Consider the following 142,748-nt stretch of genomic DNA (forward strand, 5'->3'; position numbering starts at 1 on the left):
TCCTATTTCGGCCACGCGGTGGCGGCCGCCGCCCGCCCAGCGGCTCTCGGTCCCTTCGGAAATGGATTTTAACCTTGATTTTTACATTTCTGCGTTGATTTTTACATTTCTACATTGATTTTTACATTTCTACATTTATTTACACATTTTTAGATTTTAACCTTGATTTTACATTTCTACGTTGATTTTTACATTTCTACGTTGATTTTTACATTTTTGACATTGTTTTTTGCATTTTTGCAGGTGAAATCCGCCAGACCGAGCACTGCAGGTGGATCCTTCATCCTAATGCTGCTAGCACAGCAAAGCGCAGGCACCGCCGTCATCCTTCCCACAATCCATCACATTTGTGTTGGAGAACTGTTAAAATCAGAGCCCATTACAGGAAGACAGCCAACACATTGATAACTGACATTGAACTAAAGCATGGCTTCACCTGGGGAAAAAGTAATCCATTAATTGCTGACCAGCTAATGTTACAAACAAAAAAAAGTGTTGAGGAAAGAGCAATGGCCAAACCTAGCACAGCTCTGTCATGGCAGTCCTGGGCTGATCCTGTAGTGAAGTTTGCTGTGAGCAGCAAAATGAGCAGAAAGCTTGGAGGGTGGGTGTCCTGAGCATTAGAGGTGCCCCAGCTCTGGAGCTGGGCTGCCTGGAGGAGCAGCTCTGTGATGGTTTTCTCTGCCAGCCTTAAAAACAGCGGGGACCTTGAGCAAAGGTGAGGGATAAACAGCATTTGGGCTCGCAGGATGTTCTGTGTTGCAGTTTGAAAGGCTTTCAGCCCGGGGCTCCTTTTCCTGTGGCCAGGTCGGGGATTCTTTCAGCTGAGCTGAGCTGTGCCGTGCCCTTTGAGGCTCTGAGCTGTGCCAGTGCCCTTTGAGGCTCTGAGCTGTGTGAGCTGTGCCCCTGTGCCTGAGCTGTGCTGGCCTGGCAGCTCCAGCAGGCACAGCAGGTGTCACTGGTGGAGAGAACAATGCTGTCTGCTTTGGTTCATCCCCTTTCCAGCCTTATTTCTGTTTAATTTCCATCCGTGGAGTGGATGGGGGCTCCTGGTGGTTCACTACCAGCAGAGGATTAATGGTTTTATTCTCTCTGAGCAAAAAATCCTGCTCCTAAATACATGGCATGTGTCCCTGGCTGTTGCAAATCTGACATGCTGAGCTCTGTAATGCCATTTCCACAGGTGCTGGCCTGGCTACAGAACCGTTTCTCCCGTATTTAACCCTACAGACTGATGTGCTGGGTATTCCTGGGTGTTTCCATCCCCTGCTCTTCATCCCAGCTGACTTTGCACATGCTAAAAAGTCTTAGAGCCCAGAAGGGAAACACTTATCTCTCGAAAAATCAGAATTTCTAACTAAGTGAAAGGGATATGAATCAGGTTGCACCAATCATCTCTAGCTGCAGTGACATCTGCAAGTGACATTTCTCTAAGGAGCCTGTGAAAATCACTGGGAGATTGACAAATCCTCCAGAAAAAGAAAGGGGGATTTCTTTGATCTCCATATCATATCCATTTTCATAGCCAAAATCACATTTTGAATGCTTGATTTTATTCCAGTTTACTTTCCTGCAGAGTGCATGAAGAACAATGGCAGATACAAATGGGATTTTTTTTCCTTTAATTTATTGTTTTGAAAAGATGTTTTTAGGCAGTTCCCTGATTGCAGGGTGTGACTCCAGGATCTTTGGGGTGCCTGTTCCAGCTGACAGATGTGAGTGATTATTCGGATTATGGAGCACTGCAGAGAGAGGCTCAGAGCAGGACGCAGGGCTGAGAGAGGCCATGGGGAGGATTTGTGCTGCCTTTGGCTCAGGGCTCAGCACCTGAACTGGAATTGTTCTGGAATCCACTTGCCGTGCCTTTGAATTAGTTAATGAGCTGCATTTCAGTTGTTGAGCTTTGAGCAGCAGTGCAGATCTGGGAGCTCTGCAGCCGGGTCTCTGACCCTGTCCCACCCTCCCTGCTTTTCCCACTCCACAGCTGAAGTGAACTCCCACAGGACGAGGGCAGAGGGGCAGCTGTCTGAGAGAAGCTCAGTGCCCCTGCTGAGCAGTCCCTTCCCCTGGTCAGCTCTGCAGGGAGCCCCAGAGCAAAGGCAAAGCTGAAAACTGCAGGGGAACAGCTGGCTCGAATCCCAGAGGCAACATTTATCATGGTTTAGGGATTATTCATCATTACCACATCATATTATAACTATTATTTGAGTGTTTGTGTAATTGAGATCTGACTACCTGAATGATCCCAGAACGTACCCAGTTACAGGCAGTGGCTTCTGGCAAAAGGATTTGCCTTAATCACATAAAAAAGGATTTGTAAACCATTTTATTTGTACAATTATCCCATTTTATGTAAGCTTGACATTAAGGCTCAGATAATCAAAGATTTGATTAAATTAAATCTTTGAGATTGGCACAAAATCCTAAACCACTTAGCAAAAATCTGATGTTTCCTTCAGTGCATGGAGTCAGATATTCAAGGCACTATCAGGGTGCAAAAACAGTCCAATGAACAGAAAATAGACAATAAAAGGGCTAATCCAATAACTCTGTTAGGAACTGGGGCCTCATTTATGGAAACTTTCAATGTCTAATTTAGTGTATGGTTTTATCTACCTGCTTAATTGGTCTTTGACTCATCAGTGCCTTCATGTTTTCATAAAGAATATCTATATCCATGCAAAATCAGCTCCACGTTACAAATGTTGCACAATAAAAGTATTTTCATTTGATTAGGCCTCAATTTCATTCCCAAAACGCTTTATTTTGTTCTCTGGCATCAACCAGCAACTTCTCATATCCTTAATTAGAAAAATATTTTTTCATGACTGCGTCAGCCCTGTTGAGTTAACTGCAGGGTTTGTGTTTGTTTCCTTTCCTCCATCTGAACTGCTCCATTGTCCTTCCCACAAAGGGTATTTAGGGTGTTTAGGAGGGTATTTAGGGTGTTTAGGAGGCTGTTCTGGGTATTCAGATGGGATTTAGGGTGTTTAGGAGGGTGCTGTGGGAATTCAGAGGGTATTTAGGGTGTTTTGGGTATTCAGAGGGTATTTAGGGTGTTTAGGAGGGTGTTTTGGGTATTCAGGCAGTATTTAGGGTGCTTTGTAGGGTGTTTTGGGTATTCAGAGGGTATTTAGGGTGTTTAGGAGGGGGTTTTGAAGGTATTTAGCTGATGTTTCAGAGCGTTGTGCTGTGAGCACTGTAAAGCCTCAACTCCTGCTGCCTCTGAGGGATTTTTCAGCACTTTCACGGCTCTTTGCAGGTTTAGAAGCACTTCCCACAGGAAAACAGAATTTGTGTGCTGGAAGCCTTAAGGAAAAGCACAACTCGGCCTTTTGTGACTCATCCCCTCCACCAATGCAGATTGATATGGGGATAATTTTGAGCTGTTTTTAAAGCAGAAATCTTCTGGCTCTAGCGAGGTTTGTGTTTTCCTGCCCTCCGGAGCCAGGGGGCTCCAGCGCTGCTATCCCAAGGGAATCTCCCGTGGCTGGCCAATTAGCATCACCCATTACCAGGGATTGATTGCAGTACGTCAAGGAGAAGGAGAAAGGAACATTCTTCAGTCTCTGGGAAGGTGGTGCAGCTGGCAAATGATTTCTTAAAGTGCAAATCTAGCCAAATTGCACCTGTGCCCATCTGAGCAGCTCCCTGGAGCAGAGGACAGATGAATGAGTTTACACAGCTGTGGGGAGATTTGTGTAAGTGAATTAAAGAAATCCCTTCTACAAGTGCTTAGCTGGGATGTCCATTACCAGCGACGTTTGCAGTAAATGTGAGTGGCTGTGTGCTGATAAATCAGCTGTAATCACTGCCTAAGAGTGGCTGTTGCCGGCAGAGGAACAGCCTGACCCGAGCCATTGTCAGGCACAATATTTACCGATCTGTCCGTGGAGACTGTGAAACCCTTACAAAATCTATTGATCCCGAAAACACTCCTTTCTGAGGTGCTTGCTGAAACATTTCAGTCCGTTACGCACCAGCTCTCCCGTGCTGAACTGTGATTCCAGAGCAAACAAGGGAAGGAAAGTGTGTCACCAAATGTCTTCTGCGGGGTCAGACATCCTCGGCGATCATTCCTCTGCTCTGCCAGGGAGCTGCTGCAGAGGCTGCTCACCGGGGCTGTCTGTCTGTCCTGCCCTGGGAAATGTCTGTCCTGCCCTGGGAAATGTCAGTGAAAGGTTTGCTGGTTCTGTCCCAGTCCTGTTCCCAGCCTGGCTGAGCCGGGGAGGCTGCTCTGCCTGTCACCTGCTGGTTCACTGTCACCTGCTGCTCTGCCTGTCACCTGCTGGCTCACACTGTCACATCCTGGCTCTGCCTGTCACCTGCTGGGTCACTGTCACCTGCTGCACTGCCTGTCACCTGCTGGCTTGCCTGTCACCTGCTGGTTCACTGTCACCTGATGCTCTGCCTGTCACCTGCTGGGTCACACTGTCACCTCCTGGTTCACTGTCACCTGCTGGCTCACACTCACACTCACCCTCACCTGCTGGCTCCCTGCCCTGCTCCTGCCCAGCTGGACACAAACTCTGGGGCTGTTCCAGGGCCCCCAGGGCTGTGCCCAGCCTGCACCCCTCACAGGGTGGGCATGGACAGAGGGAGGGGGCAGACAGATGGACAGACAGACAGAGGGACAGAGGGTGGGCATGGACAGAGGTGAGGATGGACAGATGGACAGGAGTGGGGATGGACAGAGGGTGGGGATGGGCAGCGGTCAGGATGGACAGAGGGAGGGGATGGGCAGTGGTCAGGATGGACAGATGGACAGAGGGAGGGGATGGACAGAGGTGAGGATGGACAGATGGACAGAAGTGGGGATGGACAGAGGGTGGGGATGGACAGAGGTGAGGATGGACAGATGGACAGGGCTGAGGATGGACAGCAGGTCTGGGGCTGAGCTCCTGCAGGCTCAGCTCGGGCTGCAGAGCCCAGCACTGCCCTGGGTGCCTCCAGGGACCCACAGGGACTTCAAACGAGCTCTGCTCCCTGCTGGGGCTCCCCAGGAGCCTCCCTGGGGCGGCCTGGCTGCCCAGTCTGCCCAGTCTGCCCAGTCTGCCCAGTGCTGCCCAGTCTGCCCAGTCTGCCCAGTGCTGCCCAGTGCTGCCCAGTCTGCCCAGTGCTGCCCAGTTTGCCCAGTTTGCCCTGAGGGGCTGCCCCAGGCTGTGCTGGCAGCGCTGTGGCTCCTTCAGATCGTGTTTCACAGCATCACAGGAATAAATTCAGACTGGTTTCTGCAGATGGTCTCCCCAGCCTGCTTGCAGTTTGCTGTTTCTGCAGAAATTTCTGGCAGGGAATTTGTTTGCTTGGATTCTCACTGTTGTTTTGGTAAGCATATTCCTTCCCTTGACAGGCCCCTCTTGGCAAATATTTCAAATTCCTGTCTTCCTCTTTTTACATTTTAGTTTTTTCTCAGGATTTTTAGCTGCAGCTCTGTGTTATTTCTAAGAATGGCTCTACTTGTCACTATATGACACAGAACTTGTGGGGTTTGCACAGAACTCCTGCTCTTCCTGCAGGATATTGAGCAGATTGTGGCCCACACTAATGAGGGAGGAAGCCTCAAAAAACTGCAGGGAAATAGGCAAAAGCCAGGCTGGCCACCACTACGCTTTGTAGGAACTGAAATTCAGAACTTCAAAATTTTCTAAACTCTTCTTTTATGGGCCCAAATCAGGATTGCAAACAAAACTCACATTTTATTTCAATACTGAAATTTTGTAGCACCAAACCTGGGTAACCTTGGGGCGTTCATGCAGCGTGAGGGGCTTAGGGCTGAGGGATGTCTCCAGAAAGGGGAACAGAAAAGGTGTGGATGCAGAACAGGTACAGGATAGGAACAGGTGGAGAACATCCCCAGAAAGGGTGGTAGAACAGGTACAGACAGGTACAGGTACAGGTGTTGATAGGGAAATGCAGGGAAGAAGTTAACAGGGATGGAAAGCTTATCAAATTTTGTTTAAAATATAAGTCTTTCAGTTTATTTGGCTGAAAATAAAGAATTTTGAGAGAACTGAAACCAAGACTATCAGAGAAGAGCAGATAAAATAGAGAATATCAGCTAGTTGTAGCTGTTATTTTTCCTTTAGATGTAAAATGCTGGTTAATATTTGTGACATAGAGTGTAATTGGGAGACTCTTATAAAATACTTACATGTAATTAGTTTTATTAAAATAAGAAGCAAAGGAGCAACTACAGAAGATTTTTCCTAGCTTTGTGCAGCTCTGAGCAAACCGGTGAGATAAGGAATGCCTCAGTTTCCCCTGCTTGGGACAGATACAGGGAACCCAGTCCCTGGGAGTGCCACGAGATTTCAATCAGAGCTTTTAAAGCTTTCTTCGGACAGAAATACAGCCTGAGCTTATTTAATAAGTAGGTGTCAGCTTTCCCTCGGGATGTGCCTTGTCCCTCCCAGGTGTGTGACCCCCAGGTGTGGATTTGGGGGGCTCCCCTCCCTGCCCGAGCTGGGGCTGCTCCCAGCGGGACGGGGACAGAGATGAGGAGGTGGGAATGGACAGGAATGGATAAAAATGGGTAGGAATGGATAAAAATGGACAGGAATAATTAGGAATGGATAAAAATTGATACGAATGGGCAGAAATTTATAGAAATAATTAGAAATGGACAGAAATGGATAAAAATGGATAGGAATGGATCAAAATGGATAGAAATGGGCAGAAATTTATAGAAATAATTATAAATGGACAGGAATGGACAGGAATAAAGAGGGAGGACTGGACAGGAATGTTTAAGAATGGACAGAAGTTGATAGAAATGATTAGAAATGGAGAGGAATAAAGAGGTAGGAGCGGGCAGGAGTGCACAGGAGTAACTGGGAATGGCTGGGAGCGGGAGGGAGCGGCGGGACGGGGCCGGGGAGCGCTGACATCACCGCAGGGTGCGGGCTGGAGGTGCGGCTGGAGGGGCGGGCGGGACTCCGCCGCTCTTGTCGGCCCCTGTCGGCCCCTTTCGGCCCGTTTGAGCCCGTTTCAGCCCGTTTGAGCCCACCTGGAGCCCGCAGGGTTCCGCCCGCTCAGAGCGGCATCGCCCCTGCGGGCGGCGCGGCCGGAGCTGCGGGGAGCGCTCCCCGCGCCCACAAAGGTCCCGGGCAGAGTTTTCCTCTTGGCACACGCTGGAACAGAAGGGCTGCACTTCTCTCCGCGGGACAGCACGGCTCCGCGGCTCGGGCACGCTGCTGTGAGTTTTCCTCCGGTCACGGGAGTTTATCCGGAGTTAAATGAAGATACCGAAGGGTGAGGCAAGGAAACAGCGCTTGGAGGGTCTGCAAGGATGTTTTGCCATCACTGAAGGAATGGACCTTTTGAACCTGCGTGGAAAATGTCCTTTTTGATACCAAAAGTCGCAAAGGAAAACTTATGATTGGAATCTTGCAGGAGTTTGAGCTCAGCTGTACTTTTAACCTTGCATAGACCATGGAGAGTTTGTTATCGCTGCTCTGTTGCCATTATTCTTTGCTGATTTTATTTCAGCACAGATATCAGGTAATGCTCTGAAGCTGGGCAGTGTTGAGAGGTGCTTGGATTCCTCGTAGCGAGTTTTGCCTCTCCGTGTCTCACTGTGTAATGTTTTGTGTGCAGGTGTACGGAAACCATTCCCAGCTCCCCAAGCACCCAGGTAAGGAGCGCTCTGCTTCCATTTGGTGACAATGTGCCTGAGTATTTATTTGCTTTTTCTGCAGTTTGCGGGTTGTTTGTTTCCTTGGTAGCCCCAAAGAAGCTGAGCCCATGTTTGAGTGGCAGCCTGTATGAAAGACGGAACAGCCCAAGGTATCAGACTGCCCCAGTCATTGTGAATTCAGTACCCAAACACTGAATATTCCGGAGAGAAACACATTTGGGGAAAAATGCCTTGTATTTGATATGTGGGAAAGTCCTGTTGTTTATCCTCACTTTCCTGGAGTGTGAGTTTCTGAATCAAATCTCTGCACAGACTGTTTTCCCCTGGATGTTCAGCAGTTTTTGTTCAGTGATGAACAGTTTTATGTGCCAGTTTGTACATTTTGCAGTGCTCTCATGGCTTCAAGTGCTCTCCCCTCCTCCCAGCCTTCACACTTGGGTTTAAATCACTTACAGAGCAGATTAAGGATTTCTCATCTGTTTCCAATGTAAAAAACTCACCCAGAGCTCAGAAGGGTTTGTGTGTGTGACTGCAGAATTCTTCTGTTTATATAAATAGTTTAACCTCAAGCCTCATGGTGGTGTACAAGTACAGTTTTACTGCTTTGCCAGCCCCGGCACTGCTTTTTTCAGTTTTAACCACATGTAATTATTCTCAAGTAAAAGGCAGAGCAGTGGGGAAAGGCCACGTCTGTTGAGGGAGCAGCTTCAGGCTCATTAACAGCTTCTGCTCCACCTTTGCTCAAAACCAAAAAGGGAGGGAATTTTTATTTCCTACAAATGAGAGTCTGTGGCTCCTGGCTGGTGGGACAGGAGGGGAAAGGCTGGTGCCCCGGGGGCTGCTTTGGGGGCAGGGTGTGGGCAGGCTTTGCTGAGGGATGCTGCTGGGTTTGGAGGAGCCCCGGGCTCTCTCCTGAGCGGGTCCTGCCTCTGGGAAGGGTTTTGCACTCAGGGCAGCAGGTCCGTGCTCCAGCTGGGTTGGAATTTTCGGATGATGTGTGTGCTTGCTGTGGGTGCCTGTCCTGGCAGTGCCCTGTCCCCTCAGTGCCAGCTGTGCCCTTCTCTGCCTCCCAGGCAGCCAGAGGAGATGGGGAGCCCCAGAACCCCATTTCCACCCCATTTCCACCCCCTGAGACACCCCATCTGATCTGTTTGTGCTGTGCCCTCCTGGAGGGAAAGCCTCTATGACAACGGCAAACATTTAGTTAGGTGGGCTAAGAATAGATCCCGAATTAATGGATTCAATCGTGAATCATTTGTTAGATATCTCTGCTGCAGTTGACTTTGGAAGCAAGTCTGAGCAGCTCTTGTACCCTCACAAGATGCAGAACTTGGAGTTCTGTTTCCTCAGATCTGCAATTGCTTCTTGTGAGGTTTAGCCATTTCACCAATTTGCACTCAAAAAAATAAATCTTAGGATTTGTAACACCTCAGAAACTGCACCGTGAGGATGGAGGCCATCAAAGTGCTCTCCAGGGGTCATTAGGAACTTTAATCAAGTCTTTGCACCTTTGTATCCATGATACAAATCTGGTGTGTATCCAGGACAGGAAAATGACAGCAAAACAGGCAAAAGGGTTTGATGTCACAGAATCAAACCCAAGGTGTGGGGTGAGCTCAGAGGCCGCAGGACACAGCTCCCGGCTCGGGTTCATTAATTACACCCTTGGTGTGGGGGGTTCTGCAGTGTGTGACAGCTGAAGTGGGGTTTGACAAACTTTCCTGTCAGCTTCTCACTCAGTCTCCTGAAAGAGTGCTTGGGATGAAAAATGACTGCAGGGCAGAGAACAAGAAACGTGCTGTGACAGAAAGCCTGCTCCCCTTGTCCCTGCTCCTCTGTGCTGTCCCAGTGGCCCAGACCTGTGGGAAGATATGCCATGATGGTGCATCCATGGAAAACTTCTGTGCCTCTGTATCAACTGCCCCAAACTTTCTCAGCTGTAGGACGTGCTAAATTTATTTCATCACATCTGATTAAATGGACTGTTTTGAAAATAAAGGGTTTCTTGCAGCAAGCAAGATAGTAAGACATTACAAGTCATGTTTTTCTACACTAGTAATGCTCCACCCTTAAAATAGAATTGTTATCTTAACAGAAAATGTGGTTGTTTTGGGCAGCCTGCTCCTGATTAAGCTCTCCATGTCCCAGAATTTGTTCAAGCTCTGGTCAGTCAGACTGCACAGAGGGAAATGCCAGTGGAAACCTGCAGGTGTTGGCCTCTGTCAGCTTGTCCACCTGCTGGAAAGGAGAACTTGCAGGAAAACGAGGTGTTCCCCAAAGCCCCAGTCAGTCCTAGTCAGTCCCCAGCAGCCCCAAGGGCTGTTCTGTTTTGGGGTGCTGGGCAGGCTCTGCAGGAAGGGCTGGGGCAGCTGGGAGCTCTTCCATGGCTGCTCTGGAAGCTCCTCTCAGGAGAATCCCCCTCCTTTGGTGCCCAGGGAGCAGGGCTGTTTGCTCTGGAGGCTGAACCTCCCTGTGTGTTCCCCTCCAGGGCTCTGGGCTGTCCCCACGTGCTCAAAACCTCAGTAAAATCTGGGAAAAAGCCACTCTGCAGTGACTGCTGAGCTGTGGCTTCAGTGGGTGCTGCAGACACACAGCAGGGACTCAGTCAGAGCCTGGGACACGTTTTAGGTGCAATTAGAAGGAGAATCAGCTGGGATTTAGAAGCAGGTTTTCTGCAGTGGTTAATCAGTGATACAGCTTTAATCTACTCTGCTGCTTTGATTTATGACCACGCTTGTGTGCCACACTTGATTTACATAAAATGTTTTGGTTTACTTAGCCTTTTGACATCCTTTATGGTTATTTTCTGTGGAGACTTGTTACACACCTTGTTGGTCTTTTATTTAATAATCTTTTAACCTGTGTTTCTTGAAAGGGTTCAAAGTCCTGGCATCAGCTTCCCATTACTGGCCCCTGGAAGATGTGGATGGAATTCACGAGTTCCGGGATACAAACGGAGGTAGACAAAGCCTTCCCTGGCCGTGGCAGCAGCACAGCTCTCTGTGCCCGCCTGGCATCACCAGGGCCAGCGGGAGATGAGGAAGGGCTTCACTCCTGTAGCCCAGGGGTTGAGGTTTTTTCCCAGCTGATGTTTTTGCAGGGCTCCGATATCCAAATGGTGTTGTATTTGTCAGCTGATTTTTATGGGGTGTGCTCCGAGGTTTTATGGGCTGTGTGTGCATTGCTGAGGTTATAAAGAGAAAAGGTTTATGATGCAAGCAGTCGTTGAAATCACATTGTTAGTAGTTGCTTTGGTACCTGCACAGCATGCTCCAGGTGCTCAGGGTCTGGGGTCGCTGCTCTGCCAGCAGGGAATGTCTCTCCGGTGATTTTGGGAGCAGTTAAATGCCTGAGCTCCTCAGGCACCTTTGAACGTTCATGTGGTGTCTACAGAGAGAAAAGTGTAAGCTCTCGTCTGGGCACCTCACTCATTTTATCTGCCTTTGGGAGTTCCCTTCAGAGCAGCATTGCAGCGTGAGTTGATATCAAAGTTAAATTCCTTTCCCAGCTGGGCAAAATCAGGAGAGATTTGAGGCCAGGCTGTCCCTGATTATCCAGGGTGAGCTGTGAGGAGTGTGGGACCCAGAGAACATGGCATTTCTGCTGCAGGGCTGGCTGGGGCAGCCAGAGCCCCCGGTGCCCAGCTCTCCCTGCAGGGTGTTCCTCCCTGGGCAATGGGCTGAGCTCAGGATTCAGGAGCTGGCTGTGCCCTGCTGACACCTCGGCAGCTCCAGCCTGTGCTGATGTGCATCCCCAGAGCCCCCAAACCAGTGCCAGAAACGGCAATTCCAGCCTCTCATCTGTGAATGCCTAAATCCCTTTATTGTAGAGGTGTTCAAGTATTTTCAGCCTAAACTTCGACCTCTTTCCACAGAATTTCTGGAGGAATGGAATTGCCTGAGCAGAAATTATCTGGGCAGTGTTCTGCTTCCATTAGGAGCTGATGGCAGCATTCCTACTGACTGAACAGAAGAATAATTTGCCTTACAAAAGTTGCCACATAAGTTCTCTAGAAGTGTGTTAAAGTAATTTTCTGACCCTGGACTCCACGTGGTTTCAAAAAGAGTGAAGTGCTCCATATCTAGCACAGTTTTGGCAATCATGTTACAACCAAGCTGTTCTGAAAATGCTTGAAAATTATATATATATATATATAATACAGCTCTTGGAAAAGGACAATTGATGTTAGATCGTTTTACAAATTTTGTTTAATTTTACTTCAGCAAAATTCAGAAATATTTTCAGTGCCTTGGAAGAGAGAAAGCAGAACAGATGAAGTTCTGGTCCTCCCAACCTTCACTTGCAGGAAAGGGACTGGCTCACAGGAGCAATCTCTCTTGATTCCTATTATGACATGGTGATAAAGAAATTATAAATGAGCCAGCTGCAGCACTTGCTGAAAATTGTGGTGGATTTTGTGTTACAATTACCTGCAGGGGCCATGGGCAGAGGTCTGTCCCTGCAGTGCTGAATTCTCTGCAGTGCTGCACTGGATGGCTCAAATTCCTCCCACTTGTTTATATTGTGCCTTATCAGACACAGATATCATTTCAGCTGCTTCCAGCAGAGGTTTTATCTACCTGATGTTTCGCTTTGATATACAAGAAGAGTGTTCTTTATCGTTGTAATCTACTCCAGGTGACAATTTGCTTGGGTTTGGCTCCATTCTGATTACACAACTCTTCTGTTTATTGCAGAGTCTCTCTTGTTTTTCCACTCATCATATCATGCGATTATTTTCATTCCATGTTTTTCCTCTCAAACCCTTGAAGCACCATAATCTGTCCGTCACGTTAATCCATTTTATTTGTTGAAGTCATTGTGTGCGAGGCCAGATTTGTATCTCTCAGAGCATCCGTGTGCTGAGAGTGTGTCAGCAAATTAATGTTTTGGAAATCTCAGCACTAGAAGCAATTGAAAGGAAACAATCAGCTCAAAATATAGCAAATAAAAAGAAAGTGGCCATGCTCAGGTTTTTCATCTGGCCCCTTGATTTCCATGCATTTTTATCGGGAGGTTTTTGTGTGTTTTTCTTTTCCTAAGAGCATTTGTCTTTTTGTTCTGTGAGCTCAGTTGGTCTAAATGCCAAATCAATGTCTCTCCATCTACTTTCATGGGCTTTTCATCAGGCTTTATTTGCCTGCCCAGGGTAAACAATTACAGTGTGCAAGATACTGTTACATTTTCAAAATCAGAGAAAAAATTAGAGAATAAAACCTTATGGTCAGACATAAAAAAGTTGGAGGTTTGTTGTACTCTGCTTTGTGCCCACTGCTCTGAGCTGCTCTCTGGGCACAGGCAGGAGAGCCTGGCCCATCTCTGCATCGTCCCTGGGGTTTTGCACCCTGCAGGCTGAGCAGCCCCAGCTCCCTCAGCCTCTGCTGCCCTGCCCCAGGGAGTGCAGTCCCTTCTGGGCAGCCAGCTGCTGGGCCCTGCAGTGATTTTCATCGTGCCGTTATTCTTTTATTGTGCCAAATTATTTTATGTGTTGTATTTTATTTTATTCCTTGCCAGCAGGAGGGAGCTCACAGCCCTCCAGCTGCAGCTGGGTTTGTACAGATTTTTCTGCTCAGTGACTGATGGGAACCTGCCTTTAGTGGCTCTGCCTTTCCCTGAGCAGGTGGAGCCCAGGGAGAAGTGTGCTAAATTTAAATTTAAATTTAAATCAACAAACCTGTGACCGATGCTGTGCTGAGAGATACGAACTGGCCACTTCATTACTGATGGTGTTTATTCATTGTTTTGCTTATTTGCTTGTTTTCTTTTGTTGTTCCACCCAGCTCTAAGAATCCACAACTTCACTGTGCTTCCTTCCCATAACTCTACCTTTGTAAATACCAATGACTCTGCCTACTCTAACTTCTCTGCAACTGTAGGTGAGATTTTCTCGTTTTTTGTTCTGCATTTGTCAGGCGTGGATGGTTCTTGTAACCTTGGATTCAGAGTGAACTCTGGGTTTGGGTTCAAGTGCTCCTGTGGTAAAAGTTGTTGTTGTTATTATTATTATTATTATTACTACACTGTCACCCATTGCTGGAAAAGCAGCCTGCAGTGCTACCTGGCTTGCTGGAGGTCTGGGAGAGGCATCCCCACGTGAATCCCACGGCAGGATGGGCCCAGGGATCCTCCAGAACCTAAAAAAATTCCATCATGCTTTAAAGAAGCAGAGATGACATTTCAGAGGAACATATGAGAATAAACAGGTTATTTTTTTCCTTGTCTTTCAAGGCTAAAATGGAGAAGAAGCCCTCTGTTTTTCACTGGTTTATAATAGTTTTTCAGTACACGTTAAGAAAGACAAATGCAAGCAGATTTGCAAAGCCTGGAAGTGAGATGTCAGTCATGACAATTTGGGTTAACATGATGGTTTGTTTTGGTTTTTTGTTTGTTTGTTTTAAATGAGAAGGAAACCTTTCTATATCTGTCCTTATATTAATTTTTTAACATCCACATGTAGGAGATCAAAGGAAGAACAGAAAATGACAAGTCCCAGGCAGAAACCTGGCAGACTGGAAACCAGCCACAGCAGCTTAAAGTCACTTAATTTCAGTAATTGCATTTGTGCTGTGTGGCTGCAATTGAAATGTGACCTCGTGCCCACTCTGCCTTGGGTGTTAGCTCACATCAAACTGTCAGGAAACCCGACCTAGGAGAAGGATGGAAATGGTAAAACTGTCACTTGGGCTGCTCAGATAGCAAGAGTTTTATATTGGAATACTAAACCCACTATTTTTTACTCTCTAACAGTAAAAGTGTGCTGCCAAATGGGAACTCTATTAATGATGAACTTCAAATGACCCTAATTCCTTTCAGTCCTCTCTTATCTGCTTTATAGACCATTTGCACAGTTCTCACATAATAAAGTATGTTCAGTATGAACATTACAGAGAGTGACACCCGTGGCCAAGGAAGTGCTGTGGGAGCAGAAATGTGTTACCTTGTGGGAACTTCCCTGCAGAGGGGAATTTATCATTCAGGTGCCTTCAGAAGAACTTGGAAATGCTGGATTTTCTCCATACACTCGCACATTTTAAAAAGGAACTAAATTTTATCTGTCAGAGGCAGGGCTTGATGGCTTCTTCCTCAAAGGGAGGAGAAGATACCTGAGAACTGATATTTGAATAAGGATTTGGGATGAACTCAGAGAACGCTGAAACATGCGTTCATTCAGAAAAGGAAAATGTTTCCCACTCCTGGAGCTCCCTCGGGGCACCTCTTCCCAACATTTCTCCAGAAGAAATCCTGAGGAAGGTCCTAAACCCAGGGTCCTGAATGCCCCCAGTGCTTGCAGAAATGCCATCCCAAAGAGTGGTGGGAGCAGGAAATCCCCCCAGCAAGTGACATTCTGTCTGCTCGGGAGCAGGCAATCCAATATCCCCTGTTCCCTGAGCGCAGGCATCCAGCCCAGCAGGTTTGCTGCTGATTTCTGCTTGTGTTTCTGGTTGTGATTTCCCAGTGTCTGCACTGTGAATCCAGCCAGGACACAGGGGAAGAGCTCCCCATCATCTCCTGTCAGCTGCCCCCAGAGCTTAGTGAGGCTCCTGCAGCAAACACAGCAGGGTTCTCGCGTTGAGGGGATTCCTGGATGAACCAACAGTGCTTTTCTTTGGGAGGGAACCCAAGGAAATCACAAGCAAATTAGTCATTATTCGTGCTGGATAAAGCAATTGCCTTTCCAAGGACACCCCAGCAAGGAATGTCTGAAAGGAATCTGTTTCTGTCTTTGACTGGGCTTGTCAAGGATCTCTCATTGAGATATTTTTCAGTGAAAACTGCGGTTGGATCACCAGCTTGCCATTTCAAACAAAGAAACATTATTTTGTTACACTTTAATTAGTTAAAGAATTTCTTTACTAGCTCAGCCTAACAGTAAGACACTAGGAAGTGTCTGGCATTCCAAACTCTCAGATTACTTTAAAATAATCATTTTTGGGTGTGTGGTTCTCTCAGTCTCAGTTAACCGCAGAGCTGAGTGGATATGAGTGTGATGTTTACAAACTTGAAATAAATGAGCTGTCTGTGTGGTCTTTAAAAATACAACAAACCACTGACAAATGGAAGCAAACAAAGAAACTGAACACACCGAAACAGACAAACTGGAACAAAAACACCAAAAAGAAAAACAAACACAGAAAGTAACAATGCCATATAGTTGGACCAAGATAAACACCTGAGCTATCGGAGTCTGACAAAAACAGGTTTCCAGGAAGTTTTCCTTTATGTAAATGTTAAACTGGATTTTGCTTTTGCTTTAGATATTGTGGAAGGGATGGTGAACAAAGGAATTTACGTCACTGAAAAGAAAGGAGTCACCTTTCTCTTCTTTGGAAGCTATAGAAATTCTTGCATCAGTAATCCAGAGGCTTGTGGGCCTGAAGGTGAGAAATTCATTCATTGTGGTATTCAAGAATCATTGTTTCCTTCCTCCTTGGAATGAAATCTAAAAATGAGGCTGGACACTTTATTGACTTCTGAGACAATTGGGTGTTGATTGCTGAAGATTTAGTTTTTTCTAACTGCAAGGTAAATTAGAGCTGATCACCAGCTGCTCAGATTCCGTGTGGCCTCTGCAGGAGTGGGCTTAGGCTTTTTGGATTTATCTCTAGAGATAAGAACATTTTAGGTCTCTGGGGTTATGGAATCCATTTGTCCAATTCATAGGTGCTGAAATCCATTCTGTTTCATGTGGAATTCATGTAATATTCTTTCAGTACCTGTAGTGTAAAGTAACAATCAGAATAAATTGTTTTGGAGTACCAGAGCACTCCCAGTATCTCACAAACAAGAACGTTAAAGGCATAAAACACTGAAACATTCAGTAGATAAAATGTGAGGAGAGGAAATCATATAAATAATAAACACTAAGTCACTGGAGCACATATTAATAGAAGGAAAAAAAGGAAAAAGGCAACACCCTTTTCTCTAAAGACGGTGTCTGTTTTTTTCAAATCAAATGCACCTGTGGTGAGGGCAAGGTGGGATTTTATTTCTGCTGCTGCTGCTAAACCACCCCTTGCTGTGTTCGTGTGAAAGTGGTGTCAGGCACCCTCAGCCAGGGAATGCTCTTGGGATCTTCCCAGGTTAAATACTACACCCCATGGAACAAAAACCCCAGTGTTTCTTCTAAGGCTGAGTTTCACAACATTTCAGGACTATTATTTTTACTTGAAAAAACAAATTCTCCTTTTGGTGTGTTGGAACATTCTTCTCAAGCATCTTTAAACAATGGTTTTCTGTGAGCAGCTGTGGCTCATTGCAGTCAAAAGGAACGTTTGTGGCAGGTGCAAGAGAATGTTCTCTTGTTCCTTGGCTGAGCTCCTTTGGAGAAGCTGCCTGTGGCCAGCAGATGTCAAGTGGGAGCGAGGTTTGATCTGCCACTTGTGTGTCAGTGGAGCCTTCTGGGGTCCTTTATCAAAGAAAGCCACCTTATGGAAATTGCATTTATTCACCAACGTGTGGCCTGGAGAGCTGCTCCATTCCACGGGTAACGGTGAAATCTGCTGTGAACAGGATTATTTGTGGATGAAGTTAATCACACGTGCGATTGCAGGACTGTGTCGTATTTTTGGGACAGTTCTTTTATTTTTGTCTACGTGGAGACCTCAGAATCTTTCCTGTGGCTCTGCATGTCCAGTTACCCCTTTATGTGACACCTGGCTCGCAGGAGCTGTTGGTGGATGAAGGGTGAAAACACACACAACAGCTTAGGAAATCCAGCTGTAGCAGGGTGGGCTGGAGCCAGGCAGTGCTGAGGAGCTCCAGAGAGGGCACTGGGTTAAATCTGCCTGTGCTGGGGCCTGGGGAGCACCAAAACACCTGTAGGTGCCCTCTGGAGACCAAAGAACTTTGGTTTTCATGGAGAGAAGCTGCTCAGGACCCTGCTGTGTCCTCACGGTGTGCAAAGCTGAGGGAGGGATTGTTTATCTGGTTTAAACTGTTGGAGCATTGTTGATGTTAGAAATGCTGTCCTGGTCTGTGCCAGCAGATGAGCTGTCCTCTAAAGCATTCCCACTGCCTGTATCCTAGACTTTGGAAATTTTCAATTGCACTTGGTTTTCTCATTCAAGTCTCCTCTCCCTTGCTTTCCTCAGGAGTAACATTTTCCTTCTTCTGGAAGACTCAAGACCAACAGGCCAAGCTTCTCCCTGCCTCTGGTGGAAGAGTAATTTCCAGTGGTTTCAAAATCTGCTCCAATGAAGGTGAAGGCTCCGTGGAATTTTACACCCGTGGGAATGCAATGATGAAATGGAAAGCAAGCTTTAGTCCACCAGGTAAAGTTTCTGTATTTTAAAAAACCTGATTTCTTTGTTGTGTTTTGCTTTATTCCTGCAGACAGAGGTAGTGAGAACAGCACAGCTTCAGGAAGGAGAAGGGGTATATAAAAATAGCTACAGACCTCTGTGCTTGGGCATTCTCTTGGTGTGGGGAGGAGGGGTGGAATAGAAAGGAAAGCAGTGATGTATTGCAGAGCACTTGCCATTGGCCAGCAGCCCTTGGATCCAGCTTGCAGAGGTGTCTGAGTGCAGTCCTTATTGACTGCCGTGGTTCATGAATGTCAGCGTGGGAACACGAGCAAAGAATGCAGAGTAATCCCTGACAGCTCCCAGGGCATCCCAAACCTGCTGAATTCAGCCTTTATTGGGTAACTCTCTCACTGCTCTTTGATGCTTTCGTGGTTCTGTTTCTGTTGAGTGCCAGGTTTCCTATGCCAAGCCATAGCATTAATGAATATTTTGGTATATCACATGTCTCACTGCTTCTGTCTAAACTGTGCCTTGCTGGGGAGCACTAATATCTACTGACTGGAACAAATTCTGGTCTTCCAGTAATGCCAATGGCATTCAATAAATATTTTCTTGCCCTAATTTGGCTGCCTATACGTTGTTAAAATAGGACTCAAGGTAGCAGTTTCATAAACCTTAATGAATCAGTTTGGAAACCTTATTTTAAGAGAAAAACTGCAAATGGCAGAATAATTCTCACGTTGTAGATTATCCAATCCAAGTGAAAATTAATATTGTGTTCTCTGTCTCTCAAGCACAACAAGGAAACGGTGAGAACCGTTGAGTGGTCGATGTGCTTGTTCTCCAGCTCTGGCAGTCTTTGTGCTGTTTGTGCTGGGCTGAGTTTGGGGCAGGAGAGAGGAGAGCTCAGATCCTGGCCAGCAGCGCTCAGCAGGGGGAATTTATGGAGCTGCAGTGAGCCCGGGTTCAGACAAAGCTGAGGGCATCCTGCCAGCCGTGGGCTTCCCCGGGGCACAGAGTAACGGGGCAGCACCAGCAGTCCGTGGATCCCCGTGTGGGGAGCTCGGCCTGGAGCCCTCAGCCCTGCCCGTCTCTGCTGCCTCGCAGGCCCCTTCTGGACGCACGTGCTGTTCACCTGGCGGCCCCGGGAAGGCCTGAAGGTGTACGTGAACGGCACCCTGCGCACCACGGACCCCCAGGGGAAGGTGTTCTACGACTACGGGGACGCGGGGGCCGAGCTGCTGGCGGGCGGCGAGGGCGCGGCCCGGCGCTCCGTCAGCGGCGCCTTCGACGAGTTCGTCATCTGGGAGCGGGCCCTGAGCCCCCGCGAGGTGCAGCAGTACTTCACGGCCGCCGTGGGTGAGTGGGGCCTGCCGTGGGCAGGGGGCTGGCACGGGGGCGGCCGGGCAGGGCTGGGTGCCCCCACACCCTCTGCTGCTGAGCACAGCTCCGAGGCGCCCATGGTGAGGGGCACTGGAACTGGCACAGGGTGAGGGGCACTGGCACAGGGTAAGGGGCACTGGAACTGAGACAGCCTCAGGGTGAGGGGCACTGGCACAGGGTGAGGGACGCTGGCACTGCCTCAGGGTGATGGGCACTGGCACTGGCACAGCCTCAGGGTGAGGGACACTGGCACTGGCACAGCCTCAGGGTGAGGGACACTGGCACTGGCACAGCCTCAGGGTAAGGGGCACTGGAACTGGCACTGCCTCAGGGTGAAAATGCAGTCAGGATCAGATCCAGCCTGTAACCTGTCAGTGGATCTGCACAATCAGCCTCTCACCCCAGGAGAGGCTCTTGCTGCTCAGTGGGAGCAGCAATCAGAAACCATCCCCCCTGGGAATAAAGAAACCTAGAGCGTTCTGCTGCCCTGGGAGCTGGACTTTCATTTGTGCTCACGAGTTCCCGAGAGCTAAAGCAATTGCACCCGTACCTGAGGTGCTTTTAAACCCCTGGGAAACCTCTATCACAGAATTTCTGGTGTGTGCCTGGAAATGAGAATGTCTGTGTTTGTGACTCCCAGGTTGGATTACCCCAATCAAATATGGACAAAATGTATTCCATAAAAAGCTAAAGGATAAGCTCGTTATGTAGGATTGAAGTTACTGAAAAGGAAAACCCTCCACCTATGGGTGTATAATGAAGTTATCTCTTTGATTTGTCCCCAAAAAATTGTAGGAATTTTGCTTACTTTTTTTTTAATGTAAAACAATGTTTCCTATAAAAGTCTTCAAAACTTCTGATCAGGAGAGTACTCATTTGATAGTCATTTGATACAGGAAATAACTTAAAAATCTTTAAAAAGTTTATAATGCCCTGGTCATGGTGCAAAAATGCTTTTGTGTTTGGCTGCTGTATCTTTGACAACAATGGAGGGTTACTATAACAGTGTCCAGCTCAAGCTGCCATTAATCACCCTCAGTGATTAATGCAGCTCCACAAGAATGCTCTGCTCTAAACCCAAGAGCAGCAGATTTCAAATCGCCCCAATTCATCAATATGTGTGCCCTGTTCCCCTGCCAGGGAAGAACGGCTTAAATAAAACCAGGGAGAGCTCTTTTTAACCCCCTGGCCCCCGGGGCCCCCAGCCCTGCCCTGTGTCCCCTCCACGTCCCCTGGGACAGGCCAGGCAAATCCAATCCTGTAATCCTGTTTTTTCCAGGGAATCCAGTCCTGTGCAGGGCTCCCTTCCCTCTGCCCTGGGGGTGTCCAGGCCCCAGATATCCAATCCTGTAATCCTGTTTTTCCAGGGAATCCAGTCCTGTGCAGGGCTCCCTTCCCTCTCCTTCCCTCTGCCCTGGGGGTCTCCGGGCCTCAGACCTGCCTGCTGGGCATCCCTGCTGGGAGCCCCTTCTGAAACCCTGCTCAGGGTGCTGGGCCCCCCAGTTCTGCCGAGCCCAGATGTTTTCAGAGCTGTGCAGAATTCTGCCTGCATCCCACCTTTAATCCCCGCTGATTTTCAGGAGGCTGCACAGCAAACTCCTTGATTTGTACCTTGAGATGTCCCTGCACCTGTGGCTTTACTGCAATTTCCATGGCATTAATTGCTCTGTTGAGGGGTTTTTCTCCTAAATTCCTAGTTCACGGTTTTTCAGTGTCATGTGGAGCTATCAGAATGCTGTGAAAATCAATGTACAGCCTCTTAATTGAAAGTGAAGCTGAATGTGTATTTTCCAGGGGCTTAGGAATCCAAATGTAAAGGGATGCCAGGTATATATATTTTTTTTTAATTAGAAAGAAGGATTCCAAGCCAACATTGTTTTAATGTGGTCAGGTGTTTTGGAGCACTTGGGAAATGTGGCAATTTAATTTTTGGCTTTTCTCTTTAAAATAATATACTGATTGGGTTTTGTAAAATTTCCCACTTAATGTATGAAATTAGAATATTATCAGAGGAAGCAATGGGTATTACAATAATAATCAACATAGGCAGAAAGGTTATGATATCTATTTATTGATTTTGGGGGATTTCTAGGAGGGCTGAAGCACGGTAATGTGCTTTGACATAGGGAAACAGGACAGCCTGGTTTTTAATTGAATGAATGTTCATGTTCCTTTTGGATCTGTGAGAGAATGGGTCCTGTGTATGCAGCTAGATTCCACACCCCTGGCAAAGAATAACTCTTGGTCAGATGTAGATTAGAAGAAAATGTTATTACTCTGTCACAAATGACTTATAAATGGCTTTGCACAGAAAGGAATCAATACTTTTTAAATGGAGCAACTGAAAGCCATCCAGAATCAAGTTTATTCTCTCTGCCTTGACAAATCATTCTGGCATGCTCACATGGTCATGTTCAGTGCACCATTTCTACCCCTGCTTTCATTTGGGGGCTCCTCAGTTTGGCTGCAAGCACTGGGAGTATTTCCACTGGCTTTCAATGTTTTTCAGATACTCAGATCAGAATTTCTGATGGGGAAAGCCTTTCTGAGCTCACCTCTGCGGGTGTGATTTTATTTGGCACTGGGACAATTCAGACTCCAGATGTGAGTCAGCAGCTGGAGATGGGAGCTGGGACCTGGCCCTCGTTTCTCTGGGTCCCAGCAGTCCCAGTCCAGTTGGTCTCACACACAGAAAGAAAACAAGATCTTCCATGAAATTGTCAGAACTGCCCATAGATCATTATTTATTTCTGATAAGACAGAGGATTTAAAAAGCCCCAAACCCTAAAGAATTTCTGCAAATGTTGGGGAAAGAGCTGGAGGAGAAAGATGGGTGTCAGTGTTGTAACTGTACCATTGATCTTTTTAAACCGAGATAAAACACTTGAAATTTCCTGTTTGCAAACAAATATTTAAGTGTGTAATACTTAAACTACTGCAATGCTCATCTGTAGTAAGATGATGGAATAAAACTGATGAGAGAATCAGAAAATTAATTTTTTTAAAACAAGGCTGTGTGGCTACAGCACTGGAAATAAATAAAATCCACAGACCAGCAAATCTGTTGCTTTCAGTTGGAACTGATTCAGCCTGAGGTGGGAATATATATATGAAATTATGTATCTGATATAAAAATCCAGATTTGTTAACACCCTCATTTGTGTTTGTATTTCCCCAGGTGTGCAAGTCCTGCTCTCCTCAACACTTCCCTGGTCTCTGATGACAACCACGACAGCCCCCGTGGTAGGACAGTGCTCAGGACTCCTTTCCACAAAGTTCCTAAATCCCAGTTACAGACCCTGCTCCCTGCTTGATTTTCCTTTATGGCACTCATCTTCATACCTCAATTATAAGTGCCTTTGGACACGCACAGGCAGGAGTTTTAGCCACTATGGGAAGATGGAACACAAAGGAAATTCCCTGTTAAATAAAATACTTACTACATTAAAAAATGAACGAAAGTAGCAACTTCTGAAGTATTACTATTAACTTTGAAAATATAGGGGGCTAAAAACCATATTGATAATGTTCCTTTTCCTTCGGCTCATACAGATAATCTGGTTTATTCTGTGCTGGGTTGTGTCCCTGCTAAGGGCAGTATGGATAATCTGGGATGCCCTGTGCTGATTTCTGTCCCTGCTAAGGGCAGTACAGACAATCTGGGATACTCTGTGCTGATTTCTGTCCTTGCTAAGGGCAGTGTGGATAATTTGGGATACTCTGTGCTGATTTCTGTCCCTGCTAAGGGCAGTATAGATAATTTGGGTTATCCTGTGCTGATTTCTGTCCCTGCTAAGGGCAGTGTGGATAATTTGGGATACCTTGTGCTGATTTCTGTCCCTGCTGAGGACAGTGTAGACAATCTAGGTTATCCTGTGCTGATTTCTGTCCCTGCTAAGGGCAGTACAGACAATCTGGAATACCCTGTGCTGATTTCTGTCCCTTTGCAGCTCCCCACCGACGCGTACCAGCCCATCCTCGCAGCGCTGAGCCAGGACAGGGGCAGCTCCTCCTCGCCCAGCTCCCTGCTGGGGCGCCTGCAGAACGTGTCCTCCAGCCTGCCCCCCAAAGCCCTGCCTGAGCACACTGCCCTGAGCCTGGCCCAGGTGAGTGGGGCTCCCCGGTGGGCCTGGGTGCCCAGTGCAGCTTGGGCAGCCTTTGCTCGCCGCAGGCACCACCTGTGAATGAAGCAGTGGTGCTTTAGGGAGCAGCTGAGCAGAGCAGAGCTGAAATGTCTCACCAGTCCCTGGAGATATTACCTTGTGCCTTTGGAGCCATCCTGGCCAAGGAAGGCACTGAGGGGCTGGGGCTCTTCTCACAAACAAGGACAAGAAATAGCCTCAGGTGGTGCCGGGGAGACTTCAGTTGGATCTCAGGGAAAAATCCTTTCCTGAAGGGGCAGTCAGGCACTGGGACAGCCTGCCCAGGGAAATGGTGGAGCCACTGTCTCCTCTGAAATGGGTTCAAGGAATTTCTTTTATTCAAGCCAATCCACAGAGGGGAAAAGGCAAACAGGTATTTTCTGCAGTCTGACCGTGTCCCACCAACATCAAGTTTATAACATGGGGTGCTGGGATGTGATGGGCCTCTAATTCCCTGATTTCAGCAGGCTGAAGCCATTATTGCAGTAATCAGCTCTGGCCTCGCTGCTGATTGTTCCCCTAAGCCTGAGGGTAATTCCACAGTGACAAGGGCGCTTTACTCAGACAAAAAATACAAATAAACCTTCTGAAAACCACAGGGACAGCAACTGAGAGACTGTATTAAAAGCTTAGCATTTGCAAACTCTAAAGCTTGGATTTCACGGATCACAGTTTAGTATGTAGCAAAAGCCCTTCTAAAAAGCTTTAATACGTTGTTTCCTTTGTTTTCCTGAAATATTTCTATGGGCTCTGCGTGTCAGATGCAGCAGCTCCTGCCAGACCCATACCTGTTTCCCACATCATGCAGTTGCTGTCTGGGTGCTCGTTCCTGCAGTCTGATGCTGCTTTGTGTGCCATGACAGCGATTTGCAGACAGAAATGTGGGACATGATTATCTTTAGCAGAGCTATTTTGGGACGTAAATACAAGAGAGTCCCGATCATGCACACCGACCCTGTCATTTGCCTGATTGATGGGGAGGCTTTGTATTGTCTGCAGCTAATTCTCTGAGAGACAGGCGCTGAGCAGGCATGTGATTTTCTGCGGAGTTATCGCTGCCTGATTGTCCTACGCCTCACAGCACCAGGAAATTTGATTTAAGTGATGTGCAATAAACTTTCTGATTACTGACACACGTTATAATGAATCGCTTCTGACAAATCTGACTTGGGTTTGTTATGTGGTGTCTCCCACATTTCACCGTGCAACTTTACTATATTCATTCTCTGAAGGCTTTTTAATGGATGAGTTTAAGCTGGAAATGTGGGGTTTTTCTTTTGGTTTGGAGTGCAGTTTTCTGTGTTCCCTTTTCCCTTCCATGTCAGCAGGACTGCCCAGCCCTGGCCGTGTTTGGGCAGAGCCTGCAGTGCCCAGCCAGGCTGGACGGGGCGTGGGGCAGCCTGGGGCTCTGGGAGCGTCCCTGCCACGCACAGGGGCTGGATCGAGATGGTTTCCAAGGTCCCTTCCAAGCCTCTGTGATTCTACAGATGCCATGTGAGTTTAGGTAAAACAGGAGAATGAGTTCATTCAGCCTCAGCCCCGGCGTTAGCTCACCTGGACTGCCAGTACAATAACTGTTACTTTGGGAATTCACCACACTGAATGTGCTGAGCAGGTAGAGGTGGATCTGTGACTGCAGTGGAAGGGCTTGTCATCTTAACATGAACCTGAGAAAAATCCTGGCAGAGGTCTGCCCTGGGTCCTTGCCAGGAGACGTAGCTGATTAATAAATAATTGAGTTTTATTTGTCTTCCAGGCATTTTTAAAAGCTATTGAAGACTTCCTGTTACTGTCTGACTGGATTGATGGACCAGAGGTAAGACAGATGGGCTTAGATTTGTGATTTCCTCAGTTGCACAAATTCACATGATGATGACAGACACTGTTACTTCACTTGCTGGGACTTTTTGGCACTGTGACTTATTTTATTATCTGGCACTGATGAAATACCTGCAGGGTGAATCCAGAAGTTTCCTGGGTTTTTTTCTTGAATCTTAAGAAAACACAGATTTCAGAAGAAAGAGCTTTTAAACTGAGAGAAGGAGAACCTAAAGCACAGGGAGGTCTCATTGAAGCCTAAAATGCTTTTGAGACAAAAAGATGTCTAATTGATTTAAGTTCTTAGTGTGAAATCCTTGATCATCTCTGGTGTAAATGGATTTCAGATAAAATAGGTTTCCTTTTCACTGAAACATGCATTAACTCTGAGACTTTATGAATCAGGTTTCAACCAGGAGGGTTAAAGTTGCTTTTATACCGAGGAGCATTTGAATAAAGATGAAAGAAAGGCCAAACTGTCTCAGCTGGTGTTCCAAGAAAGACCTGATACCAATCTTTAGATATTGTCAAAGACGTTCTGCCCAGTTCCTGGCCTCATTCTCTGAGGGCTCTGAGTGCAGCTGGCTGTGGGGCTGTGGAGCAGCACTCCCTGGGCTGTGCTAAAGCAGCACTTGGGAATTACACCCTGCACGGCCTCGCTCTGTGGGACACCTTCTGCAGGGAGGGTGGGACCCCCGGGCTGGGCAGGGGCTCCAGGGCCCCCTGGGCTTCCTGCTCACCCCATGTCTCTCTGTCTGTCCCTGGGCTGTGCTCAGTCCCTGCTGACCCCTGTGTCTGTCTGTCCCTGGGCTGTGCTCAGTCCCTGTGTCTGTCTGTCCCTCTGCTGTGCTCGTCCCTACTCACCCCGTGTCTGTCTGTCCCTGGGCTTGGCTCAGTCCCTGCTCGGCTCTGTGTCTGTCTGTCCCTGCTCACCCCATGTCCTTCTGTCTGTCCCTGGGCTGTGCTCAGTCCCTGCTCAGCCCTGTGTGTGTCTGTCTGTCCTTGGGCTGTGCTCAGTCTGTGTCTGTCTGTCCCCGCTCACCCCGTGTCCATCTGTCTGTCCATCCGCAGGGCCTGGCCATGCTCAGCAGCCTGATCCACACCATCGACACGGTGCTGTCTCACCTGTCCCTCCACCTGGAGGGGAGCTCGCTGCCGCTGACCCTCGAGGGCTCCTCGGCCGTGGCAGGTGGGGCTGCACAGCTGCTCCCCCTTCCCAGAGCTCCTCACCCCTCTGCCAGGGCCAAACTGGTTTTATTGGGGCAGGTGATGGCTCTGGCTGTTCTTGGGCTTCCCTGGGGTTAGCTGGGGAGGAATTCACAATTAGAGTTGTGTGTCAAGGGCTCAGTAATGCCATGGTAATGAAGGGCCTAGAGCTCATTTGCAACCCCTGAGGTTTGGGTGCCAGGAATTCACAATTAGAGTTGTGTGTCAAGGGCTCAGTACTGCCATGCTAATTGAGTTAAAGAGCCTAGAGCTCATTTACAGCCCCTGAGGTTTGGGCGCCTCAAAACCTCAATCTTTGCAAGGGTTTTCCAAGAGACTGAAAATGATGGGAATAGTTTTGACCTTTTTGGAGAATTTTATTATGCTGCAGGTCAGCATCTTAGCACCTTAACTTCATCTGCATCTGTGGATGCTGCAGGCATCAGAGGTGTTTAATCTGTCCTGGCTGCCTCTGTGCCTGGCTGAGACCCCTGTGAGGGGTAATAACCTGAGCAGTCCCTGCAGCACCCTTCACACCTCTCCCACACGGGGTCTCAGATGCAGGAGTGGTGCTGCAGTGCAGGAGTGCTGCAGGTCTGCTCTGCTGCCCTGGGGCTGGGCTCTGAGCCTGCCCGGGGATCCACGGAGCAGTAAAAGTGCACAAACCTGCTGTGCCACAGAGCAGAGCAACAAGGCAGTCTGGGGCTGGGGGAGTCACACGCTGCCTGCAAAGGTCGGGGGTCAAACAGGAGTGTTTCAGTAGCTGCAGTCGCTCTCAGGGCGGGCTGGTTAAGCAGTCAGAGGTGATTTGCTGATGTTCCTGTCTGGGTTATCACACAGATTACGCTGTGGTCAAAATGCATCCTCAGAGCCTGAATGTGTCCCACTATCGATTCCCATCCCGAGGGCAGAGCTATATTTCCATCCCCAGTGAAGCTTTCCATGGAAGAGGTAAGGAAAGGATTAAAGAGAGAAGTGGACTCGTGTGCACAGGGTATCTGAAAATGATTTTGCTTTAGAGCAGGTTTTGGTTCACTTTATTTTTCCAGGTAACTGATTTGATCCCTGTGGATTGCACTGAGTCTGAGGGAGCAGCAGTGATCCTGTCAGGCTAACGAGCAATTAATGTGGTGGAGTTTTCATACTAATTGGATTAATATTGAATAATGGGGCTGAGCAACAGAGACTGAAGCCATTAAATTCTGACATATTTTTACATCAGAGAAGCCATAATTTCATAATTATTCTTTTTAATTATCTGAACTGGTTATTTTTAAGAAATTCTAGGATGTCAGGTCAGGTATTACCTATCCCTTCATGCAAAATTGGTCTTTTGTCTAAAATTAAACTATAAAATGTTTAATTTTATGACAGGTTTAAGCAATAGCAGCTACAGGAACAGAATGAAGATGTAGACTGCACTCATGGCAAAAAGGCAGACTCAGAAATCCATACCTGTGCAAAAATTTTAAAAACCCCAGAAAGAAGCATGGCTAAAATCTGCACCTTTAGTCAAGACTATAAAAATGCAATGTCAAGTTAATTATCTGTGCTTTACTCAGAGGTTGAAGGAACCCATTTACAAAAGCACCTGCTTCCATTCTCAAACCTTTGAAAATCTGACTTAGGTGCCCTAAATTCCAGCCCACAGAATTGACTCACCCAGAGGCTTTTCTGCAGTCACCTGTGCAGAGGGATGGTCGATCCCTCTTTCACAAAGTGCAAAGTTAGCTGAAAATAACCTGCAGTGAGAAATTCTCTGATAATTACTGAACTGTCTGCCTGATTTGTGGCGACAGCTTTGTTTCTTTGCACTGGCAGGGGCTCTGGCTGGAGACTGCAAGTCCTCCCAGGTTTGAATAACTATAATTGCAAACCAACTTGTAATGCCAAAAATAGCATGTGAGAGGAGATTTTTCCTTTCCCACTTCTACAGTTCCTCACCATACAGATTCTCTTTGATTTTCCAGAACATTGTCATGCTTTGTATCCTGAAATGATCCAGGGCATTCAATGTTTTACTCTTTTCCAGCTGAAGCTCACTTCTGAGCAATTTCAGCCTTCAGGCCACACTTCTACACTGTCCAGAAAAGCTAACCTAAAAAATCTGTTATTTCACCTTAAGCAGCTGGCTCTATAAATACTTGGAACCTGACAAAAGGGATAGTAAAAGCCATCTGTGTGGCTCCTTCTGAGGACACACACGTGTGCCTCTTCCCTCAGGTGCTGGGGAAGTCACCTGCAACGTGGGCAGCACACAGCCCTGGGACTGGTGGCCAGGCTGGAGTTTCCCCAGCTGCCAGCCAGTGCTGGGGGTGCCCTGAGACCCTGGGGGCTCCCAGGGGGGCTCTGCTGTGTCCTGACCCCTCCTGCTGCTGGGGGTGTTGTCATTGACCGTGGATGCATTAGCAGCTGAGTTTGGAGTGCAGCTGTGCAGCACAGGCATCCCTGTTCCTGCTGAGGTGCCTGTGCTGTGCAGAGTTCACACCCTGTCACTGGGCAGAGCACGCAGAGCCCTGCCAAAGCCAGGTGTGCAGGGCTGTGCAGCTCAGGGCTCTCAGTGAGCAGAGCTGCAGCCCTGGCAGGGTTCTGTGCTGGCCCTGCTGCTCTGAGCAAGGACCCCGTTCTCTCCACAGCCTGCATCACCATCGTGGGCCTGCTTTACCACAGCATGCATCACTTCTTCAGCAACATCGACCCCCTGCACACCAGGTGAGTGCCTGGGCCCTGCAGCAGGTAGCAGCCTGTTTATTCTGTGTGCTACACCTGGGCACAGGTGTGTCCTGTCCTTATCAGCTGTGACAAATGACAAGCCATAACCCTGTAGTGCTGAGGGCGTGTGGTCATTAACCAGGCAGGGATTAAAGTTTACACTGCATGTTTTATTTTAGGTGGCAATAAAATAGATTCCATAGCAACATGTTTGTCTTTTTGTCTTCTCCTTCCACTCATCAGATCTGGTACCACAATGTCATAATTTAATCTGTCTCATAAAAGGAAATTGTGTTTTTTCTCCTAGCACTTATGAAGATAAAGCTTGCACTTAAATGAAACAAGTAAGGAAACATCACATCCCTCTTTAGACAAAATCTGAATCCTATTCCTAGAAAGCCATAAGGTAATTTTATAACAGGAGACCAGGCAATTGTTCAAAGACCTTCTGCTTCACGTACCACACCGGTGAAATCGTGAGCAGATAAGATACAGTGAATGCAGAGCTGTAGAACCTCTGCAGTGCAGCTCCCGGGGGTTTGCAAGGCCACTCGTGCAAACTCTTACCTGGTCCTCTGAGCAAGTGCAGGACTGCTTTCATTCCACTTGGGCTGTGCGGATCAGCTCCCACTGTCTGTCTGTCTGTCTGTCTGTCCCACTGGACTTGTTGCTGCCAGCAGGAAAGGAGCAGCATCCCAGCCCCAGGGATTGCCAGGGACAGCCAGGCATTGCCAGAGAGTGCCAGGGGCTGCCAGGGATTGCCAGGGAGTGCCAGGGACTGCGAGGAGCTGCCCCTCTCCCTGCCCTCACTCCCTGGTGCCCATGGGGGTGCAGAGCCCTGCCTGGCTGCCCCAGGTCTCAGTGCAGGCTGCTCACCCCCAGTGATCCCTCAGCCATTCCTCAGTGGCATTGCCCAGCCCGTTCAGGCTGTGCTGTGCCATGCCATGCCATGCCATGCCGCCCTGCCCTGCTCTCTCAGGAGGACACTCAGCTCACACAGGTGGCTCCAAGGCAGCTCTGCCTCCACTCTGCAATATTTTGTACTCACAGGAAGAAATTGAGGCAATAACTTATGAGAGCCTATGTTTTCCAAAGAGGAGGATCAATGCAATTTATTAAGGTAATGAGACGTAATCTCAATTTTTCAAAGGGAGAAAGAATTTAAATGATCCTGGCTCAGGTCAGAGTTTATTGAATATGCTGCATATCAAAGCTCTGTGTTCTAAAGCACTGTCCCAGGTCTGGGGCTCTGGCAAGCAAATGGAACAGATCTGTAATCTTTGAGTGCATTCCCTGAAATCTGTGGCACAGGACAACCTGGGCATCCATTCCTGTTCCCCTGAGCTGGCTTTGATTTCAGCACTCATCTGGAGAATGAAGGGTCTGCCCTGTCACTGTGTTAAAAAAACCACAAAGTCTTGGGAGAAGAAATGTTTCCTAGATTTCTACAATTAATTCAAACTGCTTGAAATGTTTGCAGTATGTTAAGCACTACAAGATCAGGTCCTTAAAACTGTGGATGCAGGTCTGCCCAAACCAGCATCCAGAAAGGTAATAATTCAGGGAATGCTGCCTTAGCAATTCTTCCTCTGGAGCCAAAGCCCAGGTACTCAAGGATGTTTTAAAAATAAGTATGCACTTCTCTTCTGCTTGCTTTTCTTTTCTGTGCTCTACTGTTATAACTTTTTTGCTTACTTTTCAGTAGAATAATTTTTTTTCTCAGAGTAGTTTGTTTTAGAGAGTTTCTTTTGTGTTCCTTCTACCACTGGGCTTCTTAAATACCTGTAATTTGAAACCCAACCTTTTTCTTTTTTTGTGGTGGAAAACCAAAACCAAACCTCCTGGAGCTTTGTGCTGTACAGGCACAGAACTATTTTCAGACCCCATAAATACCAGTTTCTAAGGGGAGCACTTTTGATGCTTTCCCCAGAGAAGATGAAGCACAGCAATGTCCCGAGCCCGTTCTGCTGCTGCTCACAGGCAGTTTGTGTAAACGTGGGCCTGACACCCAGGGCCAGGGTGAGGAGAGGCTGTGCAGGCACAGGAGCACCCTGCCCTGCTTGTGGTGAAGTGTCACACTCCAGAATTCACCAAGGTCTCTAAAGGTAAAACAAGCAGGTGTGGAAAAAGCGTCCACGCTCTTAATCTGTGTAGGACAAACCCCAAAGTGTTGGAGAATGAGTTTAACTTCACAGGTCCTTATCTAAACTTCAATTTGTTGCATCAGAGTAGCAAATTCTGCCTTTGGATGAACAAGTTCTGTTGCCATGCTGGTTTCTGGGAGCAGAAGTAATCTCTGATCCTGATGTGTTTTTAAGGTCAGAGCTGAGGGGTTGTGCTAAATGAGTTCTGTTCTGTGGCCCTGCCAAGGAGCTGAGTGCAGTTATTTCAACATCCCACGTGAGGTTTTTGGGGCTTTTTCTGAAATAAAAATAAGAAACCACTGCAGACAGGTGGTGGGTGTAAACAAGGTGGTTTTTCATTTGTTTCAAACTGGCCCTTTCCAGATGGGCTATGTTTGGGAGCCCAGGCTGCTGGTTAATTCACCCAGGCTCGGATTTCTCGTGGTAAAATCCATTCATCCACCTGCTCAAGGGACAGATGACAGCAGGCATTTAATCCTGCAGTTTGTTACTCAGAGTGTAAAAAATTATACCCTGAAACCAAATGGATCTCAGTTACTCCTAAATGTGTGAAAATGCCAAACTCATAATTTTACCTTAAAATAAGGGTTCTTATGTACTGCAAAATCGCTTCCCACTGGAATAAATTAATTGCCAGGACTAATCAGCTATTTAGTCCAGTTCAGCTGTGTGTATTGTGACCTGTCTTTCCCTCTAACAAATCTAACTGGATATCATGTATTTGTTAAGGTAAAGCTATAAATAACTTCTAAATACATTCCTATGCTTATTCTGTGCATTTTGTCTGTGTCCCACGCACTGATTTATCTGTTTGGTCAGCCAGCCTGAAAGCCCCTGCAAGTTTCCTACTCACTTTCAGGGAGTTGTTTAGATCCCTCCATAGGATTCTCCCCAGTTCCCTCCATCACTTTCAGCAAGGCTTGTAAACCTTTGCAGGCAGGAGCAGAGTGAAGGAGGAGCTTTGATGTCAGCCCCCAGGTGTCCAGGGCTTTCCCTGTCCTTTACATGTCCATGGCCTCCAGTCCTGGAGGACCCTTTGGGGCCAGACCTGGCTGCCCTGGAGGAGCTCCTTGGCTTGAAGGGAACAAGGAGGTCCTGCGTTCCTTTGCTGCTATGTATGAACTAAAAACCGGTTATCTTCCTTAACATATGTCCTTCTTTCCAAGGATTGCTGAAGCTGCTGCCCACAAAGGCTCCATGATCTCAGCCAGCAGTTATCTCATCTCTATCAAGGTGGAGCCTCTGCCCCAGCTGTCCCCCAACCTGTCGGGCTCTCCCCTCATCACCATCCAGCTCACCCACACCCTGGTAAGTGAGTGGAGCTGCTGCTCTGGGCTGGCACAGCTTCCCTCCTGGGACCCTTTCTTTGTACTTCTCCCATGATTTTTGTGGGCACTTTAGTAGCAATTCAGTTCCATTTGTGGCTACCACATTCTGTTTTCCCCACCATTATGGCTTCTCTTTCCATCCCTGCAAAAGGCTGAAGAGTGCTGTGCCCAGGGCAGCTGGAGGCCCCTGGGTGTGCTCTGGGGTGGAGTGCTGCTTTCCCACTGCAGTGCTCAATAACAAGGATTCCCTTGTGGGTTTGCTTTTTGATCTTGGTCCGCACTGAGATAACGGAGGGGCTTTGATGGTTTGATGTCAGTGGAATGGAGAGGAGTTCAGACTCTGAGGTGCTGGAGGAGGCAGTGCAGCATCTCTGCCCCACTTACAGCCGTGAACGGGAGCGGCAAGGAGAGATTTAAATTCTTAAACAGTTCCTAGAATACATCTCTTAGATGTTCTTCTGAATATTTTATCATATTTTTCTTTCAAAGCTATTTTCAAGCCGGTTTATCTTCTTTCTGTTGGGCTCTTGGTAAAGCTGGCTGAGCTGCAGAAGCAGGGAGGATCCCCGAGGCCCAGGAGTGAAGTGTGTTGTTCTGCTGACAGTTTTCCAAACTGAGAACTCCCAAATGTCCCCAGAGGCCTCTTAGAGGTGGGCACTTGTGAAGATCTGCACGGATCATTTCCAAAAAGCACTTTGCTGTATTTACCCAGGTTCCTCCCCGAGGTGCAGTGGTGATGATTTCCTGGCAGGCTCTCAGACAAACCTGTGGGTTTTCCTTGCTGGGCCACAGGAATGCTGCATTTGTCAGGCACCCTTCTTTGCAAGGCAGCAGGGCCCCCGAGGGTGGGGTGGCCACGGCTGGTTCCTCTGTGGCAGAGATGGGGGCTGGCACTCGGGCTCCTCCTCACCCCTCTGTGCTTTCATTCTGGGTCCCTCACAGAGCTCTTTGGCTGATGGGCAGTGCCATCACAATGCTCGCAGAATTTGCCAGGAGGACTGCTTGCCTCTGCCACCTCTGGCTGTTAATTGATGGTTGAGTTTAACATCAGGAATGGGTGAACAGGTGATTCCTGGTGGGCTGCACTGGCCCGGACCTGCTCTCCTGTACACTGCTGTGAATCCCACGGGACCATTCTGGACAATATGAATCTAGACAACTGTAAATTTACTGAGGGAAATGACTTCAGCAAGTTTAGAGAAGTAAATCCAAGTGAATTTACTTCAGCAGGCTGGGAGGTGGCTCTGTGTGCCTGGAAGCTTTCAGCTGCCAGCAGCACAGATCCCTCCTGATGTCACTTCACTCTGGAGGGTTTCCTTTGGCTGAGAAGGGCTCCTCATGGAATAAAGGTAGAATTTAAAATGTAAAAGAAATTCTGGCTGCAAGATCATTGTGTTAAAGTAGGTGCTTTAAAGAGTAACAGTCAAGTTATTTATCCAAGGTTGTGATTGAATGATGTGTTTAAACTGAGAGCATAAAACTGGCTTGGAAACCTGTTTTATCCATTAAAACACTGCAGTAATGGCAGAAACATTTGAAGTGGATACCATTTCATTCTTATAGCTGTTTGTTTGTTCCACATGATGTTCTCAGTTTAGCAGAGGAAAGTGTAATAAGAAAAAGTAAAAAATACCAAGTCCAAACAAATAGTTTTTCTTTATTAAAAGTTTCAGTCTGACTTCTTAATTCCTCTCCTTCTAATGTGTGTAGGAAAAATGCCAATCACTGAGCAACAGAAAACAAGAGGAAGTTGGAATAAACCAAGTCTATTTTAGGAAATAGTTACAAAGAGAATGCCTGTGAACTGAATATCACCTCGTGAAACAAAACTTCACAGAGCATTTATCATCCCACAGCTTAGCTCGCGGTGAGTTAAATCCCCCTCAGGCAGGGTTTTCTCTGAAATGTCCGCAGTTCTCACACAGCTCCGAGGAGCTGGTGAGGTCAGGAAATTTCCCTCTCGTTTTAAAACACCAGGTGTTCCAAACTGGGGCTAATGTCTAATTAATCAGGGAAGGATACAGGGAATGTCTGTCAGTGATGTGTCAGTGCTGCCCTTGGCAGGGAGCAGCGAGGGGCAGAGCTGGGGCTGTGGGGCTGAGAAGGCACCTGAGCTGATAAAAAACCTGTTAATTCAGGTTAATTCGGGTTAATTTGGGTCAATTCATGGACCAGGGAGAGCAGGCTGGGCTCTGCCAGGGTATTGGCTGTAATTGCAACACAGTCTCTGTGAACACTGAATATATTTAATTTCTCTTTTTCATCAGCAAAATTTTGCCTGAATTAAGCCCTCTAAGAGATAATTTAATACTATATTAATTATTGATTAATTAATTATCTATTAATTAATTATTAATACAATTTAATACAGTACATTGCAATGGTCAGTTGATATTCAGGAACACTTCAGGGACAGACAGAACTTTTTTGACAGATTTAAAAAGTGGAGGTGCTCTGCTCTTCACCAGCTCGGATGAACTACTGTGTCCAGCAGAACAGAGCACAGAAATTCACAGAAATTCACAGAAATTCACAGAAATCCCAAACACCTCCAGGGCGTGGGGGAGGATGTGGAGACTGAGGGTGGTTTGAGGCTGGAGACAGCTCAGTCTTGACCTGTCCAGATGTTTTGTAGTGAGGCAACAGTACATTTTGTAAAACGATTATCTGAAAAAAAAAAATCGGTTTCCAGCAAGATGTTTTTCATAGCAGGAACAACTAGAGAAGAACTAACATTTCACTTCTGTGATCCAAGAAATTACAGCACAGGGTAGAAATTTAGAAGAGATGAATGTCAGGGCTGAAATGCAGCACCCTGTGCTCTGGAAAAAGTCAGAAGAGGCAGCAGAGGAGGAAATTGTGTCAAGCAGCACCAGTATTTTGTAAAACCCATATGGCTGCACAGCACAGCTTGACTTGTGCCCATGCTGAAGTTACAGTTTGACACTCCTGGGGACAAAGTGAGCTGTAAATTCTTGTGTTTCAGGCAACTTTCAGCTGGTAGGAGCAGCAGCAGGGTGAAAATCCAGGCACATTTAGTACAAAGAGGGCACAGAAGTGCCAGGGACAGGTGGGGGGACAGGAGGGCAGCAGTCACAGCCTGGGTGCTGCTCAGAGCTCTGTGGGTCCTCACTCCTGACTGGCACTCCAGAGAAAATTGCCTCACACCTGGAAGAAAACTCCTTTTACACTCATTTTTACCACTTTGAGATTTCTCCAGGGCTTTATTTTCTTGTTGCTCTTTCCAGAAGAGGAACATGTGCAGCTGCAGTTTTGGAGAGTTATGAGCTCCTGGCTGCTGCACCCTCTGTGAGAATCCTCTCATGAAGATTAGATGCAAATTGGGAATTCTTAATGCAGCTGTTTTTCCCTCAAATATAGTTTGGGGCAGTGCCACTTGAAAGAATTGTTTGGTTCTGGGAAAAAGGCATGTTTTACTGAGATACTGCAAGTCAGGACTAATTTCGCATTGTTCCACTCAGTCCTTTGCCCAGCGTGGTCCATTTCAACAAACACAGTGCTTGGGGAACTGAGAGGTGCTCATCCTTCCTGCCATGCTCCTGCACTGAATCGTTAAACAGCTGCTCCTCTCCTTTTTGTGAGGAGCTGCCTGTGCTCTCCCTCTTTGGGCAGTGAGTGCTTCCCATCAGGACCCTGCTGGGACCCTGCCCTTCCCCACTGAGGCTTCAGCAGCTCCTCTTGATCATCAGCCCCTTCCTCTGCCAGCCTCTCCTCTCCATTATCATCAGCCCCTTCCTTTAGCATCTCCTCCTCTCCATTATCATCAGTCCTTTCTTCTGTCAGCTTCTCTCCATTACCATCATCTCCTTCCTTCAGCAGCTTCTCTCGGTTATATCTCCTTCCTTCAACATATTTTCCTCTCCATTATTATCAGCTCCTTCCTTCATCAGTTTCTCCTCTGGATTACCAGCTCCTTCCTTCCTTTATCATCTTCTCCTCTCCATGATCATCAGCTCCTTCCTTCAGCAGCTGCTGCTCCTAGTCCCTCCCCTGCTCTCCCAGTCCCTCTCCTGCTCCCAGTCCCTGTCCTGCTCTGTTCCTGGCTCTCCCAGTCCCTCTCCTGTTCCTGGCTGTCTTGCAGGAGCTGCAGGAGCACCTCAGCATTCCTGGCTGCAGCCGTGCAGGCTCCACAGACCTTCTGCACAAACTCAGCCTGCTTCACAACACCGCTCCTCACTTGTTCCTTCTCACTGAGCTTAAAATGAGGCAATGGGAGTTTTGCCCGAAAACTCACCAAAGCTCATCCTTTCCTCTCTCTTTTTCCTGGTCAGGCCACACCCCAAGGTTTGTTTAACATCATTACTGATAAGAAAATAAAATAAGGGAAGAAGCAATTCCCGTTCATACACAAATATTAGTGCTGCCCTGAGAGAGGCAAATCAATGTGGAGCCAATTAATTTTTATGGCCAGTTAAGTGTTGGCTAATTTGTATATTGATTGATGAAAAAACAATGAATCTTGCCCACATCTGCAGAACAAAGGTATAATTTTTCAGTGGATGGACTTTGACAGAGAAAACATGACTAAAATACAATTGAAACTGTGACTCTTGCAGAATGTACCACAATTAGGCAAAGAGAAAAAATACTAATCAAGCTCATGATTTTCAGGTGCTTTGTTAGACAAGTTAAATCCTTGCTATGAGGAGCACAGGAACTGCAGTGGCTCAGAGAGGGCAGAGCACTCACGGTTCAGAGGCAGCAGAGGAGGAGAGGGCACCTTGGGGTTTGTCCCCAGGAGCTGGGGCTGCGCTGGGGCTGCTGGGTGTGACAGTGACGGCCAGCGAGGGCTGGGCTGCTGTTCTAGCAGATGGCAGCTTCTGAGGAGGGGTTACCCCTTTCTGAAAGAAAAACAGGAGTGCATCCTTCCCTGCTGCAGAGGCAGCGCGGGCTGGCTCAGAGCACGGTCCTGCAGGACAGGGAGGAGCTGAGCCAGCGCTGCACTGCTGCCAGCGCTGCATTGGTGACAGCTCTACACTGCTGCCAGCTCTGCACTGCTGCCAGCTCTGCACCGCTGCCAGTGCTGCATTGGTGACAGCGCTGCACTGCTGCCAGCGCTGCATTGGTGACAGCTCTACACTGCTGCCAGCTCTGCACTGCTGCCAGCTCTGCACCGCTGCCAGTGCTGCATTGGTGACAGCGCTGCACTGCTGCCAGCGCTGCATTGGTGACAGCTCTACACTGCTGCCAGCTCTGCACTGCTGCCAGCTCTGCACCGCTGCCAGTGCTGCATTGGTGACAGCGCTGCACTGCTGCCAGCGCTGCATTGGTGACAGCTCTACACTGCTGCCAGCTCTGCACTGCTGCCAGTGCTGCATTGGTGACAGCGCTGCACTGCTGCCAGCGCCGCACTGCTGCCAGTGCTGCTTTGCTGCCAGCTGAGGTTTGGAGTTTTGCTGGAGCTGCTCAGGGGAGGGAGGCAGAGGCTGTGCAGAGCAGCAGAGCTGGCCATGGGTGGGTGCCAAGGGGGGAGTCAGGGGCTGGCACACACAGCCCAGAGCTGCCCCATGCCCACGGGGCTGGCACACACAGCCCCAGGCTGAGCTCTGCCATGCCCACAGGGCACTGCAGCCACCTCTCCCTTGCATGAATGCATGAACTGATTGCTCAAGGAGATAGCTAATTAATAAACCTGCAAGGAAAAAAATATCCTGTGGCACTTTAGATGGGTTCACAGCAAGCTGTGGGTGAGTTATCCTGCTCCCTGTCAGCTTTTTCTACAGCAGAGTTCTTATTTGCCTGAGGATGTTTTAAATAATTTCAATAGCAAGAACTCCAGGAGCCAGTACTGTCTGTATTCCTCATTGCTTGTTTCTGTCTGCTATGATAATTGACATCAAATACAGCCTGAATAGCCAGCAAAAGAAGAAGTTTGGAGAAAGCACCAGACACACCAGGGAATTCAGTTTTCCTGAGTGATTTTGTAATTATTCAGCTACACTGGTGAAATCTCACTGATTCCCATTTGTCATTCGGGATGCCAATTCTACCCTCAAAAAGCTTTGGAATTTCAGATTTGGGAGAAAGCTTTTTTGTTTGTTTCTTTGTAGTTTTTCCACCTTGACCTAAAAATAAGTTTTCTTGATTTTTGCATATGGCAGACATATGGAAATTTTTTAGGAGTATTACTTAAAGGCCCTCAGAACTGGATTGATTTTTCTTTATCAAGAAAGTCAGCTTTGCAATGTAATGCTATTAATTTGCGCTCCAAGTAATTAAAAAGCTAGAACAGTATTGAATTTTTCTTCTAACCTCTGATTTCTCAGTTTCACCTTCTATGTAATGGCTGTTTCGTGAGTCACACAAAACTTTTCCCCTAGATTTATTCAGTGTTGAAGTCCTGATTTCCATTGATTTTGATACGTGAAACCCTTTGTATTGACATGATCTATTTTCCAGTCAAATGCTTTTGTTTGTTCTTGCTCAGGCTGAAAGCATCATTGTAGAAATGGGCTCAAGCTTTATGGGCCAGGTTCTCGTGTGCAGTCAGCCAGCAGAGCTCCCAGGGGTGAATGAAATGGTGCCACTTTGGACTGACAGGACCTTCCCAGGTTATTGCACAGCCACCACGCTTCCAAAATGCCCAAAACTTCCCAAAATGGGACTGCTGCACGCCTGGAGAGGCGGGCAGTGAACGTGCACCGAGGTGAGGGCATTACTGCAGAGAGGCACACCAAAGCTCCGGAGCTCTGGCTGTCGGAGTGAAGCTGTTGGATGAGTGCTAGAGCACAGGGAGGAGGCTGAAATGTTCCCTTTCTTGGTGCTGCTGCAGAGCTGAGTCCTCCTGAGCTGTCACCAAGGAGCTGTGACAGCTCCACGTGTTTCTCCTTGGCAGGGCGCTGGGCTCGATGTAAATTCTCTGAGGAGCAGGAATGTTTACATTGAAAATCCGCCAGCAGTTAGACAGAGTGTTACTGGGGCAGAGGAGGCGTGGGAGGAGGAGGAAACATCCAGGGAATAATCCAGTGTAGCTCAAGAAAATCCAGCACCAGCCCTGCCTCTGCTTCAGCCTGGCAGGGCTTTGCTCTGGGAGCAGCTGCCAGGGCGACAAAAACCAGAGTTCAGATGCTCTGGGGACTGAGCCCCTGCAAAGTGCTGGCAGCTTGGCCTCCCAGAGCCTGGCTTGGTAAGGCTGGGCTCACCCTGCACCCTGGGCAGGGCTTTGCTAAATACCTTCCTAAAACCTGGCTTGGTAAGGCTGGGCTCGCTCTGCACCCTGGGCAGGCTTTGCTGAGCCAGGCTCAGGGGTGCTGGCCCTGGGCAGGAGCCAGCACAGCCCCAGGGCTGTGTGTGACAGGGACAGTCCTGCCCCTCCACTGCTGGCATTTCCCACCTCCAAACAGGGGGTCCCCTGCTTTAGTTCCTGTTGTGGCTCCTCTTTAGGGCTGAAAAGCACAGGGATCAAAAGCAGCCTGGGACTTTCCTGCCTTAGTTCCTGTTGTAATTTCTCTTCAGGGCTGAGATGCACAGGGATCAAAAGCAGCCTGGGAGAGGCAGCTGGGGATAGAGTGGGATGTTGTGTGCAAATAGTTCAGGATCAAATCCCACAAAATCCTCTGAAGGCAGCGTGGAGGGAACAAGCTCCTCCAAACTGTGCTATTAAAACTGATCACTTGTTTTAGGGAACAAGTAACCTTACACTTATTTAACCACCTTGAAGTACGTGATGTCACTTTAAATCATGTATTTCACAGTGAAACACACAGACATCAGACCCAAATATGTCCTGTGAACATAAAACCTGAGGAATGATAGAAGAATTTCCCATGAAAAATTTATAAAGAATTTGCAGAGACTTAGTGCTTTATTGTGGTAAATTCTGTACCCAAGGGAACAAAAGCATAACTTCAGTATGTAGTATATTTCTATATTTTGATTCTTCATAGTCTGCAGGCTGTTGATTAGTTTCTCACTTCTCTGTATTTGCGTATTTTGTATATCCCAGAAGTAGATTTACATATTTGAGCTCGTTTTCTGGCTTTCTCTTGAGGAAAGTTAGAACTCACTATATATTGTCTAAAAAAACCCAAGTCCATAAATATTCTTCCACTTCAGAAAAAAATAAAAAAAAAAAAAGATTTTGAGTTTGCTTCCTGCAACTATCAACTAGCCAGCAGAAAACAAATGTACTGGCAAGAATATTTAGCAGAGCAGCAAATTTTAAGTGGTTACAGAAGACTGTTCCTGGAAGGCACACTCCAAAAAGGAAGCTGTGACCTTTTTTCCTAGGTATCTACTATTTTTTGGATGTTTTATACATAATTGCCTGACTCTGTCTTCACTAAAGATATGTTGAAACACTTGGAGATTTACTGGATCACATACAGTGATCAAGTGCTTAAAGGCAATTAATCAACACAAGGACTCTGTTCCAGCACTTCTCAGAGATGCTTTTCACTTACCCTTTCCTGCTGCACACGTTTTTCCTGATATTTGCTGGGCTGCAAGTCTTGTAGAACATAATCTTATTACTGGATATCTGAGCTTCTGTGTCGTCTTGTATTTTCTTCTGATTCATTGAGGAATTTCATTCTAGCTCTGCATCAGTGCTGGCCAGGAGCTGATTGGCTCCTGACCTGGGGAATATTGACCATTATTAACCATCTATTTATATATTTGTATTCTGACCTGGGGAATATTGACCATTATTAACCATATATTTAGCATTAAGTGCTGGAGGTGGATTTGCTGCCCCTTGCTCTCGGTGAGGAGCAGGCAGAATTCTTCCTGGGCCCTGGGAGGCTCAGGGCAGAGGAGGAGCAGCCCAGGGAGAGGGACCTGGAGCTTCACTCACTGCAGCTCCAGGGGCTCCCGGGGCAGCTCAGGAGCTGTGCAGGGACAGCTCGGGGTTTTTGGGTAGCCAGTGACCCCCTGGGGTAGCCAGTTACCTGTTTGGGTATCCAGTTATCCCTCTGACTAGACAGTTGCCCCTCTGGGTAGCCAGTTACTCACTGGGGTATCCAGTTACCCCTTTGGCTAGCCAGTTACCCCTTTGGCTATCCAGTTACCCCTTTGACTAGCCAGTTACCCACTGGGCTAGCCAGTTACCCCTTTGGCTATCCAGTTACCCCTTTGACTAGCCAGTTGCCCCTTGGGGTAGCCTGTTGCCCCTCTGGCTAGCCTGCTGCCCCTCTGGGTAGCCAGTTACCCCTCTGGGGTAGCCAGTTACCCCTCTGGGTAGCCAGCTGCCCCTCTGGGTAGCCAGCTGCCCCTGGCTGCAGCTGGAGCCCCTGCCAGGCTGTGCCAGGTGCAGTTTCACACTGGAGCCTCCCCTGAGCAGCCACGGGGGCACAGCAGCTCCTCCAGGAGCCCCTCGCACACCCCAGCATTTGTTAAAGGGCTTTGGCTGAATTTCTCCTGCTTGTCCAGGCTGACAAGGGAACCTGGAGCCAGGCAGCTCTGGGTTTGCAGCTGAGCCCTCCCTGTGTGCCCTGCTGGGCTCAGACCAGCTCTGCCACCCAGCTCCCTGCTGGGCATTGCTGGGGGAGCACTTGGGAGGCACTGGGGAACCAGAGGCTGTTCCTGCCTGGTGTAAAGACTGCACAGATGAGATATGGAGATTTATATTTGTAATGACAGAAGCTTGGATTAGCTGCTGAGGAAAACTTGCCCCATTTTGGATTTTCTATAGTGTGCAGTTTTCTAAGCCTGAGGAATGCATTTAGAAAGATAGAGAAAAAGTTAAAAGGGAATGATACTATAAAAGTCCTTTATTTTCCCCATATTCCTTCTTGCATGACTGAACTAGGTTTTATATGTTTTGATGATACCACAAATGTGACATTTCAGCCGAGAGCTATAGAGCCCTGAAAATAAAAATGTGTCCTGGAAGCACTGATGGATCTCTGACAAGGCTGGAGCTTCCAAACTAATGGGAAATGATGACAAGCCCTGCACACAAAATGAATGGGCTCAGCCTCAGCTGCAGCCTCTCTCATTTGCCAGGCACTGCTCTGTGCAGGACATTTCCCAGAGCCCTGGGATGATGATTGTCTGTGCAGGACAGTGTCCTACAGCCCTGGGATGATTGTCAGTGCAGGACAGTGTCCCACAGCCCTGGGTGGGGTCTCTGGGCAGGAGATGAAGATGTGTCACCCAGCTGTAATTGCGAGCAGGCTGCAGCCCCAGAGCTGTGTCCCTGCAGTCACACAGCTCCTGAGCAGGGATCAGGGCTGGGCTGCTGCTTTTGGCCAGTGTCAAGGAGCAGCAGGAGCCAGGCTGAGCCAGCAGGGAGAGGGAACACTGCCCTTGGCCCTGGGTGGGGCAGGGAGGGATCATCTCTGTGCCAGTGTCCCCTCCCTGTGCCAGTGTCCCCTCTGTGCCAGTGTCCCCTCTGTGTCAGTGTGCCCTCCCTGTGCCAGTGTCCCTTCTGTGCCAGTGTCCCCTCCCTGTGCCAGTGTCCCCTCCCTGTGCTGCTGCTGCTGCTGGGCTGGCTCAGCTGCTGGGAGGTGGCTCAGCCACGCTCAGCTGAGGGCTCTGAAGGACAGTACAGAGAGCAATATTTCACATTTTGTACACAATATCTCCCGTGACAGAACGTCTGCCAACTCCAAGAAAACGTAAGCTAAAAATAAGGGTAAATTTCAGAGCACTTGGAAAAAAATTGTGCAGCTTAAACATATGGTCTGATGAGAGTGCAAGCAGCTTATATTTTGGGCACTAAATATAGAGAAGTGTATTCTAGTATACTCTATTTAATTTGAGAGTATGGCAGAAGTGCAGCTCTGTTCTCTATTGATGAAAATTGGTGTTACACTGCAAATCTTATTGGCAGAGGGACAGATGTGATCGAAGGCCTGTCTGCAGCTGTGCTGTGATCAGGATGTGAGGCTGCAGCCCCTGCTCTGCCCCGCTCTGCCCTCGGGTCTGTCCCTGCTGGGGAGGCTGAAGGCTGCCAGGGGAGCCCACAGGCTGTGCCAGAGCAGGGAGATGGTTCTGGCTGCTGTCCTGGCTGGCCCCTAGCTGACAGCACGTCAGTAATTTATACCACAGTGATAATACGTTGTAGTGCCAGTAACTTTTTATAACACTCATAAAATTCCTTATTCCTGTGGGGAAGCATTCCTGCAGCGCAGGCAGTCCAGTGATCATTTTCAGATGTCACACAGGACTGGGACACTGGTTCCTTGCCAGCCCTGCGTGGAGGTGACCAGATTTGCCAGGCTCCACGTCAGGAGAAGCAGTTTGCAGAGCTGGAAGGAGGAGGAATGCAGTCCCCACCTGGGATAGGGTTACAGGCTTCAGGCAAGGCAAGAATCCCCTGCCCCTTTCCCACAGCTGCCTCCTGTTCCTCTGCCATACCTTGAAAGTCAGATCCTGAATGGCCACATCAAGCTGCCATCACAACCTGCTGTGCTATTCCATTTAAAGTCACTGGTTTATAATTTAATCCTTGCCCTGCATTCCTCTGGTATAATGTGTGTCAGTGTTTTCCAGGGTTCATTCTGTCCTGCCCTGCACAGACCTGCAGGAGATGTGAGCAGTGAGGCAGTGCCTTCCAGCAGGGCTGTGCCTGCAGCTGCCAGGCCAGGAGCACTGCTGGGGAGCACAGGCCGTGGAGATGATTTCTGTCATCCCTGGAAATGTGTGTTAAACGACCCAAACCCCGCTAGCTGTCACACCTGCTGAGCTGTGCCACCCTGGATGGGTCAGGGAGTGAAAGTCACCCCAGGAAAATGCACAGGCACAGCTGAGCTTCAGTACCTGCTTGGCTTTCTGCTTGCTTTGTCAACAGAGAGTTTCTGTTGGAATCCTTGTTTTCTGGTATAACAGAGTCAAAGATATTGGGGAAAACTCCAGGTTTCTTGCAGGAAGGTCATAGAGGCACAGAAGCCTGAAGATTCCACATTTATCATGGCCTGAGGAAGGCTGGTGAAGGTTTTTTCTGTCTCCTGTTGCCATGAGTTTACATGGACTTCAGCAGGGGAGGGGTTGCATGACAATTAGATATTTCCAACTTGTTCTGCAAGGAGGTTGCTCGGGGTGAGCCTGTAGAACAAAGCACTTTTCACTGTGACATAATCCTGCCTTTTTTACAAGTTTCTCAGACCACCCGTGGTGGCCAGAGTCAGATTCTTCCATGGTGTGGAGGAAATGCAGTCAGACTGGGCTGAAACATCTGGGGGAAAAAGGCCCCTTGGTAATTAAGGAATTTTAAATAATTACCCATTCCATATTGTTCTTTGTTTTCCAGTGGTTTGAATTGTAACGAGAGATCATCTCAAGGTACAAAGAATTTCAGGTTTCCAGTTGTTCAGACGTTGCAGGGTGTTTCCAGGATGTTCAGGCCCCAGGGGCTCTTGGTTGAATGTGGGATGGCAACAAAATCTGTAAGGTTTTTTAATTGGTTTGAGAAGGACAGGGGAGGTGAACACTTAAACACAAAGCTGGGAAAATGAGAGGGAGCACGAAGCCTGGACTATGGCGTGGGAGATGAGCCACAAGCACTGCAGCTCCTATCGAGTCTCGCAGGTGTATGAATGTCCTGACTTCCCAAGGGGCACTGCAACATCTGCTTCTTTGTTTATCTGTGCACTGTTCATCCCTCAGGCCACATCAGGACACTGGCTAAGGCAAGGTGGCACAACTGAATAGCAGCTGAAATGCTGAATTCACATTGCACAACATTGGTCAATACGGACCGAGAGGGACAATAAATCCCCCACGCCCTGCTCTTAATTGATTTTAAACAGCAAAACAAATGAAACCAAATTAAACTCATAAGTCATTGTGTGAGCAGCGTCCAAAAAAATGTCAGTTCCAATAAATTATGACAAATAAAAGTATTGGCATAAACCCCAAGGATTTATATCACTGGCACCACAATAAGGCCTTCTTTAGCTGATCTTGAGACATGACTCCAAATGTGAAGAATGAGAATATAAATATAAATAAAGGGATTTTTTTTCCTAAATGCTGAAAGGGTTATTTTTAACACACTAAACATTTTCTTTTTAAGTTAACACTAGTCAGTGTAATTGGAAGAATTTTTCAGTGGGTTTAGCATAGGCAGCTGAAGTATTCAAAATAATCTGTACAGAACTGTCATGGAGCTGGATTAAATAGATTATTATACTGATCTGATTATAATAACCCAGAGCATCATTCACAGTCTTCATAATGAGCTCTTGCTAATGAGTTCTGTATTACTTTTCCTTAGCTGTAACATTTCTGGGAGGAGAGAATTTATTTTTCAAAATATAAACTCTGCACTTGTGTTTTTTTATTCATGGCAATGAGTTTTTGTTCTGAATCACCCGAAATATTTTTCATCCTTTAATTAAATAACATCAGTGTTCAAATAACAGAGACTGCCTGTCAGAGAATACAGTGCAGTCGTTCAAGTGATCTCCACCAGAATAATTACCCTCAAATCAAGCTGTAATTTGCCTTTTCAAGTAGACTGAATGATCCAGATTGATTGAAAAAAGGGAGCTGTTTTTTTTTTTTAATAGGAAATAAGAGAGGTTCATTTCACATTCTACATTTTTAAAAAATAATGAATCATGAGATGCCATTTGGCAAATCTGAAACGGCTCCTGACAAACCCCCAGGATGAGGCTGGTGGCTTCAGGCTGACACTGGTGGGAGCTAGACCTGATATGTGTGAGTTCATCCCAGCACCTGTGGCCCTGTCCTCAGCCTGTGTGGAATTGCAGTATCCAGGAACTGGCCACGCGCACAGGGTCCCACCAGGCCCCTTCTCCACCTCCCCCCACTGGGGGCTGGCCTTGCACACAGAAAAATGACCAGACAGGGGTCACTGGTGCTTTACAATAATTGGTTATTTTCAGTCCTGTAAATAGAATTCTTTTTCTGGCTTTCCTTCTTCTTAATCTGACCTTTAAATTTCTGATTAATCCTGATTTTAATGAAAGGCAATGCTGTACAAGACCTCTCTTCAATAGGTATCAGTTTCAATCAAAGTATTTAATCTGAGACAATCATGTTGAATGATCAGAACACTGAGAGCAGGAAAAAGCTGGCCGACAAATAGCTGGTTTATGGAAGGCTGAGAGAGGTACAGAAAAATCTATGTAGAGAAAACTCTAAAGCAAACAAAAGATTTGGCCAGCAAGTTAAATTATAAGGGTAAAGTTTAAAGCAATTTCTTCCAGAAACCCCTGAAGGTTTTGTGGAATAAGGCAATTTCTGCAGTCCTGACACTGCAAGAGCATAGGAAATTGAAATAAAATTAATAGAAATGAAAACAATGTAAACCTTTGCTCAAACTCTGAACCAAATAGTTCCTGTATTTTCATGAAATTCAGAAGAAGATATTGCTAGCTAACAATGCAGTGTAGGAGCTGGCTTTGTGTTTGAACTGCAGGTCAAGGCTGTGGAAAGGGCTTTTCATGTGGCATTTCTGGCTGGGCTGAGCAGGCTTTGGGTGAATCCTGTGCCCTCCCAGGAGCTGGGAAAAGGGAAAAGTGCAGTGTGTGCCAAGAGCCAGACGTGCTCTAAGCAAACCATGCAGTTTGGGAGGCGTGTCCCTATTTTCTGAGCTTTCTAAAGCTAAAATAAGTAGAAAGACTGGAAATTATCTGGTTTTGGTAGGGTTCATCTTTCTGCCACTCTTCCTTTTTTTCCCTTTCCTGTGATAGCTGCTCCAGTTCCAAACAGGACCAGGCTGAGCCATCAGAGATCTTTGTCCAGCAGCTCTCAGGGGCTGCCTGTGACACAAAACCTGGAGGTTCTGCTGCTCTGGGGGCACTGCAGCTGCTTCATCTCTTTCCAGCTGAGCACGTAACTCCTCACAGGCTATTTGCTTTTGCTCTAGCCCTGATGCTATCTGATTCATACAGATGTTCCTCTGTCAGAATTCTCTTGTTTCCATTCATTTAACTGCAGTTTTAAGGGTGTTGCTGAATTAAAGTGTAAATTGCTTTTGTTCATAATAGCAGCCCTGAATGTGTAAATCTGCTTTCTGTAAGGGTGACTATTAAGATGAATCTATTTGAACAATAAGCTTTTTTTCATATATTTACCCCACGCTTTTACTTCCTCATGGTCCCTCAGTTCGGGCTTTTGTGGTTCCCTTGATCACTGTGTTTGTGAACTGCAGCTGTATAAAGTGAGTGCTTGTGATCACAAAGGCAAAGTGAAAAGATAATTTTACACTGACCAAGCCTTTGGTATCTAAACCCCATTTCTGGACCTGGCATAATCCACTTCTGTAACTTGGGGCAGACAATTTCAGTGTAGCTGGGTCATTCATGGTCCCTCAGTTCGGGCTTTTGTGGTTCCCTTGATCACTGTGTTTGTGAACTGCAGCTGTATAAAGTGAGTGCTTGTGATCACAAAGGCAAAGTGAAAAGATAATTTTACACTGACCAAGCCTTTGGTATCTAAACCCCATTTCTGGACCTGCATAATCCACTTCTGTAACTTGGGGCAAACGATTTCAGTGTAGCTGGGTCACTGCCATGAGCTGTACCCCCCTCCCAAAGCACAGTCTGCTTTTCTGGGAGGAGGAATTTGCAGTTTGCTGGAGCATTGCAGGCCTCTGCACACCCAGCAGAGAACCTGGGCCCTGCTCCAGTGGAGACTCGAGTCCAGCCCAGGCAGCCCGAAGCACTCGAGGGGTGCTCAGCAGCAGAGCTCTGCACAGCCTCTGCTCCTCTCAGCTTTCCCTTCCAGCTGCTCCTTGGGATGCAGAGCTTCACATCTGTGAGCATCAGGCTCAGCTGTGCCTGAGCCAGTCCAAAGCCAGACACTGGGAAATGGTGTGACCTGGGGAAAAGCCAAAATGGGGCTTGTGGAGGACCCCACCTCTGTGCTGAAAAGGATTCTGGTGTGAAAAACCTTGAGCTGGCAGCCCCTTCCAGTAATGAAATCTAGGGGAGTCTGAAGTCTCTGAGGGTGTTAATAAGGAATTTTGCTGGCTCTGTAATTGAGACAATGGTCCAAGACTCCTTTAAACCCAGGGAAAGCCTAGCTGCCTTGAGTGGGTTTGGGATCAAGCCATGAGTCTGTAATGAAGCTCTTAGGCAGGTTCAGCTGGACGTGCAGACACAGGGTTTATTTACAGCTCACTCCCAGGCCCTGCTGGACCCACCCTGGAGCTCCTTGTGGCTCCAGTGAGACATAAAGAGATTAAAGATGATGACAGAAGTCATAATGAGCTGCCTTAGTGAGCAAATTGTCAATAGCAGCTTTTCTAGGTGAGAGACATTGGAGGTAGGATACCTGGAACAGCCTGACATCTCTTCAGGTGTGGCCTTCGGGTTTTGTGGCTCTTCCTGCTCTCCTGAGATTGAATATGGCAAGAACAAGGGGATTTTGGCAAGGCAAACCATGGCAAGAGAAGTAGGAACAAATCTCCAGAAAAAGCTGGGTTGGGTCAATATTTTGCTGGTGGGAAATAAGCAAAAATGAAGCATAGTGAGTAAAAAAGAAATGAGAGACCTGACTGTGCTGCTGAAGTCCTGGTGGAAGTGCTCAGAGGATTCCCTGAGCTGCTGGTTGCTCTCCACTCTGTGCACTGGGTGCATCCCACTTAAAATAAAACAGAAATAAACCCAGCATCTACTGGGTAGCCCCAAAGGGGAGGACAGCACCGTTTGAAGAGGCATCAGGGATAATGCTGTGGGTAAACAGTATTTCAGATAGGATTTTGTCACTTCTGAAAGTTTAATTTTCTTTCATTGCCTGAAATTCTGTCTGTGCTCTGAGACAGGTGGGAGGCTCAGCTGAGCCCCAGAGCGAGGAAGGGCTGTGCTCTGTTCCCTGTCCCTCTCCTCAGGCTCTGCTGCTTTTTGCTTCTGTGCAGCATGAGGAGACCATAATGAGAGGCTGGCCATAAACCAGAAGATTGCCGTCAAATTATATTTCTTTTCTTGGTGTTGATGCTCAGGGCAGTTTCACTCTGGAGCTTGAAAGCCTGATGAATGCGTGGGCACAGGCTGGGCTGTGCCCTCGGGGCTGTGATCCCCAGCAGGTGAGTTGGTGAGCTTGGGGCTGCCTGTGTGCTGTGACTGCAGCGGAGCCTCCTGGCTGCAGGGCAGGCCAGGGTGCCAGGGAAAGGGAAAACTCCCAGGGGCTGCCTTGGTGCCCCTGTGATTTGTGTGCTGCAGAGAATCCAAACACTCCTCTGGGGAAGGCTGCTGTGCCCCTTTCTTCAATTTTAGAAATCCTTGGTTTTGAATTACTTACCACAAGAGTTTGATTTACTTACCACAAGAACCTGTGATCTATGTAAGAAATGACCTGGCATTTTTTAATGAACCACCTTTTGTGTTGCTCTGGGTAAGCAGGGGATGATATGAGCACAGCCTAGAGATGCACAGCACGTGCCTCTTTTGGTTATGAGGGTACTAAAAAGGTTCTTAAGTTGTAAGTCATGGTTGGAAGGAATCTCTTGACTTATTTGGATTTGTATCACTCTGTGACAGGTTAGCCATCATCTCTTTAGTAAAAAAATACATTTATTTTCTGGGCTGTCAGCCACTTATTATTTATAAAGAGGTCTTAATTGGAAGTGTTGTCCCATTGGAAATATTCCCATGAACACTAGCAAGAATGTTTCCAAAAATAACTTGATTAGCAAAAGAAAAAAATCTTCAACCTCTGTAGCACAAAACACCCTGAGCTTGCACTCAGATGACACGGGAGGAGTTGCTGCCACGCTGGGAGGCACTGTGCTCCTAAAAAGGGACAGTCTGGCTTTGGATGACCCTGGTCCCAGCAGGGCACTGTGCCCTGTGCCCACGGGGTGCCCTGTGGGCTCAGCAGGAGCAGCAGGGTGCCCCCGAGCCCTGCACAGCCCCTGGCCTGCTGCAGCCTGCTGAAGCCTCTGGAGTTTTGGTCTGTAACTTTGCTGATGGCCTGTAGAATTTTCCCAGCAAATTAAATTGTGCACTCAGCCGTTTCTGTTTACATACAGTTATGGTTGTATTAGATCTAAAAGCATTTCCACTATTTGTGTAATACATTTCTCTTAAAGCAGAAGCAAGACAAGGGAATTCACGATGGTTTACAGGGTGGTGTGTCCAGGAGCTCACAGCAATGTCACACCCAGGCTCTTTATGCAACTCCTGGCACTGCATCCTGAGCAGGTGCTTAAAGCCCAGGTTACCATGAGGAGATTTCCCTGAAGTGCAGGAAGAGCCTAGCAGTGCTGCCATTGAAGGGACAAAATCATTCCTCATTCTTTGCCCATCTAAAAGTGTTGCACTAACAGGCAAGTGAGTCTGGAGACTGCAAAGCTCTGCTCTCCACATTCCTCAGACATTAGATCAGCTTCCAGAGGGACCCGGCTGATATCAGGAATCCTGGAAAAATGGTGGAGCTGGGGATGGAATGGAAATGGGGAGGGGATGGGGATTGGGATGGGATGGGGGTGGGCATGGACATGGGGATGGGATGGAGATGGGAGGGAATGGGGCTGGGGATGGGATGGGGATGGGGATGGGCGCTGCAGGGGGAGCAGCCTGGCTGTTCTCCTGCTGCTGCTGTGTCAACAGCCACATCTCTGTCTCTGCTCTGTCTGGGGATGTGCACAGAGCTTCACTGACTCCCATTTTCTCATCTGAAAAATCAACTCCACAGCTTAGTCTCACATTGCTCAACTTCGTAGCTGGAGTTAATGCTCCAGGCCTAATTCCAGGCTGGTTCTCAATTTGTTGGATGTGGTTGATGCACACATCAGATAGTTCTGGCACCCTGATGCTTCCTGTGAATGAAAAATGACACGAAATAGTTGTGTGAGTTTCATCCCCATTCATTCAACAGACTAAAAGAAAACTCATGTTTGGCAAATGTGCAGGAGTGGGAGAAAAGATTCAGATCGGAGGAAAAAAATGTAAATGCTCTCAAGAGAGGGTTTTTTTCCCACAACAAAAAGAAAAAAAGAAATAAAACCGCAGTAATGGAAAGCATTGAAAGATCTGGTCAGGAGAGTGCAATATCTTAATGAGGTGCTAGGATCGAAGCAATAGTCTTACAAGAGGGTGTGTTACATCTCCTCGCAGCTCTTGGGGCATTACGGAGGAGTTTTTATCTCTAGGTGGGGATGAGGCCCAGCCCCAGCTGAGCTGTGTCTGCACAGGTCAGCCCCGCTCTCGTCCCCCTTGCCGTGGCTGTTTCTCTTTGTTTATTGACTGTGCTTAGGGAGCAGCTGGAGCTTATTAAAGCGATGGGAACGTGCGGGTTTGTGGGGTGACTGTCTGCTTTCAGCTCCTTTGTGCTCTGTTTGCTAGAACAGGTGAAGCAGTGGGGGTGTGTGTGTCCCTGGAGCCGGGCAGGGGGCTGGGGACAGCCCCTGGAGCTGGGCAGGGGGCTCAGGTAAAGCCCCTGGAGCTGGGCAGGGGGCTCAGGAAAGCCCCCTTGGTTCCCCGGGCAGGGGGCTCAGGAAAGCCCCCTTGGTTCTCCGGGCAGGGGGCTGGGGACAGCCCCTGGAGGCGGGCAGGGGGCTCAGGTAAAGCCCCCTTGGTTCCCCGGGCAGGGGGCTCAGGTAAAGCCCCCTTGGTTCTCTGGGCAGGGGGCTCAGGTAAAGCCCCCTTGGTTCCCCGGGCTGGGGACAGCCCCTGGAGCTGGGCAGGGGGCTCAGGTAAAGCCCCTGGAGCTGGGCAGGGGGCTCAGGAAAGCCCCCTTGGTTCCCCGGGCAGGGGGCTCAGGAAAGCCCCCTTGGTTCTCCGGGCCTGCTCCTGGGAGGCTCCTGGAGCTGCTCGGGCTGGCTCCCTCTGTCCCAGCCGGCACAGAGCATCCTGTACCCCACCACCCCTCAGTCAGGGATAGTGGATGGGAGGTGAGATGGGGAAGAACCTGTGAAAGTCACATGGAAAAGCGAACTGGGGGATAACCCCAAATGTCCTGAATCCAAGTGACTTCTTGGTTACACCGAATAAACCATCCCTCGTCTCACCTAGCAGGCCTGAATATCCTGTCCTCAAGCAAGCGTTAGATTTGGTAATGTTTTCCAGTCTGGTCCCAGCAGTGTCCTGGTGGAAGGACTGAGCGCTGGCTGTCCTGCAAGGCTTTGTCACGGGCTGTGGAATGTTTATTGTGCTCTGTCATCATTTCTACTCCATCTTCCATTGACCCGGCCCCACCCGCTCCCGGGAGACTGGCCCGGGCAGGGGGAGGATAAATGCCGATTAGCAGCTGGCCAGGGGCTGAAAGGGTCAATGCAGAACAAAGCTGCCACACAGAATTCACAAAGAATGCGAGGCACTGCCTTCCAGAGTGACATTCGCATCCCCGGGTTTAATGGGAATGGAAAATGCTAACATATAAATCCAGTCCTAAGAAAACATATCCACTACAAACTACTGAGTGGTAAATATTTTTGCTATTAAGCCTGGTACTCTGTTTCTGACGTGAACTATTAAACTCCTCCTAAAGCTTTCATTAAATCATGTCTTCAAAACTCCCTTTCAAACATGGTCCTCTGTATGGAAGGGAATGAGTCTGCAGATGGATGAGGACAAACTCTTATTATCATGCAGAGTAAGTGAAATTTTAATGTTTCACTGCTCCAGGCTGTCAAAGTCCTTGTGCTCTTCAAAGAGAGGGCTCAGATTCTGTTCAGTCTTTGTGGAGGAAAATTAGGGCATCTTTGTTCTTTTTAAAAGTATGTTTAGAAAAGGTCACACGTACTGTTTCTTCACTTGGAAGCGTATCTCAGGATAACTACGATGTGCCTGTTGTGTGAAAAATTGCCTAAAAGGTCTCTAAAGCCTTCTCCATAAATATGAGTGAATATGGATTGATTCTTCTTAATTATGACTTTCACTCTTGCAGGAAACAGATGTTTGCTAACTCAGATTTTCATTTCTGGCTTGGCAAAGAGCTGTGTACAACTGAAAGCAATGAGGGCCGGTGAGACTTGCCATTGCTGCTGGGTTCTTAAGCTTTGCTTTGGAATTCTGCACAACTTCTGGCTGTCGCTGGAGCTTGTTGTTTGCAGGCAGCAAACCTCTGTTCTGAGGGGTTTCAGTTCCACCTGGAAACCCAGGTGAGTGTGGGCTGGGCCTGGGTGCCTGCCCAGCTGCTGTGGCTCGGGGCAGTGCCAGCAGTTCCAGCTGGGGCTGAGCTGCCCCAGGGTCCTCGTTCTCCCTTGGATCCTCTGCCTCAGTATCACGGGACTGGAGTCACAGCTGAAGTGCTGACTGTCCTGGATGCCTCCTGTCTGAGGCAAATGTTCCTCTTCTTAAAAAAAAATGATAAAAAGCCATCAGGAGGAAAAGTCCAGGCACTGTTTTGGAAGCTAAGAATTGTGGAAATACTGCCTAATAGGAAAAGTATTTTTAAAAGTGGTTCTCCTGTGTGCATCCCTTGAAGGGGTTCTGGTTTCTGCCTGCCTCCTGGTCCCTGTCACAGCTGCTGCCATTGCCTCGGTGATGTTTCCTGTCCCAGAGCTCTCTGCTGGGCCTGCAGAGCTGCATGGCAAGGGGAAACATTTCTGCCTTTGTCAAAATACTGCAGGTGAATGGGGGGAGAGGGAGATGCATTTGCTTCTTTCATTGTGCTTCTGTTGCATTGGAGAACGTGTCCTTTTATAAACAGCTTTTTCTACATCAGTCAGACCAATTGTTTTCCTTTGGGAATACTTTCACATGAGTTAAGAAAAACAGAGTAGATTGAGAAAGGGTGCATAGGAGGCAAGTCTGCTTCTTGTTTTAGAAAGCAACGCATTTTTAATATAATAATGCAGAGTAGCAGAAAAAGACAGAAAAGAAAACAAAGAACCTTAAAAGACACCATCGTCTATTTCATTACACAGCTTTGGAAAGTTATCATGGATTTGTATCAGCATTATCACAAAATCTATTGCATTATTCTGCTTGTAGGGCAGGTGGGGAAAAGGTGAAATGATGTTTGATTCATCTATCCAAAAATCCCTGCAAGCTTCTAGCCATGTGTGTGAGCAGAGCTTGGCAAGGCTGGAGGATGGGTGGCACAGGCAGCTTTGGGAGTGGTGGGCTTTGCTTTACCTGCCCTGAAAAGAGTGTTTTAGGGAGCCTGGGAGTGCAGGAGAGCACAAAGCAGTCTGAAAAACTCTTTTTGAGCCCCGACAATCACACTGGGTTTCTTCTTCCGTGCAGTGAGGTGTTCTGGAGCTCTGGGCTGAGTGGACACAGGCAGGAGCAGAAGAGTTGCTCTGCAGGGCTGTGCATTGATTAATCAGAACAAAGCCTTTTAGGCAATGAGTAACTGCCTCAACATGGGCACCTTGGGTGGAATAACTTGCATTTGTAATTACCTGGATTAAATGAGATCTCTTTGGAGCCAGACTGAGTTCATTACCCTGGGAGGGCAGTGTCTGGCTGGAGCTGTGCCCTGAGCCAGCCAAGGCACTGGGGAGGGTCCCAGCTCTGATGGCTCTGCTCAAACAGTTCTGGTGATAACGCCCAGGAAGGAGCCTGGTGCTCCCTGCTCTCCCATTTGGATTGACTTGCCAAAACACAGAGGCAAGGCTGCCTCAGTGGCACTGGCTCAGCTCTGGCCTCTCTCCATCCCTCCATACAGGTTTACATGGCTCTGTACATGTCATTTTTTCTCTTACATATGGATATAACTGTTTAGATGTAAGGACATAGCAAAACTCTCTGACTGCTATGTTGCTAATTATGTAAATGAGACTATTTCTTGAGAGACAATATTTTCACCTCTTCATTCTTTGGAGTAGAGCTGTGCTTTAAGGAACATGGAAAATGCTTTCACTTAAGCATCAAGGCAGCTTTTCATACAGATCATCAGTTCAGTTCTGTGTCCACTGGTGCTTACACAAGGAAAGGCTGCCACGCGGAGCTCTGCTTCTCCCTGACTGGCATTTAAATTTTTTAAACATCAAATATTTACTGATGTAACCCAGCTGCTCACCAAATTAAATTTCAAAGGTCCTTATCCTGCAGTTTCTGTTTGTGCACATCTCCCATGCAAGGCAGCTCCGTGCATCTCTAATGACAATGAACCTGCTTCTTTCTGGAGCTATTTTTTAACCTTTCTGTGCTCTCCTTTATTACCATGATTTACAACAATATTGTGAGCGTTATTAATCCAGACTGCAGTCAGTGGGTGTTTGGCATGGGTTTACTCTGCAGTGCTGCATGTTAAACAGCTCTGCCTCCCAAACTGGAAGGGTTTGGCTTGCAGCCCCTCAGCACTGCCCAGTGCTCACCCACAGACACAGCACCCAGGCACGGCGCAGGGAAAGGGGCAATGCACTGTCAGAGATGTGAGATCTTGGAGCAAGGTGTGGAAGCACAGCCCCAGAGGACAAGTGGTCAGCTTTGTGCTCGGGAGTCCTGGAGCTCAGCCTCGGCCCTGAGCCTGCTGCTGTGCTCAGGGTCTCATGAGTGGAGCTTCTCTGCTAGGGTGGGAATTCTGTAGCTGCAAAATTAACGAAAAGCCACCTGGAGCTGTGCATGTGTCTTTAGGGAGTTAATGACTTTAACTCAAGGGTTGCAGACAATTTCTACTGCCAAAATTGCAGCTCTGCTCGAGCAGTTTGGAGAGCTGGCACCGAAACCCAAGAGCAGAGCTGTTGCTCTTTAGCAGTGCCATGGAGCCTGCCTGTGCTGCAGGCAGGGGACCGAGATGGACCAAAGGGGACCTGAGATGGGCCAAAGGGGACTCGAGATGAACCAAAGGGGACCCGAGATGGGCCAAAGGGGACCTGAGATGGACCAAAGGGGACTCGAGATGGACCAAAGGGGACCTGAGATGGACCAAAGAGGACCTGAGATGGACCAAAGGGGACTCGAGATGGGCCAAAGGAACCAGCTGAAGCACCAAGGGACAGATCACAAGTGAGGGTGTGCCAGAGGCCAGGGCCTGACAGCCCTCACTGACATCTGCAGGCTCAGATGTTGGCTTGGCAGCTGTTGCATGAAGCCCCTTGTTCAGTGCTGTAAAAAGGATGGGATCCTGTTAAGAGAATGGCGTTTTTATTCAAATGGATATGGACTTGGTAGCAGAAAAATAGCAAGATCCTCTGATGTTCTACAAATTTGAAAGCAGCAGATTTTTTTTGCTGTGTGCCATAATTAAAAAAGAAAGCACCAGGACAATTCCCTCATCCATTCCCTCCTCCTTTCTCCTCTCTCTTATAGAAATGATATCTGGTACAGCAGCCAAGATATTTTTCAGTCTGGTGCTCATGGGTCTTTTCATTGCTTTTTTGTTCTCACACTGCTTGCCCAGTACAGCAGCTGTTAAATAGACAACTCTGAGAACTGGGGAAGGATATTGGTGAAATATTTGATTAACACTATTTTTGCAGGAAATTGATATGTCAACTATTTTTATCCTCAGGCAAAGGAATAATCAAACCCAATCCCTGTGGCAACCTTCTCTGATTTCAGATGACTTTATAACCTCTGGTATTTCACTGGTTTTTAATTTTATATTGCAGTCTGTCACAGCTTCCCACCCTTCGTGATTTCATGCAGTTTTTTTAACTGTATGATTGTCCCATTAGGAAATACATTCAGCAAACTTTCCTGTTGCAGAGTGCTGTGTTCATTGCTTCAGAAAGTGTGTTTTGGCACAGCTCTGCTGACAACAATGAAACAACTGAAACTCTGGCTGTTATCCATAACACACTCCAATTCCCTATTCATAACCTAAATTCCTTTTTGTGCAATTTACAATTTTTTTTTCATTACATATGCTAGTTACATCTTAGGGTGAATCAGTCAAATGGACTCTAAATTAAAATAGTTGGCTGATCTAAGCCCCAAATCTGTTGCAATGCAGTTTTCTCACAGCTTGGAAGAAAACAGCCAATATAGCCACCACAGGCAGGGGTGATTATTCTTTCTGTCTGTCTTTTTCCAGGTAACTGACTAGATGGATGTACCCTAAAGTTTTAATCTTCTAGGTAATTAGGAGAAATAGATGGAAAGGAACGTCAATAAACTGTGTGAACCTGAATAGGTCACGCTAACAGTCAGGATGTCACTGTGAGGACAGGAAATCCTTAAATTAGATGCATCATTTTAGTTTCTAATTTAATCCACAAACCAGAATCAAAATTTGTTTGAACCATACGCACGTGAGTGAGGAAACAGAGGCAAGTGGGCTCCAAATTGAACTGAATGGGGTAAATTGTCGACTGCTTTGGGTGAGAGGAAGCCCAGCACCTTGGGCTTGGAGCTGCTGAGGTGAGCTCAGTGACAGCCTGGCCCAAAGGTTCCTCCTTCTCACACTGCAGAAAGGAGGAGCACACCCTCCACTCCTGGTGGCCACTGCTGTGTGCCTGGACGTTGGCTTTTTAAATCCAGGGGAGGGGAGGAGAGACAAGCTAACTTCACACAGGTTCACCCCACCCTCTGCTTGGCTTCCCTTCCTTGGCAAGCCTTCCCAGCAGCAGCTGGCTGCCTGTTTTTCTTCTGCAGTTGTGTTCCTGACATTTCCTGCAGCGGGTTTTCCTGAAGGTTTCCAGCAGCCCTTTCAGCCCACACCCCCCTTTCCTGGCCTCCTCTTCCTCTCAGCATGGCTTGTGCCTGGCTCCCAGCACCCATCACACATCCCTGCCCATCCCTGTGGCAGCCTCTCTGCTTCTGGGCTTGGCTGGTGCTCTCTGTAAGGGTGCTGGCCAGCACAGACAGGCAGGCAGGCACAGGGCTGTTCAGGCTGCAAAGACCCTCAGATTTGGGTCCAGCCAGTCCTTCCCCAGGGCACAGGCTCAGCAGACGGGCACAGGGCTGTTCAGGCTGGAAAGACCCTCAGATCTGTGCTCAGCCATCCTTCCCCAGGGCACAGGCTCAGCAGACAGGCACTGACTCTGCCCTGTTTGGTGCCAAGGGGTTGCTTCCCTCTTCCCATGTAATTCTTTTTTTGAGAGGCTGCATGTGGCCCTCTCCATGCAGAAGGAGTGATTTGAAGAATTTGGATTAGGGAGAGCACATGCACAGATCCTGGATTACTCAGTGTGCTGCCACTTTCCCTCCCCTGAAAGCTTCATAAACTGTCCTTTCACGGGCTTTTAATAAACACTCAAGTGACTTAATCTTTTAGTGTAAAGGCCTACTTGTGTTTTAAGCTTTCTGTTATCAATGTCATTAAATCAATACCCTCAGTTCTACAGGATCCAAGTCACATATAAGCTGTCACACACAGTTTAACTTTTAAAAGTGCAATATTGAGGTACAGTCAGTTCCTTTTTCATAGATTAGAGAGTACTTTGAAGTAGAGCTGTTGAAGATCAGAGGGAGTTTATTCCTCTGCAGCCAGTTTCTTACGTGTTGGGGGCTCTCTATCCTAATGACAGCTCTGCTGCAGAACTTCAGTGAAGTCTCAGAAGATGAGTGTTTTATGCAGTCATCATAAATGGCACTGGAAAGCCTTGTGGAGATTATATAATGGGTGATAAAACATGGGACAGATTCTTTAAGAGAATTAAGAAGGCAAATTAGGATAGACCCTTCTTTGCCAATCTCTAATCTATTTATCTATTTTTCATTATTATTATTATTTATTTATTCTTTCTCCATCTGAGTACACACACAGCTCTGGACAGGTCAGAGCCTGTATGGCCTCACTTGGTGTGACATCTGTGTTTAGAGTTAAGATGGACAAAAACAAGGACTTGTTCCTTGCCAGAGAAATTTATTTGAGGGTAAAACACATCTGGGGTTTATTTGTGTAAAAGATGCACGACTGCAGTACCATGTCCTCTTCCAGCCTGACCCTGGGGTGCCCTTTCCATTTAGAGTATTAGAATCCAGATTTATCCAGAGAAATGTTACAAATCACAAATGGCAGTTATTGTTCCATCTTTGCTGTTATTACAGCAGATCTTTCCCTCTCTCCCTTTCTGTGGTTTTTCAGCCACTGTCTGTCGCAGAAGTGAAACAATTTGCAATACAAGGCAGCTGTAGATTCCCTCCCTTGCTCCCTTCAGGAAAGCTGTGGAGATGATGGATGTCACCTCACTCAGCACAGCTGGCACAGCTGGAATGTGGCCCTGCTGCGGGAGCAGCGTGAGCTCTGCCCAGAGCAGGGCAGTGGCAGCAGGCTGGGCTGCACGGGGAGGTGTCCCTGAGGGTGAGGATGTGAGCCTGTCCCTTCTCCCTTCCAGCCGGGACCGGGAGCTGTCACTGCTGCCTGTGCTCCCTGGGGAAAGGGCTGCAGGGCGTCCCAGGCCAGAGGGAAGGGCAGGACAGGGCTGGGTGACAGGGCTGGGGTGACAGTGATGGTGCTGGGGAGACAGTGACAGGGCTGGGGTGACAGTGACAGTGCTGGGGTGACACTGACAGTCAGGACAGGGCTGGGTGACAGGGCTGGGGTGACAGTGATGGTGCTGGGGAGACAGTGACAGGGCTGGGGTGACAGTCCTTCAGGGACAGTGCTGGGGTGACACTGACAGTCCCCTCTCACAAAGCACCCGACCTACAGTCCCATCCTGTGACAAAGGCTGGGGAAAGGGTCGGGCAGGGAACTGCAAACCCTGGCCAGGGATGTGCTCGGGCAGATAAGAGAATTCCGTTTACGTTGTGCAGAGTGTGGGCTGAGCATGAACGTCCTTATCTGCAGCATAGCTGCCTGAGGTGTGTGGCACCCAGGAGCAGCCCTGGGAGCCCTGGCTGGGCAGAAATTCCTGCTTATCTCAGCCAGGGGGGAACTGTGCTACCTTGTGCCTGACACTCCTGGCTGGGCTCGTGGGAGAGGAGAAGGAAAATTGCATCAGGAACTTCTTGTACTTGGTTGAGTTTCAGCAGGATGAGGTGGTGGGGTTTTTTCCTTCATTCCCTAAAACAAGGAAAGCAGAACTTGATTATCTTTGGTCTTGACAGCTGAATTGTGTTGCAATAGTCCAAGAGCTGTTAATTCACCAGTGTCTTTTTTATGTTGAAGACTCTTGTAATTAAAAAATTGCCATAAGGCAGGGCTCACATGATGTGGACTTTAGGGATTTATGAATTAGAAAGGGTTGAACAAACACTGGAAATCCTCTAGTTTGCATTATTTTGTCTGTAACAAACTATTACTTCAGTCCAATATAATTTGAATAATTTTGTCATCAAGCTCATGTAACGGAGTGGAGAATGGGATCTCAAAGCTTCTGGAATATAGGAGATTGAGTTACTTGCTAAACCTGTTTATGGAAGATAGAAATGATGTCATTATAATGCTGAGGTGTGCTAAAATAAAATCTTGAATTACAGCATGGCTCTTTCAGTTTGAATGTATGTTTTAAAATAATTGCTGTTGTGGAAAGAAAATGTCTGGGAGTTGGTCATTGTAATGCACATATTTCAGAGTTATTAATCGTAAAATGTGACATTTTTACTACCCAGTGAGAACAAACGATGAACAAAACCCAAAGAAGCCAAGTATGTGCTGAAGAATGATGTCCCAGTAATGCAAAAATTAGCACATGTATTTGTGCTTATGAACAATAGTGATCCTGGTTTGCTATTTGCCTAAAGGAGGCACAGATTTCTCACTCAGAGCAGTAAAAGTTTAATCCCAGTGTGTAAAATTAAGACTGAATACCATCTTTGCATGTTTGGAGCTTGTGTTGAGGATGTGAGGACTGAACAATTTTGCTGCCAGTTCTGGTGTGTTAATCTACAATCAGTCTCTTGAAATTACTGTAGCAATGAGAATGTGAAGTAGCTGAATAGTGGAATTTAGTCCTTTTTAAACATTCCTTCAGGGTTTCTATTTTTTCTTGCAGACGCCCAGACAATACAGCCAAGCACTAAATAAAAGTAACAGAGTTCATCTTTACTGTGCATTTCTGGATTACAGGTACGTTGCATAATTCCAAATTCTTTAACTTGGTTTTATTAAATCACACTTTGTGATGCTGTGTACTTTCTATATTCTTCTTGCTTTCATTCATGGAAATAGTTGAAGAAATGGAACCACTGGCTTATAAAAACCAAAATGTGATTGTTTCTTCTTCCCAGAGATAGGAGACCTGGCATTCCCAGACCCTGGGCTGGGTGGTAATTGGGAACTGAAAACATTCTGAAATCAAAGTTGCAGACTGATACAAATCGTGCTTGTCTCATTTTTTGTGTCCACTTGGGCAGGTGCTTGGATGTTCCAAGGTGGCAAAGCTCCAGCACAGCCTTTGTTTTCACTGGCTCTGTGCCACAGCAGCGTGTGAAATCTGTATATCAGAGCTGTGAATTTTGGCCAATGCATGGAATGGATAAGCATAATGCAATGATCCATCTTGAATGCAAAGTAGAATTAAAGGGAAATAAATATCACCTCGAATTTCCCTCAGAAAATAAGAGCTATAGAAAAGCAGTAGCTTTTTATTGCTTTTTTTTAGCACTGAATACATTTAATTTTTTTCTTTTGAAATACGCTGCTCTTAGTGAATTCATTGAGAAAGAATACAAATAGCGAATTTTTAATTTCATGGGGATTAACAGGTTTTGAGCTGTAACAGTGTAAGCCTAATTGATGTAGCAATGGTCTGGGATGCTGTGATCCCTTCTGAACACCATGCACTTGGGGAGGTCACAGTAATTGTTTCACTGAAGTTTTCTTTCACCTGTGTGGAGCTGCCCCAGCTGTTGGCAGTTCCTCGTTGTTATGGTTACTCACAAATTAGGATAAATTAGAAGCAGGTTTTATGAAGCAAATGAATATGGCTGGGGCATTGTTCCTGTACTGCTCTCTGCTGGGGCCGGGGCCCTGGAGGCTTTGTGAGGATACAAACTCCAGGATGAAATCTGTCCTTCCAGGGGAGCTGCACTGTGCCAGGATGGGTTTATTCCCCAGGGCACCGTAGCTAATCTGGGCCCTGACCTTCAGCAGCGTCTCTCTGAGAGCTCAAGGGGTCCTGAGGGGCAGAAGGATGAGGTAATACCTGTCTTTAAAACAAGCACTGAGTACAGATCACTCAGTCGATCTGCAGGACTCAGAAACAGAAGAAAGAAATAGTTCCTGTCAGAGCAGGGGTGGGTGACCTGTGTGCCCGAGGCTGCTGGGTCCCCACTCCACCCAAGGCTGCAGAGCACAGGGAATTCTGGCTTGCCCTGGCTCCCAGGAAAAGCAAACTCATCAGGATCACTGCTCAAAAAAAAAAAAGCAAAGTGCATGAGGATGCTGAGAGCAGCCCCACATCCTGCCCAGCCATCCCACAGTGGAGCAGGGGCTGCCCCTTGGGGTGAACTGACAGAAGGGACAGGGATGGGCTCTGGAATTGGTGCTCAGACAGCCGGAATGGCTGTGGCAGGATGAGTGTGACACTGGGTAAGGGTCAGGCAGCACAGAAGACACTCTGATTTTGGGGGTTTTGCAAGATCATTGACTTGTCTGGTACTGAAGTTCTCAGAATACAGAAATCTGGGTGAAATGCCATAAACGAGCTGCAAAATGTAATGTCAATGTAGTTATCATTCATTGATTATAAAATGGGAAGAAATCTCTAGAGATGTTCATGGAGGGGTCTATCTGTTCCTTGTCCTGGTGAATATTTTCCTCAGCTATTTCCATGGTGGAGCTGAGGGGACACTCACAGTGTTTGTGGGGTCTCCAGCCTGAGATGCCTGCCAGGCTTTCATCCCTGTGTAGCACAGTGCCTGTGAATTAACCCCCAGCAGGTGCATTTTGGCAGGGGTGACGTTTGGTTTTTGTGCCTCGCAGCAATGGAACTGGTGTTTGGTCCAACGAGGGCTGTGTGAGGGACAGTGGGGACCTCAACCACTCCGTGTGCCTCTGCAACCACCTCACCAACTTCGCCATCCTGATGCAAGTGGTGCCTCTGAAGGTGAGACTAGCACAGCAGTAAATCTGTCTGTAAAAATGAAGCATAAATGCATCAGTTACATCCTCACAGCACGTAAGTGACTGAAACTGGGCTCATTTATGCCCAGCTTGGATTTATTTCTTGCTTCCATTGTGTTATCCAGAGAGCTTAATTAATACCCCAGCCCTTTGTGTCAGTCTGAGCACTTGAAGGGGAGCTGGTTACCTCAGGTCATCCGGTTCTTATCTAGCCATTATTATCTTTATTACTTGTAAAGCACCTAATGATCCCATCTGGTTTCCAAGTACAATTTTTCTAGGAACTCTTCAGGCTGATAATAGAATGCAGCTTTGCCTCAAGACCTCCCATCTTGTCAGAAAGAAGTATCTTGGGAGAAATGTGCTATTATTAACCCTGTTTTAAAGAGCAGCATTCAGGGAATTAGCCAGGATTAAACAGGACAGCCACCAATTAAATGTCACTGAAAGATTGGTTGGTTCCCCACTGGGGAACAGTTCTGAAAGGCCCAGCTTTCAACTAAACAGATTTAGGATTGTGATGATTAATGGGATGCTGCAATAAGTTTTAGTATTATGCCATATTAGCAATTACAGATCAAAGATATTTCATACAGAATTCTTTGGAATAGAGCTTTCCTTAAGAGGTCTGAAACACATAGCTAGGAAAGGTTGGCTGTGAATGGACCTTCCAATTCCTCACAGGCCTTTAATAGCTCCATTTTCAATAGCTTCTCTCTCCTCAAATGATTGGTCTGATGCATTTGCATCCACCAGACTTTGTGCAGAATGTTTTTCCACAGCTTTGTTTTCCCCTTTATGATAAAAGGAAAATCTCATCCCAAATCTTTGTCCCAGACATTTCCTTCAAATGGACCATTTAGGATTTTCTTGTGGTGCGAATTTCTTTAACTAGTGGAAAGAATTGTTATCATGATTGTGTAATTGGCATGAAGAGTCGGGCAAAGACAGGACTCCTGGCTTTGAGCTGTGCCAGCTCAAATTCCCAAAGCATTTGCTAAGTAAAGCCTGCTGAACCAACGTGACAATTGGAAACTTCTCTCAGGTGTCCTTGGAACCCTCTTAAGAAAATGTTAAAATGCTGTGGATTTTGAGCACATTCTTGTGTTTGTTCACCATGTTCAGAAATTCACGAGCCAAGGTTCAAAGGGCCCTTTTAAATCACCCCTCGGAACACCAGGCTGCCAGTGCTCTAAGACATTATTGCAGTGATGTTATATCTGATCTTGAACTTTTGTGTATTTTAATCCTCTTTTCATAAATGAAGTGCACAGATAATGTGCAGCAAGTAAAAGAGGGTGGGAGTATGCAACTGCCCACGTTTGAACAGTTCTGTTCACACAGCTATAATTCATCTGTGGCCAAACAGATTGAAATGGATCAATTTTTTTTTTTTTTATATGAACACTGCTTTTGACAGAATGTTTATATTTCTCTAGATTCTGGGGAAAAAATTAGATTCTTACCCAGAAGGCTCTGCTTTTCATAAAAAATGGAAATAAGTTATTGGAAAGGAACTGCCTGAAAACTGTAGAATTTTTCATCAAAAGCCATATTTTGGTTCAAAAAAAAAGGGAATTAATTTCTCATGGGAATTCTCTGGGTGTTTACACTTCCCTTCTCCTGTGGAAAGTGGCGTTTCCTTTCTCCCCAGGTGCAGATGAGTGCAGCTCTCAGGGAGCAGTGAGAGGCAGAGGCCCCTCCGAGGGCACCTGCACAGCCTCTCCTGCAGTAAAACCAGGGTGCACAGTTCTGCCAGCCCTTGCACAGAAAACAATTTAAAATCTAAAAAAGGGATACTGACCGTGATAAAGAGTGGAAATACACCTCGGTACATGTGCAGCAGCTTCAGGGAGAGCCCTTGTGGGCAAACCCAGGAGCTCTTGGGAGCAGCTCAGTGTGATGAGAGCTCCGAGTCCCTCAGCTCCTCTTCACATTGATTTCCTTCTGCTCAAAAACAAAAAAAAGGGCGTAAGCTTCCCGTTAGTGTGAGTTTGCATTCTGTAGAGTTTGCTGTTCCCAGCTGGAGTGCATGGGATGCTCAGGGGGTCCAGGCACAGCCAAGGTGTCTCTGAGCACCCAGCTCTGCAGTCAGTGACCCTGCCCTGCCAGAGGGCTCAGCTTGGCTGGTAATGCTGTCAGGGATGGTGGCTTTCTCCTGAGTTATGCTGAATTCCAGCAGGAATCATCTTGCTGAAGCCCCTCTCTTTGTTCTTTCCGTGGTTAAATGTGTTTTTTTCCAGCTGCAGAATGCAGCAGATCCAGCCCTGGCAGCCCCTGCCCCAGCCTCCCTTCCCTGGCACGGCTCCAGCTCCCTCCACCTTCACAACACCAGCAGATCCCCCACAAACACTTTCTGTGTGTTTCTTGTGCCCATCAGTGCCCTGCTGTATTCTCAGTATTCCTCAGCACTGCAGAACTCTGTTATTATTCACTGATGCCCCTGGCCTGGGGAGGAATTGCAGTGCCCCACCTGGATCCCGTTTTGCTCCAGTGAGACACTCACAGGAACAAACCTGAAGGGTGGCTTGCATTTCCTGGTGCTGCCTCTTGAACACTTGCAATAACTGAGATGAGGGATGCTGATGAACTGTCAGACATTTGGCACAGACTGCCAGGTGGATGTAATTTCTAGGGAGCACAGAAATGCCAGAAAGTTCTGGAGAACAAGCTGGGAGTTCTCCATTCTTCTTCTTGATCTTTGCTCAAAACAGGTTAGATTAATTCAGTCACTGCTCTGCTGTATGCCAGCTGGAGGTAATCTCCAAAGGCTGAAATCTGCTGAGATGAAAAATCATTTTTATTCTAATATTCAGAGAAAGAAATTGAAAGAGACTAGTCACAAAGGAAAATTTGAAATTCTGGGATATTAACTTAAACGTGACAAAATGAGCCTTCACTCTGATGTCTGTGGGCTCTGCAGCAGGATGGGAGAAGTTGGAATGCTGTGAATTAGTTAGAACTGAGCTGGGGTTGCAAATGTAGCTGCACAGCACTCCAGATTTTACATTGGTTTCAGCAGGAGCTTTAAGGCACTGAAGCCAAGGTGATTGTGAAAGAAGGACACAAACAATGCTGCTGATGAGCTCAGTTCGGTGCCTTCAGAGGTGTGTGGGATTAGTTGTAACAAGTTTATTTCAGGATTGAAATAACCATCTTGGAAAAGCTCACAGCCATGTGGTGCTCAGATGTCAGCCTGGCACTGGGCTGATACCCTGCTGAGGAGCTGGACCACAGGCCTTGCTGAAATTGTTTGTGTTTTATCACTCTGCTGCTGCCTGTGTCAGCCTGGCCCCAGTTCCTGCTTGCTGAGATTCGTTTATCTTGTTGGTCCTCACTTGAGAATGACAACATTTATTTTGAATTTTGGAGATTAGCGGCCATCAACTGGTTTAACCAAATAAATAAGTTGATTGGAGGTAAAATGGGAGTGCAGATGAGCAGAATGTTCCTGAAGGAACACACTCAACCCTTGATTGCCTCTGTGTCAGGGATGTAATTAAGGTCAGCAGGCAGTCAGAACCTGGAGACTGCAGGGAGCTCTCGGACAGCCCTGAGCAGGTCAGTGGGACTGAGGATTGTTCAGTGCCATCTGCCCAGCACACCCTGGCCTGGGGCGCTCAGAGCAGCTGTGCAGATGTGAGGGGCTTGCTCTCATCAAGCTTCTCCTGATGGGGAGCCCGAGGCAGGGGGAAGCAGTCCCTCTAGCAAATGAATCATTGCTGCAGCTGCACCTTGGGGATTCCTGTCCTCCCTCCTGGGTGCACAGAGCAGTGTTCCAGGCTGTCCTGCAGCCAGCACAAACAGGAACAGAGCCACTGCTCCAGGCGGGAGAAAGAAAGCAAGCAAGAACCCATTTATTGTGATGTTTGTTCCTTCTGGAGGAGAGCAGGGCGAGGAGCTGCCCCAGGGGTTTTCCTGTGGCCCTGCTGGGTGGGACAGGAGCCATCCCCTGGGCCTGGGGGTCCCAGCTCTGTGCAGGGGCTGCTGGCAGCAGGGACAGGGAGAGTGGCAGGAGAGGCAGAGCAGCAGTGGCACACACAGACAGGATCAGCAGTGCTCCTTCCTCGAGTGCAGGAGCCCAGCCCAGAGCTGCAGCTCAGGAGGGCTGCCGAGAACATTCAGATGCTATTGCTGCATTTTGGGCAGCTTCACCCCCCCATCAGCCAGTGGAGCCCTCTGCTCCTGCCAAGGAGCATGCCAGCCATCTGGCAGATTTGTTTTTGTAGTGATCCAACAAGTACAAAGCATGCCAGGCTATTTGTACCATCTGCCACGTAAATGTCACTTCAGCTAAAGGATGGTGGACACCTGGGGACCCAGGGTTCAAAACTCCTTTTAAAGAGGAATTGTTTTCTCCCACAGAAAAATAGAGTTTGAAGCTTGGGTCTCTCTCCCCCAAAACACCAGTGCAGGACACAGCTGAAATATTTATGTCTCCTAAACCATTCTCTTAAATTGCTCTTTTTTCCTGTTTTTCCTCTTGCTGTCTTTTCCAACTGCGAGAGTATAAAAATGGCTCCTATAAAGTTCACATGTGGATGGACATTTCCAGCTAAGCAGTAGTGTTATACAATCTGTGGTAGAAATTGTTTGGGGTTTTGAACACATTTTCTGCATTTCTAAAGCTAGAAATGACTTAGTTTTTTATGCCATTTTAGCCTGTTCACAATTCAGAAGAGACAATCAATCAATAGAGTGCAAGCAGCTCACCAATGGGCTTGTAAGCAGACAAGTGTTTATACCGGGAAAATACTTAAAGCCATCTGATCTTGATGATGGAACTGTAGAAACAACCCTTAGCATTTTAGGGAGCCCAGGATTTTGAAAAGGTTTGGGTATTCATCTGTGAGCTTCTATTTACAAAAAGAAAATCATCCCAAATTTCTTTTCTTGAGGCAATATATGTGGTTTTATTTTATCTTTCAGTGTTGAAGCTGAGTTTTGATAATGCATGGCTGACTGAGTAAAAGGTGCATCAATTCGTATTCATAAGGGCTGCTTTGAAAAATCTGGTATTGCAAAATGCTTTAAAAATATGGGGGTAGATGTGTAATTTATCAGTTTGGAGCATTGTTTCCTAAATCTAATATTGCAGTTTTTAATCAAGCACTGCACTTTGTGTGCAATAAAATAGCAGTCTGAAATCATAAGCTTTTTTCTTAAAATTTCCAGCCAGTTCCATCCTCAAATAGGACAATGAAATGGAAATAATGTGGCACTCTCTGATTTCTGCTGTTTTGTAATTTTTATATAATTACTTTTCTCAGCGTGCTTTTCATTGCTGGGAACATAAAAAGAATAATGCCTTAGTCCAGTAATTTTTCTTTGTGCTGCATATTTAAAAATCGGATAGGCATTGTGATTTTTTTGGTCCTTGTTTATTACTACTGACAGTTTGTGTAACTGAAAAGATCTCCACAGACAGTTCAGACAGCCCTCAGCCATCAGATGAACAAAGATAAATCAGCCTGGGTGTTTATTCCAGCATTGCTTTGTAAACTTTCTTTGCTGTTTCCCACTCTCTCCACTTCCCCCTCGGTTTCATTGCAGTGATTATTGTCCCTGTGGAGGAGAAATCTCCCTGATTTTTGTGCTCACACTGGGATTGGGCATCAGATTTCTTTTGTCCTTAGGACACCCGTGCTCTTCTTCCTTGAAAATCGAGCCCTGCTCTTGGTTTTGAACCAGAGCCATTGTTCATTCCTTTGCTATTCCACTCCTGTGCCAGCACAGCCCTGTAGATTTTGATGGGAGGAAATAGGAGAATTTCTGGTTGTCCCTAATCCCACAGAATTACACGGGAAAAGTGGGGCCAGTGCTACGGGATACCAAAGCCCTCGAATTCCATAGAGAATTGTTTGGCAGTTACTGAATTTCACTCAGCAGGGGAGAGCAAAAATGACTTTTCATTTTGGAAAAGCACAAATATTTAAGAGTGCCATAAATGTCAAAATAACTGCTTTGTTTGAGAAGCATGATAGAGTAGTCTATTTTAATCAGAACACTCACCAAAAGAACTTAGACCTCCTTTCTGTGGTGGAAATGAAAGCACTGAACCACTTGGCAGCCAGTTCTTGCTGACTGAAGGATTTCCCCATGCAGTATAAAAATGTTATGAGCGGGGCACCTTTATCCATCACTTTTCTCTCTGGATGTAGTCACTCTGTGCTTGGTGTGTCCCCTCTGGGGCTTCCTGTGCTCTCTGTCCCCAGGCTGGGGTGGGGGCTCAGGGGCACCCAGGGCACCAGCCTCCCTCAGTGCCAGCCTGGTCCAGATGGAGCCAAAGCCCAGGCCTGGGAAAAGGAGCTGGGCACTCATTCCATGGAATTGTCCTGGCAGCTGCGTGTGTCACTGTCCCTAGGCTCAGACTGCACTCTGTGTCCTGCTGGACCCCGAGGCTCTGCGTGCTGCTCTGCAGGGGACTCTGCTGCTGGCTGGGACCAGGAGAGCTGCTCCTGCTGGGCATAGGGCACAGGGCAGGGGAGCTGCTCCTGCTGGGCACAGGGCAGGGGGAGCTGCTCCTGCTGGGCACAGGGCACAGGGCACAGGGAGCTGCTCCTGCTGGGCACAGAGGGCACAGAGCAGCTGCAGCAGCCCTGCTGGGTGGGCAGAAGAGCTCCCTGAGTCTCACGGGACAATCTGCTGTGAAAACAGCGTTGAACATTTCCTGCCAGCCTTAGACTTGAAAGGGAGGCAGAAAAAACCCACCCTGCTCTGTGTTGCACTAACAGATTTTAGAAGTTGGAAATATCAGCTTTTCTGCTCCCCAAACTTTATTATAGTCTGATCCCACCTCACAACTTGAGTCCTTCCTCCCTGCCATGCTTCCTTCAAGCTTCATTTGAACTAAGAACTTGCTGTTTGAGCTTTGTAATGAGCAGAACCCCTACTGTTTGATGACACAGTGCCCAGAACTACTTTGAAACATGATGTGGGTGTTTAAAAATACTAATTAATATCTTGGCAGAGATATTTGGAAAATTCTGTGTTTTTTGTGTCACAGTGAAAAGTTTTAAATGAGCAACACCAGGCTGGGCTGACTGGAGGAGAATGTGCCTTTAATCCTGAGAAGCCCCCTCTGCAGCATTTTATTGCAGATTGCTAAGAACTGTGGAGTTAGTGGAGAAAGGGAATTCAAAAACAGTTCTGTTGGAAATGACTGATAAAGATGATTGCATGGTGAAGCGTGACTCTCAGAGGCCTTTTTTCCTTTGAATTCACAGTATCTGATGCATTGTGGCTTGAGAAAAGAAGTTTGTGCATCAAATTAGGCTTTTCTGGGGGCAGTGATTGTGCAGTGCCACTCAGTATGGCCCCACCAAAATCGATGCTGTGCTCTCAGGAGCAGACTGAGCCTCCTGAGCTCATCACAGATGCTCATTTTAAAAAAATGGAATGTTATGTACCTAACAAAGTGCCTGGCAAGCTGAAGGAAAACAGAGATTTGTATTGTTGTTATTATTATTTAACATATAAATAAAGGCCTCTCTGGACTGAAATTGAATTTCAGCAGCCTTTCTGGAGGCAATTAAAACCATTAGCTTCATCAGCCAGGGCCAGTGTTTTAATGTCTCTGAGACACTCAGGCTGCCAAAGTTAATTATTCATCCTTTTCTTTATTGGATTCAGATTACATTTTAAAGGTACAACTTCAGGAGATTTGCTGAGCCTTGCCTGTTCCCCCTTAGCCCCTGCCCTCCTCCCCCAGGAAACCCTCAGGGAGGATGTTCAGACTTTGCAGAGGGGTCTGAGGGTGGATTTCAGTGCTGGGCAGCCCCTGGCACATCTGGCAGGTCAACAAACAGGAAAATCCATCTGCACTGCAAGGAGCTGCACCGTGGGCAATTTCCTGTGGGATGGAAGGCTGACCAAAAGGGAGATGGAAATGTGACTCACTCTTCAGTTTGGACTTAGGGCACAATGCAGTTGCCATGGCATTTCCAGCAGTGAGCAGATTACTGGTTTGATGACATGAATCCCCTGCACGGGCACCTGCAAACGTCCTGGGCTGCACCAGAGGCAGGATGTCCTCCTCAGCTTGCAGCACTCCTTTTTGAGGCTGTAAAACCTTCTTTAGTTCAAGCACTTGCCTTTATCTGGAAGATGAATTGTTTTTCAGAAAGGAGATTTCTAAAGTAGTTTGGACAGTGAAATTACTGCTTTTGCTGTCTAAATAGTGAAGCTGTAACTTGGTACAGGGACAAACCCTGCCAGGATCAGCTGTGACAAGCCTTGGTTGAAGCATTTGAGCTCAGCCCTTGTCTGATGCGTGACCTCTGAAGGCAGAAATAGAGGGATGCTTTGCAGAAAATGTTAGGTTAGAACTTTCCCAAACAGTCCCTTCCTTTGGAGAAAGCCAAAAGTTCACTCTTTGCCAAGCAGAAGAGGTGCAGTCAATGGCTGAGAGGGGAATAACTTGGAAAAGGACAGGGACAGGAGGGCACAGGTCCCCTGGAAAAAGGGAGCACTGAGCAGAGAGCCAGGAGGTGCCCTGAGCTGCCCAGGGGCTGTTGTGCTCCTGTGTGTGGTCACTCAGTAACCTCACATACCTGAGGAGCTTTTCTCCTCCAGACACAAACAGTTTTTCTTGTAGAGCCTACTGAATAAGTCTTTCAGCCTGAATGACCTTTCCCAGCTCCTCCAGATACCAAAAGTACCATCTCATTATAATAATATATTTTCATCTTCCGTACAGTAATTTATAAACAGAGGGGTTAGATATCACTTTTTTTTTTTTTTTTCATGAGCAGCATTATAAATGAAGGATATGTTCTTGGAGTCTGAACTGGTATCTTTCCAGGATCATTTCTCAGGCTTGCTTGTGAGTTTTTGCTTGCCTGTGAGTTTCCAAAATAGAAGTGTTAAGCAATGTAGTAAGTTCTTTTAGGAGGGAGAGCAGGGGTGGGGCAGTGGGCTGTGCTGCCACAGGAGGGTGGATAATCCCCTTCTTTGGCCAGGCTTTCAGCAGCTCTCAGGGTAAGGGGGTTACAGCCTCAGCTGAAAGGGTGGGAGTTTTATGCAAGGTTGGAATTTCTGATTTCACCTTGTCAAAGCTGAAACTCAGAAACATCTGTCTCTTAGTGTTGGTGATTGCTGACACTCACAACTGGATGAGCTCGTTTCCTGGCTTTTCAGAGTAAAAGAATGACCATGCAAACACGAGGAAGCAAAACATTTTACAAGAAAAGAATAATTTAATGTAGATTGGGACAACAGTGAGAATCAGGCTCATGGGACGACTTCACAGATTGCTCAATGTTTTATTTGGTACTTTTTAATGCTATTTTCCTTAATAATAGCATTGCAGCTTGATTAGAGTTTTTGTGCTGACTACAAAAACACCCCAAATTACTGTTTTATATTCCACATCATGCAGGAAGTCTGTAAACTTCCAAAAAGACAAGCTGAGGTAAGGTAAAATCAGCCCTTATCAGAGCATTGGAATTAATTGAAATAGTTTCTTAGTGAGGCCCAATGCTTTGGCAAGCCAGGTACTTTAACAAATTGCTCCTTGTTGTCCCCTCAGCTGAGAGCACACCACAGCCAGATGTGCTGTGACAGCTGGCTGAGAGGTTTGTGGAGATCTGATGTCTTTAAACACAGGTTCTGTCCCTCCTTCAGCACAGCCCTGCCGTGGGCTGCACACCCTGGGAACCATTCCTAGCCTGTTCTTGTGCTCTGTTCTGTGCTTTTTCCTGTTCTTTCCCTGCAGTTCACACCTGCACGGGCAGGAGCTGCTTTCTGCCCTCCTGCAGCCCAGCTCTGCCCCAGAGCAGCCCCTGCAGGCTCCCCTGGTCCTTCCTGGCCATTAAACCCGGCTCAAAGCCCAGCCCAGCTCTGTCCCTCACTGGGGGACTGCAGTGGTGCTGCTTGTCACAAAGCTGTTACCACACTGATGTCAGTATTGATTTAGGAGCAGCACTCTTAGAGCCTCATCAGATTTTGGTTGTGTTCACCAGAGCAATTTCCAGCTCACAGATGCAGGGACCTCTGTAGGTTATTTCAGGTTTCAGTGAATCTTCTACATTTATTTGTAGAAGAGATTTTTTTACCCTTTTTCATTTCTAAGTCACAGGGGTTTCTGGAGAAAGGCTGAACTAAAACCCAGATTTTCTTAGAAACATGACATCAAAGAAATTAGAGAGAAAGAAATAGCTATATGATTGTAGTCCTCTTTTGGATTACCATGGGAAAAAACCAAACAGTTTGATTTGGGGGGATGGAACCCCTTTCCCACATGGAGAGAACTGGGTTTGTTCAGCCTGGGGAGGAGAAGGCTTCAGGCTGACCTAGTTGTGGCCTTCAGCACCTGAAGGGAGCCTGCACATGGAGAGACAGTTTGCAGGAGAGGCAGTGACAGGGGAAGGGAGAATGGCTTCAAAGGGAAGGAGGGAAGGTTTAGAGCAGACATTGGGAAGAAATCCCTCCCTGGCAGGGTGGGCAGGGCTGGCACAGGGTGCCCAGAGCAGCTGGGGATGCCCTGGATCCCTGGCAGTGCCCAAGGCCAGGCTGGGCACTGGGGCTGGAGCACCTGGGACAGTGGGAGGTGTCCCCTCCATGGCAGGGGTGGCACTGGGTGGGATTTAGGGTCCCTTCCAATCCAAACCACTCTGTGATTTTTGCCCATTTCCACTGGTTTGCTCCTCAGGATTTGTCTGTGGCAGTAAGGGCACCACCAGCCCTTTGAGAGCTCTGCCAATGCAAACACCAGGACAGAGCACTGTAAACCTGAACTCTCCCTGAGCAGGGAAACTCTCTAGGGAACATTTTCTGCCTTAAGAGAAAGTATTTCTGCTGAGAAATACTGATTTCAGAGTGATTTTACATCTGAAAAGCTTCCTCAGCTCCCCTCCTCCTTCTGTAGAGCTGTGAGCCACCTGCAGCCAGGGAGGAGGGTGTCTGCTGGAGGCACCAGGAAACAGGGCCCATGCATTTTGGACATGAATATACCTGAAGGGGAAATCACTTCAACTGCTCCATTTGCCACACAGATTATTCCTGTTTCAGGAATACTCTCTGAAGAATGCCTGTACATGCCTTCTTTGGGGATGACAGCATCTCTTGTAGGAATTATCTGGAGCTTTTAAGCTGTTCCAGTACACAGAACTCTTTTGTTTCTGTAATTGATGCTGTCCAGTCAGGGAAAAGAAATCTGTCTTTGGCTGAAAAAGAAAAAATACTCAAGAGCTGCATCATATTTCCTAGGAACAGTAACACCATAGCAACAGTTGTCTTTCAGTGCTGCTGCATCCCTTAATGGCTCTCAGACTGCTGAGCTCTTCTGCTGGAAACTCAGCACACGTGAGTGAGCTGCTGCAGTTGGCAGATAATTACAGCAAAAACCTACACACACAACACTTCTTTTTGTCTGTATTTATGTTTTCCCGTGACCACATGGCACATTATTTCTCTCCTTTAAAAGGAATTTTAATGGGGAGTTTATTGGTAGAGCTGCTTTGGTTTGATAATCTCTAATGGAATACTTCGTTTGGGTGTGAAATTTTATTGTGTGTCTGGAAAATAATAGAAAATCCCAAACATATGTGAAAGGAGTAGTTTTTATTAGATAAATGTGCTATAAAAAAAGTTTTGGAAAGGCATTCTTCCTTTTAGTATTTTTTTATATTCAATGAATATTTTTCAGCTTGGAATTTAATTAATAGAAAATTGAGATTGAGTATTTCAAGCATCAAAAGTAATACTTTTTGATTGACTAATTTTTTTTCCTCCAGTTTATGAAAATGTCAAGTCTATCCAAAATCAAGTCAGGAAAAATGTTTGAAAATTCTTCTAGGATGAGAAAGCTTTTTCCTGCCTAGCTCTGTTCTACTTATTACATGTTAATACTGCCTGGCTCCCTTTGTTGGGTGTGGCTCTTTTGTCATTTTTTTATGAGAACTTGCATGGAAAATTGAAACACATGCTGATTAATTTAATTTGAGTGGCCAAACCACGCTGTTCTTCTTGCATTGACTCTGTCCAGGTTCAACACAGATCCTGGTGGAGAGCACTGTGGAGCTACAGTTTAAATGTTCCTAAAAATGGCATTACCTCCTCAAGAGATGCCAGCAGGTCGAAGCAGAGGCCGAGAGCAGAGGTCTGCCCTGCTCTGCTCACACTGGCTCCTTGCTGGGGCTTTCCATCCTTGGTGTCAGCCCAGCTCCCCCAGCAGGCCCTGCTGGCTCCATCCCTTGCACAGCACCAGCAATGGATCTGTCATTGTAATGCTGGAAACGGCTCTGGAGGATGGGCTCTCTGGTTTGCTGGGTCTGCCTGCACGGGGTGCTCGCACAGGGATGGGAATGACAGGGAGCATCCCGGGGAGCACTGCTGCCAGCATTGCTGCAGCATCCCTGGGAGCATCGCTGCAGCATTACAGGGAGCATCACTGGGAGCATCACAGGGCCCTGCAAGCACCCCGGATGAGCTGCCCAGGCTGCCCGAGCCCTGCAGCCAGGCAGGAACTGCTGCTGCTGGGGACCCGGCTGTGACACAGGGCAGGGACACCGCGGGCAGGGCAGGGCTGGCCGTGCCGGGTGTGCCACCACTCACAGCTGTGTTCTGCTCTCTCCTCTGCGTGCAGCTAACCAGAGAACACCAGGTGGCCCTCTCCTCCATCACTTACATCGGCTGTGCTCTGTCCATCTTCTGCCTGACGATCACCCTGGTCACGTTCGCTGTGCTGTCGTGAGTAATTTTAACTTCATACCTGCCGAGCAGCTGGCACGCAGAAAGGCAGGCAGGATCCCTTCAGCTGCTCAGGATAAAACAAAGGCTATTAATTCTACAACCTTCCTTAATTAGATTCTGCACATGTATTTGTAACACTTGGTTGGTTATCTCTAAATTACTTTCATTTCCTGAAATGGGATGGTCTTTATATAGCAAGCTATTTCAAACTCATCAGAGATTTAAAATTTTTTTAAACTGTCCATGCTTTGCTATAGTTCAGGACTCTTGCAAAGAGCCTTGTAGGAGGTCTTGGTCTGGACTCCAGCACAACGTGAGCAGGGACTGCAGGACCACCCCTCTGCCCCCCCAGATCTTCGGGTTGCTTGGAGTTTACAGGCAGCACTCTGCTTTTCCACTGCCCTGTCTGTAAGGCAGGGTGTTTAGAAAGGAATGCCCAGTAAGGAAGTCTCAGTCAGCACTGGCTGCCTGACTCCAGTTTCACACAGCTGGTACACAATTACCTCACACAGCCCACGTTTATGTTCGAGTGTCTCGCTGCTCTCCATCAGGCTGGTTTGCTGGGGTGCTTTAGTGGGTGAAGGACACTGTGAGCAGTGTGAAATTCACTCCACGGCTTGTGGTTAAAAACCTCTGCACTTCCTGCCCAAAGCAGGGCACCCTGTGAGGGCTCTGTGCTGGGAAGGTTTCTGCCCCAGGGCACTCAGGACCTTTATTCCTGTTTATGTTCCAGTAGTGACAAATGAGTTTGAGGCCCAGCTGGGCTTGATACAAACATTTCTGGAAAAAAGCTTTCATAAAGGTTTGTGTCTAAATAAGAAACAGAAAACCTGACTAAGGGTGAAATAACTTGTCCAAGGTTGTGCAGCACTTTGGGAGTACAGCAAGGAGGGGGATTCTTGTCTCCTTTCACACACTAAACCGTATTGTTCCTGCTTAAGAGTTTGATTCTTGTTTTCTGTGCCTAAGTATGTATTTTGGACATCTGTTAAGAGGCCAGTTTCTAGGGAAAAGGACTAGCTGAATCTCAGTAAACTGATTGCAATGCTTGTTTATTTCCAGACCCAGTATTATTTCCAAGTTTCGAGATCTGTGTTGGTCATACTTGGATTAAAGCATAACGTGTGGCAAAATCCACTCTAAATATCTGCCCATCTGACATTGTGCTGTTGGCATGCTTAGGCTAAGGGGAATGATCTGCTCCATTTCAGTCTGAGGGCAAAATTGGATGTTAGAGTGTTTAGAAAGGAAAAAGGAGCAAAAGGAGGAGGTGTTGCCGCAGCAGGGATGAAAACTGCTCAAGGAACTGGAGGCAAACAAAAGATTGGGAGAGAGCTTGGAGCCAGCTGACTGTCACAGGGTTAAGCACCCCACCTACATACAGCATCCTTCAAACTGCCAATTTACAATAATTTGATTATCTTTTCACTGGAGAGCAGGGTCTCATTAAGCAGCTGAAGTGGAATTTTGCAATGTGGTGTTAGATGACTGTGACATAATTGGAGAAGAATCTGGCAAGTGCTTTGCTGCTCCATGTCCTGGCAATGGCAGCCCCTTCCCAGGAGGGCAGTGAGCTCTGCTCCCTCCTGGGTGACACTGCCCAGCTTGTGACACACGGGGCTCCTCCTTACAGAGCCTCTGGCACCAGGCAGAGCATCCTTGGAGGTGCTTTTGGGATCTCTGTACTTCTTGTCATCTCCCTCTTCATTCCCCTTTCATGGAGCAGTGCAGCAGGCAGGGTGCATTGGAATGGGAACCTGTTATCACCAGGAATGTTTGTTTTTTAAAGATAATAGAATTTAAGGCAAGGCTTGAGATGTCCAGATCAATGTTTTTGTTTTCTGTTTCCTATTTTGGGATGAGAACAGAAACACGAGGTCAGCAGACTTCCAGGAAAGCCTGTTCTTGTCAGATTTCCAGCTGGTTTTTGAAAAGCCAAGAGAGATATGTTCAAATGATGTTGAAACCACAGTCAGGTCCCTGTCAAGACAGGCACTGCCCATCTCTGTATGGAGCTCTCGTTCCTGTGCTCAGAAGTTATATTTGTATAAATCAGAATTGGATCTGATGTCTTTTCTCATTCCCTTATTTCCCAGAAAGGCAAATACCAACAAAATAAACCCAGGAACAGTGTGGGCACAGGTGCCACGTGCTTTCTGTGAGGAGCGGGTGTGACCTCCCTGGCACCCCAGCACCCTCCAGGATCAATCCCTTTGCTGATGTTCTGGCACTGGCCATCAGTTCACGTGCAGACCAACCTCTGCTGCCTCCAGGGGAGGCTCCACTCAGGAACTGCCCCACGCTGCTGGGAGGAGAGCTCCAAAGGCCCCAGGGTCACCCCAGCAAACCAAGAGTCAGTTTTAGTGCTGGCTGGTGAGAGGGAGGTGCCCTGGAGCCCCTGGAACTGTGCTGAGTGTCTCTGTGCTGTCCTGGTGCCCCAGAGCCCCCAGAGCTGTGCTGAGTGTCTCTGTGCTGTCCTGGTGCCCCAGAGCCCCCAGAGCCGTGCTGAGTGTCTCTGTGCTGCCCCAGAGCCATGCTGAGTGTCTCTGTGATGCCCCAGAGCCGTGCTGAGTGTCTCTGTGCCCGCAGGTCTGTCAGCACCATCCGCAACCAGCGCTACCACATCCACGCCAACCTGTCGTGCGCCGTGCTGCTGGCCCAGGCCCTGCTGCTGGCCAGCTTCCAGCTCAGCCCCGCAACCGTGAGTCACTGGGGTCCCTGGGGACAGCTTCTGCCACGGGGCTCTGGCTGGAACTCGCCTTAGCCCGTCCTGCTGCAGGGGAACTCCTGAGGCATGGTACCAGGCTCTAAACCACTAAAACTGGCTCTAAACCAGCCAGGTTAGCGTAAGACAAATGAGCCAAGTTAACAGCATCACATAACCAATTTCTTTCCACTGTTAATTTTAAAAATGCAATTTAAAGTAACGTAAGGTCTTTGATGGGAAGTTCCACCTGAAGAGCAGAAACAAAACCTGATTTTGCAATTAATTTCCAGGGTGCTCGGTGTTTGTGCTGGTAAAAACTCGGTACTTTCGTGACCAGCTGCTGCTCCACATTATTTTTCAGAAGCAGCCAATGGTTTCTGTTATTGGGGGGGGGTGGTGGTGGTATTTTTTCTCAGTAGAAGTAAATATGAGGTTTGCACATTGTTCATTTTGCCAATACAACAGCTACCTAAATTTATAGTCAGCTCAAATGGGATCCTTTGAATTTCTGTTAAGTTTATAAATAACTGTAATGCATGGTTTGCACAGGCAGTCATTACCTGAGGACTTAAAAGCACTTTGGAAAACTAAGTTCATATTCTTTTGCTGTTTAACATTCGGGTGGGTCCTGAATGAGTCATGCAATGCCAGGGAGAAAATGAGAGGGGATGGTTTAGAAGGAAAATGGAATGGAGACATTGGAGAGCAGCAGAAGATGAGGCTGAAGACAGTAGAAACCAGGCATGAAAATAATCCTCTTTAAGTAGAGAGCTAAAACCCTGCTGAAAGGACACAGGCTTGAGGGCGATAGAAGGCTCACTCAGCATGACAGCGTGTGGTATTCTCACAGGTTTTTCTTCTTCATCCATCCCAAATTTGCAGGCAGTTCAGCTGAGTCACCTGAGATGGTGTGTGACAGCCTCCTCGCAGCCCAGCAGGGCCAGCACAGCCCCAGAGTGCTCCGAGGGCTGAAACTCCAGCTGTGTGAGCTGGTGTGGGAGCAGGCAGAGCCCCCTCCCCAGGGACCTGCCCCAGTGCCACCCACACCCCCGGCGGCCTTGCTCACACCCAGGTCCTGCTGCCTCAGTCAGGAACGCCCAGCAGGCTCAGGCTGCAGCTTAGGAGGTGCAGATTCCCTCTGGGACCCAGGCCAAACCTGCTTTGGTGGAATGGGACAGTAGCACGAGGAAGTGAGACCTGTTTTACACCCCAGGCTTTGGGAAATGGAATGCTTCACAGAATCCATGGATTTTTTTATTCCCACCTCCTCTGTAAGAGCTGTAATTGGGTGGGATAACTCTGTAAAGATCTGAAAGTTGACAGACGTGATGTAAATATTGTCTGCTGGGCTTTTATTTTTATGCTTTGTCCTCTTGGAATCCGGGGTTGTGATTCATCCTTTTATTGGTCTCCTGTCATTACCCACTCCTGACTAGTTTTGACAGCAGCCTAAACACCTTTAATTGCAGCTTTAATTGAGCTGCTGGGCGGTGGTTTACAGAATGAGGGAGGCAGTGTTTGCACTAGCAGGTGTCAGTCTGTAATTTTGCTCTGCCAGGGCTGCTGTGTCCTGCTGAGCCCTTTTGGGTGCCCCTGCAGGACCCTCTGTGCCCCTGCTCGAGGCTGGCATCACCTCCCTGCCCTGAGCCTCCCCATCCTTTCCCCACCTCTGGCTCTGGGGATGTTTCAGTTTTGATATTTCAGTTTTGATTGCAGATATGGCATACAGCATTCCCTGCTATTTTCAGATGCGTTATTTAATGATTTACAATTCATTCTACAGCAATTTTTCTTTTGTAGAATAGCAGTGGATTTTTATTTTCTTTTGTAGAATAATAGTGGTTTTTAACCACAATACTCTATCTTCACAAACAGGACTTTAATCTTTCCAGTACACCTAATTTACTCATTTATTTATGAAAAGCTGCTCATTGACACCTATCATCAATAGTGCTAAAATGGTAGTCTTAACTGATCATGGCACATTCCAGGAAGGCATTCTTCCCAAAATCAGGATGCCTTTTTATGTCTTTATATTACTGAGACTCAGGAAAATGAAAATTGAAGTAGAAGGTGTTAGCCAGCACTGGGTTTTTTCCAGCACAACCAGGAAAATCCAATGTCTCTGCTGTCTGCAGTTCTGGATCAGGGTATTTATCTCTTTCTCACTCAATACTCCTGCCTGGAATTGCTGGAAACATCCAAATGGAGAGGTGAAACAAGCTGCTTTTGTTTGTGATATAGCTGTAAAATTACCTATCTGTTTTGAGACTGTCCTCAGGAAAGAAAATGACAAATATTTTCTGTGAGGCCTTTCTGAAAGCCTGCTTTGCTTTCTCATCAGCAGTGGTAGGACAGACCTTGCTGCTGGCTGGGCTGCTGCTTCTGCTTCCACAGACCCTCCAGGTGTCAACTCTAAGAGTAGCAGGAGCAATATCTGCCTTTTTACAGTGTCCTGCTAAAATTAGGGTGTTTCACAAAGTGCAGCAAGAGAGGCAGGCTTGGGCTTGGTGTGTAAGGGCTCAGCTTCTCAGTGCCTTTACAGAAGGCAATTTTGCCATAGAAGAGTAGCTGCTAACCAATAATTAAGGCAAAAAACCCAACCAGAATGAGCAGCAGCTTTGCTATGGATTTTATGTACAAATCTGCAACTAGGTATTACACAAAATTCTATACAGACCAGCCTCCTGCTACTTCACTGTGTGCTGTTTTTCTGCGGCTTTGTGATTCATATTGTTTGGCTACTCAAAAGTTGGAAAATATCCATTTGACAGAACTAGCCTGTGCTTCAGCTTTATGTTGCATTTAGATTTTTGTAGACTAATCTTCTGGTAGAAATCAAAAGGCATTAAAATGGATTTTATAGCCTTATGATAAAATTAACTGCAAAGGCTCTTACAGCTTTTGTCAATAAGCTAATCTGGTTTAATAATATGTCACTGAACTTAGTGAAATACTAAACCACATACAGACCTCACTTACACAAATTAACCCCAAATTTATTGCTTTTGAACACAGGTAGTGCCACTGGATTTGCATTAGAATGTCCTTGCACCAGTCCCAGTGAGTCTGTACAGGAAAGGCTCCATTTTCATTATACTACCAAGTCCCAACCTTTTAATTTCCATTGGAGTACAAACTCCCAAATCATCAGCATCAAGAATAAAACGCCAGCCCAGCACAGCTCAGCTCACGCAGCAAAGGGACCTAACCATTAACATCTGAGGCAGCAAACTGGTTCCTACTGGTGGAGCTCCCCCACACAGCCCTGCCTGCCTGGAGCCCTCCGGGGGCTCCTCCAGCTGAGGGAGACAAAAGCCTTCATCCCCAGGGGCTGGGGGCAAGCTGTGAGAGCTCCAGGAGAGAGGCTGAGGAGGGGAAAAGGAGGGAGTGAGGGAAGGGAAGAGCAGAGAGTGAGGAAAGGAAAGGGGGAGCAGAGAGTGAGGAAAGGAAAGGGAAAAGCAGAGAGTGAGGAAAGGGAAAGCAGAGAGTGAGGAAAGGGAAAAGCAGAGAGTGAGGAAAGGGAAAGCAGAGAGTGAGGAAAGGGAAAAGCAGAGAGTGAGGAAAGGGAAAGCAGAGAGTGAGGAAAGGGAAAAGCAGAGAGTGAGGAAAGGGAAAGCAGAGAGTGAGGAAAGGGAAAAGCAGAGAGTGAGGAAAGGGAAAGCAGAGAGTGAGGAAAGGGAAAAGCAGAGAGTGAGGAAAGGGAAAGCAGAGAGTGAGGAAAGGGAAAAGCAGAGAGTGAGGAAAGGGAAAGCAGAGAGTGAGGAAAGGGAAAAGCAGAGAGTGAGGAAAGGGAAAGCAGAGAGTGAGGAAAGGGAAAAGCAGAGAGTGAGGAAAGGGAAAGCAGAGAGTGAGGAAAGGGAAAAGCAGAGAGTGAGGAAAGGGAAAGCAGAGAGTGAGGAAAGGGAAAAGCAGAGAGTGAGGAAAGGGAAAGCAGAGAGTGAGGAAAGGGAAAAGCAGAGAGTGAGGAAAGGGAAAGCAGAGAGTGAGGAAAGGGAAAAGCAGAGAGTGAGGAAAGGGAAAGCAGAGAGTGAGGAAAGGGAAAAGCAGAGAGTGAGGAAAGGGAAAGCAGAGAGTGAGGAAAGGGAAAAGCAGAGAGTGAGGAAAGGGAAAGCAGAGAGTGAGGAAAGGGAAAAGCAGAGAGTGAGGAAAGGGAAAGCAGAGAGTGAGGAAAGGGAAAAGCAGAGAGTGAGGAAAGGGAAAGCAGAGAGTGAGGAAAGGGAAAAGCAGAGAGTGAGGAAAGGGAAAGCAGAGAGTGAGGAAAGGCCAGTGGGGAGCACCTGAGGCTGGGGAAGAAGAAAGGATTCCATTCTGCTGTTTTTAAGGCTGGTCAGACAGAGGTTTAGAGGAAAATGAAAGATGGCTGAGAGGAGCACCTCAAGGAAAAGCAGGGTACAGGACAATGTTGTACCCCACTTCCCTGACTCCTGTATTTACTACAGGCTCAGCAGCCAGATGCAGACACCGAGTTTTGATTCCCTACATATTTTGTAGACTTTAATGGGAGTATTGCTCCTACTGTTATAAATAAATAACACATTTGGATTTCCACACCACATTTGGCAATGTTGTTAGGGTTTTGTTTTTTTTTTTTTTTAAAGTTAAGAGGATTTATTACTCTGAAGCTATCTGAAAATGCAGTAGAAAAATGAAATTGTCTATTGCTTTCTAAGACAGTTTTACTCCAGTGATTTAGCATTTAGCCTGTAAATGTCTATAGAACTTAAAAAGAAAACTGATGTGACCGTATCACAAAGAACTAATGTATTCATTTTTACTCTTAATTTAGCTGCCTTGCAAGATATTGGCCATTCTCCTTCATTTTTTCTTCCTGAGTGCATTTGCATGGATGCTGGTGGAAGGATTTCATCTTTACAGCATGGTGATCAAAGTATTTGGGTCAGAAGAAAGCAAGCATTTATATTATTATGGAATTGGATGGGGTAAGCATTTAGTAGCTGCTTACTTTAAGTCTCCTCACTGTAGGACAAGATTATATTGAGAAGCATATTTGGAATTGTCATCTTACCATCACAGTTTGCCTTACTGAGAGTAGGTCTGTTGGATGGGAAAATGCATAATTTTTCTGAGTGCCATCAGGCTTCAGAAGGTGTAGTCCTTGAGCGTGCCTGCCCTGCAGGGAATGGCACAGCCTCTCCAGGCCAGGTCAGACCCACGGCAGCCCGAGGGAGGGAACCTCAGCACGCTGCTGTGCTCCTTCCTTGCTTCTGACCCGCACCAGGGGCTCATTCCCCCTGCCTTCTGCAAAGCCATGCATCAAAAACAGGCACAGCAGTGTCACAGGCCTTCAGGGGCTGCCCTTTGCTGCAGCAAAGCTTTGCTGTCCCACCATTTGCAGGATGCTGTGACAGAGTTTGTGGTGCTGGATGTTTTCCCACTTCAGCCAGTTTCCTTTCCTTCAGAAACTACCACAGAGTGAAGACTTTTTTCTGAGCTCTCAAATGACATAAATTCCATTATTTCCTGTTATTTGTTGCCCAGATCTGATATAACACAGCAGAAGAAAATCATAGAAAATGAACTTCCCAATATAAATGGGAGAATATACTCATCCCCATCAAGCAAAGTAGATATTTTCATCATTGGAAGGAAATACACTTTCATTTGTGTCTAATGCTTCATCTTTCTCAATAAATGACACCCATAGCCTTTTAGAATTGATGTCCTAAAATTGTTTTGAATTTTTTGCCACAGAGTTTCTACAACCTGTTTTCTTGTATTCTTCTGGGCTTTTTCTTGTATAGAAGACACAGAAGCTTTCAAAGTACAATGCTTCTTAACTACTGAGGATACAACATATTTATAAATATCTATTCATATATTATACAATATATATTCATATATATATAAATTATATAAAATATATAAATATTTATAAATGTGCTTCTAGCTGCAGTTATTAAAGAATGAAAGTACTTCTTCCAAGAATGATATTTCTGCCAGTGCTGGAAAACTTTACACAATTTGTGAGGATGATAGTGGTAAAATTAAGCAGAAATTGCCTGTCAGAGAATTTTGTAAAACCCTCATGCAGAAAACCTAAAGAATTAAAAAGAAAATTGAAACTTTAAGCTATCATGTCTAATACTCTGTCTGGGACCTGTTTATTAAATTCTGTAAGATGATCAAAGCTCAAACCTTCACATTTTATTAAATCATACAGGAATTAGCAGGCAATCATTTAATGTTTGAAGGGATGGGTTTGCTGCATTCAGAACTGCTGGCAATGAACCCCTTGCCTCCTCTCCAACTCCTGGCCTGGAATGAAGTGGCACAACAGGACCTGGCAGTGCTGGGGCCAGAGCAGCTCTGACACCAGGAGCAGATCAGCATCTGTGTGATTTGTGTGATTCCTGTGGATCAGAACCAGATCTGCCTCTGTGTAACTTGTATAATTTAATTCCTGTGTCACCAGGAGCAGAACTGCCTCTGTGTAATTCCCGTGTTATCCCATGAACATTTCTCCACCTCTTAGGGCACAGCCCACTTCACCAGTCAACACCATCTGGAAACAGTTTCCTCTAAACACAGAAATCTTGCAGACCCATGGCATATTTTTGTTACAATCAGCCTTGACTGGGCACCCGAGGCAGTCTGAGTTTGCTGGGTGTGATGCTCTGAATACCCAAGTGTCACCACTCCTGTCCTCTCACCTGCTGTTCATGCACCCCTGTGAGAAACTCTGCTCTCCTGTCTAAGTCATTCTGAATTCTTGAGAAAAATGCCCTTACCTGGGGGAAGGTGGTTAAAATAAGGCTGATAGTGCTTCACATGTATCACTGCTTGGATAGCAAGAGGCAGAAAGTCCATAAACCAAAACCAGGCTTACACAGGACTGTGATTCCCAAGGAAATTAGCACTGATCCAGTTTAACAGTTAAACTAGTCCTTTATTAAAAAGTCATTTTGTCTGACATCAGTTAATTAATGTTGGATTAAACAGCTGCAGGAGGATGTCAAGTTAGACTTAATTTGAAAATGGCTCTGAGCTGTTCTGTTCATACAAAATTTAGCAGAACTTGCAGGGCTTACTGGAAGATGTACTTTTATTCCTAATAATGCCTCTGCCTTTTTCTGCCTTGCTGCAGGCTGCCCACTGGTGATCTGTGTCATCTCTGCAACCTCCTCCCTGGACAGCTACGGAGAAAGTGGCAAGTGAGTACAACAGCCCCTCCCTGCAGGTGCCACAGGGATGAGGACCTGATGGGGAGGAAATGTGTAAATGTGTCAGCTGGGCTGTGGTGCTGCAAGAGCCTCCTGAGGAGCAGGGCAGAGAGGCTGCAGAAGAATGACTTGTGTAGAGATGTTGTTAAACATAGAAGCCTCAAGTCTGGTTTTCACAGAGATGATGCACAAAAAGCTCCTGAGGTGTTTTTCCTACTTTTTACTGAAGAGCTCCTCAGTGAGCTCCCTGCTCAGGGGGGAAAAACTTTCACCAAGATGAGAATAATCATTTATTAAAGATATTCAACCTTCCAAAGAAAACTGCAGTTACACACCTGAAATCTGGAATGGATAATGTCCAAAACTTTGAAAATTAATTTCCTTTCTAGTTTAGGAAAAGAATAGCAAAATTATCTGAAAGAACACCATAGGATTTAATCCCAAAATAATTTCACAGGTGGTAAACTGGTTCATCTCTTCAGGGCTGTAGGAAGGCCCTGATTGTGTTTGCCAGCCCCTTCCCCAGCACCAGCCAGGGGAGGCAGGGAGGGCTTCAATTTGTCTTTGGCTCCAATGAGACAAATTCACTGCAATGAGACATTTCAGAGTGCTCCAGCACTGAAACAGCCTGTGGCCCAGGACACCAGAACAGCAAATTGCAAATAAAACATTTCCTGTCTCCCATCTTTGCACTCCTGTGAGGGTGGGCTGGGGCAGAGAGGTGACACTGAGCGTGTGGCAAATCCAGGTGAGATCCCACCCTGGATCCCAGTGTGAGGGAAAGGAGCCTTTTCCTGGAGTGCTCCCCCATCTCTGCTTTCAAAATTCATCACTCTTCTTGCATTCTCTTTTAGTTGCTTATAAATTGGGTTTTTTTAACTAACAGCATTACTGATTAAATGACTGTGTTCCTCTGAAACACCTCTGGTCTCCCCTGCAGCTGCTGGCTTTCCCTGGAGGATGGAGCAATCTGGGCTTTCGTGGCACCGGCGATGTTTGTAATCCTGGTAGGTACCAGCAGAGCAGCTGCTCTCTGTGCCAGCAGGGCTGGCTCTCACCTTGTGCCAGCAGGGCTGGCTCTCACCTTCTGCCAGCCCCTGCAACTGCACTCCTGAGTCCTCCAGAAACCCTTGGCTCCTGCTCCCAGGTGTTCTGTTGTGCATGGGTGTGTGTTAGTGTATGCATATTAATTCTCACACTGTTAATTTCATTATTCAAAGACAAGGATAGGGCCTAAAATAGTGGGACAGCCCAGCTGGGGTCATTAATAACTGTGTGAGGCCAAGTGCTCTTGGGAGCTTTAGCAGCTCTCAGAAACAGCTCCTGGAGAGCACCCCAGGTGAGTTTGCAGGGCTCAGGCAGGGCAGGGCTGTCCAGGTGAGTTTGCAGAGCTCAGGTGAGGCTCTCAGTGAGTTTGCAGGGCTCAGGTGAGGCTGTCCAGGTGAGTTTGCAGGGCTCAGGCAGGGCAGGGCTGTCCAGGTGAGTTTGCAGAGCTCAGGTGAGGCTCTCAGTGAGTTTGCAGGGCTCAGGTGAGGCTCTCAGTGAGTTTGCTGGTCCAGCTCTATGAGCTGCCCTTCCCAGGGCAGCAGGGCCAGGCTGCAGCGCTGGCACACCAGCACTGCACAGCATGAGGAGTGATGCTCACACATTAAATTCTGTTCAGCACTGTGATTGCTTCAGGAGTCAGGAGTGTTTTAGTACCTGTGCCAGATCAGCTCCTCTTCTGCCCTGTTTCTGATGCCTCCACTGACCAGCTGATCTGCAGTGCTTTCTGCAGGCTGCAGTGCCAGATTGGGAGCCTGGAGGCTCACTGATCAGTGAAACCAGGTTAATGTCTAAAGCTCTATGGAGATCTTTAGAGGCATGGACATTTTAAAAAAAGGCACAGAGAAACTTGCCCAGATTTCATCAGAGAGCAAACCCCCACAGATCCTGCTCAGAAGCCAAAGGAAGGAATAAATCCACATATGCATAACTAGTGTTTACCATTGCATACCTCTGCACCCATCTGGCAGACAGAAGGTATACTCTGAGCTTCTGTATGTCAGTTTGCATTCAAAGGTATGGAGATACAGATGACTGGAGAGCAATTAAAATAATCTAATTTTCATATGTCCCCTCCTCACACTAGCACTTGCTTTCTGGCCACTTTCAGCACCAAAGGAGGAAGTGAGGTGCAGCCAGTGGCACCAAACCTTCCCAGGCTGGTGGTAACCAAAACACACCAGGTAGGGAAATGCTCACTCACCTGAGCCAGCACAGCCTCCAAGAGTTTGCATGAGCAGCTGCTTGGCAGAGAAAGTAAGAGTTTAACTGTCTGGCTCTGACTTATGATATATAACATTTGTGCAGCTCAAATTATGTTCTTCTAGGGATACAAATACTTTCAGAAAGAGAAAGAGTGAGCTCACAAGGTTGATCCATGTAGAGCAATTTGTTAAATAGTCTAAACCCAGCTCTGCCCAAAATAGCAGCAAGAGAGCTGACAAATTACCTCTCTGGGCATTGGAAATTCCAGCTGAAAAATGTGTTAGTGCCTATAGGGAAATAACAGGGCTAAACACTATCTGGTGTGTGTGCATGTGTGCCTGTGTTCTTTAAATAACAAATTAGCCACCAGCTGCATAAACTAACATTTAAGTCTGAAAATACTTCTCAAAAAGCAGTTTTTGACTAGTTGGATCCACAGTGTCTCTGCCAAGAAAAAGGATTATGCTGTGAGGAAAAGAAGGGGATTGCTCCTCTCAACTCCCAGTCCCCAGAGAGCAGGCAGGCTCAGTCCACTTTTATCCTGCCCAGCCTCACAGGCACTCCAGACACCATGGAGCCTGAAGCAGAAAGATGTGGAGGGACTGTGACTGGGGAAAACCACTCACACACTTTTCTAGGCAGTAATTCACAGAACCTCCCAGCCCTACACAGACTCCCATACCAAATATGCTCTGTCCTTGGGCTTTGAGTCAAGGATATGATGCAGGAAATAGTTCCTTCTATATGTAGGTCTTTTGGCTTCTACCTACATCTTAAGGCTTAAGATCACTCTCCCCCACACCCCAAACCACAACACACAAACCTCTTTATCATCCTCCTAAAGCAGCTTCACAAAAGCCCTTGCAATTAATTTACAAACCAAACTAAGCTCAGCCCAAGTGGCCCTGGGACGTTTCTTCAGCCGAGGGAGGAAAACCCAACTTGACAAAGCGCCTGAATTTCTGACAGAAGACATGAAAACTTCTGGCAGAAGGCTTTGTTTGTCATCAGCCATCTGCTGCCTTGGTGTGCTTCCATGGATGTGGCAGAATTCAGGGAATTCTGAGGAAGGCATCTGTGTGCCTGGAGAGGCTGGGCTGCAGGCAGGGAGTGAGCACAAGCTGGGCTGCAGTGGCAAGGCCTCTCCTGCTGCCCCTGTACATTGATATTTTCCTGGTGGTGCAGTTCCAGTGAGGGTTTGCAAGGCTCTGAGCACAGCACAGAAATGGTTCTCTCAAATATGCTCGTTACCACCTCAAAGGATTTACAGAGGTTATTTACAAAATACGATTTGGTAGCAATAGGGAAAATGATCCCAAGACCATTGAATTTCACCTCTTATCTCTGTAAAGCTGATTGAGCAACAGGTACACTTGAGGAGCTGGCAGTTCCACAGGATAGCCTTTGGATAAACTCAAAAAATGAACTATTTCAGATATGCTCTCATGCTACAGCAGGTGACGATCTGCCTTTAGAAACCTAAAATTAAAAAAGGTCAGAAGATTTGGGAAAACCCAAGGAAATCATTATAATAAAATTTAAACATCTTTAATTCACCCTCCCATCCTCAGCATTAGAATATATATGTCAAAGTAGAGGATGATTATTGAGTTTTAACTGAGGAACAGCACTTTTTTGGAAGTCTTCTCTTTCTTTTTGTTCCGTAGTTCGGGATAGTTTTGTTCTACCCTTCTTCTTGATGCTTTGTAGCTGATGTGCAGCTTTGGACAGAAAGGGGGAAATATGTCTTTCACCTTCACATTGTCTACCTTTTTTTTTTCTTTAAACCCAAGGTCTTTGCACAGCAAGACAGTCTTTGCCACATTTCCTTTGAGAGATAAAGATTTCCTTCTTTCTTCACCTGTGACTCCAGCACAAACTTTCTTTTGTTGAACACTTTCAATGTTAGTCTTTTCAAGATTTCTACTTTTCTGTTGGGAATTCTTTTCATTTTATTGATGTTTCTGCTGGACCTGACATCAAGAGGAGTGGAGCCTTTGAAGAGCAGGGCTCAGATTTACCATGTTTTCCCCACTGCTCCTGTCAGGGTATCAGTCAGGGGATGGATTTACAGCCGGATATAGATTGACAATCAGGGTATTGATTTACAATCAGGGTATAGATTTACAGCCAGGGTATTGATTTACAGCAAGGATATCAATCAGGGGATGGATTTACAGCCAGGGTATTGATTTACAGTCAGGGTATCAATCAGGGTATTGATTTATAGCCAGGGTATTGATCAAAATATTGATTTCCAGTCAGGGTATTGATTTCTAGTCAGGGTATTGATTTGTGTGTGGGGATCCTGAGCACCTTGGCTGTGGGGCACTGCACCCATCCAGCCTTTTCCTGACAGGCAAGGGAGCTGCTGAAGGAAGGGGGAAAGCTGTGGGGGTGGGAATCATTGACACGGGACAAACCACACCAGGCCAGCCTTGCAGCCTCTCTTGGCAAATGAAGAGCCCAGACAGTTCCTGTTTCCTGCTGTGTTTGCACAGTACCCCCAGGGCTGCCTGCTCCCCAGACCCAGTCACAGCTCTCCTGACCAAGGCTTCTTCCTCCTCCTCCTCCAGGTGAACATTGGCATCCTCATTGCTGTCACAAGAGTCATCTCCAGAATCAGTGCAGACAACTACAAGGTCCATGGAGATGCTAATGCCTTCAAGTAAGTTTTTCTCATTGAAATGATGACAACAATCTCCCACAGCAATGTTACACCAGGGACTCTCCCAGAACACTGACCTGACTCCCCAGTAAAAGCAAATACAGTTAAAGGTGTCCTCCACTGGAATGCAGAGAGTTAACATGTATTTTATCAAAGCTGCACGGGGTGAAACCTGTGCTGCAGCAGGAGCTGAAGTGTCTCCCTGCCTGTTGCAGACCCCAGCATTTGCTGATTCATTATTTTCCCTTTGTTAATGGAGACTTTCCTCTTCCTGCTACAGTCAAAAGCTGAATTTCACAGAGCATCATTAATCTGTACTGGGTTATTGCAACTCTTCAGAGGACAGACCTTGCTTCTAGCCCCAGTTCAGTATAACATTTAGGCATATGCTTATCTTTAAGACTCTCTTGACATTACAAAGCACACAGACTTACACTGGATTTAAATGTGTGCCTAAATTCAAGCAGATCTTTATATCATAGTGCCTTGAGCCTCATGGGGTGGTGGCCTCTGAGAGTGAGTCATCTTTGAAATAGCACTAGCAAGTCTGGAGGGGAAATGTAAGGCACACACAAAGCTACCTCTGAATCTACAAGGACAAATTCTGATCTCTGAAATATATATAGAGATTACAGGTGTGTAGCTAAGAACATAATTTAATGTATCTAAATTAAGGGCTAAATTAAGATGTTGAATATTCCATTTTGTATCTCCTAAAGAAGCTTTAGTCCAAATAGAGAAATGACACTGTACATAAATAAAAGAATATGGAACTTAGATAGAAGAAAAATGTGATGATGGTTTGTGTTTAATGTTTCTGAGGCACAGGTTATTGTATGATAAGGATTTGGTGCCACTGTTCTGAAATGGTATCATAAAAAATAATTTTTATGCTTGGATTACTTATGTAATTTTGAAATTGTCATTAAGTTTTAAATACTGGTGACAGTTACCTAATTGAAGTTAGTTTACTTATTATACACTTACCCAACAGGAAAAGAAAACCAGTAAATAAGTCTACACAAAAATCAATAAGATAATTACACTGTAGTGAAATGAGAAACCTGGGAATTAAAATGACTGTTTCAGGTTTGGCTGAGTTCCTGTGACCTTCAGAAATACAAAGGAAATATAGAAACTTAGGAAGCAAAGAACTGTGTATTGTCAATGCCAATTTTTATGCACTGTTGGAAATATGAAGACAAAGACACATCTCCACAAGTACGAGAGGAGCTACAGAGATTGCTCCATGTACTGGGATATTTTACTGTAGTGCAAGGAGTGGCTTCAACACACACTGCACCCTGCACACTAACACACATTATTTTTTTTTTAACTGTGTGTGTGCACATAAGTAAATTGATTTAAGAATGATTGGTCAAGGAACAGGATGTAATGCCTTTAATGAGGAGCACATGTTCTTAGCCGAAACATTATCAGCTGTAGATTTGGAATGGGGTAACTCTGTACTGAAAATGAGACTTCTCCAGGTACCCTGGCTGAGAGATGCTCTTTGTGCCAAGTCATTTTCACATGACAGTTTCAGGATTTGACCTAACAAAAGTTACAGGGAAAAAAGTGGAGAAAAAAAATATCAGAAGGCTGATACATCTGAAAACTTGAACCAATAAGTTATTAAGTGGAAATATGCTCTGATGGAACAGCTTTCCTCACACAGATAAATTAAGTCAACAAAATAAGAAAGGCAAACAGAACACAGAGAATAGTTCTTCTGTACATATCATTACAGAAGTGGGTCCTCAAAGGAAGTTTGAAATGAGAAGTGCATAAATACATGTTCAAATCAAATCTTGGGAAGTGTTTATACCCTGATTTAACATAGCAGTGAGGCATGATGAATTAGAGTTTTATGTACAGAGGATGTCATGGAGAAAGCAACTGGTCTATTGGAAAAAAAAGATAATTCTAAAGTCTTTGTAGCACCAAGTTGATATGCTAGTATGAAATCCTTGTGTGTATTTTCCAAGAAATAAGAGAAGAAAGCAGAGCAGGGCTGTGATCTGACAGGTGCAGGGAAGTGTTTCTCGCGGTGTGAAATCCCCGTGGCTCCCAGCATTACAGCTCCTGGGAGCTGATTACAGGCTGTTAACCCGGGAGGGTGCATGTGCACAGCAAAACACATCAGTGACAAACACAGAGAACAGAAAAGCAGAAAGGTTTATAGCTTCTGTGAGGAAGGACTGCAGGGGAGATTTTGGATCAACAAGTTGAGCTGGCTGAGGGAGGAACCCCCGAAGGCTGCAGAATGCTCTGAGCACTGTGATCCCCAAACAAAGGGGCTGCCAGGCATCCCCGGGTGCTGCACCTCGTGGGCATCGCTGTGGGCAGGACTGGGCAGTGCAGAGCAGCTCGTCAAGCCTTCTCACAGAGCCAGGGCTGCATGGAGCTGGCACGGTGGGGTTTGGTGAGGCAGGGAAGCCTGGGCACCCCCTCACAGCAGCCACGGGGGACGTGAGGAGGAGAGGCTCCTTCAGAGCTGGGCTTGTGCTTTCCAACAGCCCAAGGCAGAAAATGGGAGCTGCAGGGCAAGGAGCTGTGGAGGAAAACCTGCCCAGTGCAGTGAACCTGAGGCAGAAAAGAAGAGGGACTTCAGTGCTGTGTTTTCCAGCTGGGGTGAGGCGTACACAGGCAGCACGGTCAGACAGTGAGTGCAGGGACAGCAGGCTGGACAGCAGGTCAGACAGTTTCCCAGCAGGGTAACACCTACAGTGACAATGAGCTGAAGGACCTGGACTTGTGGCTGTGGCACTGACCAGAGTGGCTGTGGCAGGAGCACGAGTTGATGCCAGTGCCACCTCTCTCCTGGTGGCTCAGGCCAGCACTCACTTCCACCTGTAAGCAGCTGGCTGAGTGGCCTCACACTTGTGGGTGTTTCCAAGTCCAAACCAAGCAGCTGCTGCAGCCCAGAAGTCCCAGAAATCCCTGCAGGTTTCACAGAACAGGCTCCTGCCCAGGCTCGCCTCTGGCCAGGCTCTGCTGCCACAGGAAAACTTCAATCACTCTGACAAGGACTGAACCCCACTGCTGCTGGCTGCAGGATGGGAGAGGACCTGCCCTGGCTCAGTCTCCCCTGAACTCCTGAGCTCAGTCAAGCTGCCACCACGTCCACAGGACCCTGGTCCTTGCTCTTGGCTCCTGCTGCAGCTGATGTCCTCTCTTAAATGCTCATCTCCCTTGCCCTAAAAGCTCTGATTTCTCCCCAGTGGCAGAGGGAAGCCCAGGCTGTGCTCAGACACCATCTCTGCATGTCTCAAGCCAGGTGTGGTGACTCAGGCCACGCCTGAGCAGAGATCACCTGAGAAATCCTGAGAACAAAGACACATTTTGAGTCGTGACAGTATCAGTTAGAAAGGGTGTTTATTGCTAGAGAAGTGCTGCTGCTGGAGCATGTTTACTTTCTGAAAAATTAAGTTACTTGGCAATGCAAGTGGATATTTCCAACAGGGCTTGTTTCTCTTGGCAACAAACAGCGATAAACTGATGTAATTATTTCGAGTAATTGTTCCTGATTTTCCATATGGCAGCAGGTCCTCTCAAATGCTGACAAAGGGGACTGCAGAATGTGCACCAGGGCGAGCCAGTGCTCTGCTTGGAAGGCAGCAGCTGGCAAACTTCAGGTTTAAAAGGCAAAGCAGAAAAGAAAGTTGTGAACAAAATTCCTTTTAGTGTCCCAAAATTAATTTCTTATTCATCTGCCCCACTGGCATTTCCCTGAGCACAAAGTGCAGCTCCTGCTTATCGATCCCTCCAGGTTCTGATGCTGCTTGTCACAGAGGAGACATCAGAGAGCCTCCTGCTGAACATCTTGTTCTGCTTTCACTGCCACTGTGGGCTCATGTGTGTGTTTAAAGCAAATAAAAATAGTGCCCCTAAAATGAATTTAAGAAGCAACATAAAAGACTGAGCTTTAATGATACATAAACTGCAAAATACCCAGTAATTTGAGGCAAAATGAATACAATTAAACAGTTGATGATCAGAGACACTATTTAAAGCATGATAGACTCCTGTGACAGTCTGAATAGTATTTGGTCACTGTAGTAATTTTCATATGTGTGTGAAAATAGCTACTTTTTTAGTGTCTGAAACTTTAATTCTGCAAGACCAATTTACTGGAAAGAGCTGAGCAAATAATTATAATCTCCTTTTATTATTTGAATTTACTTAAGATCATAATTTTGTATTGTTTTTGAAGCATATCGAACACGTATAGAAGATGAACTTTTCCTTTAGTTGTCATTGATTATTCTTGAACCTTTTATCAGAGGATTAGCTATTGATTCTCAGCAAAATAATTTTGAACAATAATTCAGTTGTGGCTTAATGAGAATGTTTTGCATCCAGGGAACAGATTTTCTGCCAAAAAGCTAATTTGTTATAGTTTATAGAATGCTGAATCTAATACCTTGAAATATTCAAATGCATCCATACAGCATTTGTTTGAAATATCCATTCTTTTTTTAGGGACATAACTAATCATATGTTTGAGTTTAAGCACACAAGTAGCCTCTCTAAGCTTAATGCAATTAAAGCAGATTAGTTTAATGGAATTGCTCATGTGCTTGAAAAGGCACATGATTACATTTCTGAGTTATGAACCATTTGAACTCTTTTTCTGACTTATTTCTGCTGCATCTAAAGACTTAACTCTATTCAGCACATTCATGTATGTATAAGGGCCTAAATAAGGGGTTTTTTTGCTTACTGCCCCACCAAAGGCTCATTGCTTTTTGCATGGCAAGTGTTTTCTCTGTTACAGTGGGAAGGGATCCCCAGTGTGACAGGGTTAGAAAAGTGCACCTTTCACTCCCCCTGGGGACAGCTCTCGCCTGATTCCATTGAGCACAGGTAATGATTTCTCTGCCTGAGTTCCCTCGACTGCCAGGGCTAAAGCAGGACACAAAGGCTTCTCGAAGGTCTGGGTGGCACTGACAGATGCTAACTGCAGCACAGGAAGGCAGGGCCAGCCTGTCTCCATTGCAGGAGGAGTGGTTTTGCTTTAGAAGCACACACCACATTCAGCCAGCCCCCTGTGAGTTCCCAGCCAGCTCACTTCTGCATGCTGTTGTCCAGAAGAGACAGTTCCATTAACTTCTCCTGAATAAACTGCCAACTCCAACTCTTATTAAATACATTCTCACTGCTTACTCTGAAATGGTCCAATGAGTTGGAAAAATCTCTGTCTTTTTTATAAACTGTACACTTTACTCAGTGAACTGAAAGAGATTGCTATCATAATCATCCATGGAGAAAGCAATTACAGGAAAATCAGAAATATTTCTTAGCTTTTTACCCTATTCTTTCTTTCATTTTATTATTTTCTTTATCCCTCAAACTCAGTGAAACAGTCCTCCATTGGAAAAATATGTTTTCTGTTTAGTTAAATTAATGATTGAAAATTGGAAAAAATGGCAGTAGTGAATGGGAGCAGAACAGGGCTTCAGAAAGGCTCAGCACAGTGAGCAAGTCATGTCAGCTGCTGGGCTAGCTCCATCTGCATTTTTAACACATCACAAACCCCTGCACAGGAAATTGAGTCTAGCTTTGATGCAGATCTGATCCCTGCTTTGCTGTTTGAGGAACGTCCAAAGGCCTTTCCCTGTGGCAGGTGCCAGTCCAGGAGGGCTGTGCTGCAGCAGCTCAGGTGCTGCAGACATCTGCACGAGCAATTGGCCATTCCAAAGCACTTTGCAAAGCCATCTATTACACCCCTGCAGCAGCAGGCTGCTGTGCAAATTGCTCATGCATTTAACCGCTGATCCATTCCGTGCCAGGCTCTGCCTGGGTGTTTTACTTTGTTTATAAACACTCCCCAGCCCTCCAGCCCAGCCTCCTCCTGCCTGGGCTACAAATCCTGGCAGTCAGTGCTGGTAACTCCGGTGCTCTATCATCAGCTGTTATTTGGGAGCTCCTGTGTATTTGCTGCACTTTGCTCTTGTGATTCCATTCCTGGCTGGTGCCATTTGGTGTCCACAGACTCCTCGTCCTGAGGGTTATTCTCAGCTGTTCATTTCCACAGAATGTGCTTGTCAGTCATGGAACTGCTTGGGCTCTCATGAGAGCTCTCCTGCAAAGCCATCCCATCCTCTCCTCCATAACTGAATCCCACCTCTTTGGGATGCCACTGGAGATTTTTTTTCTTTTTAAAAAATTCTTTTAAATCTCCTTCCACAAGGAAGCTGTGGAGCAATTTGCAATCTGTAAACTCTTCTGAAAGCCTACAGGGGTTCAAAATCCGTAGCACTAGAAAAACCTTTCTGTGCCTTTCTGGGTGGCAGATGTTTGCAGCCCTCAGAGACAGGGAGCACCTGCTTTGGTGTGCTTTAATGAAAAAGAAAAGAGCTTTTTCCATGTGCTGAAGGAGAGCCATCCATTAGACAGAGCAGTGTGACAGGCCAAATCTGCTTTCAGCAGCTCCTTTTCTTCACAATTTCTCACTGTGTGTAAGGAATCATGTTCATTGAACGTGGATTCAAGCAGCATGAGTGATGCACCTCCTAGAAACTGTTGGAAGGAGGAGAGTTGACTGGCAACAAAGGAAATAATTAAAATGAAAGTATTAAGCAGTAACAACTAGTGAGCTGAAGTGCTACTGCCAATGACAATGTCTTCAACCTAATTAAATTTTTGGCTCATTGAATATGACAAATACAAATGCAGTTTGGGTGCCTCCTTATTAGACGCAGGGTTTTAGACTAAAAATAACATGGGTTTGAATGTTGCCAATGAGGGTATTAATGAGGAAGTGCTAATCTTTCAGAGACCATAATGGCAGTAATGGGAGTGCTTTCTTCACTGCAGATGCGGAGAGTCACAGCTCTGCAGAAAGGCTCCAGGCCACGCTGTGATTGCTCAGGCACATTTTGGGAGGAGTATTAAAAGATTAAAAGGATGTAAAGCATAGCTGCAGAGAGGAGGCTGCTCTGCAAAAGGGAGACAAGCAGGGACAAATAGAAACAGGCTTAAACTGATGAAAAAAATCAAATATCTTTAAGCTTCCTGTAGTGGGAGGGGAGTTGCAAAGCAGTGGGTCTGATTACCTGGGAGCTGCTGCCTTTCAGGAGCAGCTCTCAGAAGTGGTGGTACCCCTGCCTGGCAGGGCTAATTCTGCTCCAGGAGTGACAGCCAGCCCTGCCTGAGCTGGGCCAGGTGGATTGTGAGCCCTTCCACAGCTTGATTTTTGCTTGGTGGTGTCTTTCAGAGCCAGAGCTGTCCTTTGTGGGAAGAGTTTTCTGTCTGTCACTGCTCCTTAGGCAGGATTTCTGCTCCAGGGCTGTTGATACTGGCTCCAAAGGAACAAGCAGCTCTGATACTTGTGCCAGTTTATTTCTGTGTTAGGAATGGCTGCAAGACTAAACAGATGGGTGCAAAATAGACAGGGGAAACTTCATTGTTAAGAGGTGCAGGTTTTTCTGAGTATAAAGATAAACCAATTTTTATTAGAGATGCTTAGTCGTGTTTGCTTTCACAGGTGAATGTCAGGATAGAATAAGGTTTGTTAAAGCCTGGTTATTGAATCCCTGTGATGAAACCTTGCTGTGGACACAGCACAATCAGTGCTGAGGTGAAGGGTGTGAGAGAAGGGGCCATACCAAGCCACCCTCCAGCTGTTTGTCTTCTTGTCTAGATGGGAATGTCCAGGAGCTTGTGTTGCACTTATTGACCTGTGGCTGGATCAATTTCTTGACTCCAACCCAGCAGTCCCAGCCAGACTCCAAAGGCAGTGGCTGCAGGTGTAATCTGTCCTCTGCAGAGCCTGGGGGTTCAGGTCTCCTCTCCTTAAGGTAAACCAGGATTTACAGAGCATTTGATGAGAACAAAACTCTCTGCTGGCCCCACGCCCAAGGCTGGATCACTCCTGATGAGTTCTTTGTGGCACACAAGGTGCCAGGTAGAGAGGAGTCAGGTCAAGGGTGTTGTTAACAAGATGATATTGAGACACCTGAGAACAACGTGTGGGGTGTCACCCCACTGTCCCCTCCCTGCTGACAGAGTTCTCTGAAGGACAGCTTGTCTGCTCTACTTCCAGAGTTACAGCAACAGAAACTTTCAGCTTTTAAAAATCTATAGCTTTGAAGTTCACATTAATTTGTTTTTAAAATGTCCTAGCTGGATTTAGTTTTCCATCTTTTAATATCAGATTTTAAGCCATGAAAGTGCTGGTGGGAGGACGGGGCTGTGAGTCACAGCTTGGTGCCAGGTTCCAGAGCAACAATTAAACGCTGCTCGTTCATCACAAAATGGGACAATTCCCTGTGAACAGCAATAACCTCAAGAGTTTGCTTGAACTGCTTCATTTACACCCTTGGCTCCAATTTGTAATCCTGGAACTCTGTGTCAGTTTTATGCAGAATAATAAGAACAAATATTACAGTTGTGGCATTTCAGAATAGAAATGTTATTTAAGCAGGTGCCTCGTGCAGAGCTCTGGGCAACCTGTGAATCAGTGCCCAGCCTGACACAGCTCCTAGCTAGGTGTGGCTTACATATTTTCCCAATAAAGCACTCTGAAAATAAAATGAAATAAATGGAAAATACAGGTAATTACAATAAAGAAAAGATGCTCCCTTAGTATCAAAACCACTTTTGGGCTCTGAGGTGCTCTCGTGAGGTCCCCAGTAAGAGGCAAGGGGTGCAGCTGGGCTGCAGCAGCCCCTGCAGTGCCCCTCTCTTCTGGCTGTGCATTTGAGACAGGAGAGCAGGCAAGGGGATTTATCTGCCACTGCTGCAGTGAAAGCTCATGTGAACCACTGCACAGAAAATCTCTTCTCTCACTTTGTGTGCCTGACCTTGAGCCTCTGCTGGTGGCTGCTGCCGTTGCCATGGAAACGGGAGAAGATGGTTCTGTTGATATCGTTGCATAAGGAAGGGTCACTGAGACTGCTGGGGTCAGGAGATCATTGTCAGAATTCAGCTCCTCAGGGGTGAATGCTATTCCACCCAGATTTTCCTCATGATTTGACGTGATTGTTACTTTGTCATCCTCAATTAAAATACGGGTCCCACTGACTTCCAGTTAAAAGGAGAAATATTTGGCACGCCACAGATTCCTGGAGAAGGCTGCTTTCTCTGGGTGTTCCAGGGCTGCAGAACCACCCAGCTGTGCAGCTTGTTGCCACTGTCAGTGAGGAGTGGTAAATGGCTGTGTAATTGTCTCTGACAGTTTTGAAATGCATGTAGAACACAATCACGTTTGCTGGTAAAAGCCTCTGGTGATGGAGTTTTGAGTCTCTTCAGGGAGGAACTAGTTCAGAAGCTTTTTTTTTTTAGTCTAAAAAAGTTGGTGTTTCTTCAAGGACAGTTTGAGAAAGGAGGAATTGGAGCCTGGGACATTTTTGACAGGCCATGTTTTCTAGTTTACCAGTAAATTTTGAAGCTTGCCTCCAGTCTTTGCAAAGAACCACACTTTTCTTGAAAGCTCAAATCCCAACACGATACATGGAGCACAGGGTAGGGGCTACTTCACATTTTTAGCATATGGTGTGCCTGTTTTGACATCCCAGAGCAGGGAAAACAAAATTAATCATCGTGGGTTTTCACCACTGACTGCAGCTTTATAAGTCTTAAAAACAGGTGTGTAAACTGTGTTTCATTATAGTTATAATTAATTAAATGAAGGCAGCTCTATGTAATCCTGTGCTTTGGACAAGTCTTGACATTTTTAGGGAAGAAAGGTCCCATCCACTTGGTCCTCTGGTCTGGCAAGGCCAGGGAGATGTGCACGGCCAGGCTCTGCTGCTCCCTTTGCTTCCCTCTGCCCAGCTGTTGCTGCAAGGTCTGCCTGCTTGCTGTCCCTCTCTCTGAGCAGCTCTGGGTTTCTGCTGCACCTCTCCCTCCCTGCTGCCCTTCCTGAGCAAGCTGTGCCCCTTCCCACCAGGATCCATGGCAGTGCCTCCAGCCCAGCTCTGTGCCAGGACAGGAATCTGGGGATCAGGCCAGTTCCACATGCAGGGTGCCCAGAGCTGCCAAGGCTGGACTGTCCTGTTGCTCCTGACTTCACAACCATTTTTGTCAATTATTTGATACCTCTGACCTAGAGACAGAGCTAACACCATGACCTGTTCAACCCAGGGCTGGCTCTTGGCAAACTGGATGTCTATGAAACCCAATCCTCCTCCTCAGCTTTTGTTGTCTGGTTGTGAGGGCAGTGCTGCTCTTTAGTCTCAACTTGGAGAAAAACTGGCCCCTAATCATAGCATGGTATGTTAAGAAAACCCAAAAACCAAAAAAAGCCCTTACCCATTAGAAAATTGCAATTTATGTTCTTTTAAAAACCCAAACGAATCCCTCCAGACTTTCTTGTCAATTTGCTTTTGTGAGACTATTAAGGAAAACCTGTAATGGAAGTGGGTAATATTTTCTTGTCTCTTTTCCCCCCCTCTTAGCTCTATAAAGTAACTCCAGAACGTTTTGGGGAAGAACCAAACACTGTGGGAAATAGGCAAGTGAACACTTGTGTTCAACAAAGAAATAAATCTTCACTATTGTGAGCATCAGGGGCAGTTCTTTTCCTTTTAAACTGCTTTCATTTTCCACATGATTTTCTAAGAATTTAATTATTTTGGCTTCTGGCCATAGTCATCAGCAAGCACTCCGGGGAAATTTGTTCTGTCATCCATTTCTGGAGTCTCATGCATTTTCAGCAGCCACATTTTCTGGATTTCCACAAAGCGTAACCCGTGACTGAGACAAGGAGCCTGCCCTGGCTGCTGGAGCAATGCCCCAGGGGCTGTGAATTCACCCTCCAGGAGTGCCTCTGCTCTCTGGGGCTGCTCTCAGCAGGCCTGAAGTGCCTCCCTGGCGGGGAGGTTTGTGCTGCACGCTGCTTGGGCAGAGCTGTGGCGGGGATGCTCCTGTCCTGCTCCACTGCAGGTGCAGGTGGTGCTCCAGGAGCAGCAGAGCACGGGAGGAGCCCAGGGACAGCCAGAGCTGTGCAGGTAAAAGCAGAGAGGCACAAGGGCATCCAGGGCAGGCCCTCCAGGGATGGGATTTCACTGAGCACAGAGGAGCTCTGGTGTCCTGGGGAGGAGGGCAGAGGCTCCCAGGACAGGTCCCAGCCCTCCTCATCCTCACCCATTTATTAGCACTCCTCCACTGCCTATGGAGCACTCTTCTGCTGTGAGAATTATCAGAGCGATGTGAGAATGTGAGAATAACTCTCATTTCCTTTGATGACTTAATGGCAAAGGTGAGTGCAAAATGAGCTCTTACCTTGGGCTTGGGGATGGAGAAGCAGAGAGTGCTGTCTCAACAGCACTGCAATGAGAGAATCAGTACCAAAAAGGCTAGAGGAAGGAAATGTAGGAAAGGAATGGTAAAATCCCCCTGCAAGTTCTGTTTGCCTGGAGAAATCACAAACTCCTAAAATTCAGCTTGAAATGGCATTATATATTAATTCTTCATATTTGTTTTTAATAACTTGCACTAAAGACAAGGAGAAGGACATGTTTTGGTTCAGTACTTAATTTTTGGGAAGTTTATTTTTAAATTTATTTTGTATTTTTAGAATCTGGAAGCATGGAGGTGACAAGGGATTTGATCTGTGGAAACCTTAGCAAGACAGGGATTCCTAAATCCCTGGTTGGGTGCTGAAGTCAGTGCTGCAGCCCCTGGAATTGCCTTCTCAGTATTAAAATTCCTAAGGTAGCTCCATTTCTGGTCATGGCCTTAATTTTGTCTGGCTTGATGGGGATTTGAAGTGAGACTTGAGTTTCAGTCCCTGCTCTATTGAATATTTAATATCAATTCAGCAATATTAATAAAGCAAGGATTAGGTAGGACTCTCCTCTCTCTGGGAGTGCCTTGTGACTAATCTGTGGAGCTCACCTTCTCTCTCTGAGCCAGACAATATTTAATTATTCAATATATAATTGTGGGACAGGTTCAACAGGCAAGAATGAGCATCAAGCAGGGAGTCAAATGCTTTTCTGCAAAAATGGAAAGTGCAGTCCCTTGTGCAAAAGCATGATTTGAGCCCAGGCCTGTGTCCTGGGCAAATGCTGTGTCTTCTGAAGGCAGTTTGAGGTTTTTGGGAAGGTGTGTGAGAGGTGAGGCTGCTTGGCAGCATCTGCCTTCTTGTGAGGGTCTGTGGTGAGAGGGCAGACTGTTAAACACTCAGAGAAGGAACAATTCCACCTCCCTTCCCACTCAGGGGATAAAAATCAATCTGAATTTATTTGCTGTTGCAGCCTAGAATTTTTTTTCTGTAGTTACAATGCTTTCATTTAGCAGCCTCTTCCTGGGTTATAAATGACACCCACAAGAAAGCAATGATCTGAAGTGACTGTAAATGGTTCTTAGTCAGATTCACACCATTATTTTGAAAGCGCAAATAACATTTGGGAAATGGGAAATGGCCTCTGCAGTTATTAGTTCTGTCTTTTTTTCCCCTTTAATTTGCTATAGTTCTGCCTAGCAATCACCCAAGATTAGGTAAGCAACTGTGTATGTGCTGATTAAAGGACATGCCTTGTGCCAGCAGCCTGACAAAGTGCAGGAGGAGGAGGAGGTACATGTGTATTTGCAGAATTCACGAGCTGCTGCTTGGCGTCAGGAGCAGAGGTAAAATCCACGTGTGTCCTTTGAGGATGGAAGTTCTCCCATCAGATGAAGGTGTCTGGCAGAGCCAGGGCTGGGTTTTGTTCAGCACAGCCCCCACAGCCCTGCTCTGGTGTCACCGCCGTGCTGGGGGGTGATGGGTGCTGGGGGAAGGGGCTGGGGGTTTGGCTCTGAGCCTGGGCTTTGGCTCTGCTCAGCTTGGGCTCTGCTCAGCTTGGGCTGCTCTGCTCAGCAGCTCCAACACCCCGGGCACTGCTCCAGCTAGAGAGGAGCTCTCTCCTTGAGGACAGCAGGGCAGCTCATTGCTCTGCATCCCAGGTGGACTCAGTGCTCTGGGTCAGCCCTGAAGATTGTTCTGTGGTTTTTCTGCCATTTGCTGCCTCGCTCCATCAAACAGGAGCTGTCACCATTAGTGGTCCATTTGTCCTTCTGGTGCTGGTGGCACCTGCAGCTCTTGGTGAGGAAGGAGCCCAGTGAGCAGCACAGAGCTCCTGGGGCTGTGCTCAGGGCTCTGCAGGGACAGCAGCCAGCTCAGGAGACAGGGCTCTGTGTGGAAATCACTTTCATTCACAGCCAGAATTGCTACACGTGGTTTCCCAGCATCTCTCTGACTTCCAGCTGAGGAGTGAGTAAATACTACTTGTAACAAATAGGAAACTGCAATTAAATTAATTTGTTTTTCAGCCATGAGTCTGAAATGTTAGTCATGGTTTTGGGGATTTATTTATTTTTATATAAAACGCAAAGGGTACTGCTGGAAGTGACTAGAGAGGAGCTCAAGAAACAAGAGAGAAACTTCATTTAAAGGACTTGTCTTGTTCTGTGAATTGTGGTGAAGGAATTTTGCTTTTTTAAGACAGTGTTTCCTCCAATGATTTTATAATCTTGGCTTATGAGTCTGAATTTAGTTCTTACTTCAGCAGGCATCATGACAGAAAAGTGGATGTCAGAAGTCTTAAAAGGATTAGTGCTCCATATAGAACCAATAAAATTGATTTGTGAATTAGGGGTCCCCTCCACAGAAGTAATAAAGTTTTCTTTCTGCAAGCAGAGAAACGTTTCCCTTGTAAAGGTGTCAGCGTGCTCGTTGTGCGCTGGTGTAACATGGACAGAGCTCAGGGCAGAGATGAACCCAGGCAGGGCAGCAATCACAGCTGAGTGGAGCTGTTCCACCCCAGCTGCAAACACAACACCCTGCAAGGCTCAGCTCTGCTCTTGGAAAAGTGTCCCTGGTCACTTCAGCACCTGCAGTGATTTTAGATGCTGCTGCTAATGAAAATACACCTCAGAGGTGCTGCAGCCTGTGCTTCTTGCACACCAGGGCTGCGGCACAGCTGAGGTAATTATCCAGCTCAGAAAACCTCCCTTCCCCTGCTGATTGATTTCAGCTGGCTTCAAATGCTGCCTAACAGCCTGTGCCCCAGCAAGACACAGAAGGCTTCAAAATCCTGGCCTGAAGTGAGTGCTGAAACCAAAGCAACTGAAAAAAGCCAGTTGAAGAAATTTGGATGGGAAAAGAGCTCCATCAAGCATGTTTAACTTCTCAGGAAATAGAATTCAACCCTAAGAACAGGAAGAGGAAATGAAAACAATTTTTTCAACTGGAGATGGAAAAAGTGAGTGGATGCTAAATGGACAGCTTAGAAATTAATGGAGGAAGTGAATGCTGCTCTTGGCAGAGGTGTTTGAGAAAATCTGATTGAGGATTTTCAAAAGAACTGGGCTCTGGCCTTCTGCCAGAGGGGCTCAGCCATGGGTGCTGACGTGGGTGGGACAGCCCCTGGGCTGGCAGGACCTGCCACACTGCAGGACAGCCTCTGAGCTGCCAGGACCTGGCACAGACAGCCCCTGGGCTGCCGGGACCTGCCAGACAGCCCTGAGCTGCCAGGACCTGCTGCACTGCAGGACAGCCCCTGGGCTGGCAGGACCTGCCACACTGCAGGGCAGGCCTGAGCTGCCAGGACCTGGCACGGGCAGGCCTGAGCTGCCAGGACCTGCCACACTGCAGGGCAGCCCTGAGCTGCCAGGACCTGCACGGGCAGCCCTGCAGGCGCTGCCCCAGGGCTCTGAGCCCCCAGAGCTGAAGCCCTGCCCAGGGGCTCTGGGTGGGTGCAGCTCCAGCAGCCCCTCCAGGCAGCTGAAGGGTTTTGGTGCAGGGGCAGACCCAAAGCACAGCCTGAGCTCACAGGCAGCCTGTGTACAGCTGATCATACCCCAAAGGCTTCTCCAGGTGCTCTAGATGTAAACATTTAATCAGACTCTTAAGTATTTTTGTGTTTGCCAGAAGTTGTTTAAGTAATGACAGGTACATACCTACCAAAAAAAAACAAACAAAAAAAAACCAAAACAAAAACAAACAAAAAAACCCCCACAAAAAAACAACAACAAAAAAAACCCCCAAAACCAGCAACTTGGCAAAATGTACCAATAGAAAGGAGATTCTGTGCTGGATTTGCTTTGTTCCTAATGAATTAGTTCCAGGACTGATCCTTCAGTGTGTTTAGATGCAGAGAGAAAAAATCTCACCAAACTTGGTGCTATTGGAGTGCAGAAAATGGCAATACCTGAGCTTTGAAAAGTGCATGTGAGAATCAGGCTGTTCATTGGCAAGGCCAGGGGCACTCAAATGGCAATACCTGAGCTTTGAAAAGTGCATGTGAGAATCAAGCTGTTCATTGGCAAGGCCAGGGCATGGGAAGGGGCACTTGGGAGAAATGTAGCTGGCTGTTCTGTTTTCTGGCACATTTGGGCACAAGAAAAAAGCTTCTAGCAAGGTTTATGAAGTCCTGATGGGGCTGAACACAGTTCCTGCAGAGTAAACACAGCCCCAGCCCCAAATTACTGCTTTATGTCACCAATTTTATGGACAATATAAAGCTCCATTGATGCTCGTGACTATTTTTTTAGGTTGCACAGCATAAGTCGTGCATGGGGAGATATTCCTTCTCCAAAAACATCTATTTGATTGTGCTCTATATCTTAGTGTACCAGAACTAATCTACTAAAATATTCATGTAGCAAAGAAAAACTGGAACAAAAAGAAAAGATAAAGTATGTGCGGTGTGTCAGAATTAATGCACCTGGTGGAACATTAACTTTTGTATTTCTAGGATTTTTTTAACCTTGCTACCTTAATGGCATTCTGAAGCAGCATTTTACACTCAGTACTTTTCTTTTTTAAAGTTAAAATATTAAAATGGAATAAGGGTAGGAAGGGAAGGGATAAGTGGAAGAAGACAAAAGAGCTCCAGGAACTGTGGAGCTGGGCCCTTTGTAGGGAAAGCTCATAAACACCTTGAATTAATAATTTCCTACACAGAATGAAATTCCAAACATGCTAGCATAGAAGGCTATGCAATAACTAGGAAGAAGTTCAAAAAAGTCTTACTGAGATTTAAGAGAATCATAGGCAGAGCTGACTCTCAGTCTGAAATGAATTTCACCTTCACATGGCTGCTTTTCTAGATCAGTGTGCATGAAACATTAATACTTTTGCTTGGAAAATTCCACATCTGGATTGTATTTTCATTTTAGCTAGGAATTCTGCTGCACGTGTGTTGAACTTTGGGGTTAATGAAGAGCCATCTTTATTAAAATGTGACTTTAAAAATTATATGAGTAATTTGCAATATTAAAGGCTTCTGGAAATCCAAACTGTAAGAATGGTTTTGAAAATATTGAAAATTGTCTGCCTGACTATTCTGCCCCCAGCTACAAATCAGATGAAGCCATTTATGCTCTGACTCAAAGGGAAACAATGATAACATTTTTGGCAATGAAACAGTTGGGGGAAATTATATTCCAAACTGAAAATTTTATGAAACCAGAGAGTGAGAACAAAAGAGAAAAAGAAAACGAGGTGGTTTGTGGTGGAGGCAGTTTTACAAGTGGAGCTGTGTAAAACTGGGTGCACCAACCCCTGCTGGTTCAGGCTGCAGAGGGTTAAACCCTGAACCCTCCCTGGTCTGGGTGTCCCTGGTCCATCCCTGGGTGTTGGGACCCCTGAGCTCTCTCAGGCTCTGGGTGTCCCTGGTCCATCCCCAGGTGTTCCCTGGCCTGCCCAGCTCCTGGTCCTGCACACTGCATTTTCCTGAGTGCTCAGTGCCATTCCACAGCTCTTCCTGCACAAAGTCCATGGCAAGAGCTGTTCTGCTGGCAGCTCCCCAGTGCAGCATATTTTATCTTAGAGTTTGAGGAGGATCTTTAATCCTATCAGAGAAAGAAACCCCCAAAGCATCTTTGATTCGCAAAAATAAACTTTTATAAGTTGTTTAAAAATGGTATCTTTTAAAATGCATTTTAAAATTTAAATAGGACCTCCAGCTTTAAGATATTCCTTCATTTTCTGACTGAAAAAATTCCTTGAAGATTGAATTGTGCCGAAATATTAATGGCTGAGCATACAGAGATATGAATCAATACAGAAAAAAACCCAAATCAGAACAGAAAAAAAAATCTAGATGCTTCTCTATCTGAGATTTCCCTATAAACTTCATGACACACTTTTATTTGAGGATATAATGAAGTGTGTGCTCAGGTCACGGAAATGAACAAGACATCTTGTCTCTAAGTTTAATTAAAAGATTTCTTCATTGAATTGTGTTGTACAAAATTATCATTTGTTTTGTGTTTGCTGTAATTACAAGCAGTCTCCTGTCAGGCAGCTCTGTGCATTTCTCTCGATGTGGGCTTTAATCTGTACGAGGGGGCACAAGGCACAAGCAGGACATTAATCTCCCTGAAACAGCTTTTTCCCTTGCATAGGTTCCCATCTAAATAGAAATCAGATCATTTCTAAAAAACATGGTTTCAGCAAGCAGGGACTGAATTTTAGTTTCTCACTTCCCCTGTTTCTTTTCTGCCCCATGGCTTCTCTATCTGTAATTGTACCATAGACTGAATTAACTGATGTTTTAAACACTTAATTTGATAAATCTGTATGAATCCCATGGGCTGCAACAGGAGCTCACTAAATGTTTGTAGTGCTGGAAATTTGGATTAATCTGCCTTCCTGGCACGTGCTCCAGAGGGGGACTGGTCCCTTTTCGTGCTTTTCCTGCTAAAACTGCTCTGAGCTGGCCGGGAGGAGGAGTTTGTCCTTGGAGAGCTGGCACTGAAAACTGCCTGGGTGTGCCACGGTTCACCTGCTCCTGCTCGGAATTGCTGCTGGCTCCAGGCAGCAGTGCCTCGGTGGCAGGAAGGGTTTGCCCTGGCCTGAGCAGTTCTCTGGGTGCTCACGGAGAGGATCACAGACTGAGTGTGTGGGCTGCCCCTGCTGTGCCCTGTGGTGCAGCGCTCTTTGGCTCCTGCCCTTGGCTGCCCACTCACAAACTGCCCTGGACGCTGAGGACATGACTGCAGTGTTTTTGTGACCATCTCTCAGACCTGTTTCCCTGCTCCCTCAGTTCCTGACTCACCATCTGTATTTACCCTGTGTGATACCAATGTTCTGTTATCCCCATTTCCACAGATGAAAAAATAATTAATATCTTTCACATTAAAAGAATTTTATAGTAACGCAAAGTTCTACCAGCTGCCTTGCTGCCAGATCATAATTGACAAACTCCTTGGTGTGGAGGCTGACATTCCTTTAATGGTCTCACCACAATTCCGTATTTCCATTTTCTCCTACAGACTAACAGCTAAAGCTGTGGCTGTTCTCTTACCGATCTTGGGGAGCTCGTGGATCTTTGGTGTTTTGGCTGTCAATGCCCATGCTTTAGTGTTTCAGTATATATTTGCTGTTTTTAACTCACTACAGGTAAGTACCTGGTGGGGAAATTTATGGCAACAGGAGTGCTTCTGAGATCCAATTAAATGGATCATTAGTAATGTCTTCACATGTTTATGTTTGCTGCATTTTATCCTGTGTTCCTTCCTCTGTCTTTTAATTCTGTGCTAAGCCCAGAGTGCTGGCAATTGCTTGTTTTTGTTTGAACAGAACTTGTATCCCACTCCTTAGAGTTTCCAGTAGCAATAATTAAATAAATGAGACAGTGCTGAGCTTCAGAAATGAAATGAAATTCACTCTTGCAGCACTGTGTACCACAGGCAGGATTCTTCAGTAGAGATACCAGGCCAATTTTTCAATGCCAATTTGAGGCTTCATTACTGAGACTAAATGAAAGCAAACAGAAGTTTATGGGAAAGATCAAAAGTGGAGCTATTCCCTGTGCTGTACAGAGCTCCTGCATGCAGGAAACTCAACCCTGATCTCGTTGGCACAGCAATCCAGAAAAGCAGCTCTGTCCAAGGAGGAATGTAAACATCTGCTTAGCTTCAAGCAGACATTTCAGTACAGGCATAGCCCTATAGGCATGTTGCAGTTCTTTCCCAAACAGTGGTTACAAAGAGGAAGGAAAAACAATCTCCTGTAAATCCTTTCTTGTCTTGGAAATAAACAGCACTATGGATACAAAAATAGTGAAACAGGGTTCTTGGTGCTGAATACTACTGCCAGAAAAATGAAATTATTTTGTGAGGGAAAGGGATTTTCACTTTGCATTGGACTAAAAGCCCAAACATAGCAAAATTCTGCCATGAAAATTCTAGTGCTAATACCTTGCTTTTCTAGCTTGAAAAATCCTGATCTGGCATTTCCCTAAGAGCATTTCCCTCAACCAAAACCAAAAAGTTCTCTTGTCATGAAACAAGAATTTCTGCATATTTTCAGCCAGATTTTTCCTTTAGTACAGCAAAGTTTAGGAGGTTTATTTTACAGGAATAGTTGCAGACAAGCCCCACAGTCACCTAATGCTGCAGGTTTCTCCAGGTTCACTTGGGACTCTGTGGTTTAGTGCACTCTGATATTTATAGGGCTCCAGCTGCCTGATGTCTGTTCTGTACATACTGAGAGAAACACAGCAGGAAACGTTTGATTTTTCACAGCCAGACCTCACCCTTCTCCCTTTTTTCCGTTTTCAGGGATTTTTCATGTTCCTGTTTCACTGTCTTCTGAACTCAGAGGTATGTAACTAAATGGTGTTAATAAACCTGGTGTTACCAAATTCCAAGAACATAAGTGTGGAGCAAGAAGAGACTTTCTGCTTTATCATTGCCTGCTGTGTCACTGATTTCCTTTTTCTTTTAATTAATCCATGACTCTTCTGGCTCTGTGACTTGCAGCATTTTTACCCATGCTTGACTTTTTGTTTTAATTAGCATGAGAAATGTTTGAAACACAGAACCAAGATAAGAGGAGCAGGTCAAGAGTCAGGAGAGAAGCTGAGAGAAGCCTTCCTGAGAGCCGGGGGGGCTGAGCAGGCACAGGAGAAGAAGAGAGGACAAGATGCTCCAAAAGTGGGAGCAGGACGCACTCTGGCAGTCCCTGCTGGGGGCTCTGTTACAGCTGCAGCCCCAGGGAGGAAAATAAATATTATTCTCAGCCAAACATACTTTTGGATGTTGCTCATGCAGTCCTTAATGGGAAACCATACTGAGTAGAAGATTTTCCAGGTATTTTTCTTGGCAGGAAGTTCAGGTGTTCGTAGGGGACTGAGGCATCTTTTTGTATTAAGGCTGCATTAGAGCAACTGGGATAAAGCCAAGGCAAGGCTGATGTAAATTTGGCTTGCAGCATCCTCTCCTCCCACGGCAGATAGCAGAAAATGCCCAGGAACAAGTCTTACTGAAAGAAACAGGTTTTACAAAAACCACTGCCAGGGCAAGGCTCAGCGGAGACCCTGGTAGCTTTGGCTCTCCACAGATCTTTTTCCTGGATGTTAATGAGCAGCTCTGCCCCATAACCTGCTGCTGCTTCCTGTGCAACAGCAGCACTCCAGCTCTTCTGCAGAGAAATTATTATTTATTAATATTTGCCAACCTATTCCAGCCCAGAGCTTACACTGATGTAGTCTCTACCAAAATCAGTTTGGAGAGTCAGGTCTGACTGTGGAACTCTTGATCTTTATTGAAATCAACTAAAATTAAGCAGGCAGGTTAAAGGCAGAGAGGAAAAATATTTATTCTATTCTCCCCCAGGCTTAGAAATCTTCAAGTTTCAAATATTTTATATCAAAAACAAATATTTGAATTGCTGTTATTTTTCCGGAACCTCATGAAAAATTAAATTCAAAACTTTTCAGAATTTATATCATCAAAAACCACACAGCTGATGTGAGCTGTCATTTTTGGAGAGCAGGTCCTACTGGCTAGGAAATGTGAAAGTGTCCTAGTGAAAAGTCCATGAAGACAAAAAAAAGTGTAGGGGTGGATTGTTTGTTGTTTAATAGCACAGTGACATTTGTGTGGAGGAAGGAAAGAGGGGAAAAGATTGCAGGCTGCACCTGTGAAAATAAACACAACTTTTTCAACTGGTTTCACCGTTTTTTGCCAAAGGTTAGAGCTGCCTTTAAGCACAAAACCAAGGTCTGGTCCCTCACCAGCAGTTCAACACGCAACATCAATGTGAAGCCCTTCAATTCAGACATTGTAAGTACTGCTTCTTTTTTCCCCCTAACTGTATTTGAGAGTATTCCACATTAAATTCTGTTGGAAAGAACAGAATTGGCCCATGGGTATTTTTAGTACCAGCCTAATGCAAGGTGCAGGCAGGTGGAACCAGCAAGCATGAAGTTGCAGCTTCAATATTTGTTTTGAAAGCAAAGGACAAAACTCTGCTTTCTGGGAAACCATCAAATAAAAGCAAACAGCTTTATGAGCTCTGGATATGGTTCAATAAGGCAGCTCCCCCAATTGCAATGGACTTGTGCATTCCAGCAGCATTTTGGCAGTGTGTTGCTCTGATGATGGTGGCTCTCTTGTAGGGCTTTCTTACTCTTAAGCCAACGTGTGAATATCCTTTTCTAGCTCTCCTTAGATTGTCTTGAGACAGAAGACATTTGTTTTCATAAAGAGCCAGACATCTGAAGTGATAGGTATTATTAAGTGATCGTTGCCAATCACCTCAGATCCTGGCAATAACTGTTCGAGAATCCTTTAAGGCATATGCTCTCAGGACCCTGTGACAATGTAATGTAAATAGATGCTTTCAAGCTTTTATTTCATCCAGGCAAGAGTGGCTTGGCAAAATAAATAAATTGATCTTCTATACTATTTTATTTTCCAGATGACTGGGAACAGGCCGGGCACAGCTCCCACGAAGCTGAACACCTGGGACAAAAGCAGCAATTCAGCAAACCGCATTGATTTATCTGCAGTGTGACAGGAGCAGCAGCTCCTCAGAGAAAATCAAGCCACACATCCAGGACCTCTCACACCGTGTCCAGCTGTTCCTCACTGCCAGTAACAGTAGAAAACTGGGATTTTAAATCGCTGCCTAATGAATTGGGAATTGCCATAGTGTTTTGTTGAGTAAATAGCCCTCGTTGCTTGCCTTCAAAACTGTAACACATTCTAGCACTTGGCTATTAGCAATATCTGTAAAAATGACCAGCACAAATATACACTGGATGATACATTTTGTCAGCAATGATGAAAACCCTAGGTATGCAAGGAGGGCTTATTGCTCCCTGAATCATTCCAGCTCCCAGAACTGAGGGAAAGCAACATACCTCTGAAAGGATGGATTTTTGTGCTCTAAAATGAAATGCTTCCCATTGTGACGTTGTAATGAGACTATTCCAGACTTGCTGTGCTCTCTCTGTTTACATTTTTTTACCTTGCAGAATTATCAAAGTGAAGCTGATTCCGAATACACGGTATGGTGTTTATCTGAATGCTACAAGGAAGCCAGGCTTGAGGGAGAAGCAGGTTCCAGCTCCCCCACTCCCCAAGTGGGTGAGCAAAGCTAAACCCACTAAACAGCACCTGTAAGGTGTAAATCTCCTGGCTGTGGCCTGTCAGGATTTTAGCCCCTCCTGGTGCCATGCTGTCCTCAGAGGTAACCTGGCTGTGGCTGTCCTAGAGCAGCCCACAGCTCCTCTGCTGCTGCTGTGTGTCTGCTGACACATTGCCTTACAAATTATCCAATTATTCCCCTGCTTTGCCTGCAGCTGGGGGGTGCAATCAACAACTCTCTGTCGAGTGCATTTTGCGAACTCCCTGTGGCTTCTAGGAAGCAGGACCTGGCGCTGTGACTTATCTTGCTCCTTTTGCTGGTCATTTTGAGACACTGAACTCCTGCCACAAAGATGTAACACACTGATATACTGTGAAGACAGCCAGCCTGCAAATAACTCTGTGTATTGTTTCCTGCAGACAGCTTTTAAGCAGGGCTCTGCAGTCTCTTTTGTGGTTTTAGACTCTGCTCAGCATTTAGTAGCTTCTGCTTTAGTACTGCCATGAACTATCTTTAAGGAGGGAAAAAACACTGTGATTTTTCTTCTTGCAGTGTTTTGTAGGCTCTGAGAGTGGAGTTTGGAGCACGAGCAGGGCCAGCTGTGCACTGCACCCAAGCCAGGTTTAACCCCTGGCCAGAGCCCCTGGGGCTCGCTCTGGGACTTGCTCAGCATCCACGATTCATTCCCCAGCAGCTCAGACCATTCCTGGTCCCAGTGAATGTGCTATTTGTTTCCAAGAGAAAAGGTATTTACACTCTAATGTGCAGAGTGGAAACTTTCTATTGCTTGGTAAATTTATCAAAAAGTAAAATGAAAGTGAATTGATTTTTAGGAACAGGAAACACCCACCAATTATGATGAAATTTAGTGATGTGTTTAATCCAAAAGACATGGAATTTAAAGTTTAGAAAAACTCAATGCATTTAATTTCTGTTTGATCCAAACAAAGTTTTGTCCCTGTTTCTTTCCTGCACTAAAAGAAAATGATCTCTTTCAGTCTGGCCCAATCTTTCCTGCCTTTTCCCCTTCCTAGCCAAGACCTGTTGGTGTGATCCCCAAACTGGAAGCCCAGAGTCCACCCAAGCTTGTTCAGCTTACAGCTCAGAAGATTCCATGGAAATTATTTTAGTTACACCAGATCTGTGCTGGATTTCTGCAGCTGGAGCAGAGCAGAACTGCACATCACACCTTTACAGGCATGAAGTCCACTTTAATCTCATGTTTCTAATGGTAAATAGCTCCAGTCATCGACAGCCAACTCCAAACAGAGGGTCAGTAAAAACTGAATATGTAGATGGCTGTGTCTTTATTTTCTATATGGTTTTCTCCTAGCCTTTTCTGCACTGCTCTGTCTTACAGCTGTGCAAATATATGGGCTTTTCTTGGGCTGAAAATTATTTTTTCCCCCCAAAAGACCCTGTAGACAGAGCCCTTGGAATGTACAGAGGAGATGGAATAGAGGAGTACTGTGATAACAGTGTTCAGAGTTTGTGTTGTGTGCAGAAAATGTATGTAAGCATATTTTTTATACTGGACCATATGAGTTCTTTCGGTTTTGGTTTGTTTTTGGTTTTTATACACTGTGATCACAAATATAGATTGAAACCCTCCTTGATAATTTTCTAATCATTGTATTATAGCACAAAGTTCTGTGAATGAACCAGACAACATATAAAAGCTTTTTTTTTTTTTAATCTTAATTTTAGAAGTATTTCCCTCTGCACAATTTTCATGACCTGCATTTCCTCCTGTGCTGTATTGGTCTTTTTGTGACCACCCAAGGTCTGTTTGGAAAAGTCCCCAAGCAAGAGACACACCAGTGACACTGCAGAAGGGCACAGCTACACAGGGCTACATCAATTTTTCACCCAGGTGTGCTCTGGTTTAAAACTGTTCACCAAAACTGAGCCAAGCATGAAAACATGTTTGGTTTTACTTTTGCTGTGAGGCAGCACTGCCCACCCACCTGTGTCTCCCGGGGTCTCTGGGGATCCAGGCTCCTCCTGCACCCTGGCAGTTTTGTCTTGTTCATGGCCATGAGGTTTGGGGCACTGGATTTATCACACTGCCTTGGGATGGGGCTGCTTCTGGTTTTGATAAACTGGTGGAAATCCCCACAAAGTACAAACGTGTTCATTGCCATCGATAAACATTCTTTTTGTTTGATTCAAAGTGTTTTTCTTGGTACTGAATGCAGCAAATGTACTGAATAAGAAATGCTCAAATGAATCTTTAAACAATCTCTTTCTGTCCTCAGCCTCTTGAAGCTTGAAAATCTTGCAGTTTATTTATGGGCCTGTATATAGCAGCTATTACAATTTCTTTTTTTGGACAGCATCATTTTGTCAGCAGTATGAAATCTTAATTGAATGAAATGTGAGTTTTAAAAATAGGTAATGTAGCAAGAATGACCTTGCCAGTAATTAGTAAAATAATTTAGTTTTGTTGTTTTTTCTCCCTCAAATAAATAAGAAATCTTAATTTCCTAAAAGGACTTTGTTGAAATGATTCTTTTGACATGGAGTGCAAACAACAGCATCACAATGAAGGTTCCCTATCAGTGCTATTGCTGCAATTATCCATCAGAGCAATTACACCTCCTGTGAGAGAGCTGCTGTCCGACTGTGATGTGCAGGCAATGTTTCTGTTCAACTTTATACCCAGAGAATAACTGCACTGAGCCTCCCCAGCAGAGAGAGCTGCTGCACCCAGTGCAAGCCAGGGTCAGGCTCAACTCCTGCCTCTGGGAGTGGTTTCAGTCCACAGCAGGCCACAAGGGATGGGATTTAAAAAAACACTTCTTGTATGAAAGCTTTATTACTATTACACTTATCTGAGAATGATAATGCAAGTCCAGAAACGTCACATCTCAATCTCCTGAGCTCCCTCCCAGGGATGCAGCCCTGCAGCTCCTTCCCAAGGTCAGAGCTGCTTCTGGGATGATTAACTGCTGCCAGCTGCCTCCTCTGTGCTGCATAGGTGTGCAGGTGTGGTGAGGTGGGAAAAAATAACTACAGCAATTATATGCTGAAAAATTAAAGATTAGAATTTAGATGAGAAAGCTTTTTCATCCTCTTCCAATAAAGCTTCTTCCCTTTGTCTCCTTTAAAATCAAGTCATACATAAAAGAAAACTTTCTTGCTATTTTGTGAAACACAGAGGTTATTAACATTTATCATTCATGACAGAATAATAAATTAGATCATTTTGGCACTGGCTTACATCATGTTTGCCTTTAAAAATATTTTCATTATATCTGTGTTATGCTTGGCTGACTCCATGCAGTGTGTCATGGATAGTTATTGCTATAATTGCCCTTGTTCACACCATTTTCCTTCTCAGTAATCCCATATGTTCTTGGAATTCAGGGGCCATATTTCATCTTGTCAAGGATGATTACAGCACCGAATGCAGCACTGACATCAGCATTCCCACCAGGTGCTGACACACTGGGTCCAGGGGATGCGTGAGCTCTGCCCCTGGGTCTCCACCACCCCTTCCCTGAGGATGCTGCCTTGGCTCAGGGCAGCTCCCAGAGAGCTGCTCTGGGCTGTCTCAGTTTCAGTTTTGCCTTTGGTACAGGTGACTTTCTCTTGTCCCTGTGATTTTCCGTTGTTACGGAATAAAATCAGGCTTGCTTGGGCACTGAATGTGCTCCTTGAAGCATCCTCCAAGCTAAGCTTTTGCTGATATCTACTCACAAACAGAGAATAAAACATGAAACAGTTCAAGACCAAAAAAAAAACCCAAACCAAAACACGCACACACACACCAAACCACACCAAAACTGCAGCACAGTTAGCAACTCTGCCATTGCAAAACCCTAGCTTTAGTTCATGCTCATCATATTCTGGAGGAAAATGCAGAATAAAACAAAAATCAGGGGAGACATTTAGGAGCATTTCAGTGGACAGAAAGGGTAATAGTTGTGCCATGACTTCAAAAAAGCCACTTGTGTGAATAATTTCTCTTTGAATCCACAGCAGTTCAAACCAAACAAGCTCCTGAAATCACAGTTGTTTCCAGCCTGCCATCAGCCTGGAGCCAGGGCAGGAGTGGGCAGCCCAGGGGGAGCCTGCAGTCCCAGCCCTGCTCGGGGGCTGATGGCAGAGCTCAGAGGTGTCACCAGGTGCCCACTGGTGCTGGCACGGCAGGAGAGCCTTGCCTAAGGCAGCTCTAGCAAAGCCTGAGGCAAGGACAAGGCTTTGGTCCTGCTTCCAGCACTGAGAGCAGCAGCTCTGCAAGGTTCCCCACCTGGAATGCATCTGCAGAGCTCACATGTGCCTGCAGCCTCCCTCAAACACCTCCCTGCAGCTCCCACCTTAGGCACAGCTCATCATGACCAACAACACAACCTTGTGCACAGCAACCTTTAATAATGTCTGCTCATTAGGAAAATGTTTGGTCCTGTGAACATCTAACTGCAAGGAAAACACAGTCCCTTCTGGCTGTGCATCAGTGCAGTAATTTAACAAGGAGAGAGATAATCGTCTTCCTCCATATCAGAGCTGTTCATTTAATAGAGCTATTTTTTCAGATAACAGCCTCGGTAATGACACCACAAAAAATGCACACTGGGAAGCACAAAACAGCTCAACTCTGCTTTCTTTCTGTGTACTATAATTTGTGAGACATTGCACCTTCCCAGTGAGAAAGGAAGAACTTAGAGCTGACCTTCCACGACCTTTAAAAATAAGCACATTTCAAACTCTCAAATTCCAGTTATCTACTTGGCAATTAACATTCTTTAAGTGCATCAGTACCACTAGGTGCCTCCCACAATCCTTTAAGAACATTTTTATTTTTCTGCACTTCTGTAGTCATTCCTCTAACTTCTCTGTTTCACCTGTCTGGCATTATCTATTCAAGTGAAACTAGAACAGATGTCACAAAATACAGGCAATTGCCTCCTACATGGTCTACAGGTTGCTGCTTTTGCAGGATTAAATTTTGGGACTGGCATAGGGAAGAGGTTATGTTACCTCCACTTCGACCTTCTGCTTCCTCTCTCTACAGATGGTGGCTTTTATAAAATGAAAGCAATTGCAAGGCAAACTGTGTTTGTCTGGGATGTGAAAGGCAGCTGGGCTCTGTTCCTGGCAATCAAATCTGTCCACAGGTCTTGCTCCCCTCTTCATTCTGTTAAGCTGATTACTTCCCTTCCCATAAATACCTTTTCAGTTCATTTAACTCCTCAGGCCTTCCTAACTTGGTCTTGCCAGAACTTACCTCAGATACTGTAAATGTCCCTTTCTGCAAGCTGCATTTTCCTTTTCCCCTGTAACATGGGCTCCGGGCACTGAGGTTCTGTGAAAAACAGAATTTGTGGCTGTCTCTAAAGCCCGGGGGGTAAGCAGCTTATTTGTAAACACTCACGTACAGAAATCCATCCTTGGCCAAGAGTTCTTCTCAAACATCCTCTCCAGACACTGTGAAGGAGATCCTGAAGTGCAGTGAATTAGCATCAATTAAATTACAGGGCTGGGGCCACCTGGGGCTGTCTCTGGCTGACTTTGCAGCAGCTGAAACCAACCCCAGCCCTCCTGAGGGCTCTTACCTGGCCTTACCTGGCCTCTGCTTTGTGGCTCGTGTTCTCAGAGCCTCCTGCTTCCTTCTGGGCTGGCTGCGTGTTTGCAGTGGCAGCTGCTGGCTGAACTCCCCCTCTGGCTGCCTTATTTACTTCTGTGCTCTTGGCATGAGAGGGATTCTGGGGCTCTTGGGATGCCAGTTCCTGCAGAAGGCGTTTCTCCCCTACACACAGAACAAGGGCACAAACGAAGTAGCTGCTATGAATTTCTAACAATGAGTAATAATTATTATTATTTGCCCCCCAAGTGAACCCATTTCTCTGCTCTCAGCACCATGCAGTGGGCACAGGCACAGGCAGGTGAATCAATAATTAAGGTTATTTCACCCTTTAGCACTCCAGGCCAGCAGAGTGCTGTGGGAATTGGCCAGGCTCTGTTGCCCACCCTTGACTCGAGGCTTTGCTGGAACACTTCTTGCCACTGCTCTCCAACTTTGCTTCTCTGCTGCCTCACAACCTGCAAGGGTGCAGCAAATCAAGGATTTGTCTGAAGAAGGAAACAATTGATCCCGAAATTCTTCACATCTGGATAAAGCCTGCCTCAGCCAGGCCCAGCTGTGATCTGCTGTGTTTCCACCCCAGCACAGCCCATCCCCAGATGGGGGCTGCTTCCCCAGCCTGCCTTGTTCTACAAGGTCAGCAGTCTCCATGGAAACCCAAACTGGAAGCAGCACTTAAAATGGATTTTCTTATGAATAATTCCATTGGCATTCTCGAGAGGCAAAGAGGCCCTCGCTGAGGGCTCCTCTGGCACAGCTCCCACAGGAGCAGCTGCAATTGCCCTGGCTGGGCTCACTGCCCCCAGACCCCATGTCCTGCTGTCCTGCTGTCCTGCTGTCCTCAGCACACCTCAGCCAGCAGGAACTCGGTCCCAGGGCTCCAGGAGCCAAGCACCACAGCAAGCACAGGTCAGGAGAGTCCTGATGGATCCACTGGAAGACACATGCAGGAAACCCTGGTACATCTTGGTAGAAAAATTAATTCACTCCTCTTAAGCAATTGAAGATTCCAGGAGATTTAAAGACAGAACAGTAAACCCTGCCCTAATCTGTGAAAAGTATTCTCTTGAGCAGTTTTGTGTGTAGTGTTTACTTGCTATTCATTATTATTATTATAAATACAAATAACACTCTTGATGACAGCAAAAGTTTTGGTACTAACAGCAGTAAACTTCAGGTCAGACCTTGACCCACACCAGTATTACCAGAAAAAGCCAATTAACAGCAGCCAGAAATGAAGAAGATAAAGGGCTTTTGTTTCTTTTCTATGGGATATGAATAGTTACCAAATCTATTCTGAAATATCATAAAATTCCAAAAACAAACAACACTGCCCCCAGACCCCATGTCCTGCTGTCCTGCTGTCCTGCTGTCCTCAGCACACCTCAGCCAGCAGGAACTCGGTCCCAGGGCTCCAGGAGCCAAGCACCACAGCAAGCACAGGTCAGGAGAGTCCTGATGGATCCACTGGAAGACACATGCAGGAAACCCTGGTACATCTTGGTAGAAAAATTAATTCACTCCTCTTAAGCAATTGAAGATTCCAGGAGATTTAAAGACAGAACAGTAAACCCTGCCCTAATCTGTGAAAAGTATTCTCTTGAGCAGTTTTGTGTGTAGTGTTTACTTGCTATTCATTATTATTATTATAAATACAAATAACACTCTTGATGACAGCAAAAGTTTTGGTACTAACAGCAGTAAACTTCAGGTCAGACCTTGACCCACACCAGTATTACCAGAAAAAGCCAATTAACAGCAGCCAGAAATGAAGAAGATAAAGGGCTTTTGTTTCTTTTCTATGGGATATGAATAGTTACCAAATCTATTCTGAAATATCATAAAATTCCAAAAACAAACAAACAAAAAAAAAGAAATCCTCACCATTTACCAGACATTATATTATTTAGTGGTCCTGGAGAAAGACAGTCCTAGTTTGTGATCCAAATTCCAGATAAGAACTGGCAGCAAAGCAAACAGAATAAGAAAAGTTATTTTATATAAGGAAAGTGGCAGAAAGAGCATGTGTTTGTTATCTTGCCCAGAGCAGCCCAATTCTCTGTCAGAAAAGACAACATTTATGATCAGCCTCATGAGGAAAAGTAGATAAAAGAGAAAAATAAGAAAGGAAAGGTGGCTGGGGAGAAAGGAATAATTTCCCTCCCTCCTATCTGAAGGCCAAACTGAGGGAAGGGCAGCAGGATCTGTTTACTGCAAGCACAGCTTTACCCAAGGAGCTGCTTCCCTTCCCTCTCTCCCAAGGACGGCTGCCTGGAGCAGGGTGAATCCCCCTGGTCCTGTGGTGCTGAGGCAGACACACAGCACCCAAACCCACTGTCAGCACTGCAGCAGTGGCACCTGAACCTGCAGAGATGAGCCACGGGCAGGGCCAGGTACAGGCACGGGCACCACGCCAGTCCTGGGGCTGGAATAGAGCAGAATCCTCTGCATAAAATGAAAATTTGCCTGTGACTTGGACTGGAAGTTGGATTGATCACAGCAGCTTGTGTACCTGTTGCTCACGACTAGGATAATGTAATTCACCCTACTCAGGCCAGAAAGTGCCCATCACTCGTTTTCAGGTGAGACCAAGCTGTTCCTAGACTCCAATTAGTGAAAAACACCAAAGAGGCAAAGTTGCCTTTTGTTCTCCTCTAGATACATAAATTCTGTGAGACAAATGGGCTGTAACAACTTAAATGTTTAGTATTATTACACTGGCTCCCTTTTTTCACTTTTACACGTATTCCTGATAAACTTGCAACAATTTTTTCCATCTTCTAATTACTGCCAGCTATAACATAGAAGAAGTTTCCCTCGGAATTTACACCCTTAGGATATTTGTGGCTGATGGAGCCCTTTTCCTTGCAGTTAAGAAGCATTAAAGAGTTAGATCCAGCTGAACAGAAATGAGTCATAGACATCACTGTCAGTCTGTCTAAGGAGTGACTGGTCACTACCATTTCTCTGCTTCTCATTCAGGCAGAAATAATTCAAAAAGATTTAATCAAGAGAGAGTAATGAACTTGATAGAAGCTGGCCAGAGAAATGAGAAAATCACTTGACTTCTGTTAAAATATGCTGGATTTTTTGAGTTAGGCCCTATATTTTTATTGAGTTAATGTAACCCTCGTTGTCTGTTTCACTTGAACTCCTGTTTCCCAGCTATAAGTCAAATTCTGAGCCAGATGCAAGCCTGCCACTCTTTAGAGATGTCTGTATGCACATAGGTATATATTAGTATGTCTATACACCTTAAAATTTATGATCTGAAAATCTGAGCTGTTTTGGCTGTCTCACATCTTTAATAATTTAATTTTCTTGTCTCATTTGTCTCCCAGCTAAACAGAGAATGGTGAAGCAGAAAAATACAAGTTCCCATCAGGCTGTCACAATTTGGTACTAATTGTTTACAGGACAGGAAGTTTCAGGATTGAAAGATTTCTCTCACCAGAAGGCTACAGATATTTTGGAGAAATATGATCATTGATATTATTCAAAGATAAAAATATTATAGTTAATAGTATGCTGCAAACAACAGAAACAACTGAATACCATCCCATTTTAGTAGATAAACCCTCCAATTTGAAGCCTAATGGAGTCAATTTGTTGGAAGACTTCCAATAATTTCCGTAGGGTTTATGTCAGGTCTTGTTCTGGAACTGACTGAGACAGTGACATTTATTAACTCCTTCAGAGTAACTGTGGTATTCAGACTGCTGAAATCTTGTCACCAATGTTCACCGTTTGCCATCCCATGTAATTTTTAGTTGTATGAGTCAAGTAACTGTAATTAACTGCAAGAATACTGAAGACTTACAAAAATGGAATACTGCAGTAGGTTATACATAGTGCCAGCCAGAAAATATTTACTCATTGTTGGGTCTGTTTCCTCACTTGATAGAACTCATGATGAGCTAGAATATGTGCATCAAACTTGGCTTCGGGCAGAAGAAAGCCATACTGCAATAAATCACCCCCACACTGCCCTGCCTGCTTGCTGTGTCCAGGTCAGGCACTGAAATGTTCTTGGGGAGCAAACGCAGACACAGACCCTCGCCAATCAAAGTCTGAGCTCAAGGAAATGATGTGCTGCTTTTTGTTCAAATTGTTCATCTCGGGATGTATTTGTGGTTCATGAGCTACCAGCAAGGAGTCCTGAGCAAGTCATTACAGTTTAAGGCAGCAGTTTACTGTACATGCCATTTCACTAGAAAAAGAAAAAAATACAAGGTTTTTCTACCAAAATGTAATTTCAGAATGGAAATGTAAGAGGAAGAAAACTATTTGTGGAAATCAAAAACAGATACTGTGTCTTCAGAGTATTTCTCGCCCATATGTGAAAAGAATTCCATTCTGTATTTCAATATTGTCTTTTCACATCTCCTGGTGTGAATCTTATTCCAAATCTGTGCCACACTGATCCTTTCTCTCTCTAATGAATACATAAGGGACAATTCCAGGAAAAATGGAAACAGTGAGGTGAAAAAATGAATGTTTTGTAACCAGGTATATGTCTCTAAAGTGCAACATCTACCTCATACTGCATTCCATGATGAAGAAAATTATGTTTCAGGGAAAATGCCCTAACTTGAAACAAAACAACACAAGGCACGCAGCAGTCCACTGTCAGAGTAGCAGTGGAGATTTTTCAACCCATTAAACAAGTCACTGATTTCCATCTCTGTCTTAAACTAAAGAAATGGGAAAAGAAGTAAATACTCTATGTTACCCTGCAAAGACAAGTGCACCGAGATGTAACCTAGACAAGGGCAGGTGCCCTGCCAATCCCACAGAACCCTGAGAGGAAAAGCAGAGCTCTGCAAACATCCAAATGTTAAAAGAGCAATCTGACTGCATTTGTCAGGGAGGCAAAGGGCAGGCAGCTCGTTTGGCTCAGTGCCCTCTGCCAGGCAGCAGGGCTGAGCTGAGCTGTGCCTGTGCTGGCCTGGCTGCTCCAGGCACCAGGGCCAGCTCAGCCCCAGCCTGGCTGCTCTGGAGCCCTGGGCACGGAGGCTTGTGCCTCCAAACCAGACGTGGAGGGTGGCAGTGGCAGCTGCTGGCACTGGGCTGTCACACCACATTCCCCTTCTGGCCATTTCTCCTGCAGGTACTTCCCATTTCAGAGCAGTGTAGGAGCAGAGAATGATTCTTCGTTTGCACAAGGATAAAGACATTTGGTTCCTTTCTCTCTACACTAGCTGGACCCTGTTCAATAAGCACTGTGAGCATTTTGTGGGTTTTGCTCAACCTGAATTCAAGCCCAGCCCACTTAGCTCTGTGTTCAAGTAGCCAGCTCTAATTTTTCTCATGCCACTGCAGTAATCACCACAAGGTCTAAAGGATTTGAACAGCTAAATCCTGCTTTCATAAGTGACTGGGCAGCTGGAAGGCCGAGTAGTGAAAGGCATTGAACAGCTCTTGAAGTCTAAATCATGATGGCACCGACATTGAAACATCCTTAACTCCTCAAATACAAACGAGACCTAGAAAAATGTTCAAAGAGCAGCTACAGTCCAATCACTTTCAACAAACGTTTTTGAAGGTACAACTATGTGGCTTCAGTCCCATGTCACCAATGATGTGACTTAGACTCCCAAATCAGCTAGAAACTTTCAAAAATGCTTCGATTTTCCTTTCTTTAAAACACAATTGATAATAATATTGGGGAGAAGGGGGAACTTCTAACATAAGTTGTTACTTATTTAAACATTTAATGTGTTATGTCTTTACATGGTTGCACACACTATTGCTTGATAGCAACACACTTCCCTTTACCAGAGATTTCAGTGAAATATTTCATTAGTATTTGAATTTTAGCCTCTGAAACAATAACGGCCTAAAATATTTCAGTATTCTCTTTGCATCCCTGCAAAAGGAAAAGAAATCTCACTCAAGTCAAAATGTTTTTTATTGTCCATTGATCTATACAACCAAAACCTACAGCAACTAATTTCCCAGATTAAACTAATAAATTAAGATTGCCTCACTAGAAACCTGACTATGGTGAAAAAAGGCAGTAAAGGAAAGAGATTTATTGAGAGGAAAGAAATCTCCATTTTAGCTGCACTTGCTTAGCTCCTTTGGCCAGGATTAGCTGACAGTTATCAGAGTCCAAGATAAAGATATATAATGTTTAGAAATGGCACCTAAGCTATTATTCCAGGGAACAAGCAGAGTGTGTTATTAATCTTGGGTTCTTAGACCAACTAAATTGCTGTCAGTAAATCAGTAATTATTTATGGAGCTTCTTTACAGTGACTAACTAAGGGATTGAAATTATTTATCACACGGTTGCTCTGCAGAGTAAATTCACTGCTACCTTTGGCTCACTTTGGTGGATGAGGCTGCACTGCCTGGGAACCTCTGTTGTCCCACGGTGCACAGTGGTCTGCTGGTCTGTGGTTTTCTTGTGTTCAGCACAGGATTCTGAGTGTCAGCCAGACCCTGGAAATGTGAATTCAGCCCCTCTGGCACGTACAGAGCCCTGGGGGCTGCACCAAGAGCTCTCGTGCACCACAAAATCTGGTTCACAGCCTCCACTGTAAAAAACATCATCACCTTCTTCTGTGGCTGCAGCCTGCCCAGGGCTGGAGCCAGCTCCTGGTGAGATGGGTGGATTTTACATCTCTGTTTACTCATCCCTAGCAGCAGCCAGAACAAAACTGAAGAATCTGTTAATTTGACAAACTTGCCACTCCAGGATTAACTGCACAGCTCTTGAGCAGTGTGAAGAATGAATTGTCCATACTACTCACAGGTTCCCAGGCTATTGATACCTTGCAAGTCAGACAATTAAAAATAAAGTGACTTTCACTATATCTATTTTTAATGTTATGGCATTAAAAGCAATTTCTACACTCATTACTTTAAGTAGATATATGTAATAAGGAAAACTCCAGTCTGGCAAAGCCTGAAGGTGATACAAAAATGGAATTTTGGGGAGCAGATGAATTCAAAAGCCTGTAGTAAGATCCTGTAACTAGAACCTGCAACAATTCAGTTTAGAAGACCTTGTTTTGCAGTAGCAGCATTGTTGGTGTTTCACAGGAAATGAAATCATGTCAGAACTGCCCCAGCTGAAGGAGGCCTGAACAGGTGTGCTGTTACTGCTCACACACCTGGGCACCCTCAGCCCAGGGCAGGGAGAAAAGCATTGCTCTCCTACAGCTGTGTGCAACAGAACTATTGGCCTGACCCTATTTTTGTGCCTTTTAAAGAAAAATAATGTTTTCTAATTACAAAAGAAGAGTCTGGAAACTATATAGACATGAAGCAGATCAAAATCCATAGTGAAACTAATGGAATGCCTGGAATAATATCTAAATTACCAGTAGGAAAGACTGTTCAAGTATAGTGAACTCCTAAGGATCCCTCTGCAGAAAGCAGAACATCCTGAAGGCTTTGAAGATATGGACAAGGCTTCTCATTGTGAGATCCAAACCTCAGAACAATCTCTCTAAAACGCCTGCAAGCTTGGAGTTACAGACTCCCTGTTGTCCTTCTTTTCAAACCCACAGTTTGCTGCAGTCAAAAGAGGCCAGGAGCTCCCGAGGAGAGCCTGCCAGGACCCAGAATTACTGCAGGAACTGACGCCTGCCATTTGCCTGGGGTTTGCCACTCATTGCAAAGAAAGTATCAGAAGGCATTAGTTCTGCTCTGCAATCATGAAAGCTCCTTTGCAGCAGGATTTAGGAAACCAGCAGCATCTGGCAGAAGCCAAGCTGGCATACCCCTTGGGAAGTCTTCCTAAAGACCCTCTACATGGATGGGAGAGGGAGGGAGGGAGAAAATCATCTGGAGCTGATTAAAGATTTTAGATGTGGCATAAGTGAATAATAACCACGACAGAACGCAGCACGTGAGCGATTCTGCTCTGTGCAAAATCCTCCTGTGCCTGTTAAACATTTTAAACTATGTACTTTTCATTTACATTTAAATTAAACTGGAGTCATTCCGTTTGAGGCAAACGCCCGTGGAAGTTGTTGAAAGAGTTTGCAGCACTTTGAAAGGCAAGGTGATCACAGCATCGTCTTGCAGAAGAGCTGCGTGCTCCCTCGGAGCTCCAATTGCTCTGCCCTTGCTGTTACTGCTCTTGGCTCAGTGTGAGCACAGCCAGGTGCTGGCTTTCCAGAACAGAAAAGAGTGAAAGGTTGGGAACACAATAAAACCAGTTCCCCCAGGAGCTGATGAGGGATCAGATGGGAGGGATGACAGAAAGGCCAAACAGCACACTAAAAACCATTGTGAGCAGCGTCCACACTGCAGAGCACCTCAGTCACAACTGACTTCCATTCACAATTCATTGCAAACTGACAACTCAAAAGGGGTTAAAGATGGGATAAAAATATCTCAGTTGTGTTCAAGGCAGTAAGGTCCATTTCACATAAAATGAAGCTTCCGAATGGCTCCACACTGAGAATAAAGCAAGGAACCAGTGTGGTGTCACACAGGAAAGTTTGCAAACACCACCAAAATTGAGGCTACTCACAGAAATTTGTTTGGGGCTAACAGGAAGTGGAGCAGGAATCAAAGCCCCCTGAACTGACCTGCTATTGCCTGCAGCCAGCTGTGAGCCATGCTTCCAAGAGGGGTCACCTCAGGTACCCACAGCGTGGTCCCTGCCCTCTCAGGACACCCTCAGCCAGGGCCACGGACCTCTGGGCATTTCCTACTCAACCTTTATTGCGATGCTGCCATGTGCTTTCACTGCATGGTTTCAGAGCTCAAGGAAACAAGGAATGTTCCAGAGCAGGGGCATGGCAAGGATGTCTGCCTGCGAGCCAGAGCAGGAGCTGCAGCCCCAGGGCTGTGTGGCTGCAGGGACGTGTTGCTCTCTGACCCTGAACAAATCTCTTGTCTTTCAGCTACCAGGAAGCAAGAGAAATCTGTGGACACCTTTAGCAGCCAGTCCACATTCTGCATTTATTCACCTTCAGGACTGCGGCTAAATCCAGGCTCACAGCTAAATTCAGATAGCAGAGCAAGAGGAAAAGAAGAAAATGTGTATAATTACCTGCTATTTTAATGAGCATTTCTGGCTGTAAATCTAATCAAAAGAATTATAAATACTGAGAAATACTCATGGCAGAAAACAGACTGATTAAATGTAGATGGTGCCACATCCTGCCTGCTGCTGAGAGCAAAGAGCTGCAGACAAACTGGCTGCTGTGATCCCTGAGCCTGCTTTCACCTCATAACTCAAGGTCTTGGATGCACTGGAGCATCTCACATTGGCTCAGGCTATGCAGTTAACTAATTTAACTGACATTTGATTTTCATTTCTGTGGTACAAGATCTGCCCCCTTTTTTCCTCTGTGCCATCTGCGAGTACAAAACATTATCTTGTCTTAATTTAAATTACTATAACAAGTCCATTCAAGGTATAAATTCTGGCAGGATTTCAGATCTCTGCAGAAGGCCAGTACAACACTTGTGGCCAAATTAATCCCCACTTAAACTTCATGAAGTTTTGAACTGGATTTTCTGAGGTACAGAATCTGCTAAGCCTCTGTTCAAAGTAGATTGATTGCATGAGATTCTGTGCTGCTGCTGCTACAATGAACTCTCTTTTCCTGCCTGTGGACCTGCTCACAGATGAACATCCATTCTTGGACAGAAATCTAGAGGTTTTATGAAAATTTTTATTCAAGGCACGTAAGGCAGAAAGATCCAAGCAAGAAATAAAATCTGGTGGTGAATGAAGACTTGCAGTGTGCTTGATTAGATAAATTGCTTGAACTACTATGATTACCAAATAAATCCATGCCCAAATCCAAGTTTACTTTAGACAAATAGCCAAGGGCTAGCTATAATCAACATCCTCAGTTATTCAGTAATTCCAATCTGATCTGTTCAGAGCTTTCTACAAAGAACATTATCACGCTATCTAAGCCTTATTCTTTAGTTTTCAGTCCTAAAGCTATTTTTCTTCCAAATATATTTGTCTCGGTTATAAGGGTTCCCCTCTGTCTCTCCATCTGTAATTACAGTGCAATAAAAAGTGTTCATTTGATCAATATCAAGAAACACTTTTCTATGTCCTTGCAAACAGGGAAGGAATATTATTCCCATCTGCATTACACCCAAATGCAAAGCATCAAACCATTTCACTTTATGTCTGAGTTTTTAAAAAGCTAAATCTGTGCATTTCTTAGTTTAAAACCAGAACTATTTGCATGTGTAGGTAGCAATGCAACCAAATGCACATTTCAGCCTAAATAATCAGGAAGTGATCACAAGTCAGCAGAGAGTTTTTAAATAGAGAAGGAAAGGACTTTGATGGAGGAGAGTGAAGGCTCTGGGGAAGTGCACAGGGCAGAGAAGATGCAGAGCTGGATGTGGGTGAGGGAAGGAAGGGCCTTACCAGAATCTTGGATTTGGCCACAAACCCAGCACTCTGCAATCTAGTACAGTGAGGAAAAAAGGTACTGACCACTCAGCATTGTATTGTGGTTAAAGAAGCAAAACTGTATCTCTACAAGCTGCTTGCTTGTAAAAAGAAGTTTGTTATCTCAAAAATATAAACTTCCCCCAAGACAAATCAGCTGAGGAAAGAGAGCAACAAGAATCCATTTTCTGATGGACACAAAGACAATGTGTTTGTGTTTCAGATCTAGCAATTTTGTTCTCCCACCTTCAAATATCCATAATCCTCCTCCCACCTTTCAAGATTAACAGAAGCTCTTTATTTTACAGAGATTTGGTTTTATGCTCAGTCTCCTGTCAAGAAAGGCACCTGTATCTCTGACAAACATCTCCAGGCCTCACTAATCAGTGCTTTTGTTTTCTTTACAGCAAATTTAATGCAAAGGTTGCAGGGAGAGTCACAGAGACTGATGACCCCCATTTAATGACAAATAGGAACAAGTCTGGGATCTCAGCAGAGGCTGCTCCTTGCTGATTAAACAACTGCTCCAAGCCCAGCTGAGATGGCTCATTTGTAAGGGCAAGATGGGAATTCAGCTTTCAAGTCCAGTTAGCCTTTGGTGTCTCTACCTAGCCTCAAAGCACAGGCTCCAATAAGTGACATCAATCATCTGTCCCAGAACTATTATCTCACAATGACACCCTCACTCTTGATCAACCACAGAACAGTCCTAGCTGGGAGCAAATAGATTGTTCTTTTCACATTTGGAGTATGACTTCAAATGATATTTGTTGTAGGCAAGAAGTATTTTTGACAGATATATTTGATAAATGGTCTGAGGGGGAAGAAAAAAGGTTGAAATGTTAAGAAGAAAAGTGCTGGATCTATTCATTAAAATGGGCTTTGATTAATATAATCATTATCTGTGAAACAAAGGTGTATAATGAGGAAAGATAAAAATATACGGAACTGTATATGGCAAAGCTGAAAGACTGCTGGAATGATGGGCTAAAACAGCTATAGGTATCTGAACCCAAAGAATTGGATATCTTTGTATATCAACATGCTTTTGGACAATTATAGAGAGAACAGCATTGAAGATTAAACAAAACAAAAAGCATGCATATTCCTCAGATGTTTTTAAAACCTCTCCTTCAGCTCGGAACACAGGCATGAGTTTGTTACTGCAAATTCATGCCATCATTCTTTGTAGGCCAGTCAGAAGAAACCCTTCAGGAAGTGGACTAGCCCTGGGTGTGTACTGCTAACAGCCCAGAGAGCTGAAATCACCTGTGCAGGGTATCTGAAGAAACAAGGACAGTGTGTTTCTGAAAACAATGGCATGTATTCTCTCCTGGGACCACCTGGCTGCTGCTCAGATGCTGAGCAGGACAAAGAGGATCTGGGAGCTGGGTGATGCACAGAGCTGCTCTGTGCTTCTTTACTGCTCTCTGGATTTCCCCCATGCACTGTCTACACCCACTCTCACCTCTCTGAGCCCATTCCCTGCAGGAACCTGGCAGGATGAGCAATCCCTGCCTCAGAGATGTCTGTGTCAAACAGTGCAGAAAGCTTCTAGACTCACACAGTTTAGAAGAACAAATAAACCATGTACCCAATACACAAAAGCTACACTAATTTGGAGACCAAAATGCAAAACTAATTATTTGCTATAAATATTTAATATCCTTAATGTTTCCAACACTTCCAACACATCCAACATTTGCTTGCTCTTTTTTCCCCCTTCAACTCTTGGCTTCTGCAAATGCTAAAAACCAGCTGTGGCTCATGATTACATCAAATTATTTTACTGTGTAAACACCAGGTCAATCCATTTTCCAAACATGCCAACAGAAATTTTTCACATTTCTTTTATAGAGTACAAGGCTGATTCCAAAGCAATTATAGCCATGACAATGATGGACCAAATGTATCTCATATTTTTCTTTACATTTTCAGCATTAGTTTGACTGAAAAATCCCCAAGGCAACTTCAAATACTCCTCTTCTGATCTTATTTTGCCAAACTTAATTAAAACCAGGAAGCAAACTGTTATTTATTTCCGTACTGCTTTTTGTTCCTGTCATGCGCTAACTGAAAGACAAAAGGAATTTGATTCTTTAGGTGTCATAAATCCCAACTCCCTTCACCAAGAAGTGCTTCAAAGTCTAGCAGCTGTTTTGAGAACAGATGTAGAAGGAGCCATAAAGGTTTTGTGTCATTTGCATTTTAACATCAGGTTTGTCCACTGTTTTCTAAGGTAAATTGTTAAACTGCACTATCTGTAGCTGGCCTTTCCCCTCTTGTTTCCATTCAAACCCACTGCAGCTCTGCTGCCTTGGCTCTCAGAGAAAGAAAGGCTTTTCATCTGCAGGTCAGTCTGGAAGTCCCAGACTCTGAACACAGCAGGTGGAAAATAATTTCTGAGTTCCTTGGTGAGAAACATGGCTCATGAAAACTCAGGTGGGAATCCTGAAGAAACCAGAAGAGGTTTTTGAGCAGAGATTTTGCTGGTGGACATCCCCAGTGCCAGTGTCCCAGTCTGGCACTCAGCCATTCAGGTGGCAGAGCCTGCAGGTGCCAGGAATTCTTCCTTTGCTAATGCATATCTGGCCACATAATTGTGCCTTTATCTATAATCTCAGTAATGTCTTCTGAAAACAGGCTGAGGAAACCAGATCTACTTACTGTAGGAGTAATTGGTATGCATTATAAAGGAAAAAAACAAAACCCATTTCAAATATAATTTCAACTACCCTCTAGCTCTGGCCTTAGGGAAAGAAAATTCTAAGACTTACTTGCAATCTTCCCTTATTTTGAAGAACGTTTCATTTTGGTTTCAAGATTATTTGCAGCCCCCATTAGTCTGGTGGGCTCCCAGGTGTATTCCTAAAATGTAGTTACATTAGAAACAGCCAGGAAACTGCATTTTGTATCTTCCAGCAGAGAGAAATGGATGGAAAGTTTCCTCAGGCTTAATTTCTCATATTTGCTCATATATTTGATTCAACTTTATAAGCATTTAATTTGGTTTTGATGGTTGTTTAATCAGTTTAATTACTACATTAAATTATTTTCAGCTTTTTGTCCATATCTTAAACTCCTGAAGTCCAGTTTAATTCATTCTAAGCCTGGCTACCTTGGCATTTTGAGCTCTATGATTTGTATGACAAAAGCAGCAAAATGCCTGGGATAAGGATCATCTTTCTGTACTGGGTGGGAACTGGCTCTTCTACATTAATCTTGGAGAACAGGACTCCAACAATTCTCTTCTAAATTAGGTCTTCTGGCATACAAAACTTTATTTATGAACATACAGCCAAATTTCTCACCTTTATCCATTGGGGACTGAACTCTCTATTGCTTCTTTAGAGACCTTTAGAATAAAGCTGTCTTTTATACCAAATCCCTGTCTCACTATGCTGGCAGTTTAAGAGGATCAGGAAAAAGCAACAAATAATTTACTTCCACTTTAATGTTCCTGTAAATGGTCAGAAAAGAGTTTCAGTGCAAACTACAGTCAGATCTATTGCTAGTACCCAGTAGCATATCATGAAAGGAGACATATCTAAGATTAAAAATAATAATCATAAAAATCATCCATGGAAAAAAATCCATCTAAAGTTGTTATTCAGTGGCTGGCACAGAAAATTCATTCTCTACCTGAGACTAGTAATGAGTCATCCAAGCAACTTGAAATGAAAAGCATATCGAAGGGATATTAAAAATAGAAGAACTTAGAATCCAAAAATAAATAAATATGATCATTCCAGGCAGGTAAATACTTCAGGAGATTACTGAGAAAGATGGGATTAATATCAATCTTATCTCCAAAGCAGAGGACTTAAAAGTACATATGGCAATCTGCTGGTGTTATTGGTATAAAAATTCATGCTAGATGGCAGACAGGGAATTCAAAACAGACCTCTTTATTTTTTACCCTCCTCAGATTAAGAAGGTTGGAGAATAAACAAGAATAACTCAGTGTGTGAAAACATGGACTGGCAGAAAGGTAAAAACACAAAATAGAATTCAAGTCTCCATGACAAATCTATCTATATGGAGGCTTCATTTCACACACATTCAGAAATTAAGGCATGGGATGCAGGGTCACAGCATCCTGGGTGCTGTGGAGCAATACATTGAATTACATTGCAGGTCAGATTCCTCCAGAGACAGGAGATAAAGTCATCTTCATAAACGAGAAAGGACGGATGAGAAATGCAGGCAAAGAAATCATAAGTTAACTTGGGAAAAAATGTAAAGGTAAGAAGAAGAGGCTGCTGGAGGATATGAAAGTGTCCATTCTCCTGTCCCCAGGACAGTGCCAGGGGAGGCACAGCAATGTCAGGGCTGCTTGCAAGGGGTCACACAAGTTCTGCTCACGGGAGTTAGGGCATTCCAGTCAGCCCAGAAACAAACCCAGACCCTGGTCCTGACAGGGCACGTCACAGGTGGGGACAGCCCCAGAGCAGGTCACAGGTGGGGACAGGACAGGGCACAGGAGGGGACAGGGACAGGACAGGGCACAGGTGGGGACAGCCCCAGAGCAGGTCACAGGTGGGGACAGGACAGGGCAGGTCACAGGTGGGGACAGGACAGGTCACAGGTGGGGACAGGGACCAGGGCAGGTCACAGGTGGGGACAGGGCAGGGCACAGGAGGGGACAGGGACAGGACAGGGCACAGGTGGGGACAGCCCCAGAGCAGGTCACAGAGGGAGCTGTGCAAGGAGCATCAGGAGGATGATGTGTGGCCGTGGGGCTGCACTGAGCACCAGCTACTCAGCTCTAGCAGAAATCTTCTGCTCCTCAGCTGCAAAGCCGTGTGTGAGCCTGCATGGCTGGAACAATGAGCAGCACAGAAATTGTTACTGTGTCCAGGCTTTTCAGCTCCACTTTCATGGCATGTGATTTTAATACTTCTTTCTAAATTCCTTTTATACCTTTTTTTTCCCCTTTATAACAGCACAATAATCCATCTCATACCTATTCATCCTTCTGATTATTCTCCTTGTCAGCTATTTGTACATTTTTACCTTTTGTAAGAATGCCACATGAAAGAATAAACTTAATAATAGAGAACACTAATAAACACCCTTGTGTGTCTGGCTCTTTCAGCTTCTCTAATCCACACTTTGTTCCCTCTTTTAAGTAAAGTCCCACATAAGACTCACTCAGCTAATCAGAGGATAAACTTAAAAGGAAGAGATGAATAAATCACATTAAACTGGGAAGCAGCCAACATATTTTCAAAAAAACAGAAGGTGAAATCTCAGCCCCAGCTGAAGCTCCTAGCAAAACTCTCCTTGATTTCAGGAGGATTAAACTTGTCATGAATGTAAGACCTCTGTGGCCCATCACTTTTTGCCATTTGGAATGAGACCTGAAGCTGTGTGAGAGCAGAAAGCTCCACCACACCCCAGAGCTGTTTTCCCAGCAAATGCAGCGTCAGGGCTGTTTCTCTGGGGATCCTTGGCTTTACTGGTGATTAGTTTGAAAATGTGCTGACAGAATTTGAAAATAAGAGGTCCTGATCTCCACTTCTCATTGCACTTAATTTCTCCACAAAGTATTTTTAACTGTTTGCAAAAATGTTCCTTCCTAAAATGATGTAGGAGGGGAAATAAAGGTTTTGCTGCCTGGATAGCCAAGGATCTGGTGAGGAAAAACCAGCTGCCTCCATTTAAAAAAGTAATCACTGGATGTGATACTTCCAGTTATAAATTTGATTCCATGGGTCACTAATTAAAGCAGTGATAAGCAAAATCAACTTTTTGTGCGAACAGATGAAGAAAGAAAGGAGAAAGCTCTCTGAGAATGGGGTTTGTTGGTCATCTTAAAAAAGCAGATGTCCAAAGCACCTCTTGCACCTCCTGTGAGCAGCAGCTCCTTCTGTGTCGCTGGGACATGCAGACCAAGCCCTGCTCACAGAGGGACCTGGCTAATTACCAGCAGTGCTCCAGCCAGTGCCACTGGTGACCCCAAAGCTGCCACGGTGGCCCCAGGCCATTTGACAGCTTGGTGCAGACGTTTTGTGAGTTTCTGGAGCAATTCTTCATAAGCTCAGTGTAAGGGAAGGGATGGGGCTTTTCTAATCGATCTTTGAAAAATGAATTTTTAATGAAAACAAAACTCTTTTTCTATCCTTTGGCAGCCCAAAAATCCTTGCCTCTCAGAAGAAAGAAAATGCTGAACTGATTCAGAAAGGGAGACATTTTTATAGAGAAAGAGACACTTAAACCTATCTTTTAGCACCAATCATTCCTATCCAGCTGATTGTTATAGCTTTGGCTCCAAGAGGATGGATTATTACTAAAAGATTTATACTGAAGCACTGTTAAAAATGAATACTTATTACAAATTAAGTTGAACGAGAAGGGTGGGACTGTATCTTAGCCCCACCGGGGGTCTGAGATCACTTTCCACTCTCCCACATATTTATCTATGCAAAGAATTAAACTCTACTGTAGCCCACTTCAATTTGGCACAGCCAGGGTAAACCTCCTCCTTTTTCCCACATCTTTTTTGCTTTTTACTGTAAGTGCTTTGGGGTGGTGATGGGCAGACACAATTCCTAGCAGAGTTGCCTTTGGAAATGTCTTTGCCATCCCAATACAGCAATAAATAAGATTGTACAGAAAACCTGCCCTCACTTGGAGAGACCAAGAGCACCACAAGAAATAAGTTTTGATACAATGGAAACAGTTTTAGCACATCTTATAGAGGTCTCAAAATGTGGCAAATTTAGGGGAAAAAACTTTATACCTGTAACACATTATACACATTGAAATTTGTATATTTTTTCTTTAATCAGCATTGATTACTGTTAATTACTTTTATTTACAATGAAAAATAGAAGTTCTAATCAATTAAAATCTTTACTATCTGAAAGATCATATCAGCTAATGTGACAGTGATCTCTGGCTCCAGAGAAAGAGGCTCTCAGCAGGATCTTAAGACATCCTGTTATAGCTCAGGGTAATTAATGTTTTCCTGTTACTGCTGTACTGTGGACCAGAACAGGCTTAATTAAAACCTTCTGCTAAGGACTGCAAAGCTGGGCTTTTATATAAATATGTGGATGAACCACAAGTATTTTTTTCATGTCAGTTTTCATTGTTAATTTCTGGCATGTAAATTGGATAAAAGGCTATCTTCCTTTCAAGTAGAGTTTGAGATCTGTGTTTAAAATACCATTATGAGGTAAATGCAAAAATAGCCAGAATTACAGAGCGGACCTTGAATCAGAGCTGACAAGAACTATATGACTTGGCAATCACCCCTGTAAAACAAATACAAAAAATGTTTAAAATTCAGCCAGTTCCGAGAGTGACATCTCAGGTAAACCACTAAAAACTTAATCTTTTTGTCTTCCCAAAAATCACCTTCTCAACTGCTGAATTCCCTCAGTGACTTTCTTAAAAATTGATTATTCAACCAGTTTCTGGTCTTTGTAAGTAAGTGCAAAATTTGAATTTGCTTTGATTTGAGGTTCAATCCTTCCTGGAGTGAAACGAAAAAGGCAGGATATACATAAATGCCATTATAATGTATAATACAAAAGCAGAAAAGAGCCAAAATTGCCTTAGCACTTTTCTGCAGCTTTCTGTGCAGCTTCAGCAGTTAATTGAGCTTACAGTGGTTCTCTTTCATTTACAAAACTTCCAGGTATGGGGTGTGCCTTGTTTCCACCTTCACACAAACCTGTGGGTAAATTGCAAGAGCTCTCTACCTCTAAACCACATTTCTGAGGGCAGCGTGAGCTCCCAGCAACGTTTGGCTGCTTTTGAGGGAGAGGAGAGCAGACCCTGCCGAGGGATCAGCTGGGCCAGCAATGCCCTCCCCAGGTGCCACGGTGGGACTCCTGCAGGGACGGGGCTGGGCACAGCCCAGGCTCAAAAACCCCAGCCAGCCTCACGGGAGAGCAGCGGGACAAAACCCAAAGCCCCAGAACTGGCAGGAGACAAATGACAGACACTGTGCACAGCTGCCAGTGCCACGCAGGCTGGACTCCAGACAAGCTGAACTAGTGCCACTGAACTAGTGGAAATAGAAAAACCTGTGTTTTTCAGATGAATGAGACAAGATCAATGTTTATCTGAAAAGTGAGAAGAAAATGGCATTATTTGTTTTCTAGCTTAGTCTTTTCTATTATAGTATTTGTATTTTCTCATGTTTTGATGCTCTTGATTTTCTCCAAGAACATAAAAGTCTGCTGCAGAAACTGGGGCAAGATGCTGAGAAAAGATAACATTGGAAATAAGAGCATCTCACCATCTGTCCACTGTGGGGTTTTTCCTACATGTCACACAGAAGCAGAGGCCAGTTTTGGATTCTTTGATCCTGAAAGGTTCAGAGTTCTAATTCAAAGTTATCTCTGTCTATGGAAAAAATAGCAGATGCTCTGCTAAGTGATGGCAGGACCCCAGAGATCATACTCAGAGCAGGAGCCACAAAGATAATTTAACCAGGATGTCACTCCTATTGTGCAGAAGAGAGAATGGGAGCCAAACCAAACTAGTTCCCAAATTAGATCACAATTTCAATGGGGAGAAACAGCCAGAACAGGTTCTATTGTCCTTTTCTTTCTCATGTAGCATGTACACCGTTTTTATTTCTTTTGCACAAATGAAACCCCCAGGTTATTCTTCCTATGCTACTGCATGACACTGTTATGGAAGAACCCATTCCAGGCAGGATTAATCTGGATAATCAGCTACAAACCATTTTTGCAATAGAACTTCTCCACCTTAAAAGTTTGCTCTACATTATCCTGGGCTGCACCATGGGTGATGGATAATGCCCAGCAGCCCCTCCCCAGCCCTGCTCCTTCAGCCAAGCTCTAAATGTGACATCACACACGAGGAGGAAAGTTTATAGCTGCTGAAATAGTGTGGACTTAATTTCAGCCTTTCTCATGCCAGTTTGCTAAAGCAGCTCCAGAGACAATGTTTGCATCAACTTAAGAGGTGCTTGAAATACTCTGGCGAGTGAGAGGGAGCTCCCATCACTTCTGTAGTGGCTGATCATGTGAGAAATACAGCCCTGGTACCAGCCCAGCAAAGCCTTTAAGCTTTAAAAGATATCTATTTTTAAGTTCTGCGTAGACTTAAATAAGTTTCTTGTATGAGGCTGTAAAGCAAGATTAAAAAAAAGATGATGTAGATGGGCAATTCATCTGTTGAGTAGAAGTGAGCTCATGTAAGTAGATGTAAATGACAGAGAAGAGAACAATACAGAGACAGAGAATTGCTGTCATTACCATAGCAACAGCAGCACAGCAATTATGTGAAACACGACAGAAAAAAAGATGACTTATTTTCACCTGGAATTTCATGTCTTATGGCGTATTTACTTTAGGTATTACACACAGTGAGTGAGTCTTTCCCTTTCCCATACCAATTCAATCGTAGAAAAGCTTGGGCTGGAAGGAGCCCAAGGATCTACTTCCAGCCCCTGCTGTGGGCAGGGACATCTCCCACCAGCACACAAGCATCCCTCAAGGAAAAAAAATAGGATGCCTAAATATTATCTTTCTGGACTGATATTAGGGGCAAGTTATGGCCACATAAGCCATCAATGACTTAAAATCATTGAGGAACACAATTTTCTTTAGAAAAGTCAAGTGGGTTTATGCTGGAATGGAATAGCTATGAAACAGTTTAATAAAACAATTTTTGCAATAGCAAACGCCTCAGCTTATCTTCAAAACTTATTTAACTGGAAAGAGCCTTTTATAGCCACGTAGATTCCAACACATCACCAAAACTGCTGATAACTGCTGCCTTGAGCATGACAAATGATCCTGTTAATATGCCATAAATCAGGATATCTTCTTGAACTAGAGCAGAGTGCCCTGCCAGTGGCACTGGAGGAGTGGTGCTCCCTGGGTGGAATTACAGTGGGAGGGGAAATGTTACCTGCTGACATCAAACAGCACCTGCACAGCACTGCAGAGAGAGAAAGAGGAGAAAAACAATACATCTGCCTGGCCCTCTGTATTCATTTTCTCATTCAACCAACTCTCCAGCATGTTGCCCTACGTCTATTACTGCCTGTCCTGGTTAAGGAAAAAAGACTTCCAAGACTTTGAATAACAACACATGAGGTCTGCATTCACTTTAAGTGGAAAATATTACAAACTCCAACCTGTTTAAAACGTTCAAACCATTACTATCCGCTTTCATCACTCTTTCCATATTTTGTCCTATATTTCTTGCCAAAACAGAACCTGTTATATAAGTTTTTATGCCTCATTTGCATCTTCCTTCAAACACATTTCTATTAATTGATTTTTCACTGTCTTCCAAATTTAGCTCCTGCCATTTTTTTCCTTTTTTTTTTTCCCCACCCAAAACTTTTTGCAATCTGCTGGTTTTGAATTAGCTCTTATTTAACATTTCCAGGTCAACCATTTGGCTGGTAGTAAGATGCATTTTTGAACAGCAGCAGGGAGAACAGGCTCTCCCCTGGGACAGCGAGGGGCAGAGCAGGAAACGCTGCAGCATTTCCATGCCCAGGCAGCAGCAGGCTCTGCACAGCTGCACTCAGGCTCAGCCTCTCAGGCCAGCACAGGCCCACAGAATCTCCAGCTCTGTCCATCTGCAGTCCTTGTTTTCAGCCCTTTGGGACAAACACAAGTGCTCTGAGGAAAAAGGACATTAATTAGCAATAAGCCTGGGTGGACACAGCTGAGGAGGAAGGAAAGCATCTCCAATAAGATTGTAAGTGTTTAGAGCTCAGGTTATGGGATTACAACATGGAAAGCTTCATTGTGAAATCACATAAGCTTATATATTGTAAGTTTATAAAAAAGGGGAGAGCACGTGGTTCAAGATCAGATTGCTTCTGGCAGAGCTCTGGTCCAGAGAAATATCTGAGAGAATTTGCCTTGGGCTGCCACTGTCAGCACATCCTTTCTCAAAGACTCACCCCACTTCTGCCAGGCAGGAGATCAGGTAGATGATCTCAAAGAAAATGAAATATTTTGTGTCTCTTTGCACAGGAGTCTGAGACTGTACAATGAGCAGATAAATGACCTTATGACAAACCCCTCAGCTTTGTGAGTGTCCTGAGTAACTCCTCCCTTATCTCACCTAGAATGGGAAGAAAAGAGATATTGCAATCTATTGATTTAGAGGGGCAGGGGGGTTCACCACTGATATTTCTGCATCACTTGGAGCTGGGACTATGCAGATAATGCCACACAAGCCAAGGATTCCTCTCTGCTCTCATTCCTTTCTGTGGATGCTGCTGTGCACCACGAAAAGGAGCAATGTCCCTCAGGCCAGGTTTGTCTCCCAGTCTCTGGTAGGAAAAACATTTTCTTTTCATAAGGGGGAAGTCACACCTGTCTGTGCCTGAGTGATTAATTCTGCCTCCTCCTGAGAGCCTGGACAGGCTGCTGTGAAATTCAGACCATGGCAGCCTCTATGCCCCTTGGTCAAGGTTTAAAGTACCACTGGAGACAGAGGTAAGATTTTGTTTAAAAATGCAAAAGGCTCAGGCATTAACATTTGAATGCAAGCCTACAGTAACACCACAGTTAAGTTATTCTGAACTTGTTTTGCTGAACTAAGGCATCAAGAAAAATTCTTTTTTTCTTTGCTAATCATACTTAAACCTTCTCAAGAGGATTTGTGATCATTCCCATAACATCATCAAAATGTACTGCCTTTCCTTACAAATAAGTATGTGTTTCTACTGGGTTTCACCATTCATTGTCCTCATTTGCTTAGACACCTTACATTACCAGAAAAAAATCACTACATAAATTATAGGATCTGCATTTTAGCAGACCCATACTCACAATATTTGACTGTGTCCCAATGGAGGAAAAGTATTTTGTACTTGAGCTCCCTACCTGCCCAGGATCTGCAGCACGTCATGAGGCAAAAAGTGACATCTCCCTGGAGCTGTGGGCACGAATGCCATGCACAGTGGAGATTTAAGGACAGCAATTGCACTGCAGACAGACAACAGACTCCTCATGGCCACAAGAAAAAACAGATAATTTCCTACAGTACCAAAGCAACCTTGAGCAGAACCATAAACCAGATGCATTTTCAAACCACCTGCAGGCAGCATGGAGAGGACAAGAGTCAAGAAGAAAAAAAAAAATCCTCAAAATTATAATAGAAATACATTTTAGTATAATTCAGAACTGTAATGAGATAGTAAATTAAGATTTGCATAAACATATGGACATTTCCCCAGAGTAAAGAATCATTTTTCCATTTCATTCACAGAAAGGAATATATATTTGGGGAGGAAATCATTAGGAACAATTAATTTGTATGAACATACATAGTAATTTTTCTAATTTGGCTTTATAGCATTATCCACTGCAAAATAGCACTCCAAACAAATTAAAATGTTCAATTGCAGCTGCAACAATAATTTTTGGAAAGTACAATGTTAAAGTACTCACAAGGTCAAGGGAATCAGAGACACCTGAATGAGGCAGTGAAGCTTTAAAGTACTCCTGAAGCTGGGAAATTACACACACAGACACGTCTCCCACCTCAGGATGCTCAGGGACTGTTTTTCTAAGCAGCTGCTTGAGCTGCCATTACAAGCACTACTGAAGTCACAGCAAATTCAAAAGCAATTTTGATTTTCTTCCGTCAAGTGACACCATGTAGCTCTAGGTTAAATTACTTTCAGATGCTTTAAATGTAACTTAAAACATACCACTTACAATCAGGAAAACATTATTGTTTATGAAAGTTTTATAATGATACTATGGAAAATCCATCTTTGCTCAGATCATGGCAAAAAAAGATAGAAAAAAAGCCTTGGGATGTTACTACTTGCCAGGTTACCCCATTGAGTCAGGGGACTGCAATCAGCATTTTTATTTGTACCCAGCACTACAGATAGGATAATGACACTAACTTTAAATAGCTAACAACTCCAAAATTTATTCTTATTGTTTTTTAAAAAAATATTAATAATTAAAACTTACTCCCAAAAGTGGATCACACATAATTTGCATATCTACAAAGCCTTGCAGGAGCTGTGAATATAGAAATAAACAACACGCAGAGAAATTAGACTTAAAAATGTTGTACCATTGTATTCACCTCAGTGGAGATACCATTGCACAGATTAGTAACCAATGATGATTTAAATGTATTGCCAGACACTATGATGAAATGTTAGAGGAGGGCAGCCACCACACGAAGGGAACATTTGAGAGCTGAAGGGTGCTGTGCTCCAGCCGAGTGATGGAGCTGATAAAGCTCCAGCAGCCACAGCAGCTGCTGCTGCAGAGCCAGTGTAAACACCCCCTGCCCAGCCTGGAGGAGAGCAGCGCTGGGAGGGAACCAACAGCCCAGGAGATGCTGCTAGCAGGAGCCCCGCTGGCACCCACTGGGGAAAAAACACCAGAGTGTGACAGCAAATAAGGTTGAGGGGCTGGGGAGTTTTACTTTGGTGGTTTTGGAAGAAGTATACAGAGAAGTCAGCTCCATTTCAATGACTGCTTCCTCCACATCTGAAAATAACTCACAGCCCTGAATGTCTGTGGCCAGCCAACAGCTCAGGCCAAACACCCAGCACATGCAGGGGACACATGGGGACAATGGAGACCTGACTGGAAGCAGCTTGGTGGCAGTGGGCAGACAGTTGGCC

The 142,748-nt window shown here is 45.7% G+C and overlaps 1 protein-coding gene and 1 long non-coding RNA gene across 6 annotated transcripts; one reads left to right on the forward strand and one right to left on the reverse strand.

Moving 5' to 3' along the window:
* Positions 1–6,951: 6,951 nt before the first annotated feature.
* On the forward strand, positions 6,952–113,066 carry ADGRD1 (adhesion G protein-coupled receptor D1). Of its 5 annotated transcripts, none has more exons than XM_039724829.1 (26): positions 6,952–7,500; positions 7,597–7,633; positions 10,512–10,595; positions 13,417–13,512; positions 15,892–16,014; positions 17,728–17,907; positions 18,988–19,239; positions 22,442–22,506; positions 23,214–23,369; positions 25,162–25,221; positions 26,295–26,412; positions 27,270–27,380; positions 29,066–29,141; positions 32,452–32,593; positions 61,265–61,338; positions 63,196–63,319; positions 75,923–76,026; positions 78,619–78,730; positions 83,526–83,679; positions 85,845–85,911; positions 86,861–86,927; positions 90,747–90,838; positions 109,052–109,178; positions 110,342–110,383; positions 111,755–111,847; positions 112,485–113,066. In XM_039724829.1, the coding sequence occupies exons 1-26, from the start codon at positions 7,432–7,434 to the stop codon at positions 112,578–112,580; spliced, it is 2,721 nt and encodes a 906-aa protein (XP_039580763.1). In that variant the 5' UTR covers positions 6,952–7,431; the 3' UTR covers positions 112,581–113,066. The 5 variants fall into 5 exon arrangements, with proteins under 5 accessions (XP_039580763.1, XP_039580759.1, XP_039580760.1 ...); XM_039724825.1 differs by lacking the exon at positions 13,417–13,512 and having other exon boundaries at positions 6,952–7,195; positions 7,393–7,500; positions 112,485–112,580; XM_039724824.1 differs by lacking the exon at positions 13,417–13,512 and having other exon boundaries at positions 7,417–7,500.
* Positions 113,067–117,687: 4,621 nt separating this feature from the next.
* Positions 117,688–118,902, reverse strand: LOC120509748. Its single transcript, XR_005629329.1, has 3 exons — positions 118,725–118,902; positions 118,538–118,600; positions 117,688–118,464 (listed from the first exon to the last, which is right to left on the reverse strand). It is a non-coding gene; the product is annotated as an uncharacterized LOC120509748 (long non-coding RNA).
* Between the last annotated feature and the right edge of the window lie 23,846 nt (positions 118,903–142,748).

This window comes from Passer montanus, unplaced genomic scaffold (genome assembly GCF_014805655.1).
Source record: "Passer montanus isolate IOZ18808 unplaced genomic scaffold, ASM1480565v1 scaffold53, whole genome shotgun sequence".
Classification (NCBI taxonomy): Eukaryota; Metazoa; Chordata; class Aves; order Passeriformes; family Passeridae; genus Passer; species Passer montanus.

Excerpts from the sequence above, each read along its gene's own strand:
- ADGRD1 (XM_039724829.1), top strand. The coding sequence starts at position 7,432 with ATGGAGAGTTTGTTATCGCTGCTCTGTTGCCATTATTCTTTGCTGATT. Across the intron at positions 25,222-26,294 it reads ACTGGATTGATGGACCAGAG|GGCCTGGCCATGCTCAGCAG; the intron begins GTAAGACAGATG and ends GTCCATCCGCAG. Across the intron at positions 90,839-109,051 it reads GGAGATGCTAATGCCTTCAA|ACTAACAGCTAAAGCTGTGG; the intron begins GTAAGTTTTTCT and ends TTTCTCCTACAG.